This window comes from Cyrtonyx montezumae, unplaced genomic scaffold, assembly GCF_038088225.1.
Source record: "Cyrtonyx montezumae isolate F1298 unplaced genomic scaffold, pur_monq_1.0 scaffold_14, whole genome shotgun sequence".
NCBI classification, from domain to species: Eukaryota; Metazoa; Chordata; class Aves; order Galliformes; family Odontophoridae; genus Cyrtonyx; species Cyrtonyx montezumae.
The window spans coordinates 9,311,624-9,454,495 of NW_027071870.1; the positions used below are offsets into that span (position 1 = coordinate 9,311,624).

The 142,872-nt window shown below is 41.5% G+C and overlaps 6 protein-coding genes across 7 annotated transcripts; 3 read left to right on the plus strand and 3 right to left on the minus strand.

The window, feature by feature from the left end:
* Positions 1 to 731: 731 nt before the first annotated feature.
* Positions 732 to 17,006, minus strand: MASTL (microtubule associated serine/threonine kinase like). The gene is made up of 12 exons (XM_065731413.1): positions 16,830 to 17,006; positions 16,034 to 16,171; positions 14,733 to 14,872; positions 13,291 to 13,379; positions 12,483 to 12,589; positions 12,088 to 12,223; positions 11,284 to 11,456; positions 8,916 to 10,133; positions 6,970 to 7,108; positions 3,336 to 3,449; positions 3,134 to 3,235; positions 732 to 895 (listed from the first exon to the last, which is right to left on the minus strand). The coding sequence occupies exons 1-12, from the start codon at positions 16,998 to 17,000 to the stop codon at positions 738 to 740; spliced, it is 2,685 nt and encodes an 894-aa protein (XP_065587485.1). The 5' UTR covers positions 17,001 to 17,006; the 3' UTR covers positions 732 to 737.
* Positions 17,007 to 19,784: 2,778 nt separating this feature from the next.
* YME1L1 (YME1 like 1 ATPase) lies at positions 19,785 to 39,100 on the plus strand. The gene is made up of 19 exons (XM_065731414.1): positions 19,785 to 19,964; positions 22,801 to 22,929; positions 24,423 to 24,585; positions 25,375 to 25,473; positions 27,058 to 27,167; positions 28,259 to 28,409; positions 28,499 to 28,606; positions 29,436 to 29,518; positions 30,361 to 30,451; positions 32,231 to 32,383; positions 33,317 to 33,449; positions 33,928 to 33,990; positions 34,480 to 34,592; positions 34,959 to 35,114; positions 35,760 to 35,911; positions 36,744 to 36,870; positions 36,970 to 37,043; positions 37,620 to 37,706; positions 38,755 to 39,100. The coding sequence occupies exons 1-19, from the start codon at positions 19,935 to 19,937 to the stop codon at positions 38,896 to 38,898; spliced, it is 2,166 nt and encodes a 721-aa protein (XP_065587486.1). The 5' UTR covers positions 19,785 to 19,934; the 3' UTR covers positions 38,899 to 39,100.
* Positions 39,101 to 44,663: 5,563 nt separating this feature from the next.
* On the minus strand, positions 44,664 to 54,775 carry LOC136045490 (patched domain-containing protein 3-like). Its single transcript, XM_065731415.1, has 4 exons — positions 53,900 to 54,775; positions 53,684 to 53,805; positions 51,805 to 51,950; positions 44,664 to 46,913 (listed from the first exon to the last, which is right to left on the minus strand). Exons 1-4 carry the CDS (start codon positions 54,638 to 54,640, stop codon positions 45,310 to 45,312), a joined length of 2,613 nt encoding a protein of 870 aa, XP_065587487.1. The 5' UTR covers positions 54,641 to 54,775; the 3' UTR covers positions 44,664 to 45,309.
* Positions 54,776 to 74,882: 20,107 nt separating this feature from the next.
* On the plus strand, positions 74,883 to 89,390 carry LOC136045494 (phenolphthiocerol/phthiocerol polyketide synthase subunit C-like). 2 transcript variants are annotated; one of them, XM_065731419.1, is made up of 7 exons: positions 74,883 to 74,889; positions 79,081 to 79,144; positions 79,980 to 80,133; positions 81,270 to 81,430; positions 82,584 to 82,787; positions 83,229 to 83,410; positions 83,677 to 89,390. In XM_065731419.1, exons 2-7 carry the CDS (start codon positions 79,090 to 79,092, stop codon positions 89,233 to 89,235), a joined length of 6,315 nt encoding a protein of 2,104 aa, XP_065587491.1. In that variant the 5' UTR covers positions 74,883 to 74,889; positions 79,081 to 79,089; the 3' UTR covers positions 89,236 to 89,390. The 2 variants fall into 2 exon arrangements, with proteins under 2 accessions (XP_065587491.1, XP_065587490.1); XM_065731418.1 differs by lacking the exon at positions 74,883 to 74,889 and adding an exon at positions 77,210 to 77,273.
* Positions 89,391 to 94,898: 5,508 nt separating this feature from the next.
* LOC136045492 (patched domain-containing protein 3-like) lies at positions 94,899 to 99,387 on the minus strand. Its single transcript, XM_065731416.1, has 4 exons — positions 98,558 to 99,387; positions 98,342 to 98,463; positions 97,754 to 97,899; positions 94,899 to 96,756 (listed from the first exon to the last, which is right to left on the minus strand). The coding sequence occupies exons 1-4, from the start codon at positions 99,296 to 99,298 to the stop codon at positions 95,171 to 95,173; spliced, it is 2,595 nt and encodes an 864-aa protein (XP_065587488.1). The 5' UTR covers positions 99,299 to 99,387; the 3' UTR covers positions 94,899 to 95,170.
* Positions 99,388 to 108,703: 9,316 nt separating this feature from the next.
* LOC136045493 (phenolphthiocerol/phthiocerol polyketide synthase subunit C-like) lies at positions 108,704 to 120,423 on the plus strand. Its single transcript, XM_065731417.1, has 7 exons — positions 108,704 to 108,775; positions 109,703 to 109,766; positions 110,490 to 110,643; positions 112,019 to 112,179; positions 113,788 to 113,991; positions 114,369 to 114,550; positions 114,817 to 120,423. Exons 2-7 carry the CDS (start codon positions 109,712 to 109,714, stop codon positions 120,373 to 120,375), a joined length of 6,315 nt encoding a protein of 2,104 aa, XP_065587489.1. The 5' UTR covers positions 108,704 to 108,775; positions 109,703 to 109,711; the 3' UTR covers positions 120,376 to 120,423.
* Positions 120,424 to 142,872: the final 22,449 nt, after the last annotated feature.

Sequence of the window (142,872 nt, forward strand, 5' to 3'; positions counted from 1 at the left end):
ACAAACACACTCAGCATTTTCTATTAACACTGAGATGTAGGCTCTTGGCCTGTCTCCTTACACTGGAGTGCTTGCAATGCAACAACTTAAACACTACATGTCTAGCAGAACTGATCCAAGAATACATCCCGACACCAACAAGGGTAATTACTGGAAGAATTACAGCCAATCTCTCCATCAAGCAGCCACATACAGCCGAGTGAATCTGGAAAGCTGCTGCCCCAAACCTTCTCGAGATAACAAACAGCACTACAACGCTTTGGTGCTGCATTAAGACTTCTGTTTTCCACCGTGAATGGAAACGTCCATTTTGCACAGTGGTCAGAAAGGATTATTCTGAAACAAGATGGTCAGTGCACTGAACCACCAACAGAAAGTTACCTCTACATACAGCAAGCATGAATGTTTACCCATCATTACCTCCCCACACTTTACCTATCATGTTTAACTGTAGAATGACCTCCCACCTCGCAGCCAGACTTGCTCATGGATACTAAGCCCTATTGGTTTTGCCATGGCAAATGTTACCTCCTCTAAGAAATACAACACTCGGGCTCCAGTAAGGTGCAGCACATGAAATACAGAATAGCACTAAGGCAGCTAAATTTCATACAGTAGTTTCACTTCAGAGTAAAGGATACAATGATCAAAGCAGAACTGGTTTTGCCAAGGGATCTTGGCACGTTAGTGTGGTAGAACCTGTAGCTGTGCAGAAAGCACGCAGATCCATCCTGATGCTATAGGCTGAAGCCAGACACAGTGAGGTGCTGCGCGTTGTTCCTGGCGTCAAAGTAAGACGTGTCGGTCTCATCATCCGGCTGCGGAATGAAAGGCATCGGCTGATTCTGTAGGTTATCCCAGTCCACACCATGAAAGAGAGGGTGATGCTTCAGTTCTGAAACAGAAATGTATCTGAGCATTATTACGGAAGCATTACATTCCCTTCTGTTCATATGCATTTTTTAATCCACAAAAGGGCAAATTGCAATTATGTTTTATTTACCCCCAACGCCAGTGGGATCAAGCTCCTGCCCTGCAAGCTTCCTTCCCCTGCTGGAGAAGCCACTGCACACAAGACACGAACAGGACAGAGACAAGCTGGGGTGTTTCCATGACAGGGAACCACAGAAACTTTAAGCACTGCTTCAATCTCAGTTTCTAGATACCCCAAAATCCTACACTACCCTACACCGCCTGTCTTTGGCTAGCTCACGGAACAGCTTTCTACTTCATACATCATCTTCCTACCACTTGGATTTAGGTTTCTACACAGAATCCAAGTCACCTCTACAGTTAAGTTACCACAGACCACCAGATTCTGCTTTCCCAGCCTAACGGGGAGGAGGAGGAAGAAGAACCAAGCTACAGGACTCCAGGGGAGTTCCTCTGCTCAGTTGCTTTTGCCAGGTCACTGCCTATCTGTCTTCACATGCTGCACGTTAACCTGGGAACACCAATCCCTGAAGAAAATGGCTTTATTGTTTTGAGTCAATCCAAGAAAGCACCTTTGTAGCTGGATGGGATCACAAGCCTATGTTTTTAATCACCCGTATCACGGACATTAAAAGCTAACAGGAATAAAACAAACAGGACAGGCAAGAATAATATTTAGAAGGAAGCAGAAGTTTGTCCAAGGCACTCACCACAGATGTAAATGCATACTGCCTAATGCTAAAAGCCTGGGGTATAACATTAACATTTGCTTATTATTCCTACATTGCCCGATTAAAAAACATAGCACAATATTAAAGCAAATATTTATTTTAGACAAAATGAAAGGCAGTCTGTCTTCACTCCTAGTCACACCAACTGCTATACGTGCAGTAGGACACTGTACACTGTATCAGAACTGTGTTGTTCTGCTCATAGGAGTTCCCATGTACTGAAGGCTGTCTTCAATTGAAAAGATGAGCAGAATCTGGCAACTTCTGCAGACAAGGAAAAATGTGCATCCCAGCTGACAGCTGGATCCTGTCCACATCTCTGAAGAAAAAACACCTGAACTTCAAGCAGTACCGTTCCACACCAAACTCTCCCTCAAAACATATTTATTCCAGAAAGACTGAGCTCACAGAAGTACACCACTAGGACACGACATCTTGAGCTGAAGAGAAAACCTAATGGCTGTTCTGACTGCAGTTTATCTAGCTCCACTTCAGTGGCCTATAAATAGGATGAAGAACTCAGACTGAGTTATAGGTCCTGACAAAAAATGAATTTCCAAGAACTTTAGAAGGAAATAAACTTATATCATCTAAGTTTGTTCGTATGCTTTACAGGCAATTAGATTTTATACTATTTTCAAGGATAGAGACAGAACTTGTATTAAATAAAACATCTGATGCTTTTTGGGAGTCACTAAAAGTCAGATAAGTCCCTGTTGCCGTTATCATCTTCATTTACAAACCTGTGTCTTCTCCAACTTGAACTGGCTTTGTTTTAGTTTCTAACCTTTAGTCTCAGGGTGACCATTTCTGTAATAATTCCTTCCCCAATGGTTCCTTAAGCAATTCTCCAAGACTTCTTCCCCTTTCTAAGGCATCTTACCCCAAAGGTTTCCTTCTTTGTTATCAGATTTACATGAAATACACTCCTTGCTAAAACAGGAAGTATTTAAGACCCCATGCAAGGGGGAAAACAGCTATACTCTGTAAAGTGTATACTGTAGGTAACTGCATTTCCTATACATTCAGCAAGGACAGGCTGATTCTTAAGAAAAAACTCTTTGGAATTACCTCTTTGATGAGGCTTCTCTCCCAGACTGCAGAAGCCTTGATTAAAAGCCTAAAATCACTTCTGTCTAGATCCCCCAAATACCTGTTACTGAATTCAGTAACAATGAACTTGAGCATGTCAGAAGTCAAACACTGACTATTCACAGCAAAACAATGTTAAAGCAAAAAAAAAAAAAAAAAAAAAGAAAAAAATGAATAGAAAAACACTTCAACTTCCACCAGAACTTTCCTCATTCAAAATGGCAAAACCCCCAAAGAAACAGAAAATACCCCAACATGCTAAATATTCTGGCTACATATGGACCATAAGTAGATTAATAAATTACAATGCCTAAGCTTCAAAAGGAGGTCAACATCACTTCAGCTGTAAAGAATGCAAAAAGAAGTTTAATACCAACCCTTCAGTCCAGCTCTCTTTGCACTGTCAATGGTTAGAAGAATATCTATTGCATTTTGGGCATTATCAGACAGTTTTTCCTCACCCTCTGGCCAGGGAATATCTATAGACAAAGACACAGATGAGTCAATGAATCAAACCATATAGCCAACTCTGGGGGGAAAAAAACCCTCACACTTTCCCTTATTACTGAAGTGGATTACCTCTTTTCAAAATATTTTGGAAGACTTGAGCTGGTGTTTCATCATTAAAAGGTGGAATTCCAGTTAGAAACTCAAACAGGCAAACTCCAAGAGCCCACCAGTCTACAGCAGAACCTGAGTAAGAGAAATCCAGACCGTTATTATTATTATAAAGTTTATTACGTGTATTTGCAAACATATGAGGATCAGCCACAGCAGAATTTGAAAGCATTTTAATCCTGCTAAACTTCTTGGAAATGCAAGGCAAATGTGTTGTGCTTGACAATCATACAGAAGGAAAAAAATTAAAGGGCTCTTTTAAAGTAATCTTGCTCCTTATTTCTTCACTAGATAATTCTTTCATCTTTTAATGATAAAAGAAGGGAGCTAAATTAATTACCAGCTCCTCTCACATAGAAGCCAGAAGCTGAATTCTCCAAGGCCTTGTTTTTTTTGTTGCTTTTTTGATGAGAGATTACTGTCTTTAACACATCCTCTACTACCTAGACAAATATTTCACCTTGTCATCCCATATCCTCCTCTCCCTCAGGTCTGTGAGAATACCCAAAGAATCCACACTTACAACTTCACTTATCTAAATTTATGCCAAAAATATTCAAGACAGCTTGCAGAGAGCATCCAGCATGTGAAAGACCAGAATCACTTCCCATGACATTGAAGCTGGTAAGTATCTCAGTGTAGTTCACAGCACTCTCATCTTTGCTATTTTTATTCTCCCAAGTTCTGGATTTCGCAAAATCTACTTTATTAAACCTCTGAAAAACAAACAGGCAAAGCAGTCTCAAACACCACTGCATGCACTCCAGGCTTTCTTCATTTTTAAGCTATGCTTATGCCACCACATAAAAGAACAGATGCCACACTTGCTGCAAAAAAATCTTTGAAACAAAATTAAAGGGTAATTAAGGGGCTTTTTTAGTATCAAAAAAATAAGTGTTCCCAGCCATTTCAAAAGGACTGTTTAACCAAATTTAGAAAAGCTGCAAGCTGTACAGTTAAAATAAAGCACTTCCAGCAACTTCTAACAGCCGTAAGAGCGCTCCACCAAGCTAAGCATATCAGAGCAGTGAAATCACATCCATCATTATTAGAAGTATTTGGATGTTCAAATCAAGTGTTCCAAGCTTTAGTCAAAGTCTAATCAGATCACAACTCTTAACAAAGCAGTAACACAGGGCTCAGCAGCAATTTTAAATCCCTCCCACCTCAAGTTTAATTAAAGTAACTCCAACCACATCTTGACCTATCAGTAATTGAAAGCCAAAACAGAAACACGCAGCCTTAAGCACCTGAATCTTCTTCACACAAACAAACTGATTCAGACTGATAGCATAGAGTGGAAACGAAGCAATGAGGAAAGCAGTGTCTGCCTTATTTCCTACTTCACATGGTTTTTAAGAACACCAACAGTATCTTGGTATGCAGCAAAAGCAGGGCAAGGGAGGTCACTGTCCCTCTCTACTCTGCCCTCCTGAAGCCCCACCTAGAATACTGCATCCAGATCTGCCCCCAGCACAAGGAAGACGTGGAGCTGCTGGAGTGGGTTCAGAGGAGGGTCATGAGGATGCCAGGAGGACTGCAGCACCTTTCCTGCAGAGGCACACTAAAGGAGTTGGGTTTGTTCTGCCAGGAGAAGTGCCCCAGAACCTTCACTGTCACCTTCCAATACTTAAAGGGAAGTTATAAACAGGAGGGAATTGATTTTTTTACACTGATAGACACTGACAGGACAAAGAGGAATGAATTTAAACTAAGAGAGGAGAGGTAGATTAGATGTCAAGGGGAAATTTTTCACTAAAAGGGCGATGAAGTGCTGGCACAGGCTGCCCAGGGAAGCTGTGGATGTCTCAACCCTGGACACATTCAAAGCCAGGTTGAGTGGGAACTTGGGTAGCCTGATCTAGTGACAACTCCACCCATGGCAAGGGAGTTGGAAGCAGAGAAGTGGATGATATTTGAAATCCCTTCCAACCCAAGCCATTCTACCAGAATATTAGTCCAACTTCTGATAACCTCAGCAGCAACACTGGTGTTTTCTGAATCTTTTGTGGAAGCATAACATTACTATGTGCAGTGCACATTGCACACATCTTTCTGTGCAGACTCTGCTCACCCAAAAGTTCTCATGAATTGTGATCTAGTTATAGTTTGACTGCTTGCAGTTAGCTGAGCACTCCCTTTTCTATACAGCACACAGCAAACTCACCAGAGATCAGTGTCCCTGTATGTGAAGAGACAACGAAGCAAAGAACAAACATTACATTTATTTCAAAACACTTTAAAAAATACAAATACCAATAGATACTGAGTGTAACTCTCTGAAAGCACAGGAATACAGGTTTTTGTTTCTTTGTTTTTAAAATCTGCTAGCTCAACAGGAAAAATAAAATGGTTCTATTAAATATAAGCTACAAATAGGAACAATAGCTGCATCAGAGAGCTACTTTAAGGACACAACAGTAATTAATTTAACACTACCAAGAATATTCAGGGAAGGAAAGTTGAGTTCTGAAGCCAGAAAACCCTGGCTTAAATGATGATAAAGGGAGTTCTTTGATTTACTGACAGAAAACCCATACCCTCTGCGAGTCATTAACAAAGGCCTGAAATCCATCAATAATTGCATAGAAGTCATCTTGAAACAGCAAAATCTGGTTGAAAGTACTGTTGATCACATTTCCAACCATTATCCAGTTTTAAAACCTGCCAAATAACCTTGACTTTTAAGAGAAGTGAAAACTACTACATAGCAGTAATTTTAGTCTAGTCACACTCAAATTCATTAAGTGTTAAAACTTTCCATGCAGTTAAGTGCACACTGAAGAACTTCACTGTCCTACAGATTAGTGATCACTATTTCTCAATGGATATTTAATAGCAGTATCAGTACAACCTTCCTAAGACTATTTACTCTATAAAATAAATAAAAACCTAAAAGTAGGTATTTGGAATAAAAGGTAATCATAAATACAAGAGTAGTCAGGGTTATGCTGACTTTTGTTGTTATTAACCTGAAAATTAACAGGAAAATGTCAGGCTTTTTATTGACCTCAGTGGAGCTCAGAATTACAGTCAAAGAAAAATATGCACTTCAATGTTTCACTTTCTTACAGTATTCACAATAAATATTTGACAGCCACTGTCCAGTTTCATTGAGGATCCTGACAGAAATCTCAATTCAAGTTGCTCAGTTCAAGAATAACTGGTTTTAATGTAGCTTTATAAACTTGTTTTACTGCATGCAACACTTCAGTATCAACAGATGTGGAAAACATTGAGAACTGGAAGCTTGATCCTTTCATATTGATTTCATCTACTTTTTTTAAAAAATGAATTTTTATTGACACTTATAACGAGCAATTTGTGATTCCTAAGCAAGTGGAAAGCCACAAACCACCTAAGCACTGTTCCCAATGCATTAGGTTAACAAGCAAGACTATACTAAACAGTCCAGACCTTGTGAAAGTAAATGGAGGGAGCTGCAGAAGCAAGCAGCCATGAGTGTAGGCAGAAGCCAAAACAAGATTTATTATTTTTTTAAAGAACTAATTGTTGTCCTACTTGAGGGATTCAGGGCTCTAAACACATTTAAAAGGTTGTTACCATTCACATTTCTAAGCACAGTTTGTCTTACCATGAGGCTTTGTCAAAAGCAGCTCAGGTGCCAAGTAGTCTGGAGTCCCCAGGATGCGTTCACCTTCAGCTGGGGCAGCTCCTCTTCTTACACTCTTTGGGGTCCTGTATGGTGTGCCAGCATCCCCCTGACGAGGTGTCTTCAATCAAGCAGCAAAAAACATTTCTTAAGTCAAACCAAACTTCTCAACTCCCATCTTCCTGTTCAGTAAAGGCTATAACAACAGCTGAGAATTGAGTTTAAATTCAAGAATATATTACAAAACATGTATTTCCTGGAGTGTGCATGAAATGTGCTGCCACCTCTTTACCTCACACGTCTCGAGGCACAAGCTAAACATTGCCTATCTTCACAAATTTTCCTCAAGTTCTTTTTCCAGTGTCAAATGCACAAATAATGTTTCAAAATTAAACTCCTCTTTAAATTTAATCTGAAAAAAACAATTTACCAAATATATTGTCAAAATAACCTCCAGTTTTACCCCACAGTTCTTTAGCTAATGAAAAGCAAGCATCTCATACCTAAAATAAAACAATCTATTAGATATCGTGTATACTCAAAATGTGCTACATTTGTCATTCACTCTTTAGTCTACACGCTATGTGATACAATGCCTGAAGATGAAATTCTCCTCAGATTAGACTTGGTGACTGCTTACAGCTACAAAAACCTACTGAAAATAATTTGGGATGTAAGCAGAAGGAAATACATATCTGTGGATTTTTCTTGTGCATCTGTAAAGCTGACTGCAGTAAAAGATTTCCTGTTAAGGTCCAGAAAGATTACTGAAGTATCTTACAGAGCCTCTTATTCTGTATTGTTTAAATAATCTCTTAGTTCAAATCTATCTGGTATAACTTTGTTTCCAAAGCAATAGAGATCAAATAATTAAAACTTTAACATATGTTCAGGCAATAGAATTTACCTTCTTTCTGTTTTAGTAATAACCATTTAGCTATGAAGTTGCAGAAAGTAACACAGAAGCTTAAAAAGAAAAGGTATCTTCCTATTCAAGCTACAGAAATGTAACACCAGTCATTCATTTCTCAGAAGAAGCACACTGTACACTGACTCCATTTCATCTGAACACAGGTTCCATAGTAAGTTAACACTCTTTTGTGAAACAGAAGCAAGCAATCCAGACATCAGGAAGAAAAAGAGTCCTTCCCCAAACTCCATTCCAAGTATCTGATCCTGGTATACCACTGCACTCCACACATTGCCAACAAATGGCTTTGTAGTTCTGTCTGAAATCTTTAAATATTACAAATCTTCTCTAATTCCTTAAGCAGTTGTAAAGCTGTATCAAAATATACAAGGAAATGTGGATTAACATATGTTTGCTTTTCCCACATTTCTGAGGCTCTAATTTACTGTAAAACATTCAGATTTTTATTTACAATCAATTGGATCAATGCAACCAAAAGAAAAGTGTCATCATGCATAGGCAGGTGTGACTGTTTGCATAAGTCTTTATAACATCCTTCTAATTGGTACTTGACAGCAAATCAATTTTCCTACAATGAAAAAAGCAGCAAGCACAACAGCAATTATGAGCAGCTAAACAGCATTTCCAGACTGCCTTGGCTGATGTGCAACAAGAAAGTCAAAGACATCCCATTGCACTAAGAAAACTAGAACAGCACACAACACTGCTCTGAGAGATGATGTATCACAGACTTTCTTTAGCAGCTTGTTGTAAGAGCAAAGGATTTCTCTAAGAGGAAGGCAGACAATATGCTGAACTATAGCCAAGTCAGGAGACATACTACTACTGCTAGGTTCTTACAGAAACAGTTCTGGCCACACAAACACACTAAGTGAAAGCATGTCAGCAAAAGCCATAACAGACTACCTCAAGCTACTCTATTTTGCTAAATAACACCTGAAAGAAAAGTTTCAGGTCAAAAGCATCCAACACATAGATTACATACCCCCTTATATACCTGATAGGCTCTATATGATCTTCCTTTCTGTAATGGAGTAATAGCTGTTGGGTAAGAGCCACTACAGGCAGGTGAAAGATCCATTATATCTAAAGAAGCCATGCTACATGGATCAGACACGTTAGACATATTAATTGGACTATTATAACTTCGAAAAACAACATTATTTTTTCTGAAGGGGTTGACTGTTTCCATCATCTTTTCAGAAGGAGACGATACTGAGTCAGGGTAAGTTTCTTCACTGTGTTTTCTGTGATTATCCTGCTCATAACATAACATCTTGCAGTTCTGAACAACATCTGCTTCCTCTCCATTTTGTGAAGCATCTTGGCAGTTGGATGATGGTGTTAACAAGTCTTCTGCTTTAGGTTCCTCAAAGGAGAGGTCTTTAACACCTTTATCCAAATCTACGAGCTGCTTTTCTAAATGGCTTTCTGGAACAGACATGTCAGGAAACGAGAAGTCAGAATCTGCACTCAGGATTCCTAAAGGCTTTTCATCATCAGTGCATAAAAGACTTGAGTTCATATACTCTTTTTTATCCTTTTCATGGTCTGTAACCAGATCACACAAAAGATTTTTGGCCACAATCGAAACAACTGATTTTTCTGTTTGTCGCCTATCAATACATCTTTCAACTTCTTTGCTTTTGCAGGACTCACCACAAAGCATTAAGGATTGAATTTCAGTTGTCAAACCTGTACTTCTGTTTGCTGGAAATTCTGAGATCTCACAGCCACGTTTATATTCCGCGTTTGTTTTCTTAACGTAGTGAAGCTCCTGATAAGGACTAGTATCAACTAGTTCAAAGCTTCTTTTTACACCTGGCTTCTCAAAAATTTCTTCTTCTCTGATAGGTTTGACAAGATCTTTCAGGAACAAAGGTGACTGTTGGTATTCGGCAGTTTCAGACATTTCATTGGTCATCTCTCTATCTGTGACAAGTTTTTCTTCCCAAATCTTGTTTTCTGAAAGGCATTTTCTTACTATTCCCTTTGTATCCAGTGTGGTCACTGGAGTGTCTATTATATCAGGACGTTCAGTTCCCAGCTTCTGCCTGCTACCAGAATCATTGCTACTGATGGGAGAAATAGCAGATTCTAGTTCTTTTTTCTTAAGAACTTTAGGATCTTTGGCACTCGGTAATTCTTGATTAGCAGGAAGAGCTGGCCTGCTGTTACTTGTGACCATAGTAGAACATATTCCATCTTCAGTTTGCTGCAAATGAGCACATTATGTTTTGAGTATCAAGAAAAATAAAGTTACAGCATTATAGAAATGTATCCTTGAAAATACCTTATTTCTACTTCAGTGGAAAACTGCAAGTTAGCAAGCATTACTTACTCTTTACAATCACCAGCAGTGATAAAAAGGAATACATTCCATGTTCAAAAAAAAAACCCCAAGAACTAAATTAGGGAGCAGCTTTAGACTTTAACAGGAAAAAAAAAGAAAGCTTGCAAGACTGCTAAAGAAAAAGTGGTAATTTTAGAACTGTAAGAATGAAGAAATTGTGACTGAAGTTATATTATTTGCAACAATTTTATGTTAAGAAGCTATAGAAGTTTCCCGTTAATAAAAACATCACAACCACCATCAAAACCAAGGAACCCTACTATACTATCCTGAGTGCTCTGTGGCATGTTTTACTCTAAAGATGAAAGAAAGATGCAACATCACTATTGTTTTGATAATACAACACTAGATACAAGACCTTAAGAAATTATAAATCGTTTAAAACATTATTTTCTATTCAAACTTTGCCTTATGTGATCTAAGTAGGAACTGAAGCAAGTGATCAAACAGAAAAGCAACATTTCATTGATGGTTTAAAACAAGAAAGGATTTTATACAGCTATGACTAATTACTAGAGCTAGGCTGGTCGGTGCAAAACTCTTCAGTGTTACAAGTGGTAACTGGTGAGTTTTTCACACACACACTTTTTTCTTTCTTCCCTTCTCCAAGTTCTGGCTTCTGATGAAATTCTTCACTCTGCTCACTGGGCTAACAAAACTGCAGGGACAAGGTCAGCACCCAGAGAGCTTCAGCCCTAAACACCTTATAGAGAACAGAGGCAAACCACTGCTGTCCAGCAAAACTTTCTTCTGCTGCTTTACAGCAGGGTAAATGACATCTACTTTTTCTGTATGTTGTGCAGAACTACCACTTCTCTGAGGATAAAAATAACAACACTAGGCTGATTCAAAATTCCTATTCAATAACAATTACAATCTCTGTTCCTTGTCCAGTAGGAATGCTTCTCTAAATCTGAAATACCTGGGAGAAAGAAATAAAGACACCTGCAATTATGCATATAGAAGTGCAAGCTAATTTTAATTTGTAGTAGAAAAATGAAACAGTCCTGACCTCTGTATCTTTCTCCCACCTGGGGCTGCTGCAGCATTCTGATTCCATACTGGACGAATACATGTGTGACTGACTACTGGCAGTGGGGGTGCCAAACCTTTCTCTTGACTGAAACAGAGCAGGAGTTAAACTTCTCACTGGCGTGACAGGAGTTAATGGAGAAGTATCGAGACCTTGGGAGAGAGGAAAAAAAAAGATTTAGGTAAATGTAGGCATGTGTACATCTGCATATATATTAAGTAACAAATCAAAAATAGAAACTCAAATGTTGATCTGCATACACAGCACATATTAATCAGCTTCACATTAGGTCAGGATTTCACACTGAAGGAAGTTATTGGAAGAAGTATGACATCAATTTATTATATTCTTCCCTGCATAGTAAATACACTGTTTCCTCCAAGTGGGCACTTGCCAAGAGCTTAAAAGCAACATTAGCAGTAGCACCATAATTACTTTCTTTTGCATTTCTGGTTAGAAAAAAAAAAAATCAGACAATTCAAATGAAAGCATATGCTGCTACGTGAAACCAAATGGAACTACAATAATAGTCAATACCATTTCTGTAAAAACCTAAAGAGTAATTTTGAATTCAGTAGTTATCACTAAAAAGAAATCCAACTACATTAGTAATTTAGCTGAATGAGTGTCAGTACAGAAATACTGGAAGAATGGTAGACAGCAAGACTGTAAACATCTTTTATCCAGAGGGCTTAACCTGCTCAACATTAAAAATATAGAGTACAGAAGCAAGACAATGGTACAGTGAAAAGCATTACTCAGTACACGGATTGGTATACTCACCTGTTTTGAACAGTTTAGTAGAAAGAGGAGTATTCCCCTTTTCAATCATAGATAAGGGTGAAATCACTTCATGCAGACTGTCAGATGCTCCACTTGAACTGGGATTGACTGGCATTTTCATTCCAACAGGAGTATACTATCAGGCAGGAAGAAGTATACATAGAAGTTAACAGAGTCTGAACAAAGAGCCTGAGATAGCGAGCATAACTTCACACATTCTTTATTAAATTTGCATTGGAGGTAACCCATTACTTGGTTGTTTTTTTTTTTTTAATCTGAATTAGCAGTCAGCAATTGGAAATGCTGTCAGAACGAATATAATAGTCTCATCACTCCTATTACAGATAAGGAAAACAAAATAACCAAGTACTTAAAAAACAGTAGGAATTACTTACAAAACCCAGAGAGCTGATAAGCGACAATAGTTGTCCTGGAGTACGTGAGTAGTCATTCTTTGGCTTTGCCATTGATGGTGTAGTAAGGATGTCTATCATGTTTATCTCTATAAATACATTTAAAAAACAAGCATGTGAAGTTCAGGTTGACTATTCAGCTCTGTCTTCCTGCTACTTGAAAACACTGTGTTCAAAACCTAAAGTAGTGATTTATCTTTTGTTCTGCTTAAGCTCACATCTTTACTCTCCTCTGGCACCCTTCAATTTATGTGGGGAAGGTCCTAGTTCAAGCTGGAAATTAATATACACAAGGATAGAAAAACACACAGTGAAGGACAGAAATGAGCAGAGGCATACCAAGAAAAAGTTATTTATTCACTCTTCAAATTTCCTTAGAATATTTCACAATAAACTTTGAAATCCACTTCCCTTATGAGAAACAACTCATTTTTCACTCATCCTTGCCCCAAGGAATAAATATGTATGCTTTGAAAGTGAAAAGCATACAGCAGTTCCTTTGCTGTCAGGCACTTGATCAGTGCTTACTAGAAATCAGGTGCTAGTGCAGTATTCAGACTTATTTAAATGAAAGCTGTCTGCTACAAGAAAGTCAAGTATTCAAAAAAGAGCACAGAAATGAGTCCAAAAACACATGGATGGGGCACTGAGCAACCTGGTCTAGAGGGAAACATCCCTGCCTAGAGCAGTGGGTTGGAACTAGATGGTCGTAAAGGTCCCTTTTAACCCAAACCATTCTATGATTCTGCTTTCTATGAAATATAACCAGTAAGATACAGGCAACTCTTACCTCTGTTCAGAGTAACTCTGGAAAGCCCAAAATCCGTCAGCTTTATGTGGCCCTGATTAGAAATGAGCATATTGTCTGGCTTCAGATCCCTGAAGACATGAATACAGTTGTAGTCAGCAAAAAGGTAACAGGCAACGTTACGGAAGCTACCTGAACAGAAACATACAGTCCAAACAACTGGCAATAATGCTGGCTGTTGGTAGTAAGGTCTATCAGCCAATACAGATGACTCCAATTGGAGGGATACACTAAAACAGTCAGATCTAGAACTAAATATTGTGCAAACATCTTCAGCCTTGTAACATCACCATGCACAACACAACTTGCACTTTCTATGACATGGAGGGTTTAATAAGTGCTCTTGATTACCACTGTCACAAAATTTACTGTTGTGTAGCTCCTACACATGAGAACAAGCAAGAAAAGCAAAGCCTCTACTAAAAGAGTTCATGTGTGCTCTTTGTTGTGCTATTGTGAGCACCAGAGAACACTGCCAACATCCCACCATCCTACAGCCCTGCCTGCAGCATCCAGAGGATTCTAGAACGAGCACTCATTTAACTCGCACATGGAGAAGGGACCTCTGTCAGAACAGCCATGTTCATACAGCACTGTACTGGGAGGGGAAGGGAACAGCAAAGCAATGCATACTTTTCTGCTAATATATGTGGATAGATTTTTTATTTTTGGTGCTTTGACATTGCAGCATACAAATGCAGAAGGAGCTTCTGGAAAGGGTAGATGTTACTATGAAAAGGCTGTTGATATTTGAGTGGAAGCTGGAGACAAACTACTGAAATTAAGTTCTCAGCTGCAAAAATCCAACTGTGCTCACCTAGTTAAAGTTGTTTTGCAGAAGTTTTCTCAAAATAATCATAATTTCTTTGTGATTTCTTATGATTTATGAAATAGTTTTTTCTACAGTGAATGGAAAATAGCAGTTTGGGTGCAGAATTAGCCTGTTTTGCTCAGCAGTATTTGGCTAACAAAGACAGGCACGTGATCTTGGCCAGCAACCCACCACAGGCAACACAAGCCACTGATTCCATTCACTGCCTGAACAGCAGCAGGTCGCTGTTCTGTCATACACACTGTACAAAGAACATGTGTACAGATGGCACACCACGAGTCTTGGCATAAGATACAAATATGACATTATACAGTAAATAAAAATGTACAGGCATCCTGAATGCATTCATCCTTAGTAGAATAGTAAAGGCCATATAGCAATTACGTGATTACGGAAGGTAAATTTATGCAGTGCATTCACAATGCATTATTCCAGAAATGAATAAAAAAAGTCACAGTAACAAATCACCATTAAGATATAAACAAAATTATGTAAACAATTATGTTTACTTTTTAATTCCCAGAAGACTAAAAAAACAAAACAAAACAAAAGCTAGCAGGTACTTTTTTAATAATAAGAAAGTAGGTTTAACCTGTGGATTATCCCATGTCTGTGAAGATAGTCAAGAGCCAGTGCTGCCTCAGAAATATACTTGACAGCCATTTCTTCATCAAAATATCCATAAATATGAAGAAGCGATTTGACGTCACCACCAATAAGGTACTCCATCACCTGCCATTCAAAGATTTTAAAAGGTTAATTTAAAATGCATTTCAGTTTACCTCCAGGAAAGTAACATTTCAAAGAGCGAAAGATCCCAGAAGCTTCCTTATAGTGGCTAACAATTTTCCCACACAATGCTTGTGACTTGCATAGAACAAATGACAGCAGACATTAAGCATGTTCTGTTAATACGCATTAATGTTTTCTATTATCTGCCTAGATCACTTTCTGGAATAAGCATTTCCATCGACTTTTGTAGTCCTCTCATTACAAAGTCAGCTTCCAAAATATTTTTATATCAAAAAATAAATTGCAAAGCTCTTCCGTGAAACTCAAGGCCTGAAACCAACCACTGATGTTTTCATTTGTTCAAAACCAATGTATCTAAGTGATTTCATTTTGCAATGATGATTATACAAGATTAAATTCTGATCCAAGCCTTGTGAAATAAGGGTAAGTTTACAGAAATGTAGGATACAATGAGAGCACTAAAGACATGAAAGTGGTTAAAAAGATATGCACATACAAAAAAAAAAAAGTTAAACCATATTACTACAGCCATGTGACATTCTTCAATGGTAAAAATAAAACCTTTTTGTCAAGAAGTCTCAACAGTATTTAGGTACTAACCTACAACATATTAGTGCATATAGATGTGTTTACGTATAACTATATATATGTATGATTCAAGCATCTACTTGATGAGCAGCAGCTAACAGAGCCCAAAAAAGAAAGTCTTCTTTTATACCTCATATACAAACAGCATTGTAAGAGTGTGAATCAGCTTTAGCACGCTCTATGTGTCTACAGAAAACCAGATATTTTATGCCAGACACTTCACAAGCAATATTACCCATGTTCCTTATCCATGAGGCAGGTCAGAAAGCCATGCTCAAGACCTGATGCACTCCATAGTACTCTTGCCACCTACTTACCCTTTCACCACCCAGGCCAACAGCCTTAATGGATTTTGAGAACAAAACAAATAATAATAGAATTCCAAATTAGTGAGCCTCAGAACCATGTTTTTTGCTGTTTGAACAGGATGTTTTCTTGTTTTGTTTTCTAAAAGACTCCCTAAAATAGGCTGCTACTAGAAAAGAGTCCCCTGCTTTCAGACACTCCACTTTCAACACTGTAACAGAATATCCCTGTTGCTTAGTTACTCACCAAATAGACGTTATTGGCTGACTGGAGCGAGTAGTATAAGTGTACTATAAAAGGACTTTTGCTAAGAGCCAACGCATCCCTCTCTGCCTGGACCTGGTGAACCATGTTCTTATTGATCATGTCTGCTTTTTTCATCACCTGGAGGAAAAAAGAAAAACAGTAGATATGCACTCTTTCCCTAGGACAACCCACAGTTGCACTTCACCCATCTCTATACTGTATGTCTGTATGCATGCACAACATATAGTAGTTTTAGGAATAGAGCACTAACTTCACATATCAAGGAGACCCTAACTCACAGGTTATTAGAGACCCCTTTTCATTTAACCACAATTATGCACAGCTGATAGGCAATGCACTGCACACTTACTGGAAGCTCACCAACCTCCAGTACCTTCAGTCTGGGTATATGACACTGAAGTTGGTTTGACTTATCTGTTCTATATGCTGCGCAACCTGAAAGCTGAGCACACAGCTGCCACAATGTTAGCAAGTTTGTAACAGCGGTAATATTCACACGCTATTTGACACCTCGTGCAGAAGGTGTTGGCTTCAACTATAAAAACATCTAGCACTTCTACAGCAGTAAACAACCCCTAAACTCCATCGCGGTGGGGATAAAGGACTTCACAAAACTCCAGAGATGACTAAACCCATAACAAAGCCACAAAAGTGCACGCGGCTTCAAACATCAGCGTTTACCTCACCGCTTTGCACTGGTCTTTTTCACACCCCCAGGTGCAGGCAGCTGAGGGAGCTGAGGGGGCTGCAGCGGCCCCGCCCCGCGCGGCCTCACCTTCACGGCGTACAGCCGGCCCGCCTTGCGGCCCAGATACACCTTCCCGAAGGCGCCGCGGCTGATGGGCTTCACGATGGTGAACTCCTCGATGGAGGGCGGCCGGGGAACCTCGATCCGCCTCGGACCGGCAACATCGCCTTCATCCGACTGCGGCTCCACCGTACCCATATCGCACCGCGAGTCCGCGTCCCGCGCCCGTTCAAAGCGGCGCTCTGCCCCCTGGCGTCACGGGGGGGAAGGGCCGGGGCTCTCGCGAGAGCGTGCGGCCGTTAAGGGGGCGGCTGCGCGGCTGTCATGGCGCTGGGTGCTGTTGTTTTAAGCGACTTCCGGTGTGGCTGCAGTAGCGTCTGCTTCTTGAAGAGCTGCGCAGCTTTTGTGCTCAGCCACGCAGGACTGGGTGGTGGTTGTTGGTAGAAGTGGAATAAAGCTAATTGTAGCGTGCTTTCCCAACGTGTGAGTGCTGCCCCAGTGCCCATGCTTTGTGTTGATAATGTGCTGCCTCTGTTGTGCTGCAGCTCCTCGTCGCAGCCTTCCTGGACTGCTTGGAAGCACTCCTTATCATTCACTCCCTCTGTCTTATGCAGCAGCTAAAAACAGCTTTCTGTGTGTGTGTCTTTAGTGGTAATTGATCATGACATCGCAAGAGATACTGCTGTTGTTCTGACTCAGTAACAAATAACTTGTCATCTGGATTTCTTGTTCGGAATTAGATTGACTCTTGCAGCACATGGATTTCTGTGGGATGCCTGAATTTAACAGAATACAGCATGATGTGAAGGAATGAGAAGGTAATATTTATTTAGGAAGAAAGATTTTGGTCCCACATACTCATTTTAGAGCCTGCTTCACACATGCATTTTCTCCTTGTATATTCAAAACCAGCAAGAATTACACATCGAGGATTACGCAGCTAGGCTTATCCTTTCTCTGGACTGGGGAAGACCAACTGCTTTCTGAGCAGCTCCTGTGGTCAGGAACTACTGTGTTAGTTAAAGACACAGAGCTAGTGGAGCAGTCTAGATGAGGGCCGTGAAGATTACCTGAGGGCTGGAGCATCTCCCCTGTGAACAAAGGCTGAGGGAGTTGGGCTTGTTCAGCCTGGAAACAAGAAGGCTGTGGAGAGACCTCACTGCAGCCTTCCAGTACATAAAGGGAGTATATAAGAGAAGAGAGATCAACTGTTTTACATGGTCTGATAGTGAAAGGGCAAAAAGGAACAGTTTTAAACCAAAAGACAGAACATTTAAATTAGATGCTGAGAGGAAATATTTCACTTGAGGTGGTGAGGTGCTGGAACAGGTTGCCCAGAGAAGCTGTGGATGCCCCAATCCTTGGAGGTGTTCATGGCCTATTCAGTGGCAGCCCTGCCCCTGGCAGGGAGTTGGAATGAGTTGGGCTTTAAGGTCACTTCCATCCCAAGGCACACTGTAGTTCTATGATCTTTTGCCTCCCTCCAGTTCTTCAGCCTCCGTTAATCTTATGCAGGGTTGCTGTGTATTTTCTTTGTTTACTTTGTGTATCTCCACAGCTACAGTCTGCATTCCTGTTGCAACAGCAGGAACAGGAATGGAATATGCAACGCAAGTAATCTTGTTGTTATCTTCCTGTTATCAAACCATGGCCTTATGACAAACCTCCTGTGATATAGCCATATTGGAGTGGAGGCCTTCTGCTCTGTTTTAGTGCTCTCAGTGTTTACCAGTTTTACTGCTTTCAGCTGCTCTCCTGGTCTTTTTATTTATTTTTTAATATCCCTCATCCTGTTGTTTTTATCTTGCTTTCCGGTATATAATGCTGTCAATAATTCATTTCTAACAGTCATAATTGCCCTGCTTCAGTCTCTGTGTTAGCAGAGAGCCATTCCTCTAGCAGTCAGTGTAGAACTGTGGTCTCCAGTAACTCAGTAAGCTAGTATCATCAGGCTTTTGTATTGTTTTGAGGTACCTACATCACTTACAGTCTGACACTGCAAGTGGAAGTCTTGCTTGTCTCTGTGAAGGAATGTTAATTTAATGTGCCAGTGTAGGAAACTGTTCTAAATATGCTTTCTCTAATGAAGCCAGCTTATCAGTGGCAGTTTCTCATTTAACTTTTCAGAACTAGTTTAGATGTTGCCTTTTGTCAGCAGCAGTTTAAGCAGAAAAAGCACAGCTGACAGCAGGAAGGATGGCCTTTCAGTGGCATTGCATTCCCAGATCAGGTTGTGTAACCGGGCAGTCCCTCAGCACAATTCCTTGAGGCAACATCAGTGGTGTGGAAATCTTCACCGGGTGGATCTTGGGGAATGCTAATTGCCTTTTTTGTGCTGTTGGGTGAAGTTTCTGCCCGAGTAGCTCACTGACACACATTGCAGTGATCAAGTTGGTGCTGGCAAAAGGCAGCAGGGAGATGTGTGAAGGGTGTGTTGACTGGGATATATGTAAACTGGTGCTTTTGGTGAAGAAAGGAACAATGGTGAATAACAGCTGTCAGGTGAAAGAAAGAAAATGATAATAAACATTGAAAAGTAACTGTCAGGCACAAGGAGAAACAGCACAAGGAAAGGAGACAGGATGAATATCAAAGACAATAGTATGACAATTTCTTCTCTATGCAGATGTGCCCATTCTATCATTTCAATTTCATCGTAACTGAACGTGAGTAACAGCACTGAGGTTATCGATACTGGAAGCGTCGGTTTGAGCAGACATGCTGGTATTTGTCATTCAGATGAACCCTCCGGCCTTAAACTACTCCCACTGGCCTCGCTGCTTTCCGTTCCTGAGCTGGCAGGTGGTTCACCCCATCCCCCCCGGCTCCCGACACAGATGGGACGGTCCCGCCGGAAAAATGGGTGGCTCAGCAACGTGCTGCGGGGCGGTGGCGGGGATGGGCGGGGCGGTGGCGGGGATGGGCGGGGCGGTGGCGTGACTCGGAAGCTGTTGCGCCGCTTCCGGGATCGCCCTGGGCCTGGTGGCAGCCGGCCGCAGGGGGCGGCCATTTTCCCAGGCAGCGGGGTCCTCCTGCTCGCGGCGGCTGCTGTAGCGGCCGAGCGGCGGGAGGGCACGGCTTTCGCTTCTGGGCCGGGAAGCGGGGCAGCGGCCTGCGGTCGCCATCAGCAGGATGTTTTCATTCTGCACCGTGCAGCCTCAGGTGAGACGCCTGATGGTGCGCAGTTCGCGGCGCTCGGGGGCTCCTCTGGGTGGGGGTGGGGCGCGGAACGGAGGAACCGAACGCGATTGTGGAGAGAGCAGGGTAGGGATGAAGCTTGTCACGTCGGAGGTGAGGAGGTAACCCGGAGGGAGGCGTTTCTTACTGCTTGTTTTTGTTGTGGAAGCAAGGCGCTGCTCTTTTCGCGTTGGGCAGACAGTTGTCACGGGTTGGGTCAGTGAAAAAGAAGCGGCTTAGGCATTAGCGGAGGAAAGTCCTTTAATTATACGTTACATAAAGCAATTCGGATGCGGTTGGAAGGGAGGACACCGTCTGTGAGCCAACAAGCAGAATGCCGCTCTGGGTTGTGTGGACTTCCGTCTGAACCAGTGTTTTTATCCCTGAGTTTTACATTATTGGGATTACTGTGTTACAGTGTGCTTTGATCTCTTTAGGTATGAGCTTTGTGTTAATTACTTTTGTTGATGTAGTGAAACGAGAGAAGAAGTGATGTTGTTTTCAGAAATGCATCGTTCCACAATTTTGTATTGGGAAATGCATGAGGGAAGTTTGGCAAGCAGTTAGTGTGCCAATTTTGACCACTGGAGCCTTTATAATCTTACTGCAAACTTCCAGAGTTTAACTTGGAACAGTTAATTCTGAGGGATTTTTCACTTTACACAACATGGTCTTTCTGGATCTTTTGTCTAGTCAACACACATGGAAGTTGTTGCAGAACTTAATCGGGGCTTAATCGGCAGTTACGAGGTGGTGGTGTTCACGCAGCAGGAGTTTCAGCCCAACTTCTCCCTGCCTAGTGATACATGCTGGCATTGAGGCATTTCAGAAGTGTTGAAATGACTTGTACTGTGTCTTCATGGTAGCTGTGGACATGATGGAGCAGGAGCCCAGGGCGTCTGTATCAGTTCACAAAATGGTGTCACTGAAATGGCTGAGGGTTGCTGAACTGCAAAATTAACTGTGCTATGCGTGCATGCTTTCTATAGGTTGATGTGGTACTCAGGGTTGTTGCTTAATTGGGATCCTAAGGGAGAAAATGTACAGTAAACTCAGTCAGCCCTATAGAACAGGAAAAATGTAGGTGTTTCAAACTATAGGATTATCACTTCATAGAGGAAAAGAGTTGCTTAATTTATTTAACAGTGCTGGAACTCAGAGCACTTACAAATCAGTACCTTCGAACTAGTAAGATTTTGATTAAATTCTTGTGATTGTGCACTATTTGGAAATAGATCTTTCATGTTCAAATAGATTGATGTGAAATTAGCGTGATGAGGCATACTATTGAGGCAGTGTGTCCACGAGTAATCTAGTTTTCTGTGTTATAGTAGTCCATCTTAATATCTAAAGTTAAGTCCTTGCCACTGGTGAGAGGAGTGATCTCATTTACCTTTCTTTCTCTGTTTATTTTGCTTGAAGAGCATTCGCTTCTGCAACTACATTGTGAAGTCTGCTAGACTGGTGGTCTGTATGCCTAGTTTTGTCCTGACACTAAAATGGCCTCAGGAGTACCTTTTAAAGAGTTCCTGAAAGGCAATCACATAAACAAACAGCATTTAAGCATTTGAAGAGATTGTGTTAACTTGTGGGGTTTTTTTTCAATGTGAAATTAGTTTTCTGTTGCTTTACCTCTGTCTCTGTATGGGTTTCCTTGTGTGCCTCTGTGTTGCTATTTGGAAGGTAATTTAACCTACTATGATCATGAAATGGCTTGTGTTGGAAGGGACCTCAATGATCATCAAGTTGCAAGCACTTTGCTGCAGGCAGGTTGCCAACCACTACATCCAAGTACTAGATCAGGCTGCCCAGGGTGCCATCCAACCTGGCCTTGAATGCCTTCAGGGGTGGGACATCCACTGCCTCTCTGGGCAACCTGTGCCAGCACCTCACCACTCTCAGTCAAAAAACTTTTCCCTGACATCCAATTTAAATCTTCCATCCTTTAGTTCAAAAACACCTTGCCCTATCACTATCTACCTGCACTAAAAAATGGAATTCTCTCATTTATAATATTCTTTTAAGCATTGAAAGGCCACAATGAGGTCTCCTGACAGTCCTCTCTTTTCCAGGGTGAACAAGCCCTTCAGCTTCTTCAGCCTGTCTTCATAGGAGATGTGCTTCATCCCTCTGAGCTTCTTTGGCCCTCCTTTGAACCCTCTCCAAAAGCTCCTCGTCTTTTCTGTGGATGGAGGCTTAGATCCTATAAGGGAAAAACACATATAGTTTTAATCATTTCATGCAAATAGGATACCAAACTTTGGAGTACTTGTCAAAGATAGCAACAAATATATTGTTCTGTTACCAGGCTGTAACAGCACTTAGTACTTGTAGGAAAAACAATCCTGAAATTCATGGTGGAAGTGATGATTGTAATAGCAGCTTTGTTTGCTTACCATTTCAGCAAGTGTCCGTAAGAAGCTGTGTTATTTTTCTGTAAATAAATGTTGTTGTAGGTGGAAATTGAGGGCAGTCTTTGTATTGCCTAAATGTTGATAACCCGTACCTTCTTCTGCATTTGAAAATGTAGTGATTATTTCCTAGAATCCATGCTATATTTGAAAAGGAACAGGAACTGTGGCTGTTTTTTCTCATCCAGACTCTGTGAACTTCTAATTTGTCATACATACTTAAATTCTCATAATTTCTGTAATATGAGCTATCAACTCACAGTGTAGTGTTGAAACTAAGTACGTGTGATTTGTTATGCAATTCTCCATTAAAAGGCAACGTACAAGTTATTGCAAGCCATCGTTTGGAAGGGAGATGTAGCTTAAATTGACAAAGTTGGCTTAAATTGTTACTTTTTTTCCTTTATCAGGCTACTATTCCTTTGAGTCACCTTATCAATGCCTTTAATTCACCAAAACCCTCCGCTACTACTGCGAGCACATCTGTACAGCCTGCCCAGAGGGACATCATCTCAGAGCATGATCCCCAGAACAGTGAGGTAATAAAAGCCTTTGGAAAAATGGGTCATTTGCTTATAACTTAATTGAATATTTGACTAATTTTATAAAATGATGTAATGGAATGTGAATGGGTAGAATGCAACTTCTTTGACAGAACTTCAGTAAGTCAGTGCTTTGTTAGTCCTACAAAAATACAGGATTTCATTGATAAGAAAAAAAAATTGCAGCTAGTACCTCAGTAATAACTTACTGAGATGAAGAGGATCTATTTCTGCTTAACTAAACTTTGTACGCAGCGATACTGTAGATACAGGAGGCTCTTTTAAAATGACTTCAGCTTTTGATGTTTTATTCATATATGTCTTATTGAAAATCTTGTTTCATCTCATAAACACAACTTAAAGCTTACATTAAAATGGTTTAAGTAAAATGAAAATATAACCTATAATGTTCTAACTATAAAAACACAATCTATGTGCAAATACATTTTGCTTGACATACATTTACTTCTCAGTTAAGAAAATACTAAGTCTATATATAGAGCCTCTTGAGAGGCTAATATATATTTTAATGGGTCAAAGTCAGGAGGAAAACGTTGTCATAGTTGAGCGTGTTTAAAAAGTACTTATCTGTAAGATGCAAGATTTAAGTTACTTAATCAAGGTTACTCCTTTAGTAACTGAAGTGGATGCACCTTTTGCGTTTCTCACAGTATCTTTAATTTTCTGTGTAAAGAATTCCATATCTTAGTCCTTGTGCTCCTCTAGGTGTAGTTTCTAAATATCCAGTCTTCGTGTAGCTGCTAAGTTTGCTCTGTCAAATTTTTCTGTAAGAAGGCTGGCCCCCAGAATAAGAGAAAGCATGGGGTTTAGTCCCTTTTTCACTTGGATGAAGTATAAGGGTGGATATTGCAGTACATCATCCTCCTCACACCCTCTGCTTTCAGTCTGGAAGATTAGGAAGAGTTGGAAAAGAATATGTGCACCAATCATAGAATTGTTTGAGTTGGAACAAACCCTTAAAAGTTCCAGCTCCCCTGCAGTGAATGAGCAGAGATACCCACATTAGCTAAAGTGCTCAGAGCCTGATTCAGCCTGACCTTGAGTGTCTCCAGGGCTGGGGCATCTACCACTGGTCTGGGCAGCCTGCACCAGTACCTCACCACCCTTATTTTTACAATTTTTTTTCTTTGTATTCAGTGTAAGTCTCTCCTCTTTTAGTTTGAAACCATTTCCCCTTGTCCTGTCAGGACCTTCCTATCATGAAAAGTATTAAAATAGATGACTGAATTGAGAAGAAAATTTACTTACAATATGTGTACCCTGATAATGAAAATGTCAGTGTGTGTGTATGGAAAAATTGTTTTGTATTCATAGCAGCAAATATTCTTTAATGGTGTCTTTTTCTTTCATTTATTTCTCATCTCTTTTTTTTTTTTTTTTTGTCTGTCTGAACTTACATAGGTAAGTTAATTCCAAGTCCAAATTTACTAATAATATTGACTAAATTCTGGACTTTTTTTTTTCTCCAGCCTGTACTTAATTTCAGAGATCTGGGATTGTCTGATTTGAAACCTAATCAGTACAAAGAGCTCATGAACAGGTTGCTTCCTGGGTACTATACAGATAACAAAGTCTCATCACAGTGGCACACGTCGTACATCTCTGCTGAGTCGTTCTTTGAAAATAAGCATGGTATGTTGTAAAGTACTGATGAGAAAGGGTGGAGTTAAATTATGAAAGTGAGCACTGTTCTTCTCCAGCTTAATTTCTTGTGTTGTAGGACTCATAGTTTAAAAATATCTAATACAATTTTTAATGAGAAGAGTGCTGATGGCTTGTTTATTGTGTGCAGATTGTCCCTAGGGTGGTGCTTACTGAATTGTGGTTGGTTTTTTTATTGTTTAGAAATCTGAATCCAGTTTTGAGCTCATGTTTGAAGCTGGTGATTGTTAAACTTGTCTGAACTCAGCTATAGCATGAGTACATGTTGTCTTAATGATGAGACTGAGCTATAAATGAAATCACTGCTTTGTTTCATCAAAGAAAATAGATTTTGCCCATCTGCTAGTGTAACACACTTGTGAAAATGTCCAGTTTTCATAAGGCTGTTCCATTTTTGTTTGAAGCAATGTTACACGGGGACTAAATAAAGTTCAGGGTAACAAACTGTTAACAAGACACACAGGGTGTTTTGTTGCTGGGAGGAGGAAACAACAAAGCAAGAGTGTTTCCTTAAATGTATTTTGTTGAGATTGGCCTTGCATACAGGAAGTAAAGGTATTATAAAGATGTTCAATAATGTGTTAGGGGAAAGAAGCACATAAGCAACATCTTGATTGTCAGCTGTATAGATGGGAGTAAGAACAGGGGGCAATAGTAAAATTGAATTCATGTTTACGGAGGGGGAAAACCAACCTGTGTGAGAAGTAATGTTTATTTACCATTTAAGATGTTTACATTATGTTATATCAATTTTTACAGGTTTTGTGGACATCTTTAGTGCTTTACGCTCATCATATTTGTACAGACGACATCCTCATCCCCTCCAGCATTTCTGTTCTGAGCTCAGGTGTTGGCCAGGTATGAAACAGTAAACTACACTTTGCTTCTAGTTTTTATAATATGTTTTCATTTTGAGAAGGCCTTTTATTTTAAATAGGGGTCCTGCAGGAAATATTGGTGAACTTTCAGCCTTTAAATTGATACTAGCACAGTAATTTTGAGGCTGTTTTTGGATTTGAGCAGTATGTTTCTGGAATTAAGTTAGTAAACGTACTGTAACAAGATGATATTGTTCAAAGTTGTTAGTATTTTTGGATAATATTCTAGAAGACAACAGAAGATTTATTTTGAATCAATAAATATAATAATATAAATAAATACAATAAGCATTTGTATTATCTTTAAGATCTCATTATTTGTTTAAACTACTCCTGAATACATGATGGGTAATAGCAGGGCTGATTTAGCAAGAACATAATCAGTAGCTCAGTGAGTTCAAATATTGACATCTATTCAGTTCTTTTGAGGTTGCATCTGGATACTGTATCTGGTTTATGTCCCTCAGGTACATGAGAGGTGCTGACAAAGTAGAGACAGCCCAACACTGGGAGGGTGCAGAGGGCTGTGTGCTTAAAGTAGGGTGGAAACTGAAGGGTCTGAGGTTTTAAAGTTAGCAGAAGAGACAGCAAGATGTGATCTAAATTGCTGGTGGAGCCATATTGGTTACCTTTCTGTTGTGCACCTTGAAGGAGAGGCAGCAGCTGCAAGTAAAAACAAAGAAAATTTGTGCTGGGGAGTTTTCCCAGTGAGAACGAAGAAGTTCTGGAACAGTTTTTCTGCAGAGGTTGTGTTCTGACCTACCTGATCTGATATTGAAGTTTGCCCTTTGTTTTGAACAGAGTTTGGCCTGCATGAACTGCACAAGTCCCTTTTCCATGGTACTGTTCTGTGACATAGAAGTCCCACTAAGCAACTAACCTTTGGACTGCTGTTGGTTATTTTAGAATGCAGTAGTGAAAGAAGTTTAACATTCCTGGCTTTTGTAATTTATGTGATTAAGATCTGCACCACAGGTTTCTGTTGTGATAAAAGAAGACCTGTAGTGTTATAACTCCTTGTATTTAAACTGTCTAATTTCTTTTGTCATTTTCTGCATTAATAACGCATCAGAGTCATTCAGGATCTCTTCAGGGCAGCATTTAGCTGAGCTTTGAACAGAGTGTGTCTTAGAACATGAATCTTCATTCCCATCCTTCTGGATCAGCTTTCAAATGTGGAATATTTGTCAGCGTGCCTGGATTTAATTAATGTTTGTCTCTTCTGCTCGCAGAGATGACGATAGGGCCAACCAATTGTCTTCAAAAACTGTTACGGAAAAAATATATTGTAAAACATGACATAGCATTCTTGAAATTGAAAGTTTGGATTACAGCTGTTGATCGGGATTGCCTAACAATGCACTTAAAACATTTTAATGATGTATTTATATTGCTTATTCCTAATAGATCCGAAAGTACCTTCAGACAACTTTGCTTTTTCATTTAATAAATTGAAATTTCTTAAATTTAAATTTAATGTTTTTAATGGTAGTGTGGTAGTAAGGGATCGTTCTAAACTTTCCATTTATGATAATTACTTTTATTTATTTTTTTAAAAACCAAGTTTACATACAGTCCCGGAGCTTTAAGACTTTGAGGTCAAGATCAAGACGTTTGCAGTCAACCACTGAACAACTCACCGAAACGAAGAGTTCATTTCCTTCGCTTTTGAAGGTAAATGCAATCAGTTTTAGGAAGTTGTATTGAGCTTATTCAGACAATCTCTTTTTCTCGAATAAATCTTTGCAATTTACCAAGAGCGTGCTAAGATTTTTTTTTTTTTACATTAGTATGTTGCCATTTAGTTCAGGATTTAGATTTACTTTTTTTCTTACTAATACACAGGCTTGTTCAATATATTATGACTAGAGATTATTTAAATCTTTAGGGAGATAATTTCAAGTCTAAAAACTGATCTTAAGTTTTGGAAAAAAATTGTTCTGTTTTGTTTAAAGTAGTTTGGAGTCAATTAAGTATTTAAACAGAAATACAGCTAGTTAGTGTAAAACCTTTTTCTTATTTTTATAAACAATTCAGCATGTTATTGATGCTTTGAGAATAGGCTTATTTGTGGTAATTCTAAGATGCAAAAACTTTAAACTTGATGGTTTTTATGGGTTTAAAAACTTGTCTATTCTTAATTCAGTAGAGAACTCTCTAGGCTTGGGGTAGCCAGGCACTTACCAAGACAAATGTGATTTTGATACTCTTTGCTTCTAACTGGTGCTAATTATAACATTTGTTTTTATTTTGTGTGTCGATTAGCTGTGAACTCTCCAATTTGTCCAATTTAGGCATGTGTGCTTTATTTCATATGTGGACTAGATTTACTATGGATGAAAATACACCAGAGCTAGCTCCATGGGTAGTCTTTAATTTGTGAGGGTGTAAGATGCATAACTGATCAGCTCTGGCAAAACTGTACTTGGAAGCTATTTCACATTTGGGAATACTAAGTGGAATTAATGAAGGAAAAGGCCTAAGCTAATAACTTCCACCACATCCAGTGTGTAAAGCCAGCTGTGTGCAAAGCTCTCTTGGCTCAGTCATCTGTTGGGATTCTGAGCCTGATTTGTTCAGAGCAAAAATCAAGATGACTCTTGCTTGTACCTTTGTAATTTCACACTTAACCTACTGCTGTATATTGTCTAACTCCACAGCACCTGAGTTTTAAGCTTATATTTTTCCCTTCCCCTCACCCATGGTGCCAAAGTTGACTGCATAGAACTTAGCATAGACTAACATTCTTGTGGAATATGTTGTAGGGCTTTCTTCTGAGAAAGAGAAGAATTGATGTTGAGAACTTGGATGCGCTAATGAAAACAAAAAACATCCCAGAAGCACACCAGGATGCTTTTAAAACTGGTTTTGCAGAAGGCTTTTTAAAAGCACAGGTATTCCTGCAGAAAACACTTGGTAAGTTGTTCCAGTCCGTGTATTTTTGTCTTTGCATTCAGAAGAAGTTTATTTTAGCCTGTTTAATATTTTTTTGCTTTCTTTTACAGATTCCTTAAGAAGATCCCGTTTGCTTTCTTTCATTCTCTTCGTTCTATGTTTTTATCTTGCAATATATTCCTCATTTTTACCTGGGAAAGGCTCCTTTTCAGATGCTGGTTAGTTACCTTTTTTTTTTTTTTTTAAACCTTTTTACTTTCTTTATTCTTTCCATTGTGTTTAGCTCAAATTAAATGTATTTTTGTATGGTTTTTTTAGGATAGCATTCAGTGTACTAGTGAAAGACTGTTTAGCTTTTGGCTACAGTCTTTTGAACAATAATGCTTCAGAATGTTTTTGAAGAACAAGTAATTTTTTTCTGATTATTTTGTTGAAACAGTTGCATGGAAACTAACATTGAGGTAGTCTGTCCATAGATTAATTGTCTGTGAAAGTAAATAATGTCATATCTAGGTTGCCAGCAGTAGGAAATAAGTTAAAAAACGGAATCCTCAGTTTCTAGTCAACAAACCTAATTTACAGTGACAAAGTACTTGCATGGCTAATTGTTATCACTAGAAATCTGTTGGAAATAGCAGAATGATCAAAGGCTGAGCTCATGTATATGGAGAGTTTCATCATCATAGAATCTTGTAAGTCTTTTCCAACCTCAGTGATCATCCCATCCAACCATCCACAGAGGTGGAAATGCTGAGCTATGATTTGGTCTGGAGAAAGTTTTGTAATGTTTAGAGAGAACTTCTGTTTCTGTGTGTCTGTTTTTGGATGCAGACTTCTCTGTACCTAAAAAAGCTTACCACTGAATCAATTGAAAATATTTTAACTATTTTTTTTAATGTTTTTTTTTTAAATTCTTGCTGTGCACTTTTAAAAAGGCTGTGTGTAAGGGTAATGGTTTAACACTGTGTGGATTTGAGTGCAGGGTATGTTCTTGGAACAAGGCAATTCTGTGACAATTTTCTTTCCTTTTCTGCTATTTGCTATCAGTGCGCTTTAGAACATCAAGCATCTTTGATGCAGCAGTTGATCCAATCCAGCTGAAAAATGTTACCTTTGAACATGTAAAAGGGGTAAGTTCAAAAATGTGAACTCAAAAGTAAATTAAAATTTGCTAATTCTTTGAGTAATCACTGTGAGCCTGAGCAATGTCTTACTATGTTAAAGGAACTTCTTTTTATGAACTGTTTTAAAAGAAACAAATCTTTTTCATATTTGGATAAGCCTACGATATTAAAAAGGAAATGAACAGAAAATATTAATGGTAGAATTACAGTTCCCATTTTTGTGAAGCTGAGGAGCAGTGCATTCTTCAGTAACTGACTTCATTGCTTTCCTCCTTCTCCAAAACTTTCTCAATGCATTTGAATCTAAGCAGAACTGCATGCTGACTTCAAGTTATCTGTAGTTTTCTTTGATGTTGCACATTTCTTTTTATATTTGGAAGACATGATAATTGCATTTTCACATATTTATTGGGGATAGGAAGATTCCCAGAAATAAGTGAGCCTGATGCTGTTGGTGGGATAACTGTACTATTTTTGCTTTTCTTCTGTTCTTTAGCTTTTTGTTGCAAAATGAGGACCTTCCCCTTGGCTGAACAGCTTGATATTTTTAACTGATCAAGTTGTTGTCCTGACACAGAGTTTGCGATAACGTATTTGAATTGTTGGTCAAATCTGGTCCTGAACTGCTTGGTTATCTTTAGTTTTGTTAACTTCAGTGTTACTGATTCATGTAAACAGTTCTAGGAAATAGGCTTGGTGTCAACACTAAAATTTTGTGATACTCTTATCTCCTTTTATTTCAGCTCAAATATACTTACCTAAGTTTGTACTACAAAGTTTATCTACAAAAAAGATGCAGTTTTTTATGAATGCTTATTGACTTTTTGTGACACACTTTTAATGTATAGGTTGAAGAAGCTAAACAGGAATTGCAGGAAGTTGTAGAATTCCTGAAAAACCCACATAAATTCACTGTACTAGGAGGTAAACTTCCGAAAGGTAAGAATCGTTGCTCACAAAGTGAGAACTGTATGTAGTCATGGCCACCTTTTGTAGCTTTGTTCCATGTTAAGTGACTGAATTACAGACTAATCTCTGAATTCTTTTCCCTTTGGTTTTGAAGGTGCATGACAAAAATGGTGCTGTATACCACTGTTCCATTTAGCTTATATTTGAGATAAATAGTAAAACAATGCTAGGCATTCATAGTGTATTTTCTTATTTAAAATGTTTGAAGAACAAATGAATCTCCAAAGAGTGTTGTAAAAATTTCTTTATTAAAGAGTACTCCAAAATGAGGTGCTTCATCACTGAATATACATAGTATTTAAAAAATACTTAGATTTAGGTATAACTGGTATTTAAGTCTTACTCAGAAAGGCATTATGTAGCCCATAGGTTTTCTAGATCTCCTTTATTTCCATTTTCTGAAGTTAGTGGCTTTCTCTGACCAAATTTTTTTTTTACTCTTTTGTACCTTTTTCTTGAGAAGTGTGCATGTAACATGAATTTCATTTAATTGCTTACCCAAGAGAATTTAGAAAATGTCTCTGAAATTATCTAGTTTAATTAACCTTCAAAAAAGAATCAGAGGTGAAGGGATCTGTCCTATGTTTAAAAAAAAGCCTCCCACGTCTTCTGCAGTTTCTCACTTAATATGCAGGAGTTCTTTGTGTTACAAGGCTGCTCTTAATATCAGTTAGTTGGAATTATTTAAAAATCCAATACTTTGAGAAAAGGCATAACCATCTTATTTTAGAGCAGACACAAATCTAGGGCAGTTGTGAGGCTGTTTATTGAAAAAAAGGAAATAAAATCTGTTCACTTTGAAATGAAATATGTATTAAATCTTTAAAAATTGATAATGTGACAGATACCTCCTCCCTTTCCACCACTATCTTACTGATAACCTTTGAGTGTTTTACAGAGATACAGATGATTCTCCATCATTAATTTTTGGTATATGCTTAGCAGTCTAATGAGCCATGCTACCATGATACACAGTCCCATGTCAGGTTGTGCACAGAATTAACTCTTTCGTTTTCTCCCTCTGTTAATAGACAAAACCTTTTCTTATATTTTTATTAGATTTTGTGTTATCTTGTTAAGCATCCAATATGAAGAAGCTGTTAGGATTTCAGCTGCTGAACTCTGCAATAACTTCATGGAATACATCTTGTTTAAGCTTTCATTTGATAGCCTTACAAATGTTTCTGTAGTTGTTTAAATGTGGTTCAGACTCGAGATATTTTAAAAGCAGCCCCTTCTGTACAGTGAATACCCCAAAAGAATAGTATTCACAGAAAATAATGAAATGGATGGTATATTTTGCTAGGCTTATCTGGATGGTAAACAGACAGCCGGTAAATAAAGAGAGGCTCACCTTTTGCATATGGTCAAGGCTCACCAATAACTCCACAGGGGAGGGATCTCCAACAAGAGATCCTTCCCCAGTAATGCTCAGCCCTTAAATGGAGTCTGGGAGAGGTGGAGCCAGACTCCATGCCTTCTGGTCACAGAGGTGAGTTGCCTTCACCTGTGCTCCTGCACCTGACTCAGTGCACGCCTCAGGTGATCAATCAGTGGTTCTGGCCGTGATTCAACAGTTCCCTTACACCTTCATACTGCAAGAAATGAGCAGTATATAAATAGGTTATTAACAGCTTTTTGAAGGCAAATGTGAATTCCTTTAATGCATGCATGGCACAGCTGTATAATAAGGCTGTATGGATTTGTTGCCTTTTGGTTGTTTTTCTTTTATGTTTTCTTTTCTTTCAGGCATCCTGTTGGTAGGACCACCTGGTACTGGCAAAACTCTTCTTGCCCGAGCTGTAGCTGGTGAAGCTGATGTGCCATTTTATTATGCTTCTGGGTCAGAGTTTGATGAGATGTTCGTTGGTGTGGGAGCGAGTCGCATCCGAAGCCTATTCAGTAAGTTGAGTGTTTGTGTCTTTGAAATCTTCCAAAGTGCAAGACTGAGTGTTCAGTGTAGTTCACAGGTAATGAAAATATGAGATTTGAATTTATTTAATGAGAGATTCAATGTTCTATAAACTAAAAATAATATTTTAATTTGTAATTTAATTAAATGTAAATCTTGCTCCCTTCAATGCACCCAGAATAAAGGACTTTATAATGAAACTCTTAGTTATTTCTTTAAGTTGATAGTGGAAGAAAGCCTCTCTTGTGCAAACTATGAAAAAAATATTACCAAGGGTGTTGGGGAGGAATGAATTTCTCTTTTACGTGTAAGATTGATAGTGCCACGTGTCATCACTGTAGAAGATGATTTGCATTTGTAGAATAAACATCGCTTTCTTTGGAAGGGGAACAGAATGAGCCTTTCTGTTGGTTACAGAAGTTTAGGTAGGTACAGATCAGCTTAACATTGACATTTCATATATGACTAGCTGGATGAGGTGAACTGCATCCTGGTTAAGTGTAAGCCTTATCTTAAACTTTATGACAGTATTTTATTTTGTTTTCATTACCTGTAAGGTTGAGGGTGGTGTCTTTCACCATTTAAATAACAGGCAGGCTCTATAAAAATGACATTAGTTTTACTTAATAGGTTAATGCTTTCTACCTAACCCTGTGAAATAAGCTGTTCTGTGGAGCTGATAGAAGATAGGATGACGTTCTTAATCTACTGTGCTTAATTTTTTTTTGTAGTGTAAGAATATAGGAGCTGCTATAGAGATGAAGAACTTCTCTGTGTTGCTTTGAGAATGAATTACTTTTTTTGAAATGGAGGCTCAAATTGAAACCGTTTTGGTGATGAAATAGGAGACTCCTGAATTACTTTGTATCCTTTTTGTTAGCTTGTGTGGTTGAAGTGTCCTTCAGCTGTTTTTCTTTTGTCAGGGGAAGCAAAAGCAAATGCACCCTGTGTGATATTTATTGATGAGCTGGATTCTGTTGGTGGGAAGAGAATTGAATCTCCAATGCATCCATATTCAAGGCAGACCATTAATCAACTTCTTGCTGAAATGGATGGGTAAATATCTGGATTCTGAGGGCATAGAAGGTGTTGACTAGTATTTTGAATATTTGGGAGGATTTTTCTTCCTTGACAGCTTCGATTTTTTCATAACATTTAAAAATACTTTTAAGGATATAAATTTATATGATTCTGTAGAAGTGCTTGTGTTACTGTTGGCAGTAGTAGAAAGTCATCATTAATGGCCTTAAGTAACACAGAAGCTTCCAAGGTACAGGAGTATAATATCAGCAGTTACTTCAAATAATTTCTCATCAGAACTCAACTCTGAGTTCAGGGCATGCTTTTTAACCAGTTCCTGGGTTAAACTGCATACAGCTAAACATGGTCATTAGTGGGTTGAATGTGGGGTGAGATAGGCCATTGTTGACTGGTCAGTTGAAGTCATCCCTAGTAAGAAATAAAAGTAATTTAAAAAAAAGAAGTGTAAATTCTGTATAATAATGAGTTCTTGCTTTTTTTTTTTTTAATACAGCTTTAAACCTAACGAAGGTGTTGTTATTATTGGTGCAACAAATTTCCCTGAAGCATTAGATAAGTGAGTATAACACACTGATCACTTCCATGGCATGTGTATTTAAAAAAAGCCCCAACTAAAGTTTGCTTTGTGATTTTCAGTTATTGCAGAGTTTTAGTTGGAGGGATTTTCAGCTAAAGAGGTTTGTAAACTGCATAGTTCTTGGCACTTGACAGGTTAAATATCAAGAACTATGTCACAGAGTTAAATATCAAGAACTATGTCACCTGCTTCTAAATAACTAAAATTTCTGCAAGATTTTCTGTTTAATTAGACTGGCTATGTTCCTTGTTTGCAGTGCATTTTAGTAGTAGTTAACAGCAGTATCTTACTGTATTTACAAATACAAAACCTTTAAAAATTGGTTGGTAATGTTCCACAAATAAGGAACCAGGTGTGGTTAATGTAGATGTCTTTAGAAAGATAAGGTACATTTGTCTTCCTCGTATCTCTTAACAGTTTACAGCGGCGTTTTTGAGTCAATGTGTTAAATCATCTTTTTCACCTTAGTGCTTTAATTCGTCCTGGTCGCTTTGACATGCAAGTCACTGTTCCCAAGCCTGATGTAAGAGGTCGTACAGAAATTCTGAAATGGTATCTTAATAAAATCAAGTATGATCAGTGTAAGTAAATACATTACTACAGTATCTTTTGATGCAACTGTTTATTCTCAACCAGCCCGTTGATGTCTCAGACTTTTGTTGCAACAGCAGCAACATCTTGACCTTGTACCAAAAATAATAAAAAACACAGTAAAACACAATAGTCTAGTATGCAGTGTTAAGACAGTTTTCTGAGGCTGTGTTTCTTACCATCCCTGAACAGGACATAGTGTCTTTAAGTGTTAGCATTCATTTTTTCTAAAGCTTCAACTTCTGTTGAATGCCAGATTTTTAACAGAATGTGATTCTTGCTCATAATTCAGTCATTCCTTGATACCTGTTCATGGTAAAGATTTTTCAGGAGCTAATGACTTTCTTTCTCCACAGCTGTTGATCCAGAGATAATTGCACGAGGCACAGTTGGTTTTTCTGGAGCAGAGCTTGAGAATCTTGTAAACCAAGCTGCCTTAAAGGCAGCTGTTGATGGGAAAGATATGGTAACCATGAAGGAATTAGAATTCTCCAAGGACAAAATTCTAATGGGTAGGATATAATGTACATAACACAAGTATATGTTAAAACACAGGTTTTTTTGCATGTGTGTGTGACTTATGCTTCTTATAGAAGAAGAGAGGTTTTGATTGGTGTTTAAAGAAGACTATTTAGTCAATTCTGAATAGAATTTGAGGCTGGAGAGTAATTATGTTGTTTTCTATACTAGTTTCATTCTTTAAGACTTGATACTCTATCAGAAATTGTGTGTTTTATATTTGAACCCAGAGGAAGACACAGGTTTGGTTTCCTTCCTACCCATCCATTTGGGAATACGTGGAGGGGAATGGGTGACTAGAAACACAGAAGTCCTGTTCAACTGACTGTCATATGGAAACACAACACAAACACCTGTAACATATAGACTTAAAATCTATTCTATCAATTGCAAGAGAGGAAGTGCAATTTCATCAGATTCATTTTAGACTGCTCCTTCAGAAGCAGCTTGGCTGTGAAGTACAGATGTGTCCAGAACTGACCTTAATACTCATAAAATGCTAAGTGTTTACAAGTAGGATTTTAGTTACGCTTATATCTTGTTCAGCTGCTGCTTGGTACTCTAGAGTACGTATAATCCACGTGTATCGTGGTGGTCAGCTGTATGGGCAAGTTTACTTGATGTTTCTTCCTTTTAAGGACCTGAACGCAGAAGTGTGGAAATTGATGAAAAAAACAAAACCATCACTGCTTACCACGAGTCTGGACATGCTATCATCGCGTACTATACGAAGGATGCAATGCCAATCAACAAGGCTACGATCATGACGCGAGGAACAACCCTGGGACATGTCAGTATTCTTAGGATTTTTTGTTGGCTCACTTCTAAATGTTGTTGAGGATTTTGCCAGCAGTGCAATTTGTTGTCGTTGTGCTGAATGCGTATTGGAATATATAGAGGTTTTCTGTTTGAGCAATCCCTGGGAAAGCTGGTTGTGTCTTGTGTGAGACCATTCCTCCTTCAGAAATACAACAGTGCGTGCTGATGTGATGATTTGATTCTGCTGCAGTTAAAATAGCACCCGAGTGTGGCACTTGGAAGAATGTCCAAAGGATTGGAGAGTAGCAACATTGCTCAGCTGTACTTTTAATGCAAACATACTTTATCCAGTTGTTTTTTTTTTTAAGAGTGACTTTTTCTAAACCTAATTAGTTGATTACCTTGTTTCTAGCATAGATTTTTATTTAAGTGCTTGGTAGCTACTGGCAGAAAAGTAAATGCATAGTTCCAGTCAGTTGGTTTCTGTGGAACTTTTATGTAAGTTAATGTGTTCAGATAAATGAAGCTATTGGTCTGAATCCTCCAGGAAGTTGATTTGTGCACAGTCCAAATGGAGAAAATAGGAGAAATTGATACAATAGATTGTTCTGTTTCTGGTCCCACCTGTAAGCTTCAGGTGTTAAGTTAGAGAACTCCTTTTGGCGCTCAGTTCTCAAAGGAAGCTATTTCAGTTAGTAGACCAAGCAGACCTGATGAAGCCGTAGCCTAGAAAGAGGCCCAGAGCACTTGCATAATTGCATATTAAACTCTTGCATCCTCTTTGGGTTTAAACAAGAGCACATTTCAGATTATTTCAGTATTTTTTCTGTTACCTGACTGCATTTTTTTTTTTATCTTTCAAGGTGTCTTTGCTCCCAGAAAACGACAGATGGAGTGAAACTAGATCCCAGTTGCTTGCACAGATGGATGTCTGCATGGGAGGAAGAGTGGCAGAAGAGCTCATATTTGGAAGTGATCACATCACAACAGGTCAAGTCATCAGTAGTTAGAAGAATTTCTGATCAGAGTTCATGGACAGGCATGTTTAACTTGGTTTCAGTAATTAATTTAAATTTGTTTGCTATCCAGGTGCTTCCAGTGATTTTGACAACGCTACTAAAATTGCAAAACTGATGGTGACTAGATTTGGAATGAGTGAGAAGGTAGTGTATTGTCAGTGCTTAAATATTTGTATGCTACACAGGAATGTTCTGTAACTGGCTGTCATTGATGAGAGGCAAAATAGTTCCGCCAAAAAGGAAGAGTTAACAATTGGCCCTGCTGTAGGAAACTGAATTAGAAAAGCTGTGTATTTGGCAGTTTAAAAATTGACTTGCAAGATCATTTCCTCAGCGTGACCTCAAAACTCACTAAGGCCTGCAGGAAGAAAAAAAAAAATGGAGTGAAACCAAATATTTTGGAATTGAGTTTTTGTATACTTGTACAGAAGTTTCTTTTGTCAGCACTGTTGTCCCTTAGTCTGAGGTTTTTGTTTTCCTTTTAAATGAAATACTTAAGGCTTTGTGCTATGACCTGTGGAGGCAGAACTCTGCAGTGTCTTTGTAGCTCATGGATAGGCTTCTTGTTTTGCTGCTTCTGTTTGAAATTCTTTGGTAAATGTTTTGTTAACAATTTTATTTGTTTGCATGGAGAAGCAGTGGGTGATTAAGCTTTCACAGAGTGTTTCAAGAGTAATGTTGTAGCAGTGGTAAGAAAGATTTTCTTGTTTGTTTGTTTAGCTTGGTGTTATGACCTATACTGACACGGGTAAAGTTAGCCCTGAAACTCAGTCTGCAATTGAACAAGAAGTAAGGACACTTCTACGGGTAAGAGCCTTCCTTTTGCTCTACTACACTTCTCTTGAGATGAGTTGAGCATCAGTTCACTTTGTTATTCAGTTTTGTAGTGTATACCGGTGAAAATACGTAGGCTGTTGCAAGTATTCCATGATATCTGACACAGCAACAGCTTTGAATCTCTGCGTGTCAAAACACTTTGTAAATTTTCCTTTGCAGGCAATGGATAACAAATTGATGGTGTTGGGTTTTATTGTTCCTTAACGCTTTCTCTTGCATTACATCAGGGTTTGTATATTGTATGTTTAATTCATAGGAAAAAAAGTAGTGCTATGAAGTGTTACAGAGCAGATATGATAGCTGCGTGTTACTCCCACCTTTCTTAACTTACAGCTAACTCATTTTGTGTAGAAACACAGAAACGGCCGTGCTGGATAGGTCAGAGTCCCTTGGTCAGGTGTACTGTTCCTCACGGGGATCAGAATGAGATGCTGAGGGAAGCTTCTAACAGTTGACTACTGACAAACTTCCAGATCTGTTCTGCTATTCTGAATTAGTTTTCTACGGGCATGAGAATTATTTATATCCAGTAATGTTTAAACCCTTAGAACTACTGCTGAAGTGTTTCTGAACTGACTTAGTGCACTAAAGAGCTATTGGTGTAGAACTGAAAGTTGAGATTGAAACTGACAGTGCTGGTGCTTCTACTTGCAGCAACAGGTTACTTGTTGGGTAGCATTCAGTTTTCTAGGTGTGCAAAATACTTTGAGAGCTCAGTAATGTCCTGGGAACTTTACGCTTTGAGGAATGCTCTTTAAATGCTGCAACACCGTCCATAGTTTAAAATCAAATATATAACAAGTGACTTTAGAGATGGAGTGAATCTTTCTTAAGTCATATTTAAAATACTCGGGCTTGTCTGTGGATTTTGTTTTCAGTTGTACTTCTGCAAAATGCACAGGTGGCATAAAGCTTTGAGCTGCATTTACCCAGAAACAATTTTAAAAACAAAATCTTGCTTTTACTTTTGTTCAGAAGTCTTAGAAATTCCTACTACTTTTTTTTTGTTCAATATTAGGACTCATATGAGCGAGCAAAGAACATCTTGAAGACTCATGCAAAAGAACACAAGAATTTAGCAGAAGCTCTATTGAAATACGAGACTTTGGATGCCAAAGAAATCCAAATTGTTCTAGAGGGAAAAAAGCTGGAAGTAAGATGATAACTTCTGTGACACAGTAACTGATAATCAGAAGAATGTACATCTAGCAGTGCAGTAGTCTACACAGCATAGCTTTTTTTCCCTTTCTGATGTGTTGTATGGCATTAGTGACATGTTAATTCTGTTTCTTGTGAGCTTCTGTTATTTGTTCGTTGTGTCTCATTGGAAAAAGAGACAAGAATAAAACAGGTTCTTCATCTTCTGCTCTTCCCACAAGAAGTTATTCAGAAAGATAAATCTCAGGGTTGAATTCAGTGTCTGGCTTACTCAGTCATGTTGAAGCTGAAAAGAAAAATGTGTGGATGTACTGATATGTTTTGGCATCGCTTCCTGAGTCATGCAGTGCTACATGTGCGATTGAAGTGATACCCCATAATATATGCTGTAGAGTTTTTTATGGGTAGTGACAGATTGACATGTAAAATAGTATGTAGTCTAACTGATGCTCATACTGATAGAGGTCACTTTTAAAGAAGACTTGCTTGGCAATGCAACAACCGCATGTATAAATGAAGCAGGTACGAAGTGCATCTCTAAAGAGAACTGTGAGAGCTCCATGTTAAAAATATTAAGATTTGTCTTCTCAGTGTTCTTGGAATTAAAATACACACAGAGCTGGGAGGTGAGTTTTAATGCAAGCAGCAGTAACAGGCTAAACATGTCTAAACCTCTTTAGACCATGTTTTGGGCAGAACCATGGAAGGGATAAGAGAAATACCTGTGACCTCTCATGTGCTGCTGACAAGACTCCTGATTATTTTTTTTGTTACCACAGTAGATGGATGTGATTTGATAAGTGCTTTTATACTGCTGGAGATTCTACGTAATTAGTTTCTGCTAATACTATGTATAGGCATTTGATAATCCAACAAAGAATTTCTTTGAAGAGGACAGTGTTGCTCACTAAAAAATAGTTCAGACAATGTTGGAAGCATGTGTTTCAAATAACATTCCCAGTCCTGTTCAGTACAACTCGGGAAGCTGGTTTTTGTTGTGGGTCTTTTTTTTTTTTTTTTTTTTTTTTTTAACCCCTCCTCTTCCTCGAACTTTTACAGAAGCTCCTGGAAATTCTGGGCTCTTAAGAAAAATCAGTTTCCAGCCAAGTAGCAGTGATTGCTAACAGTCACGTGCCTGTATTCTGCTGATCTCATGGAACTGGTTTTTAGGAATAACACAGCTTTATTATGATCTTCTGCACAATTAATGGTAGACTGCTGGACTGTAAACTTCTGTTGCAGAGAAGGCCTTTATAGTTGTGTTAATGCTGAAGGTTTGATTTGGTTGGAGATGAAGATAGTTGGGCTGGTGCCAATAAATGTGAATGACAACTGATAACCACATTTTAAACTAGAATTAACTTGCTTTAGATTTTTCTGAGTGTAATACCTGTTGGGTTTTTTTTTTTTTTTCAGTAAGATCACATGCATTCTTTTTCTTCTTCTGAAACTAGGATAACTTTCTATTTGCTTATTTTTCCATTGTCAGCTGTTATAGTGACATCCCAGTGTGGAGGAACTTGAAAATGTTTAAATATAATATACCAAATGTCTAGGCTGACTAGTTACAGGTGTACATGTATTTTAGAAATATGCCAATGAAACAGAAATATACTGCATATTTGCATCTGTTTTTGGAATAATAAAGGTTCAATTTAATTATGGACGTTGGCTTTTCCTTTTACCTATGTCAACGGTTTACGGGCAGGCTCGGCCCGGTTCCGTGACGATTGGTGCGGGGGACCCACGGACCCACGCCCCAGGAAAGGGGAAGGGGGAAAGGGAAAAGGGAAAATGGAGATGGGCCTAGAAACAAAACAGCGGCAACGATCTGAGGAGGAAAGCTAATTTACTAAATAAGATATCAGAAAGCAAAATAACACAATATAATACAATATAATTGGAATTAAAGCTAATAAATCAAATAAAATGAGCAAGAGAGAGAGTGTCCGATAAACCGAAGGCCTTACGCTAACGCTGAAGGCGAGACGGCAGCGAGCACCCACTGCTGAGTCCATCCCAAAGGAAAGAGAGAGAGTGTCCCGTGACCGCAGACAGTTTTTATCTTTCCCTCTGAGCGTAAACACGTAAGAACGCAAAGCATCACAAAGTCCTCTGGGGAATGGAGTTCTTCTTCTCTTCTGAGACAGGTATACCTGGAACTATTGATGATCCACGGAGCTGGAGCATTAACTCTTTAACTCTAAATGCACTACATGATGTTATGATGTGGAATACCAGTACCAAAAATCATAAAACCATGACAACCTATCACTGTAAACTGCTACACAGTGTAATACAGTGTTCCTATGATGTAAATGGAATATATTAAGACATTTTAACTTGTAAATAAATGTAGTAGTTATGGAAAAATTGTATACTGATTATATTCCTAGGGAATGTTCTCCCTAGTAATTCAGAGCCGCTCTTCAGATCCTGCTTCAGTAATGGTACTTGGACAGAAATGTTTCCAGGTGAATAATGCAAATCTGTTGTTAAAAACAAAAGCAGAAAATTTTTACTTGAGAAGTAAAAAAATCTCTACAGAATGATTTATTTTGTGGGGTAAGTCCTGAGGTCTAACACTTAATTTTGGACACCTCTTGGTGTATGCAAAAAAGAGCCAAGTGCAGTTTCTTTCAGGTATAAAAGGTATCTTTGTCCTCTGGGCACCTAACAGCAGCTGTGCTGCTGAGGAAAAGTAAGGCTTCAAGGGCCATGGATGTGCTTTCAACCAAACTCGCATGGAATCGTAGGGAGACTTGGATTTGAAGGGGACCTTAAAGATATCTAGCTCCAACCTCTCTGCTGGGGGCAGGGGCACCTCCCACTAAATCAGGCTGTTCAGGATTGTGTCTGGCCTGGCCTTGAACACCTCCTGAGAAGGGGCATCCACAGCTCCTCTGGCTAGCCTGTTCCTGTGCCTTGTTCACCATCCTCAGGGGGGAAGAATTTCTTTCTAATAATTTAAAGAGGATTTACATTAAAGCCATTCCCCCTTGTCCTGTTACTGCTCTCCTTGTCTTTCTTTTCAGCCCCCTTTTGCTACTGGAAGGCTGCTGTAAGGTCTCCTCAGAGCCTTCTCTATTTGAGTAGCTAACAAAATAATATTCAAAGCCAAGTTCCAGCTCAACACTGGTATTTTTTATTTTCCAATTTCAGAGGAAAAGCACAGAATCAGAGCATTCTGAGAATGTGTTTGGGGTTTGTTCTAGTTTCCTTTTTCTGGTTGCTCAGTTAAGCCTCCAAGTTTCTTTGGACAGAAACTTGCCTGTGGTCTCTGATAAATGTTTTGATTCCAGACTTACCCAGTATCAAGTAAATGCTGGTGTAGTGTCTTCCTGTCTGATGGTGGCTTATCTTGAGCTTTGTCATGTAGCCATCACAGTGATTTTAATCTATAGCTACTGAATTGATTTCAACTTATGATTCACTGCTCTGAAAATTTCCATCAGTACACCTAGGGTGTACTGAAAGTTGTAAATTTTTGAGTGATGTGACTTTACATCTGCTGTCTTCATCAACAGATGCATTACAAAGGAAACATTCTGCTCTACTGAGTCACAGAACCATAGACTCCTTAGAGTTGGAAGGGACCTCTGGACCATCTGGTCCAGCTCTCCTGCAATGAACAGGGACACCACAGCTAGATCAGGTTGCCCAAGCCCTTGTCTAGCCTTACCCTCAAAGCCTCCAGGTACAGGGCATCGACCGTATCACTGGGCAGCCTGGTCCAGTGCCTCACCACTATCTCTGTAGAAGAGTTTTTTTCACATATCTAATCTAAATCTGCCCTCACTGAGCTTGAAACCATTTCCCCTTCTTCTGTCACCACAGAACCTGCTCAAGAGCGTGTCCCCTTTTGTTGTATCTCCCCTTTAGATACTGAAAGGCTGCTCTCAGGTCATCTGAGAACCTTCTCTTCAGGCTGAACAGCCCCAGCTCTCACAGTCTGTCCTCACAGGAGAGCTATTCCATCCCTGCGATAATTTTTGTGGCCCTCCTCTGGACATGCTCCAGCAGGTCTATCTGTCCTCTGTACTGAGGATTCCACATCTGGATGCAGTACTCCAGGTGAGGCCACACCAATGCAGAGTAGGGGGCAGGGTTGTCTCCCTGACTTGCTGGCCATGCTTCTTTTGGTGCAGCCCAGGTTACAGTTGGGTTTCTGGTCTGTGAGGGCACGTTGCTAGCTCACCTGCAGCCTCCCATCCTCAGGTACCCCCAGGTCCTTTTTGGCAGGGCTGTGCTCAATCCTTTCATCCCTCAGCTTTTACTGGTAGTGGGGGTTGCCTCAACCCAGGAAGCACGGTCTTGCGTCTGGATTTATTGACCCACATAAAGTTCACTTGGGCCCACTGCTTGAGCAGGTCCCTCTGGATGGCATCCTGTCCCTCTGGTGTGCTGACCACACACCACAGCTTGGTGTCATCACAGGCTTGCTGAAGGTGCACTTGACCTCACTGTCAGTGTCACTGAGGAATAGTAAAGAGTATCATCCCCAGCACCAACCCCTGGAGAACACCACTTGTCACTGACATCTATCCAGCCATGGAGCCACTGACTCCCATTGGGGGAGTACACCCTCCTGGACTTTCCACTTCTGTTTAGGTACCTGTAGAACGCTTTCTTGTTCTTTTTGGCATCCCTAGCCAAAGTTCAGTTCAAGCTGGGCCTTGTCTTTCCTGACACCGTCCCTACACAGCCTAGCAGCTTCTGCATACTCTTCCCAGAGTACCTGTCCCTGTTCCCACTGCCTGTGCACTTCCTTCCTGCTCTTCAGTTTGCCTAGTTGGTCCCAGTTCAGCCATTCTGGTCACTTGCCTTCCCTTCCTTGTTTGCTACACTTGGAGAGCTCTTGTGTCCTGAAGAAAGCCTCCTAAAAGATCTGCCAGCTCTACTCCACACCCTTGCCCACAAGGACAGTTTCCTTTTGTTTTGTTGACTAACTCCCTGAAGAGCTGGAAGTTAGTTTTCCTGAAGTTTAGCTTCCTAATTTTACTGTTCACCTCTCTCATGTTTCTCTGGTTCATGAACCATAGCGTGGTCACTACAGCCCAGGCAGCTTCCAATCCCGACGTCACCCATCAGTTCACTCATGCTGGTGAGCAACAGGTCCAGTGCTGCATCCCCCCTAGTGGGGCCACCAATTACTGGACTCAGGAAGTCAATCTCAATGCATTCCAGAAGCCTCCTGGATTGCCTACAGCTCTCTGCTACTTTTCCAGCAGATGTCTGGGTGGAGTCCTATGGAACTGCCCTAAATCCAGATGGAATAGAGGGTTTGCCACACTAGCTATAGCTTTCACAGGAAATGCTCCATAGCTTTGGACTGTACAGTTTTATACCTCCTGGACTCCATTTTTTCCTAAATTACAAATGTTATATGCCATTACTCAGCAGATTTCTGACAGGTAGCTCATTAAACTGGTGACAAATTATGTACTGGCTCTTAATCCAGTGTTCTGTCCCTACAGACAGAACCATCATTTATTATCAGTTCATATTTCAGTGAAAGCTCTTCTGCTCCACTGATGCCTCAAAAGTTGGATTGTTACAGACAGACACAATGGAATTTATGACTAATTTTGGAACTGAATGACTTAAACCTGGGTTGCTTTTCCATTTTGACCTCAATCAGGCGTGATTCTAGGAAATCCCAGCCCTGCCATGCCATGGTATGCCCTTTGACACTATGGTCACTCTGGAGATCAGTCTACAGTACACATCCATTTGGAAACCGCAGGCAACAAAATAAACACAGTCGTCTTAAAGCGACAACCTATTTAATCTTAGCAAGAAAAGGTGCATTTCAACAAAAAGAAGTGTGGGTCAGTTAGTCTTCCCTAAGGGCTTCTCGTTCTGCATTAGGAACCTACGCAGACTAAGTCTCCCAAACTTTTATGAACCATTGTAGTATGAGGCAGTACTGAGTTGATCACCTCGCTATAAAACCTCAAGGTTTGAGCCTCTTGGGGAACTTGTCTTCAGGCTCAGTGTTGAGTGAAAGTACCAAGGTAAATAGCCAGGAAATGCACAAAACTGGTGGTTGCTGTTGCCCCTTGTGTGCATTTCCTGACTGAACTGCAACAAGTCCATGATGCGGGGACAATCTTTAGTGTTTATAATAATGTCAGTTTCAATACATTTGGTAAACAATTCAAACACACACACAATAAAAAGTTTAACAACATTAAAGTTACACAAAGTCAAGTACACAAAAAATGACGAAATGTAAATCCATTCTGTGCACTTTCATTTCTTCTGTTACTTAGTGCCTGGCTTTTCTTAAGCCTTTGTCTCTCTGTTGTATTAATTATTCAATCCTTCTCATCCTTCATTTCTTACATTCTCGGGAAGTCACTGCATTTTAATCCACAAAAAATAAATATATAACTGTTAACATTTGAATTAGTCATGAATGGCCTTTATCATTTCTGGAACTAAGGTCTAGCATTTTAGTTTCAGTAATGTGGAGCGATTTGCGAAAGTATCCAAAAAAGGTCAGAAATACAGGAATAAACACAAGACCATGAAGTGCTCCAAACAAAATGACAAGAAACATGATCTTAAAAAACGTTCTGAAGATGTAGGTTTTTGCTGCAGCCAGGACAACTACTCCTAACACAGTGGATACTGCTCCTTGTAACACTGGGTAACCAAGCTGGTGCAGAGCTCCTATTGCCTTTTCATTGGCTGACGACTCTCCACTCGTAACAAAGGCGTAGGAAATATGCGCAGAAAAATCTACCGAAAATCCTATACAGATGACGAGGTTAATCATGGATATGGAGTCGAGGCTGATGTCCCAGAACGTCATGAAACCAGCAACACCAACGATAACAGAAGCTATAGCAAAAGTCACCCACAAGCAACACAGTGGGCTGGGAATAAGCAAAAGAGAGACAACGAGCATTGCCCCAGCAGCGACGACGACATTCTGAATGGTGTTCTGCACTATCACCAGGTACTGATCGTAGTAGATGAATGCTGGATGGTACACCATGAGTGGAACCACGCACTGCTTGGCTCTGTCTCTTAACTGATTTAACAGATTTTTCTCATCAACGGCTGAGGTGACGTTCACCGTCTGGAGGAAGAAACGTGAAGCTGCTATTTCATCCCCAGTCTTGTTAATGTCCCACTTAAAACTGGGATAATATTGGAACAGTACAGATAAGTTATTAATGAAATTATCCTTATTGTTTATATTTATTAAACCACTTCCAGCAATTCCTGTGTATACTCTCAGCCACGACAGTGAGAAGTTCTTGTCTACATAGGCAATGTTCTCTAAATCCCGTGTGCAAGCCTCAATGTCATTACGAACAGACTCATTCCAGTACTGTACGCTGCCAGTAACGACAACCATGACCCTGGGTCCGTATTCTGAAAAGTATCTGTCATCGTCATCGTAGTATGCAATAACGTAAGAGTCATCGCTAGCCAGATTTCGAAGATCGATGCCCTCCCTCATCTGAGTGCATCCATAAATACTGCCACCCAAATACGCTCCATACAGCAACACCACAAGAAGCTTGATCCAGCTCCCTGTCAAGAAAGGGCCATAATACTTCTGAAAGAATACGCTCATTGGATGTTCGCTTTCTGCCTCGCTGGTGTCTGGCTCAGGTGACTCACTAGCACAGCTGCCTATACAGCATGCGTTATACAAGCAGGACTTCTTTCCTACTTTCACTTGCATACAAGTTATCCAGTGTCGGTTTCCTTTCACCCTTTTATGATTTAACGCAATAACTGCCCCAAAGAAGGTAATAACATATACATAGCAGAAGACAAAGGCAGTGCCGGTATAGAGGCAGAATGATCTCACAGAAGGAAAAGCAGTCCAGGTGCCAATGAAGAAGGCCAAGACATCTGTGAGAGTGGTGATGGTCACGGAAAGCGCCGCTTCCCTGTAAGTCTCGGCCAGACGAGATTTGGTGTCTGATTTTTCTGCCTTTCTTGAGCTCTGCTCCCAGGAAGCGATCATGATGAACATGTCATCCACGCCAACTCCTGCAGCAGGAGAAAAAGTTAACTCCACGTTGCACAAGGCGGCTTCCACTGACACCCGGCAAAGGTACAAAATGAACACCATTTTAGGCTACACAGAATTTTCAAAAAGCAAGCAAGGCTACTTCTTTAGTGCTGATGTGAAACAAGAAAATGCATCCTTTGGATACAGTTGGCACTACTGCCTTTCAGAAACTCATAGCAACCTGTCACATTGTTGATCCTTCACCCAGCTCTGCTGAAGGGCTGAGCACACTTCACTCATCTCTTTGGGTGTTTTGCGTCTGTTGTTCAAGTATCCACTGATGTAGATGACACAGATTCAAATACATTTCTTATCCTGACATTTCTTATATTTAGAAGCATCTCCTGCTCTCCCCGCAATCCGGGCTTCACCACTTCAGCGAATTAGACCAATTATTTCTTGCTTGGTATTCTGCAGACATGAAGTCACTGACGTTCACCAGTCGCTCCCATTCCCTCTTTACTCTCCCCATTTATCTTAGAGAACTTACTAATGATCTCTGCAAACAACTTATTTTTGACATTTGTATTATTTCTTGACTTCTGCTTTCATCATGGTTCTTAAATTCCTTTCTTATATTAATTAATCTTCACATTTTTATAGATATGCCAGGATATACTGCTCACCAGAATCCTGGAAAACCATGCCAGGAAAACTCTGGGTCCTGGGCTAACGTTTTTGCCAAGACACAAGATAAAGTAAGCAGAAGCTAGACGTAGAATTTAATAAGCTTCACCTTGCTCTGCTAACAGCTAAGAGTTTATCAGAAACTGGTCAGTATTTTGCCAGTGTCACTGTATCAAGATTTCTTCTGTTCTCTGACAAGCAATCATACAGAAAGTGAAAGCCAGAGCAGATGAATAGAGATGCAATAGGTGATGCTGTTAAGCAGAATATTAAACCACTATACACTGTGTGCAAAACTAATTGGTCCTAAGAAGGCAGCTATGAATTGTTTGTAAAACTAAGTACTTATCTTGATCACAAGCATTCACAAGACTCAGTGTTTGTCAACATTTGAATCAACACAAGAAGAAAAAGGACTTACATTCCCAGTGGCAGCTGGGAAGTGTTACAATTGCTTCAAGAGTTATAATCAATTCACAGCCAGTTTGGTGGCTGAAGAAATGCTAATATAGTAGTTTTCAGAATTATAGCAGATCAGTGGAAAAAAAAAAAGTAAGAAACACAAAAGAGAATAACTGGCTAAGTAGCTGAAACACATCTGAATGGAGAGAAGGACAGGAAATACAGAGCAATCAGCCAAAGATGGCAAGAACACATTAGCAAGAACAACTTATGGATGAGTGCTGGTCTACGAATACAGACACTACAGACACTACAGTGGCAAGCTGCTGAAAGCACGTTGACCCTCCCCAGGCCTCCTGCACAAAGTCCATTCTGCAAAGCAGGCACAGCTGAATGTAACAGCTGTTGAATTTAGATAAACTGAACTGTGAGTTACCCTATGTCTGGCTTCAAAAATACAGCAAGTCAGATCCTTCTGCTATCAGCAGTTTGGTGTCCAAACACCAGACATATAAGGCTGTAATGCTGTAATCTAGTCCACAGAGGGGAATAACTAACTTAACTAAAGGAGTAGAAATAGTGGGTAGAAATGATCACAAATATGTGAATGATGAATGAAAAAGAAACAATTTAGCCACAAATATGCCAAATGTGGTAATGCACTGATGTCACAGAACCACAGAGTTTGGAAGGGACGTCTGGAGATCACTGAGTCCAACCCCCCACCTAAAGCTTGTTCTCTAAATAGGTCATACAGGAAAGTATCCATGTGGGTTTTGAATATCTCCAGAGAAGGAGACTTCAGAGATTCTTTGAGCAGTCTGTTCCAGTGCTTCACTATGTTCAAAGTAAGTTATTTTCTCACATGTTCACATGGAATTTCCTGTATTCCAGTTTGTTCCCATCGCTCCATGTCCTCTTGCTGGGGACTACCAAAAACAGCCTGGTCCATCCACTTGACTACTTCCCATTAGATATTTATAAGCTTTAGTAAGGTCCCTGCTCAGTCTTCTCTTCTTCAGGCCCCTCATCCTCTTTGTGGCCCTCTGCTGGAATCTGTCCAGCAGTTCCCTGTCTTTCTTGAACTGGGAAGCTCAGAATGGAACACAGTACTCCAGATGTGGCCTCACCAGGGCAGAGTAGAGGGGGAGGATCATTTCCCTCAGCCTGCCAGCCACACTTTTTTTGATGTACCACAGGACACCATTGGCCTCTTTGGCCACAAGGGCATACTGCTGCTCGTGAGCAACTTGCTTCCCAAAAGGACACCCAGGTCCTTCTCTGCAGAGCTCCTCTCCAGCAGCTCATCACCTAACCTCTACTGATGCACGCAGTTATCCCTCCCTAGATGTAGGACTCTACACTTGCTCTTGCTGAACCTCATCAGGTTCCTGTCTGCAAACTCTCCAGCCCGTCCAGGGCTCACAGAACGGCAGCACAGCCTTCTGCTGTGTCAGCCACTACAGCCAGTTTTGTACCAATAGCAAACTTGCTGAGGGTGGACTCTTATCCTTTCAGGTAACTGAAGAGGATGCTGAACAAGACTGAACCCAGCACCAACTCCAGGGGAACACCGCTAGTTATAGACCTCCAACTAGACCATGCACCACTGACCACAACACTTAAGAGATCTGCCAGTCAGCCTCTTCTGAACCCACCTCACTGTCCTCTTGTCTACTCCACATTTCCTAATGTTACCTACAGAGATGTTTTCCAAGACAGTGTCAAAAGCCTTACTGAAGTCAACAAGAAAGGACGAGGAAGTGTACTGTAAGTGACCAGTAAGATTATTAAGGGTAACTGCATTCTAAAAAAAACAATCTTAACTACAGAAATGAGACTATAATGAGACAGCAGCTATCTCCTCACAGATTTAGAATCTTCTATCCCAAAAATATGCATGACCAGCAAAGATAAATTACAGTAACCAATTAAAAACTGTAAAGAGATATAGTTTTGCAAACAGCTAGGTATAATAAAACATGCTTCTAATCAGGTATGTGCTTGCTCGGCAAAGGTCCACCAACCACCTAATTCTGTACAGGATTAAAAAAGAAAACTGCATGGATTCTGACTGTGTGATTATTGACTATGTGCACTATGCATGAAATCCACTAGGGATAGCAATATAATGTCTTTGATATTAATCTGTTTGCACACTTCAGTCAGCCTGCTAGAAGGCAGCATGATAACAGCCCACTAACAAAGGACTGTTAAAAAAATACATTATCTCTGATGTATACCAAAGAACAAGAAATGATTAATTAATTTAATGAGGGAAACCTCAAGGGTTCTTGAGATAACTATTAGAAACAGCTTTTTGTTTAATCATCAGTTTTTTCCTAAAGACATTTGTCAGCAGCACTGAGTGTGCCCCCCTCAGGAAGTTCCCTCTGCACCCCAACTTCTGATTCTGATGGAGCTGTTTCCCTAAAAGAGCAGCTTCTAGCATACTGTAATTAAGGAGCAATCTCAGCACTCAGCCCTCCTGCTTGTGCCTGTACTTTTGATACTGTGAAGGAAAGCCTGAAAATGGAACCTGAACACACCGTAAGAACAAGTGGCTGCCTAAACCCACAAAGAAGAAAAGTAAAAAGCACACAGAAATTTTATTCTAGAAATGTCTTGTGATTTCTAACTCAGCTGATTAGTACAAAAAGCTGGTGATTTTCAAATGTTTGGGACTGGCACATATCTCTCTTAAGCATCAGCTAGAAACCCAGGAGAGGAAGAGCAGCAAGTCAGAAGGGAGCTCTGGATGATGTTGAGCCACACAGCTCCTGGCAGGCAGATAGGTCTGAAAACAGTTCTTCTAAATTAATCTGTTTGTATGCCTTAATCCAAAAACCAAATTCACCATATTTATAAAGATCTGAAGAGACTGCTTTCAGCCATTTCTCAGCTTCTTGAGTGGTTCTTTGTTAAATTTGGAGCTTTTGCATTCAAGGAACAAATGCAAATACGAAATGCACCTGAACCATGGAGGCAACAAAGAAAAGACCTGTCCCCAGAAGTGGACTTGCTAGACATTCAACACAACCTAGCACAGGTATCCAAACTTTTGGCTTCCCTGGGGAGCACTGCATGAAGAGGAATTGTCTTGGGCCACATATGAAATATATAATATAACTAATGTATATAAGTAACAAAACTGATATACATATATATATAGAGAGAGAGAGTTAAGATATTTACTAAGAAAAAAAAAAGAGGGGCAATAATAAAAAACAAAATACAAAACTAGTGGGCTGGACACATATGACCTGCAGCCTTTAACAGCCCAGGAGGTTCATGCTCTTTCCTCAGTACAGGATTAGGACCAAGAAAACATCACAAGAATGCATCATAGGAGTCTAGGTAAGGCTTTTAAAGGTGTAATTTAACTGGGGCAACAGATACTTTGAAAGCTAAGTTCTGGCTGTCAAATGGTCTGTGCAGCTGCTGCGATACTCAGTAACTTCCTCGTGTTCCTGGGAGGTGCTGATTCTAAGAACAAGAATTGCTTCCGTGTCATAGCAAAATGGGACTGCTTGTAGTCATTACATAGCATAGGAAATTTCACATCTTATCAAAGCAAGATGAACTTTGTAATTGCAGTTATGATATACTCAGGCCTAAATTTATCTAATCAAAGACTCTAGTAAGCTACTTTGCATATCCAGCTGATAATAAGCATACTGGCTTTAGTCTCTGCCAGGTTAGTGTAAGTTGTCTGTCTATTCCTTACTGCTCATTGCTGAGCTAGGTATGAACTGACACTCATAAAAGAGTAACACTGTCAAGTTGTTTTAATTCCAGCTTTTCCCTTCATACCAGATCCAACACACTTTTTCTACTTACCAAGAATAAGAAATGGAGCATTTGCTACAGTTGCCACGAACGGCACTCCACAGTACAGCATCAATCCGAAGCTGCTTAACACAGCTAAACCGGAGGAAAGCACTCCACAGCATGCAAGCCAGACGTTATTTCTTACACAGCTCAGTCTGAAAACATTTTAAGGAACAGCTCAGTTACACGTCAAGTATTTCATCACTGCATTTGGCATGACAACTGAATACTCAGCAGAGATAAGGACCGTATCCCGTCCATGAAGAGAACCTGAAGGGAGTTGGTATTTGTTAGGATTGCTCCCAAGTGCCATCATTAAGACAAAATGAATGTATACAGCAGGAGCTAGATACATTATTCCTCCTGGCCAGGTACAGAGAAATGCACCTAAGAGTAAACATGCATGCTGATCTTTGCACCAATAAACAAACAACTACAAGGAAAATATGTACCACTGAGAGGTTAGATTTATGGTGCTCAAAGAAGTCATTCATTTTTAGAGGCTCTATCCCTTTCTACAGGTTCTTAGGGTAGCATCAGTATAGTGTGAAAGCATCTTATAGGCTGTAAGCACTGTGAAGAGAAGCTTTCCAGCAGACAGAGCTGCTACTGGCCATTTGCCAAGATGCCTGCAATTACTGGATCAAGGATTCTCCAGTGGGAGACTTTGCATGTGGTGACACTGCACCGAGACAGTAGAGCTACCTTGTGCCCCACTGGAAGTATCCTCCAAGCTGTAGAACATTTCTAAACATTAATAAGAGAACCTCTTGGTTTCAAGCAAGATGAATCTGATAAGCTACCATATCCAACTCAGGCTGCACCCTTTTGGGTAAGCTATGGTTTTTATAGACATAAAAAGCTGTGTAGTCTGGAGCTACATCTGCCTGAAGCCTCACACCAGACTCTAATATGAGCAGCACAGCACAGCTGCCTAATTCTTGGGAAATCAGTGCAGCACAGAGTAGTCCAAAGGGTGTGCAGGTGTGACTTGGTCGAATCTCTCCTGCTCTGGCTGTGTTCCCAGATGATGGAGCCTGAGACAGCTGATACCCAAAATTGCATGTCCTAGCTAGCGTGGCATGTCACACAAGATATTGTTCATGAAGCATACCCTTTGAGCAGAACTTTATTCCTCAAGCACAGCACACAAACTGTCAAATTCAAGACAGCTCACTTTCCTCCAGAACAAAGAGGGGATGCAGACTAAGTTCTCTGGGAAGGCAGGCAAGGCTTAGGATTCTCTCAGCAAGCAAAATGCTTAATGATTTACACAGACTTGCAAAAATTTGTGAAGTTAATGTTGATTCAACTGTACCACAATCGAGGTGGCAGAAAAAACAGTGCAACGAGACCTGAAAATGGTATACTTCCTCCTCTCCTTCCGGCTTCCTTCCCTTTTCAAACTTATCTCTACAAAGCATTAGCAGAGCTCTGTGCTGTAAGGAGTTGCCAGCAGCTCCTGGTCCCCTTCTTGTGTGAGACAAGTGGGAATTAGGGGCTGTGCAAGTTTGTGCCAGTTACAGGACTTGACCACCAAAAGAGTACAGCTTGTTGTGGTTGTTGATGTGAGACAGGGATCACGTAAGTGACTGATGGCTTCACAGAACACACTGCTGGGTACAGCACTCAGGCTGCACGTGTATGAAAAGAACCTGTTTGGGGATTTGCCTGGTGCTCGGCATGAACCCCACTTACACAGACAGGAAGCACATTCGTGCTGGAGAGAAAGCAAAGAAATGTGTTTTGTCTATTTTTCCATTTCACGAGGGCTGTGTCTTCAGAACCACTTCACTCAGCAGCAGCTGAAGGGGCCCAAACTCCGGCAGCCCCGGAGCGGAAGCACAGAGGCGGCTGCTCGCAGCCCCGGGGCTCGCAGGTACTTTACCTGAGGCAAGAGACGACGGAAAAGGTGATGGTCAGGAAGTAGGTGACGGAAAAGAGCGGGATCACGCTCTTGGTGTTTCCTTCGAACTCCTCTTGCCTGGACAACGAGGTGAAGTACGTCACCTGGTGCGAAAGCAGAGCGCGGTCAGAGCGAGCGTCGCCGGCCTGGACGCCGCGCGGCCCCGCTCCGCCGCAGCCCCCCCCGGCCCGGCGCTACCTCGACGGCCTCGAGGCGCAGCTCCCGCAGCTCGGCCGAGAAGTTCCGCAGGAACGCCTCCAGCCACGCGCGGCTCTCGCCCGCCGCGCCGCCGTCCTCCCGCAGGTAATACGTCAGCTTCACGGCCCGCGCTGCCTCCACGCGCCCGCTGCCGTCCGTCCGCACGCCGCCCAGCGCGGTGCCCAGGAAGGCGCCGCCGCCGGCGCCGCCGCCCGGGAAGGGCGGCCCGGGCACGGCGCTGCCGTTGGCCAGCAGCGGCAGCAGCGGGTTGGCGACGACGCAGACGCCGTCGCTGCGGGCGCAGAGCCGCTCGTAGTCGGCGTCGCGCACCGCGCCGTCCAGCCGCAGCACTTCGTCCCGCGCCGGCGAGTCGAGCACCGAGGCGTCGTCCCGCTTCGTCGCGGCGATGAGCGCGGCGTACGCGCCCTCCGTGGGCAGCCGCTCGGCGGAGAAGCGCTCCGAGTCGTCGGTGGGAAAAAACCGCCGCACGAAGTCGCGCTCGGCCTTGGCGGGCCCGCCCGTCGGCGTGAACTGGCCCTCGATGTCGTTCGTCTGCAGCCCCGGCAGGAAGACGAAGCCGGCGCCCAGCCCGGCCGACAGCAGCAGCGGCACCAGCACGAAGGGCCAGGGGCAGGCGGCCACGACGCGCCCCAGCGCTTCGAAGAGCCGCGTCAGGGGCCGCTCCACGCAGTTGGTGTTGCTGCAGGAGCAGCGCTCGCGGGGGGACCGCTGCTGCCCCATGGCCGAGGCGGCGGCTCTGTCCGGCGGCTGCCGCTTACCTTCAGCGTAACGCTTTCGCTCCGCAGGCGGAAGACCGCCCTCCCGCCCGGCGTAGATGGAACGGAGCGCTCCCGAGCCGCGCCGCTATAGGTCTTCCCCGCGCTGACTCACCGCGCCCGCCGCCCCCTCACCCCAGCACGCGGGCGGAGCCGCGGGGCTGCCCCTCCGTGCTCGGGATGTCCCGCGGGCGGGACGCCGCCCCGCTGCTGTGTCGGGACTGCCGTTATCTGGCGATGATGACGCCTAGAAACGCCCGTGCCCCCTCCAGCGGTACGACAGCCGATGCTCCGTTCTCCGTTCTGGCCGCTGCTGTCTCTGATGCTGCCAAAAGCGGAATCGCGAAGTGCTCTGCGGAAAGCGAACCGAAGCGCCGTATATATAACACATAACCCACTGATGTGCTTTGTGCTGTTTCCACTTTACAAAATAGCAAAGAGACCTGAAGAAATAAAGGACTCATAAACAAAATTTAGTGACTGGAACGGGCAAGCTACTGTTAATCACTCTCTTAAGTAATACTGATTTCAGTGCCCTCTGGCTGAGAACAAAATAAACCACAGATGTCACACTTCTGGGTGTATTGCCGGTTAACTCAGGCACTTCTTCTCGCCCTTTGAAAATTTAACAGCTCTTTCTTAACAGTGCTTCTAGAAAAAAGTTGCTTTGTGTCAAAGAGGCCCTCAGTAAATTACTGGCAAGAAGTTACAGCAACAACTGGAAATGGCAGCCTGTGTTCTGTGGAGATAACTGCAGAGGATAACAGATGTATGCGCAAATCAACATCAGATATACATGTCCCCACTGCAAGACACTGAGGAGACTGCAAGGACATTCTGGCAGGGGACCTGACTGTGGACAGTACATTCAGCTTGCAGAAGACATGAAGAGAAAGTATCCACATGAACACATACCCTGTAAAAACCAGCCATAAAGGGTTATCCATGTCTTAATCTCACTGAGAAAGAAAATAAAACTTGACTGCATGCTGTGGCTCTGTGAATTTGTGTGTTCCCAGGCAAGTGCTAGAGTTTGTTTGTGCCTACTGTTTTCCTTCTCTATTAAAATTAAAAAAAAATAATAATGAAAAAAATATTATTTGCCTGAATTTGCATACCTGAAATGCAAATACCATACCAAGGAAATGCAGCCACGGTGGCACTGGTTGTGCTTGATACAAGATCAGCAGAAATCCTACCTTCAGCTGATGATGAGAAGATAACTAATGCCAACCAATACAGACTTAACTGAATTCAAAAGAATAAAATGATCCACTTGCAAGATCCCAGGCACACTGTGAACCTACGCTCACACTTCCAGATAAAAAAGCAGACGGTGAAGATACAACGAGGCACACAGATAAGCACTCCCCTGTAGACATAACTCAGGGCCTAAGATGTGGGCAGACTAAAAGAGATATGGAGCTTGTGGCTAACAGAGGAGTTCCTAAGATGGATGATGGATGACAGGCTCCTAGCAAAGTAAGATCTACCTTGTACTTTGCAGCTGAACGTACACTTCCAGCAAATTGCTATACTTCATAGAAGCACAGTCTCCAATACAAGGAACAGGTGACCATCACACAGGGGTGAGTTGATCATGCATGGGCTTGCCTGCCCTATTTCTGACTTCCTTGTAAGCACGACTGTCCTGGTTTAGGCTGTGAGAACAGCAGATATGTTACAGTAGCTGATATGCTACTGCTTTGTGGCGTTAGGACGACAAGCACATTTGTAACACCGCAGAGTTTTAGATGACTGTGAGCTGTACTTACACAGAGACTGCAACTTTTCAGGGTCTTGTGCTGCCCTGCTGGCAAGGAGGCCTGGGGAGCACAAGAAGCTGAGAGAGGACACAGCCAGCAAGCCGACCCAGGCTCTCAAAGGGACGTCCCATGCCATGTGGTGTAGCACTGAGAAGTCACACATGGAGAGTTGGCCGAGGGGCTGCTCCTGCTCAGGGACTGGCACGGCATCATTCAGCTGCTGGATAGTGATTGCAAGATGTACCACAGGATTTGTTTATTCTTTCTGTTGCTTCATTTTTCTTCCTTTCCTTTCTTGTTCTTATTTTTTTTATTCCTTCTCTTTTATTCCTTCTTCTTTCTTTTTTATTAAACGCCCCTATCCCAACCCATGTGACCTTGTACTCCCCTTTTCAATTTTTTTCCAGGTTTCTCACCTCTTCAAAGGAGAGCCATTGCACCGTCCAGCTGGGAGGATGAATGTGCTCAGCTCAGTGCAGGTGTGTTCCACAGGGGGCTGTGTCTTACGGAGGGTTCCTAAAAGGCAGCCTCAGGGAGCAGAACAGGCAGTCAGGCCTTGGCGTGGCTCCTGGCTTGGACGGGCTCCGTCACTCTGCTGCTTCCAATGGCATTTCTCACCCACACACGAGGAGGTCCAGACATTGCATCCACTCGGCAGACAGCTGCATCCCCTGCATTTCCTCTTGTCTCTCCAGCCACAGCAACCAATGCAGCTACCCAAACGGATCTATCTCCTGAGCGGACGTGCAGCCGTCCAGGTCTCAAGGCTTGCCCACATTTTCTGTCAGGGTCTAAAGGTGGCAGTGAATGCAGCTGTGAGAAGGAGGACTGCTCAGCCTGGTGACAGAGCTTCGCGAGGGGTAAGCAGGATGAGGGGCAACAAGGGACCGGGGAAGGAGATCGACTGCTGCAATCATACCCTACTATCCTTGGGACAGACATTCTGCCTCCTCAAAATGTTCATATCCACATGTAGATTTAAAATGTAGAGATACAGATAGACCCAAGCAAGCGGACTTTGTGTGTTTTTATGTGTTACCACTCCGATAGACAAGGACACCCACAACCAAAAAGACAAATGCCAGCAGAGCCTGGACAGACATCATGGGAAGGATACTGCTTCTCTAACACCTGCTGGCACAAGAGCAAGGGTTCACAAGTTCAATGATTACACTGTATATGATGTAAATCCTTTTTCTCCAGGAAGTGTGAAATCCTGGTATCAAAAGATGATTGTTCAGAAAGTGAAAGGAGGAAGAGATATAATAAATTCATTGATGTGATTTCATCCTGTGTATATAAGGAACTCAGAATACCATTGCTGTGAGATGGCATTTCTGTATTCCAAAGAAGTTCCAGTGAAAGGCTCTTAGGGCATGTCACCTCATGGGTAAATATTCACCATACCAAATTTATTTGTGTTTCCTGACGCTAACAAACGGGTGACAAGCCCAGCCAGCTCACAGTTGCTGGGCCAGTGCCCCTCAGATTTGTGCAGCATCTTCTTGCCTCCCAGCAAGATCTTTGGAGATCAAGAAATACAATCCATTTGTATCTAATCTGACTTCATCTCTAGATGGTGTCAGAATGCAACTGGTATATTCACAGCCAACTTCTGGCCCACATAAAGCAGCCACAGCAGCTTTCTGAAAGCAACCCAAGCAAATGAAAACTCAGGGCCCCTTCAGGTGGCAGAGTTGTCGCTTGTTGTTTCCTGCAGTTAGACCACTATAACCCAGAGTGCAGGAGAGAGAACTGCATTCAACTCCACCCTCAAAACACGGTGCCAGAACCACCACTCTTGCACAGCAGGGCCCAATGACCAGCTCTGGCACACTGTCATCTCATGGGAAGCAAGGAGAAAGAATGCAGTAAATTCAGCCCAGATCTTCCTCAGCCGTAGCTCAGGAAGGCTCACAGTGCAGCGTGCACATTCCTGTGAAGGTGATGGCTGGCTTCAATGGCAGAATGTTTAGGAACACAAAAACCAAAATCACTCCTTACAGGGAGGACAGATATCTGCTGATAACATTGGGAAAAGAAAGGGGTAATAGCTCTACGTTTCTTTTGCAAGTTGAAAATATTCTGTGCAGTGGCATTTCACTTCAGGTTATCTTGTGGAAGGGCATTAAAAAAGGAAGATCTTAGTGAAAGCCCGGAGTAAAGTCTCTGAGAAAACTGAAAGGGAGAGTTTCTTCAGATGCATTAAAATAGGTCCTTTCAGAATTGGGATAATAGGGACAGTCAACTCAGAACTCCCAACTCCTTAATTTGGAGACACCTAAGAGGGCAGTATCCTGTTTATGCTTGAATCAACAGTGGAGAGCACTTGACTCCATAAGAGATAATGCACGTATGAAGTAGGAAGAGAAATGTATGAGTTAATGAAAGTCACCAAAATAAAACAGAGATATGCATACATTTGCCAGCATTACATATCTGCATATCCTGGCTTTGGCTATAGCAGTGCAAGTCAGCAATTGTCCCCTGCCATCACAACTCTTATGAAACAAGGGACGATTACTTGCACATAAATCTGTAAGCAAGCTAGGAGACAAGGGACGTCTGCTTTTTATAAGGATGTTTGTTCACTGAGAGTGCTCAGCAGTGTCCAAGTTAGATCAGCTCCCTGTCTTACTCCCACCTAAATTCCCTTCAAGTACAGCAGCAAGGCAAACAATGTACCCAAGCACACCAGTGAGCAAATCCTTACTGAGTCTTGGCAAACCCTCACTGTTTTGTGGCATTACTGCACCGATCAAGGCTGCCTGATTCCCACCCGTAAGCTGTTTGGATGGTCAAGGTGTGATCAGCTCACCCTTTAGTGAGTGATATGGAGAGTGTGAAAATCTAACTGTGAGTGGAGATAAACAGTGGGCTACTGTGTCCTGAATTATGTCATGTCACCACTGAGTGCTGCCATGCTGGATATGCTGGAACTTCCAATCTAAGGGAGACAAGTGATATGCTACAGTTGATATTGCCAGTGTGTTTTCCTCCATCCATTAGCACAGTAAACTGATGTCCCCTGTTCGCATTCACTTGGTGGAACATCCAGGAATTACCACAAGGGCAGAAACAGAACCTTTACATTTTCATGGTCTGATCCATGCTGCACTGGAACTGGTTGAAGCTCCTGAACCCCTTTGGTACATTGCTGACATCACAGTGCGTGGCAACACAGGATAAATAGAAATAAAAGAACTGACATTCTTCTAGAGGTTTTTTTCCTATAAAACAATGTAAGTCAAGAGTTCTGCACAGGAAATCCAGTGCTTTGCATAAATAAAATGACAAGATGGACATCAGATCCCTATGGGTGTGATTAATAATACAGCAGCTATGTCAAGCAAAAAGGAATAATAAGGTATCCTGTTGTGGGTTTTCAGAGAATGCATATTCTAATTTACAGTTTGAGTGTAAACCCTATCTATCAAGTAACCAGGAAGAAGAATGTTTTCAAATGGTGCCTTGAGCAACGACGAGCCTTTGATTAAATTAAACAGGAAATAGTGGTCCTTGAGCTCCATCTGGAGCCTCTGGCAGAAATCACCAGTGGAGCCTTGACTTCAGCCCCTAGGATTTTGAGATCAGAGATGCAGTGGACTCAAGGCCCACTACACTCCAACTGAAAAAGAAATGTTGTTGGCACATGAAGGTGATTGAGCTGAGTCAGAAATGGTTGGTACCAAAGCACAGCTTCTGTTGATACTGCGACTGCTTGTTCTGCACTGGATGTTCAAAGAAGGAATCCCTTTTCAACTGATGCTATGTGGAGAAAATAGGTTGCACTGTTTACGAGTTCAAATAGGAAACCCCAGTTGCCCAGAAATCTTGAAAGTGATGATAGTCTGATCAGAGGGTACGAATTTTGGAATATCACCAGAGGAGGAGGTAACATGCACTGAAGAGGCCCTGCTGTATAATAAACTAACAGAAAATGAGAAGCAATATGCCCTGGGTCCTGTCAAATTGTGGTAAAGCATAAGAGGTGGAAGGTTGCTGAATGGGGTCCTATAGAACAAGTGTAGAAACTGCTGAAGGAGATAGTGAATTGAGCCAATTTGCAGAAGTGAAGGCCATCCAACTAACTTTAGATTTTGCTGAATGTGAAAAGCAGCCAGTGCTGATTCATGGATTTTGGTTTTCCTTCATTAAAAGGAAAACCAAAATCAAGCAAACCTGAAAATATCACAGTCTCTCTCTGCATGTGGTCAAAATCTCAGTGTAATTCCTTCTGCTTTTATAGGTATTTGACTCTTACAGCATTACCCACATTTGACAGTGGGAAGGGAGGGTGCCCACTTACAATCAAGCAAGCATCTCGTCTGATAGTGGAGGTACACTCCTGAGCGGTGTCTGGATGAAGTCTCACTGGACTTTAATGGCAATACACACTTTGGAGATAAATGTGTTAGCCTCTAGATCAAAATGGAAAATTAGCTGCCTCCTCCTCTGGCTGAATTTAAAATGCTGGCAGTGGGATAGACAGAGTCCATTTTGTTTTGAAGAATCATTGCAGACAGTAATTCTTTAGAGAGGCCAAATATGCAGCTGGACAAAGACACACACCTAAATCTGAACTGGGTATAAAAGTGTCAGATACCATCAGAATATCAGGAATAGTTTGAATTTGCTTTATTCAAAGGTTACTCCTGCTTGGAAGTAGAAACTCCAATCTCTGTGGTTAGAGAGTTGCCATAAATACTCACTCAGGTGAACATAAATAGGTGTATCAGAGGTTCATCCACTCCTTTAACAGCCTGTTGTATCAGATTTATGAACCTAGGACATTCTCTCTTCTTGTACAGTGATATATGCAGCAAGAGTGCTGGGCAACTGGAAGGCACAGATGCCACTCAACGCTGCCCACCCTTTCAGGAAGAAGGGGTCATAAGGAACAAAACAGACATGTTTTAAGTTAAAGCCCATCTCCCATAAATAATTCTGTGCTGCCTAAGTGGAGAGCAGCACAGAACAATGCAGATGACCTAATCATGAGTTTTCATGTAAAGCTGTGGAACAAGTCAAAAGTATCATAGTATCACAGAATCACTTAGACTGGAAGGGATCTCTCATGATCATTTATTGCAACTCCACCAATCAAAGATGGGTGAGCCAGATCGGACTGCTCAGGTCTTGTCCAGTTTTCAGTATATTCAAGGGCAGAGATAGCTCCATGCAAGTCGTTTTACCCTTGCTATGTGAGGAGGAGATGAAGAATTCTGAAGGAAGCTGGACACAACTGAATCCAAAAGATACAAGAAGACATGAGCTTCTGTATCTGTGTGATTGAAGATGCAACAGCCTGAAATGCTCTTCATGGTTCTGTTGTGATATATGTAAAATGTGTTGGCAATTAAACGTAATTTCAGGATACATTTTGTTCTACTAGAGTTTAAAACTACACATAAATGAAGAGAGGCAGGTGGATCTAAGCACATTCACTTAACATAATTTGGTGTCCACTACTAACAACAGAAAAATTATATTGTACCACCAGCAAGATATTTCCCTAGTGAGAGAGAGATAATAGAATTGTGAGCATGTGACCAAATGTGCTGATGTTAGTGTACTGACTTAAAGTTTACGCAAGCTACACATAATACCACTTATGAGCAATTATGAAACATTCCCTGAGGGGCTTCCCATAAATTTAGGGTTGAGGGGAAAAAAAACCTATTCAGCTTCTGATCAAGTATAATTTCACTTCTGAAAGGTAACTGCTGATATGAGTGCTGGGGCAGAGCGTGTGCTCGAGATTAAGTCAGATTGCTGCAGGTGTAGGTCAGCATGGTTCACCAACAAAATAAGCACCCAAAACATATTCTGTTTCCCCAGGCCATCAACATAATGACAAACAGCCAGATGCCAAACAAGTCAGGTGTGCCATAAACAGGGAGAGGGAACAACATTCAGAGCAAATGAAGGGCTACAGCTTATGATTTTTCTTTTAGGCTGAATGTAACAAGCATTATTTTTATTTTAAACATCAAACTTCACGTTTCTGAAATGTGAAATTTCCCTGAAATTTCCCTTTGAAACATTCACTACTTTTCCAAGCCTATAAATAGTGATTATTATGGAAACCACTTCCCCTGAGATTGCTCCACATTTCTCTATTTTTGCTCTGTACATTTTTGCAATTCAGTCAAGAAGGCGAAGGTGTTTTCCATAAGTATATAAGTATTGTTACATAATTACAGGAATACAGACTTGCCTTTTGAGAATGTGTCTAAACACAAATACCTCAAGTCACAGTGTCTCTTCTATTCTCCAGTACATTTTGTATTTAAGTGCTCAGTTTGGCCATCTCCATGGTATTCTGCATTGCTGAATAAGAAGGATGAGTTTCTGTGTACACAAAAAGTAACATAACACAGCCTATTGCTTTTGGCTGTGTAATGTAATTGAATTCTGTGGAACTTCATGAGCAACGCCCTTATGTAACTAACTGCAGGAACTAGAGTACACGTGGGTAAAAAATGCAGCTACTCCCTTTCATAGAATCATAGAATGGTTTTGACTGGAAGGGACTCACCTAGTTCCAACCCTCTGCAATATGCAGGGACACCTCCCTCTAGACCAGGTTGCTCAAAGCCCCATCCAGCCTGGCCTTGAATATCTCTAGGGAGGGGGCACCCACAACTTCACTGGGCAGCCTGTTCAAATATCTCAGCACAGTAAAGGATCTCTTCCTGATATCTACCCTAACTCTATCCTCTTCCAGTTTAAAGCCATTTCTCCTTGTCCTGTCACTACATGCACTTATAAAACATCCTTCCTCCTCTGTTTTATTTATTTAGTCTGACTGTTTTTACATTTATTGGACACTATGAGCTTCATAGTTTGACAGACAGTAAAGGGAGAAGAACTTGCTGTAAGAAACTGAGTTACCAAAATATCTTAAACCGAATGAGTTAATATCTCAAACAGTTGGCAGAAGAAAAGAGATGTTATGGTCACCTCTGTTTTGATGGGAGCACCTGTAAGAGACTGAGATGTTGTGGTTACCTTACACATCTTTCTGGGACTAACGTACAATGAAGGAGTGGGGAGAGTCCAAAGTAGCCTGCTCAAATCCCCTTCTGGAAGGTCTTGGAACGGCAGACTGAGCATGTCTGAATTAGGCTCTAGGAAAGCACAATCCTAAGGATCCATGTGTGCATGCGCTGTCTGGAGGAACCAGACCCAATACATTGCTTGAACCTGGGGTGGTAATTTGGACCTTTCATTTACCTCTATTCTTCTATCTTCAATCTTTTCTTTCTCTCCCATATGCAAAGTGCCATTAAGTCCGTTAGAGATAACAAGGTTGAAATATTTTCAGCCAAGATAGCTTCAGCCAAAATAACTGCTGCCATCAATAGAACTTCTAATTGATTATTTATTGTTACATCACCTTTAGCCTAAGGGTATCCCACACTTTGGTTGCTTCTAAGTTAGGAAGGTGCTGAGCACTATAAGCTGGAGGGGAAACAGCACTTTGGCTATGTATTAAATGCTCAGTCAGCTTTCAGGAGAAGATTAGCTGTGTTTGCTGTTTGCTGTGTTAAGTAACAGCTATAGCCATATCACTACCCTATTTTTTTTTTATTACCTTTGTTACATTGCAAGCACTGATAATGCTTTTCCAGTGATGAGAGCTTCTTTGTTCTTTCTGAAGGGGCAAGCCAACGTAATAGTCAGGGTCAGAAAACTTCAGGATGAGCTTGGGAATACCTGTTCAGGAATTCAGCTGACTGGAAAATGGAAAATATATATGAAATTTTATAAGACTCTATCTACAGCCATCAACTGAGAACTAAAGGCCCTTACAAAGCTGGAAGATGACAGAAATTTTAGAACATAGAAAGGGATATTTTGCTTCCTAGATGCTTTGTCAAGTTCATTTTTGCCAGCAATAACACGGGGCAGTAGTCCTTGTGGCAGGAGCTGGGAATTCCTTTGTTTTTCTTGCATTAATAACACAGTTACACAGTAGGACTTTGTATCAGCCTCCTGAAAAACAACCCAGGCCCCAGTGGTATGCACAGGAGGTGTTGCAACATTTCCAGACAATAATTGTAAAAACCAAACAGCAACAGGCTTCCTAGACTGTTTGAGGAGTCTCACTCTCTGGAGATATTCAAAACTGGACTGGGCAATGTCCTGAGCAACCTGCTCAAACAAGGGTTGGGCTGCATCTCCAACATTAACAGTTCTGTGGTTCCCTAAAAGGTACACATATAATTTATTTTCACAAAGAATGTGGCTCTCCAACTTTTTCATATCTTTATGAAAGCAGATAGCTGAGAAAAAAAAGATAGTTGAAGAATGGTATCAACACAGCATAAAATAAAGCAAAAACAAAAAAAAATTTCTCATTTGTAGCCTCAAAGTTCCAAATAATGGTACAATTAATCACAGAATCACAGAATCATAGGGGTTGGAAGGGACCTCAAGAGATCATCGAGTCCAACCCCCTGCCAAAGCAGGTTCCCTAGACCAGGTCGCACAGGTAGGCGTCCAGGTGGGTCTTGAATATCTCCAGAGAAGGAGACTCCACAACCCTCCCTGTGCAGCCTGTGCCAGTGCTCCATCACCCTCACCGTAAAGAAGTTCTTGTGTCCTGTCTCCACACACTGCTGAAGTCTGGCCTCGCCACTTTGTCCCCCACACTTCAGATATTTATAAACCTGGATCAGATCCCCTCTCAGTCTTCTTTTCTCAAGGCTAAACAGACCCAGTTCACTTAGCCTTTCTTCATAGGGGAGCTCCTCCAGGCCCTTCACCATCTCTGTGGCCCTGCGCTGGACTCTTTCCAAGAGATCCCTGTCTTTTTTATACTGGGGAGCCCAGAACTGGGCACAGTACTCCAGATGAGGCCTCACCAGGGCAGAGTAGAGGGGGAGGATCACCTCCCTTGACCTGCTGCCCATGCTCTTTTTAATGCATCCCAGAATGCCATTGGCCATGAGAGCACACTGCTGGCTCATGGTCAACCTGCTGTCCACCAGGACACCCAGGTCTCTCTCTACAGAGCTCCTCTCCAGCAGCTCATCCCCCAGCCTGTACTGGTGCATGCAATTATTCCTCCCTAGGTGCAAGACTCTACACTTGCTTTTGTTAAATTTCATCCAGTTTCTGACTGCCCAGATCTCCAGCCTGTCCAGGTCTTGCTGAATGGCAGCACAGCCTTCAGGAGTGTCAGCCAATCCTCCCAAGCCAATCCTCCCAATTTTTGGCAGTGTTTTCAAGAAGACAGGAAATCTCACCTGGAGTGCTATCTCATGATATTCTATTTGAAGGAGCATTATTCTAAATGATATCTACAGCTGTATTTGAAAAATGCTTTTAGGCTATGAGGATTTCTAGAAAATACAGAAATTGGAGATATCCTTTGCCTATGAAAAATGGAGTAGATGGGGATTTCATTAATCCAGTCTTGGAAAGAAATATTCTTGGAGCTGAGAAACTAGAGAGCTTGCTGATATCTTTTTCATCCTTTCTCACAAGGATCTACATTTACAACTGAGTTTTCTTTTTTATTTTAGGAAGGATGAAGCTTTTGGAAGAATTTTAACTGACTAGTTGATAAGCTGTTTTTTTTTTTTTTTTTTTTGGTTCATCCAAATGATGGGACATAATTTCAGCTTGTTAATATAGGTTACCAGGAAGACAAGATCAGTTGCCAGATTTTATCAATTTAACTCCAGGATATTGCTTTTCAAACTGACATAGAATCCTGTATCTACTGTGACTTTACAATCATGAGATTTTTTATGACAACTGCTCTAAAGTATACTTCTAAAAACCTGGAGAGCTGTAAGTATTCTGTAATGTGAGGATAATGAAGGACCACATCAAGTTTTGTATTTCTATTTCCTTATATAAGAACTAGGGAATTTCCTTTTCCTTCATGCGTAAGGATTACTTTACTACTTCCGTGAGAAGTGTTAAGTTTGTCTCTTTAATCAGTATCTTATTGATAAGGAAAATGTTATCTTTGTATGCTGCTTTTTTATTATGTGTTTATAAAGTTCCCTGTAAAACACTCATTCAAGCCATAAGTGAATTTCAGGAACTGTAACTGCATGTTATTAACGCAAAGGAACTGCAGAGCCTCTATTGATTTCAACAACCAATGTCTGCCCTAGCCTTTCAGAGATCTTTTTTCTTTGTTTTTGGAAAGAGTAACTTTTTGTTCTGAATATTCTGCGTTCTGTGAAATTTAAGTATCTTAAATAATTTCACTCTGAGCACAAGCTACGATTCAGCAGAGCTTGAATACAAAACAAAGTCAATGAAGATGTTAATTTGACTGTTTATTGAGTTTTTCATGTATGGGATGACTTTACAAATCTGTATTCACTTTGTTTACAGAAAGACAATCTTATGCCTTCCCAAGATGTAACAATTAGACTTGATCGGACGATGTAGTCATCATTATTCTGTGACATTTTTCCTGTGCCAACAGGACCCTAGCAAAGTTATCTCTTTCTCCTCCAGCCAGTCTGGGCTCTCTTGGCATTTATGCTTGCACAGGCTCTCAACAGGGCTGTGGGATGGCCACAGACGGGGCCTGGGCCTGGTCATGGACTGTGAACTGTCTGTGCCTGGATGTGGCCCCGCTCTGTGCGTGGACGCCACTTGCAGGACCCCAGCCAGCCTGGCCTTGGCCTGATCCACTTCTCGTAGCAGATCTGGACTGTGAGTCATGATTATTCGCATTTAGACACATTTTCAGAATTGACAGCTGCTTTCCTGTACTTCGGTAAAAAGCAAAGCACTGTTAAAAAATGAAGTGATTTTTAATAGGTCTGCTTTTCTTTCAGTGAAATTGCAGCTCAGTTTCCTGTGAAAGCACTGTCTAAAGAGAGAAACATGGAACAATGTGTTAGGGGAAGCGGTTTCCACAACCATCACTATTTATAGGCTTGGAAAAGTAGTGAATGTTTCAAAGGGAAATATAAGGGAAATTTCATGTTTCAGAAATGTGAAGTCTGATGTTTTAGATAAAAATAATGCTTGTCACATCCAGCGTAAAAAAAATAATCATAAACTGTAGTCGTTCAGTTAATATGAACGTTGTTCCCTCTCCCCATTTTCACTGTACGAGCTGGGAACCATCGCAAAGCTGTCAAGTTCGCTTCCAGCTGTCAGCAGCTGTTCAGTGAGAGGTTGGAGCCAGAGTATTCAGCGCCCACACCTAACGGGACCATTGCTTGTTTATGACACACCTGACTTGTTTGGCATCTGGCTGTTTGTCATTATGTTGATGGCCTGGGGAAACAGAATATGTTTTGGGTGCTTATTTTGTTGATGAACCATGCTGACCTACACCTGCAGCAATCTGACTTAATCTCGAGCACACGCTCTGCCCCAGCACTCATATCAGCAGTTACCTTTCAGAAGTGAAATTATACTTGATCAGAAGCTGAATAGGTTTTTTTTCCCCTCAACCCTAAATTTATGGGAAGCCCCTCAGGGAATGTTTCATAATTGCTCATAAGTGGTATTATGTGTAGCTTGCGTAAACTTTAAGTCAGTACACTAACATCAGCACATTTGGTCACATGCTCACACTTCTATTATCTCTCTCTCACTAGGGAAATATCTTGCTGGTGATACAATATAATTTTTCTGTTGTTAGTAGTGGACACCAAATTATGTTAAGTGAATGTGCTTAGATCCACCTGCCTCTCTTCATTTATGTGTAGTTTTAAACTCTAGTAGAACAAAATGTATCCTGAAATTATGTTTAATTGCCAACGCATTTTACATATATCACAACAGAACTATGAAGAGCATTTCAGGCTGTTGCATCTTCAATCACACAGATACAGAAGCTCATGTCTTCTTGTATCTTTTGGATTCAGTTGTGTCCAGCTTCCTTCAGAATTCTACATCTCCTCCTCACATAGCAAGGGTAAAACGACTTGCATGGAGCTATTTCTGCCCTTGAATATACTGAAAACTGGACAGGACCTGAGCAGTCCGATCTGGCTCACCCATCTTTGATTGGTGGAGTTGCAATAAATGATCATGAGAGATCCCTTCCAGTCTAAGTGATTCTGTGATACTATGATACTTTTGACTTGTTCCACAGCTTTACATGAAAACTCATGATTAGGTCATCTGCATTGTTCTGTGCTGCTCTCCACTTAGGCAGCACAGAATTATTTATGGGAGATGAGCAGTGTTGAGTGATACACTGAGAAAGAGTTTACAGCCAACATACAACACAAATTCCACTTGAAGAGCCAATGCCCTTCATAATCACAGCTGTAAAAATAAAGGATGGGAATAGCAGTTGCTTTTTTTGCAAAACCTAGCGGCCAAAGCTGCCTGTATCATCTCTGTTTATCTAGTAATACAGCAAAGAATGCATTTGCCTACTGAATGGGAGAGCTGTGCTCAGGATCCACTTCAATTTGAGTGGTCTCAGCTCCTGCCAATGCAATGTAACATTAGCAGTGAGGTTTTGATTTCAGCCTCAAAGTAGCCTACTGGGAGTAGAAAATCTTGTCCAGTTCCTAGCCTTACCCTGAGAAATACTGAAGATTTCTTCCAATTATATGTTCATATAAAATGTGTGAGTAGGCCTGGGGATGATGATGAGAATGTAAATTTTAGCAGAGAAGAGTGGAGATGGTTACCTTCTGCTTGAAGACTCCTCTGAGCTGAGAGCTGGTGGAGCCTTTGTCAAACACAGGAATTCCTATAACCATAATGAGCTATCAGCTCCTCAGTGTGCTGTAGTCTCCTGGTTAGCATCACTCTACATCCTCCCCAAATTTTAATTTTGCAGTTTCTTTGCCTCAACACAGGAGCTAGGTCTGGATTTAATACAGCAATGTTTGTATGATCAATTCCATTATATATGCTGTAAAAGTCTCTTCCTTGCACCTGTTCTTTGTTCACAAAATGAAGGATCACATTAATCTGGTGTGCTACTGACTCAAGCAACATGAACCCAGGCATAAATGTGAAAACAACCTGGAATCCCATCTGTATGCATATGGGAGCTTTCCTGAAAGAACTGTATGAGCCAACAAGTTCTTGCTGCCAACTGCCACAGTCAAGATCACTGGATTCTGTTCAGTGATCATCACTCTGTTCCTCCTCTTTCCTCCTAACTCTTCCCCCTGTTTAGACCCTACAATACTCAACCCTCACAGCCAGGTTGTTCAGCTCCTCCCACACACTGAAAGCCGCTCAGTGCTTTGGGCAGTTATGTTACAGTAAACAGCTTCCTGTGGGGCCAGGCAAGTGCCTGAGTGAGGGGCTGCCTCCCACCAGTGCCAGCTCCAATTGCTGCTGTGCAATATGGCTCCTGTGGGCAGCGCCCATGCCTCAGGCTCCACTCCTCAGCACAGCAATTCTCTTTGCTTCTCACAGATCACTTTGTGATTCCTGGCTTCTGGCACAATGTCAGAGACAGCCATGGCTGCAGATGGAGCAGAGAACTAAGGTGTAGCATCCATCTTGTCCTTTTGGATTTCTTGTGCAGAATCCCATTTTTAATTTTTTTTTTTTTTTTTTTGGTGGTAGAACCAACCTCTACAAGAATGTAAATTATTTCCTTCCCAGGATCAAAAGGGCTGGAGGAAAATGAACTGATGGGCTCAGTTGTGGCTTACCACTTGTCTACAGTGGACTCCAATTTGAATTGCAATTCTGGCATATCCAGCATGGCAGCACTCAGTGATGCCATGACATAATTCAGGACACAGTAGCCCACTGTTTATCTCCACTCACAGTTAGATTTTCACACTCTCCATATCACTCACTAAAGGGTGAGCTGATCACACCTTGACCATCCAAACAGCTTACGGGTGGGAATCAGGCAGCCTTGGTCGGTGCAATATTGCCACGAAACAGGGTTTGCCAAGACTCAGTAAGGATTTGCTCACTGGTGTGCTTGGGTACATTGTTTGCCTTGCTGCTGTACTTGAAGGGAATTTAGGTGGGAGTAAGAGAGGGAGCGGATCTAACTTGGACACTGCTGAGCACTCTCAGTGAACAAACATCCTTTGTAGATTTATGTGCAAGTAATCGTCCCTTGTTTCATAAGAGTTGTGATGGCAGGGGACAATCGCTGACTTGCACTGCTATAGCCAAAGCCAGGATATGCAGATATGTAATGCTGGCAGATGTATGCATATCTCTGTTTTATTTTGGTGACTTTCATTAACTCATACATTTCTCTTCCTACTTCATACGTGCATTATCTCTTATGGAGTCAAGTGCTCTCCACTGTTGATACAAGCATAAACAGGATACTGCCCTCTTAGGTGTCTCCAAATTAAGGAGTTGGGAGTTCTGAGTTGACTGTCCCTATTATCCCAATTCTGAAGGGACCTATATTCACTGCATCTGAAGAAACTCTCCCTTTCAGTTTTCTCAGAGACTTTACTCCGGGCTTTCACTAAGATCTTCCTTTTTTAATGCCCTTCCACAAGATAACCTGAAGTGAAATGCCACTGCACATAATATTTTCAACTTGCAAAAGAAACGTAGAGCTCTCACCCCTTTCTTTTCCCAATGTTATCAGCAGATATCTGTCCTCCCTGTAAGGAGTGATTTTGGTTTTTGTGTTCCTAAACATTCTGCCATTGAAGCCAGCCATCACCTTCACAGGAATGTGCACGCTGCACTGTGAGCCTTCCTGAGCTACAGCTGAGGAAGATCTGGGCTGAATTTACTGCATTCTTTCTCCTTGCTTCCCACGAGATGACAGTGTGCCAGAGCTGGTCACTGGGCCCTGCTGTGGAAGAGTGGTGGTTCTGGCACCGTGTTTTGAGGGTGGAGTTGAATGCAGCTCTCTCTCCTGCACTCTGGGTTATAGTGGTCTAACTGCAGGAAACAACAAGCGACAACTCTGCCACCTGAAGGGGCCCTGTGTTTTCATTTGCTTGGGTTGCTTTCAGAAAGCTGCTGTGGCTGCTTTATGTGGGCCAGAAGTTGGCTGTGAATATACCAGTTGCATTCTGACACCATCTAGAGATGAAGTCAGATTAGATACAAATGGACTGTATTTCTTGATCTCCAAAGATCTTGCTGGGAGGCAAGAAGATGCTGCACAAATCTGAGGGGCACTGGCCCAGCAGCTGTGAGCTGGCTTTGCTTGTCACCCATTTGTTAGCGTCAGGAAACACAAATAAATTTGGTATGGTGAATATTTACCCATGAGGTGACATGCCCTAAGAGCCTTTCACTGGAACTTCTTTGGAATACAGAAATGCCATCTCACAGCAATGGTATTCTGAGTTCCTTATATACACAGGATGAAATCACATCAATGAATTTATTATATCTCTTCCTCCTTTCACTTTCTGAACAATCATCTTTTGATACCAGGATTTCACACTTCCTGGAGAAAAAGGATTTACATCATATACAGTGTAATCATTGAACTTGTGAACCCTTGCTCTTGTGCCAGCAGGTGTTAGAGAAGCAGTATCCTTCCCATGATGTCTGTCCAGGCTCTGCTGGCATTTCTCTTTTTGGTTGTGGGTGTCCATGTCTATCGGAGTGGTAACACATAAAAACACACAAAATCCGCTTGCTTGGGTCTATCTGTATCTCTACATTTTAAATCTACATGTGGATATGAACATTTTGAGGAGGCAGAATGTCTGTCCCAAGGATAGTAGGGTATGATTGCAGCAGTCGATCTCCTTCCCCGGTCCCCTGTTGCCCCTCATCCTGCTTACCCCTCGCGAAGCTCAGTCACCAGGCTGAGCAGTCCTCCTTCTCACAGCTGCATTCACTGACACCTTTACACCCTGACAGAAAACGTGGGCAAGCCTTGAGACCTGGACGGCTGCACGTCCGCTCAGGAGATAGATCCGTTTGGGTAGCTGCATTGGTTGCTGTGGCTGGAGAGACAAGAGGAAATGCAGGGGATGCAGCTGTCTGCCGAGTGGATGCAATGACTGGAGCTCCTCGTGTGTGGGTGAGAAATGTCATTGGAAGCAGCAGAGTGACGGAGCCCGTCCAAGCCAGGAGCCACGCCAAGGCCTGACTGCCTGTTCTGCTCCCTGAGGCTGCCTTTTAGGAACCCTCCGTAAGACACAGCCCCCTGTGGAACACACCTGCACTGCGCTGAGCACCTTCATCCTCCCAGCTGGACGGTGCAATGGCCCTCCTTTGAAGAGGTGAGAAACCTGGAAAAAAATTGAAAAGGGGAGTACAAGGTCACATGGGTTGGGATAGGGACATTTAATAAAAAAGAAAGAATAAGGAATAAAAGAGAAGGAATAAAAAAATAAGAACAAGAAAGGAAAGGAAGAAAAATGAAGCAACAGAAAGAATAAACAAATCCTGTGGTACATCTTGCAATCACTATCCAGCAGCTGAACGATGCCGTGCCAGTCCCTGAGCAGGAGCAGCCCCTCGGCCAACTCTCCATGTGTGACTGCTCAGTGCTACACCACATGGCATGGGACGTCCCTGTGAGTTCCTGGGTTGGCTTGCTGGCTGTGTCCTCTCTCAGCTTCTTGTGCTCCCCAGGCCTCCTTGCCAGCAGGGCAGCACAAGACCCTGAAAAGTTGCAGTCTCTGTGTAAGTACAGCTCACAGTCATCCAAAACTCTGCGGTGTTACAAATGTGCTTGTCGTCCTAACGCCACAAAGCAGTAGCATATCAGCTACTGTAACATATCTGCTGTTCTCACAGCCTAAACCAGGACAGTCGTGCTTACAAGGAAGTCAGAAATAGGGCAGGCAAGCCCATGCGTGATCAACTCACCCCTGTGTGATGGTCACCTGTTCCTTGTATTGGAGACTGTGCTTTTATGAAGTACAGCAATTTGCTGGAAGTGTACGTTCAGCTGCAGAAGTACTAAGGTAGATCTTATGTAGCCTACTTTGCTAGGAGCCTGTAATACATCATCCATTTTACGAATTCCTCTGTTAGCCACAAGCTCCGTATCTCTTTTAGACTGCCCACATCTTAATCCCTCAGGTATGTCTACAGGGGAGTGCTTATCTGTGTGCCTCGTTGTATCTTCACTGTCTGCTTTTTTATCTGGAAGTGTGAGCGTAGGTTCACAGTGTGCCTGGGATCTTGCAAGTGGATCATTTTATTCTTTTGAATTCAGTTAAGTCTGTATTGGTTGGCATTAGTTATCTTCTCATCATAATCCAGTATATATTTGCGATCTGTGTGTACACTTCTTGTGTGCAAATATATGCTAAGTTTCTCCAAAGTGAGAAATGTTATTTTTTTTTTGTCTTTTTGTAAGACCTGGAAAGCAAGCTGTCGTTTTTGGCCTGATAGAATCTCCCTTCAGTAAAGTGTAGGTACATTTAAAAAGAATTATGGTTGTCTTACTACATTCCTAAAACACTTATGAAGTGTCAGAACTCATCAATATTTGTGAGAGGTTGTTTGCTGCCAGCAATCCTACAACAGCCTGCCAGTTTGCAATGACTGGTAGGTGCTCAAGATGTCTCTGTGGGCTGAAGGAAAAGCAGTTTTTCTGCCTGTCCCCCAAAGAACAATGTTGAGTTGTTAGTTGAGACTTTAGGCTTGAATTTTTTAACTGTCAATTTAATCAACTGTGATTACTTCGGTTAGACTAAAATTTACTCAACTTATTTTTACATTCAAAATCTAAATTATTCAGTAAATTAATACTAAGATTAAGTATGAGTTATCTGCTCTTGTACGTTAAGGAGAATGCTTGTTTTTATTTATTTTAAGGGCTAGATATGCATTTTCCTGATTATCCATTTTTTTGAATTATTATTTATTTATTTATGAAGATTATTTATGCAAATCTAACTTATCTGTATCATAAATCTGGCTGTTTAAATACCTTGATTTATGCTTTAAATGCATTTTCTGTTTCTCAATAGTGGAATTGTCAGGGTTGTAGTTTAAAATAGCAACATGAGTCAGATAGGGAAATATGAGTGTTTGGCAGGATGTGGTATTTCTTTCTGAGAAGCTACGGTTCTGAGAAGAAACTTATAATGTTGAAGGTTACAAGAATTTACATTTAGTGCAAAGGAGAGAAAATCACACTCTAACAGCTTTGTTACATTTAATGTAATGAAGAGAAAATCACACCCTAACAGCTTCTCTGAACAGTTAAGAAATAATACCTATTAGGTTTAGGAATGTTACTGTATTACCACATCTAGTGGTGAAAGTAGATATATCTAACTTAAACCATCTAGATTTAATCTGAATTCCACTCTGCAGGTTTTTGTCTGTCTGATTGGAAGAAGAAAGCTAGGTGACTAGCACAGATTACATGCTTAGCATTCATGTAGCTCCAGTAAAATTAGGTGAATCTTATTAATGAATCAGCAATGTCTCTTGCTGCAGAAAAAGCCAATGGAAGTCTTAGGCTGCATTAGGAGAAGTATTGCTTGTGAACTGAGGGAATTCAGGTGTCTGTGCTTGAGTGGGGAGTTGGACAATCTGACCTCTAGAAATCCCTTCGACAAAGGTTTGTTTGTTTAGCAATATGGATTAGTACATTAGTTTATGAACCAGTATATTAATTTAGCAAAAGGAATCAATAAGTGATAGTTCTAAAACTTTCCATTTCAGCTTTAGTGGGTGAGTAGTCTTGTTTTCCTCAAGAATTTTGCACTGGGAACATAATGGAATACTTCTATCTTTTGCCCCAAAAGGTTTAAGGACATTTTCCTTGGGTTCCACATATACTGTTATAAAAAGTTGCTCGTTGTGGCCTAATAAGCAATGGAAAGGGGCATTAGCATATATTAATGAGTCCTTGAAGAAAGAATGAAGACGTATGCATATGTATAGCATATGTATACCTTAACTGTTTAAATGTAGAAACTGAACTCTGAAATTCAGAGTGTACTTGTTTGCCAAGTTGCCCCGTACATATTGTGAGGAATAAAGGAATGCAGCTTTCTAACATCACATTGGTGTTAGAGAGTTTTCTTCCAGGATTTTGGATGACACCTTCAATTCCATGAATATCTGTATGATACTGTCTTGCTCTTCATGTTACTTTTAATAGGAAATCAATACAAAAAGATATAAAAAGATGTGAGGATCTGAGGATCTGCAGCCAAATTTTTCAATATGCAAGAGTTGGAAATGCTCTTAATGGTTCTGTGCACTGTATGTAAAACAAGTTAGCAATCATGTTAATTTCAGGATACATTTTGGATCCCGCAATTTAAATCCATGTGAAAATGTATTATGATTTATTTTCCCACTGTTTTTTACATCTCTCTTTCCTCTCCTTCTTTCCTCCATACCTGTCTCGTCTCTGAGGTGAACCCAGACTCACATGAACTTCATTCATGTGGATTTTTCTACTGTAAGACAAGTAAAGTTGATTCAAAACAGCAAGACTCAGCATATGAGTAGCTATATACTCATAGCCTTGGAAAGATGTACTCCTTCATTTAAAAACATACTGTGGAAACACAGATATATTTTATTAATATTTTTGGACAAATTATCAGGCATAGATTTGATTAGCTGTTTTGCCGTGGTTACTGTAATGGCACGGGAGACAAAGCATCTGTGGGGCATCCTCTGTGACATTTATAGCTGATGTTTTGAACATTTGAAGTTTAGATGAAAAGTTTAACGAAGTTAAATGTTTCTTGTAGTTCCATTCTAAGGAAAGTGCCTATGTCAATAACAGTAGAATTGTTCCTTTATTGCTATGTGGGCTTACATACTTAACTCATATTTCTGTTACTTGCATTGCTCAAAGGGACTGAGTCACCACTGCTTTACTTTCGGTTTATAAATATATTCCTGCAAATCATCATTGCACATATGACAGACTGATTACTGTTCATCAGTCTTCTGCTTTGGATCAGTGACATTAACAACACTTTCCTGATAGTATCTGAGTAGTGCACAGTCTGGTTTAATTTGCATTGAAATTCATAGCTGTGCAGGATTCATTTCAATACTCCTTCCAATCCTGAACCAATACATCAACACATAGCTCAGCATTTCTTACTTTCAAAAGTAATTGTGAAAATGAAATGAAGATTCCACAGTGCATTGCTGGTTCTACCCTGTCAGGGGATGTTAGTGGTATCACCGACAGGATTTCTCCTTAGACACATGTAAAATACAGGGAGACTCAAGTAAGCTTTGGAGTAGCCACCCTGTGAATCAGCCTAGTGAATCTGCCCACTGTGGGCAGAGCATGTGGGTTAATTTACTTGAAGAAATGCCATAAAGAAGTCCAATAACCCCAGAATTCAGAAAAGTGATTTACAGCAATGAAAGTGAGAGCAGAATTTGAGCTTTTCAGAGCAGGTTTCAAAGCTATTTACTGGCAGTATAAATTATTTTCTTTTACTCAGGACAATGATTTCTTCTTTCTTTTTGGAAAGAGGAGTGTTATTCCACAGCCAAGGAAGGCACTAGCAGCAGGGAAGACACTGACATATGGACTCCCCTGGCTCATCATTGTGCCTCCATTAGCAAGTAAGAAGAGGAGAAAGATGAGTTTGGGTAGTTGGGATGAAAGCAGCCGAGAAGGAGTTAAAAAGGCATCTAGCAGAGTCTGTGATGCCTTCAGAGTTTGCTTGAGGATATTAGGTAAGAGTGGAAGTTAGATAAGACAGATTTTATTTTTGTCCTGATGTATAACTTCCTTTCATTGGGAATTTACTACCCTCAAGGAGGGAGTTTTGAACTTTAGTCGTGGAGCGGGCTGCTGACAAATCATAATGCAGTGACTCATTGGTTTTTCTTCCTTCTAAAAGGCGTTCACATTTTTGCCACTGTTTTGCATGTATTTGAATAAGAAACCTCCCAGAAAGCTATATAAAGGACTTCCAAAGACTCAGGCTGTTAGTAAACCTACTGGAATCACGGAAGGTAAGAGTTACATATCTTGTTGGATAGCTCTGTAGCTGTCATATATAATGTTAAAATGGGAAATCCCTTATTTCTCTATTAAATGCTATTTAGTTGCTAACTTAAAACCAATGCTTTCAAGTATCACTGTGGTGAGAATATCTGTGTTGGGCTTTGCAACCTTAGGTTTAAAATATACTATAAATGTACTGTAGAAGTAATGTAGAAATCAGTAGAATGCAAGTAGAAATGAAAAGGAAAGTTAATTACAATTAAATAAACTATGAAAATAAAATAAATAGAAACTGAAATTCAAAATATAATTTAACAAGGAGTTTAATAGAAATAGAAACTAAAAATCAAGGCAAGGGTGAGGAGAAAGATCCCAAGTCACAAATATGTTTAGATGCCTTTATGATCATAATTACTTCTGACTCTGGAAGGGATTTCCAGTATTAAAACAGTAGGTGATTTGGAAATAACGAAAAGATTTTTTTTTGTATGGCATTTAAAAATTATTAATATTTTTGAAATAGAATTCAATCTTAGAAAGCCAAGTCTTGGTCTGCTTATATTAGCTAGTTTGCCCTCTGACTTTGTGTCACTTAATGTCGCTGTGAATCGCTGTGAGTCGCTGAGATTTTTCACTCTGTGAATCTGTACAGTGGTTTTAATTTCCCATTTCAAAGATAACCTCGTGGAAATCATAGATGTCGTCTGTAGGGCTGTGAATCAGCTTCATTTCTCCCTTACTGCAGTCAGTAACTCTGAAGGTCTCTTTGGGACCTACTCTGCTATCACTGAGATGGTAATCTTATCACTGCCAAGCATTTAAAAAATCTTTCACTGTGAGTCTTCTCAGCTCTGTAGGCTGGAGGATGCTCAGCAAGGGCTCTGAGAAGAGCATTCTTTGGATTGAACTAATTTTTTGTCTCCCAGTTTAAATCCTCAGAATTAAACAAACAAACAAAGAAATCTTTAAAATCTGTGCATTTTCCTAGTTTCATTTTTTTTCCTTACCTTTATATTAGTTGAAAAATGTCGTGCTTTCATTCTAAGTTTCTCCTCAACATAAAGCTTTCTGTGAAGCTGCAGAGGGGATGCATGGCAATTGATCAGGGAGGCTGTAGTGGTGCTATTTGGATATTGTTCACTGTCAGGAATACAGAGATCTCATAGTTAGCTGCTGGTGGCTTTGAGCATAGCCTGTGGAGTTCTCTGACAGAACCTCTGCAGAGGAAGGCAATGTAGAGAAAAGTGAGGCAGCCACGGGATCCAGCGAAGCAATGCCCCAGATAAGATTTTCTTTCCAAGCCTATTTTCAGAGTGTTCATGAAGCAACTTCTGTTCCTTCCATTACTGGATTCTCTGTTGGCTGTTTAGCTGGTCTGATTTTAACTGGTAACATACAGAGCCTGTTTGGGAACTCTGTTTTATGAACAGGTTGGAGACGATAGAGCTGAAAGCGTGCCTTGGCCAGTGCTTATTTCCCTGCTGTACTCAGATTGTGAAGCAGGACGGATCCAAGAACAGATCAGGTGGTGATGGGTGTAGCAGAGGCTAAAGAGTAAAAAGAGAGTGTCCATGGATTAGGGAGTTTGAAGACTTAGTTAGGGACTTTCCTCTACATGAAAAGAGCGAATGAGAAATACCCTTCAGGTCTGGCCACCTTTCTCATTGCAGCCCAAAATCAGTCATTCAAAATAAGCCAACCTTTGAGCAGATATATGTACTTACGGGAAGATCACCTTTTAAACTAATATTTATCTAATGATTAACGTAGAGTTGTTTGTACTGTCTGACATTTTAACTGCATTGTGCTGCTCAGGTGATAAAGATGGAGACGGGTGATGAAATTGCTATTGTGGGAATAGCATGCAACTTTCCTGGAGGTAAGTTTTGCATAAATACAAAGCAGGATGCTTACTGCATATTGAAAAGTACAGAGACTCGTTAATATTGAAGTGGAGTAAAACAATATGTTTCTCCCCTATTTTTGCAGAGTTCATGGTTTTGCTACTTGTAGGATCTTTTAAAACAATCTCCTTATGGTGAAAAAATGAGTTTGTTTGTATTTGTCCACTGAGAGCGAGACCTGCAGTGCTGACTGTGGGCAGGGCTTTGAGCTACATACATGAAGCTCATACAGACAAACCAGGTGTGTCAGTGGTGATTTGATGTTACTGCAAGGGCACTGGCCAGACAATCATGAGTAGCTGTAGGCTGTTTATCCATGGGTGAGACTGCTGTCCTCCAATAACTATTACTGACTGTTAGCACAGTTCCAGACCCTGATGTCCCACATCAGCTAGGGCTGAGCTGGTCAGTGCTTGGTCATACCACAGGTTGGCGCTGTTTCCAGAGTCAGTGTGGATGGGGATATGTTCATGCTGGGAAAAGCTGAAGCTGGGAGGAGAAGAAATGTGTGTCAGAACATGGATGCCATGCTATCTGGGTATTTGCCATGTTATTTTTCTTAAACATTCTTTAGAGTTTTCAACGAACATATCTGGTGCAGCAACTTGCTTTTAAGCATGTAGTGAAAGGACGATTATCCCTTTCTATTTTCCTGTCACTGAAAAATGATGCTTGGTTTATGTGTGGTGATTCCGCTTCAACAACCTAGATGTATACGTGGGAGATTGAGGTAACAGAGTGTGTGTCTCTGAACGAGCTTGACAAAAGGGAGCACATGATTTAATCTTGTTTGCAATATTTGTACAATAGGTGAAGGAATTGACAATTTCTGGAAGGTGCTGGAGGAAGGCATAAACTGCACAGTAGAAATACCTCCAGAGAGATTTAATACTGCAGAGTGGTATGATCCAGACAGTAACAAGCCAGGAAAAATATGTACAACACGAGCTGCTCTTCTCAATGAGTAAGTGTGTTACTGTGCTGTGCCACTGATTTTTTCTGTATCTAGTCTGGTGTGTCCAGCCCCTCAGAGAGAGTAAGGCACAAGGAGATGTTATAAATTGGTGTAGAAACAGGTTTTGTTTCATCTCACGCAGTAAACTTGCAGTTTTTAGATTACAGGAATTTCTGTAACATGACAGTTATGAACAGATTTCTTTGCAGGCCATGATCCTTGAATGCATAATGCAACTTGTCTGTCCATACTTGTCATGTCTTGGGATGCCACCCGTCATGCAGTGGGTGTCTATACTTCTTGGGTATACACAACTCCGTGTGCACTGTATATGAAGGTGTGTATACCAGGTCTAAGGTAGGCTACAGCCTGCCAAAGGATTTGTACAGCCCACTTAAGGCCTGGAGAGGAAGGTGGCAGAGTATGGACTTAGAGGTGTATGAACTGCCTGGTGAGTCTTGCTCAGTTTCAGGAGTTTGATCACCTTTGCTGGACCTCAGGCCCTAATCCTGCAATTGCTAGGGCAAGTAGTTCTGATTAAAATGAAGCTGTGACAGTTTTAATACAAAGTATTAAAATACAAAGTCTGCATTTGCTAGATAGTCAAGAAGGGGATCTTATACTCGATATGCACGTTAATGTGTACTCTTCTTATGAACAGTATCATAAGAATCCAGAACTGGATCATAATCAATTCTGCTTTTCCCTGGGCTTGTACTGTCATATAATTAAAACAACAAAAACAACAACAAAAACCTTTTTAATTTTTCTCCCTTTTGACCCGAGTCAGACCTCGTCATGCTGGGGCATTCACAAAGATGTCATAGAGATGTAAACTGCAGTGCATATCTTTTCACTTGAGCCCCAATGTCTCATTAGAGATAGGTGTTTCTTTTCAATTAGGAGTTGATATGGGGAGAAGTAATCTTATTGGTCCCTGAGTGGAACACTTAATGTGTTTGGATCAGTATTACTTATATAATTAGTCTGCAATTTTATATTTAGTTTTCCACTTAAATCAAGAGATGTCAGAAAGCCACCAATTTGCTTTTCAAGTCCTTGTAAAAAAAAAAGAAAAGCTAATAATCTGTCTAGATTTCAGTATTTTATTCATATTGTGCTCTTTTTCATTCTGTGTATTTTAGATTTAACACATTTGACAACCACCTGTTTGGAATTAATGGCGTGGAAGCTGAAAGCATGGATCCACAACAGAAATTACTTTTAGAATGCACATACAAAGCACTAGAGGATGCAGGAGTCCCTGTAGAAGCCATCAGTGGTACCAAAACAGGTGTTTTTGTTGGTAAGACAAAATTTTATGGTGAAGAATGTCCAGTTTACCCTCATAAAAATGGAACATCTCTTTGTAAACCTTGTGTATATTTCTGGCATAGCAGACCTTAGGATTGCTGTATTATGTCACTACTGGTGATTTTTGGTGAAAAAAGACTGTTAGATCACTCTAGAAGTTCATTACATATTTAACATATCTACTTTTAGATGCCCCTGTTAATATTTTGATGCACTGGTGTTGACAGAAAACAGTTAAAATCTCCACTGTGCCCAGTCCTTTCTAAGACTGGTAGTCTCAAGCCAGGCTGACACCTTGGTGTTTAGCAGTATACCAGTGGTCAAGGTGTTTTGGAGGTTAAGATTATTTGAAAGCAGCAGTCGTCATCATGTAGATAGTGGTATGCTACCATGGGGCACTTGTCCAACTGCTGATTGTCCCAAGGAGCTAGTCTGTTTTTGGTTGGTGTAGTTTACGTCTATTTCTAGAGATTTCCAGGATAGTTAGACTGATAAATGGATAGGAACAAACTATCTAGGTTGTTTTTTTTTTGGTCTGGAATATGCTGTCATTACACTGAGTAAATGATTCATTGCTCTGTATATAGATGTATTGCAATTGCCACACATGCCTTTGGACTTGCGATCCCCTACAATGCAAGCTAGTGTGTTCTTTGGGAGGGTGCTCTGATGCTCTCCATCACAGGCCCTGTTCTTTTCTATTTCTGTCTGAATTTATTGGATCACTGTAAGCAAAGTAAAGGTACATGAAGAACACTTGATTTGACTTTCACTGTGATATTTAACTTGGAGCATCTGAGGAACTGAAGGTAAAGCTCTGTAAGTTTATCTTCCAGCTGTCCACATTCTAACCTCCTATTATCTATTCACATAGGTAAGCCAAACCAACTACTCTTAAACTCAGATTCAGGGATCTAAACAGGCTGTGTATACCTTAACTGTGCCATGCAATGAATGAGGCAAGCAATCAGGACAAACCCGCAATTTACTGTCTTTTGACTTCGGGAAAAACAGCATCACCATAGGAGTACCGTTGCTAAGAAGGTTAAATATGAAACAGAAAAAAGAAAACATGGTGTCAAGTTCCCACTTGTATTCCCTTTTGTTCACTCGGGGTAATCTGACATTTATTTGTATTGTTACAGGTCTTATGAATCGAGACTTTGAAATCATAAAAAGCAAATCAGTAAGTGAAATAAATCATTATGCTAGCACAGGATCAGCAATGAGCATAGCTGCCAACAGAGTCTCCTTCACATTTAATCTGACTGGACCATCGCTGACAATTGACACTGCTTGTTCATCATTTCTTTTTGCTCTGCACTACACCTTGAGAGCAATTAAATCAGGTAATGGGACTGAGGAGATGGTAGGCAAAGAAATTAGGATTGCTGCTGTATGAAATTGCTGAGATATTAGTATGTCATGTTTTTATTCTTCCTGAGATGTCATTAGTATCTTCATGTTCATTAGTAGGGGGCTTAATGGATATCAGTGCCTCAGAAATATCCACTTTACCTGCAGAAGCAATAATCCTTTTGCTGCGAGGAATTCTGTTACTTTCTCTAGCATATCTTGATGTAATTTTAGATAACTGTATTGGGAGCCTTTCCAACAACCTGTTATTATGACAGATTCCAACCTTAGTAATTACAATTTCACAAACAATTTTTAGCATCAGTAAAGTCTTCTTGTAATATCTGTCTTTTCAGTTAATGATGTTATAGTTAACGTGTTTCTATCAATCATCTTGGAAAACTCAACATGAATGTGTCTCTATTTTACTCCAGGAGATTGCGAAGCAGCTATTTGCGGTGGTGTAAACAGCATAATGGATCCTCGTACCTTTGTATCTCTCAGTAAAGCAAAACTGATCTCTCCAGAAGGAATGAGTAAACCCTTTTCCAAAAAGGCAGATGGCTACGGAAGGGGAGAAGGCTGTGGTGTTGTTTTCCTCAAACCACTGAAAAAGGTAAGATTGTTTGTGAAGAAGCCTAAAGTAAGCCTGTTTTCTTACTTGGATTCTGTATTTCCAATTTTAATAATGACCATAGAAAGAAGCTTTCCTAACTCAAGCTTACTTATTAGCATGAAGAAAACATTTATGCACTTCACTAGTGTGGGAAAGATGTCACAAATTTAAGGTTGCTGATACCGTGTGTCGGGTTTTGGTTCTTCTTCTTAGATATAGGTAAAACATGGGATGATTAAAGCTGATTTTTTCTTTCTGTGAAACAGGCAATGGAAGACTACAGCAAAATCTGGGGTGTTATAAACATCAGTGCGGTCAATCAGAATGGTAGGTCTATAACACCAATCACACGGCCGTCTCAAATAGAGCAGGAGAAGTTACTGCGCAGCATTTATGGAAGTCACGTAGATCCCTCAGTTGTGCAGTACATTGAAGCCCACGGGACAGGAACTGCAGTTGGAGACCCCACGGAAGCTGAAAGCCTTGGTAACGTTGTCTGTAAAAATAGGCCTTCACAAGTTCCCACTCTGAAAATTGGTTCAGTGAAAGGAAATATCGGCCACACTGAATCAGCTGCTGGAGCAGCAGGCTTGATCAAAGTGCTTCTGATGATGCACCATGGGAAGATTGTTCCATCTTTGCATTACTCAAAGGAGATGAGCAGCATCGATACAGAGAAATTAAACCTTGCCATTCCCACAGCGGTTGAGCCCTGGGAAGATTCTGGTGAGTACGGAAGAGTAGCTGGCATCAACTGCTTTGGATTTGGAGGAACCAATGCCCATGTTGTAGTCAGGCAGGTTAAGCAGCCAGGGCCTCTTCCTGCCTTTAAGAGGCCGCTGGAGTTAGTTGTGCTGTCTGCAGCGTCAGCTAAGTCCCTTCAGATGACAATGGCAGACACAGCTGAGCAGCTGAGCACAAGAAACTGCGTAACTCTCCCAAGCCTGGCCTATACATCTGCCTGCAGGAGAAGCCATGCCAACTACAGGTACCGAAAAGCATTTGTGGCAAACTCCCTCCAACACTTGCAGCAAGAAGTTCTGTCGGCAGCAAGCACCGAGTTGGCCGTGTCGAAGGTGGAGCCACAGCTGGTGTTCGTGTTCTGCGGCAACGGCGTAACGCTGAAGGAGTTCAGTGAGGCACTGCTGAGCTCAGAGCCGGTGTTCAGAGACAAGTGTAAGGAAATAGAAGCTCTCTTTCAGAAACACGCTCCCATCAGCCTTCTGCCAGCAAGAGGTCGCAGCTCGAAAGAGTTGCTGAATCCGGAACTGTCCCAGCCCATGCTTTTTACCCTGCAGGTTGCCTTAGCTTCTCTTCTGAAGTACTGGGGCATTAAGCCAGTGGCTGCAGTTGGCCATTCCGTAGGGGAAGTTGCCGCAGCACATGCTGCTGGCTACCTTTCCCTGGCAGATGCGGTCAAAGTGATATATCACCGGAGCAGGCTGCAGGCAAAGACTGCCCGGGGCAGAATGCTGGTGGTTGGAAACATCCCTGTTCAAGAGATTGCTGAACACCTGCATCCCTACTCGGGAAGGGTGTGCATTGCAGCTTTCAACAGCCCAGTTTCATGCACCTTGTCTGGAAATCCAGATGATGTGGACGTGGTCCAGAAAGATTTAGCACAAGCCTTCAGCCAAAGAAACATCTTTCTTCATGTTTTAAATGTCCCAGCTGCCTACCACAGCCCTAGCATGGATGTGATACTCAGGGAGTTGGAACAGAGCATAGAGCCTTTAGAAGAACAGAAGGGTGATGTTGAAGTAATCTCAACACTGACCGGGGCAGCTGCTTCTGCAAATGACTTCACTCGTGGCAAATTCTGGGCCCAGCATACTCGTGAACCGGTTGCTTTCACTCGAGCCATAGAAACTGCAGCTCGAGACAGAGAAAATGTAGTGTTTGTTGAAATAAGTCCTCACCGTGTGTTGCAGCGAAACATAAAAGAGACACTAGGAAAAGTCACTAAGGTGTTGTCTTCTTTGCAGTCCGATGCAGAGTATCAGGCGCTCTTTAACTTGGTAGGAAATCTGTTTGAACTGGGCTATAATCCCAACTGGCAGCACTTTTATGATGGATATCAGAGCGTTCCTGCGACCATTCCTCGGTATCAGTTTGACCGTAAAAAAGTTGTGACCTCTCTGGATACCCTTCAACAAGCAAACCAAAGAGATGTCAGCTCCAGTCATCCTTTGATCTATGTCTTGAACAGTGACAACACAGAGTACGGCTGCCTGCTCTCCCAGGACACCACATCCTACTTATATGAGCACAAGAACAATGGTGTGGCTTTAGTCCCCGGTGCCTTTTACGTGGAGCTTGGTCTGGCCTGCGTGATGAGCTGCTCAAGACCTAAAGCGCCTCTGAGTGCTTGCCAGATGAGTGTCAGTTTTTCAGCACCATGTGTTCTCACACAGAGTTCCCAAGTCTTGAATATCAAGCTGAGTCCACAAAAAGCAGGGACAGCCTTTGAGATTCTCTCTTCCACCAATGCAGTTTATGCTTCAGGCCAAGTTAGAAAGGTGTCTGAGGGTGTTGTGGAAGAAAGCACCATCTCCTTCCAAGAGGTCTATCACAGGTGCACATCAGTGATTAGCACAGAGGCGGTCTATGAAGCGCTGTCTCGGGTTGGCTTTCAGTATGGCTCTGTATTCAGGCAGCTCAGGGATGTTCATTATTGCCAGGACCTTAAGGAAGCTATAACAAGCATCAAGGTGAACAAGGAAACTCTCAGAGAGATGTACAGCTACTGTATCCATCCAGTGCTGCTGGACTGTTTTATGCAGATGACTGCTGTCATGATCTCGAGCACGCTGCAGTCCAGAGCAGGCTTTCCTTCAGAGATAGGCAGTCTGGTAGTGCTGCGACCTCTGGAAGAAGAAATGATGATATACATGAGAACAAGCAAAGCCATTGGGAGCTGCTTAGAGGTGTGTGGATGTTTCATGGACAAACATGGGTCTGTTTTGGCTGAACTCAAGCGTGTTACCATCACCTTCATGAAACAGGCATCTTCCAGAGACAACGAGTTCATGTTTGAAAACAAGTGGTCAGAAGTCTCTCCATCGCATACCATTGGTCATTTAGAAGGAATGCCTAGAGTCCTAGTGTTTGCTGACAAACTTGGGGTAGCTGAGCAGCTCAGAAAATACTTGCATCCTGATTCCAGATATGTTATGTATGAAGACTGGGAATCGCTCTTGGACGTCCACACAGAGCATCAAATGAAAGCAGAGGTTGAGGATTACGATGAAGTTCTCTTCCTGTGGGGAATTCAAAGGGTGAAAGAAGAGTTCCCAAGTAAAGTGGTAGACCAACTGTCAAGGTGTTGTGAAGCCTATCGCCAAGTTATCGTGGCATTAAGAGAGAAAGGGTCTCACTGTTCAATCAGAGTGATCAGCTACAGAACAACAGAGAGAAATGTTGACCACGTTAACTGTGGGTTTGCATTGCATGGCATGACCAGAACTTGTGTCGTTGAAGTTCCAGAAATCACATTTCAGATAATCGACCTCAGCTCTTCCAGCTCCCTGGACATCTCAGCACTATCAGATGTTCTTGTCAAATACGGAGGTAAGGATTATCCAGAAGTCTGCATCAGCCAAGGAAGAATTTATGCATCTGAAATCAAACGCACGCCATTTGTAGATGAAAATTACACCCAACATGTAAGGTCTCTGCAGAATTCGGAAACGTTCACTTTGTACACTGCTGACCCGTACTCAGCAAAAGACTTGTCTGCTGAATTATGCACCAGCACTGCTACTCAGCTGGAAAATCAAAGCGTTGAAATTCAAGTGGATAAAATATGTATCCACTCTGAAGATTATTTTCCCATTAGTGTTTCTAGTCGTAACTTTGGTAATACACTCTACTGGAATTCTCAAGCAGTGGACAAGTACAGGCTTTTGGCTCTTGATTTCAGTGGCACAGTCACAGCAATAGGCACTGACGTGAAGAAAGTCAAAGTGGGAGATCACGTGGTTTCCTGTTACCCAGCTGCTGCATCCTCCAGAATTCAGGTCCCAGGAACAATTTGTTTGAATGTAAAGAAATTTCCGTGCTTTCAAACTGTCCCTTGTGTGTCCTACTTCATCATTGCATGGGAGATCTTAAATCAGAGGTTACCCAAGGGGAAACGTGGCAGAACTTTGGGCATTATTTCTACAGAACCATCATCAGTTTTATGTCGCATTCTTTCTGCGGCAGCAGAAGAGATGGGCTGGAAAACAGTACTTGCAAGGCCCAGTCCCGATATGTTGCAGTATATAAATGCGTGCAGTGCCCTTGTTGTTCTTCCTCCAGTAGGCAGACTGTCTCAGGATGATTTGGCCCGCATGTACTGTCTTAAGGATGTGGTGATAGTATGTGGCCATCAACAATCGGAATGTATTCAGAATATCATTGGACTTGACTGTGAAAATATCAGCTTTCATATCCTCATCCTTAGCAGTATCTTCCAGAAAGCATCTCTAAAGGAACTCCAAAAGGCTGTGCATGTGTGGATCAGTTCTTTGGATATGAAACGGTTTAGGCATCTACCAGCCGCTGTCTTTCAGCAAACTGAGAACTTTGAAAGGCTGCAGTCTGTGGTGTCCTCTTTTACCTGCAAATCTGTCCCACTTGCTGTGCTGAGAAAGCAGAGGGACATCACCGTTGTTTCAGATATACCGTTGTATGAATCCGAGAAGAAGATATTTAAGCAGAATGCTGTTTATGTTGTAGCAGGGGGGCTCACTGGCCTTGGCTTTGAAACTGTGAAATTTATAGCAGCAAATGGAGGAGGGTGTATTGCAATACTCTCCAGGAAAATTCCGAGTAAGGAGAAGCAAGAAGAGATGAAGGCTTTGCAGCAGAAGTATGAAGGCAGCAAAATCGTGTTCGTGCAGTGCGACATTACTTTAACCAACGATGTTGAGAAAGCTTTCCAGATCATTGTAAAGTCATTTGCAGGGTGTCCAATCAAAGGTGTCTTTCAAAGTGCTGTTGTTTTACACGATGGTCGTCTTGAAGTTCTGAAGTTTGCTGACTTTCAGAAAGTGCTGAGCCCCAAAGTGGCAGGGACCCTAAATCTTCATTGGGCTACAAGAGGCCAACAGCTTGACTACTTTGTGTGCTACTCCTCTGTTACTTCCTTTCTAGGAAACTCCACACAGGCAAACTACGCAGCTGCAAACTCTTTCCTGGACGTCTTCTGCCTCTACAGGAGGAACTGCGGTCTTTCGGGCCAATCCATTAACTGGGGTGCTTTGAACCTTGGCATACTGCTCAATCAAAACCATATTCAGAACATTCTGGGGTCTAAGGGCATAGATATTCTGCAAGTGCATGAGATCCATGAGTATCTCAAGAAGAGCTTACTTTTGAATAACCCACAGCAAGCTGTTGTCAAATTAAATGTTAAAACTTTAATTAATCATGTTTTTATTCGGATTATTTCTCTCAAAAGTCGCTTCAGCTCACTCATGTTAGAAGAATTTGGAAGCAAACTTGATATTGCTGAGGAATCTCATGTCCTGGATACTGCTTTAGTCAAGTCTGAAGACTATATTACCTCCCTGATGGCCGACCTCACTGGATTGAACCCAGATGAACTGACCATGAATACTCCACTTTCGTCATTAGGCATAGACTCTATGTTAGCTATGACAATTCAGAACCGCATCTTTCAAGAAAGAAAGGTGGACATATCTCTTCTGAAACTACTTGATCCCCACACCACTCTGTCAAGTTTAGTAGTAGTGTTAGGAGAAACAACCAATGCGGATGGAATTGTTGAGAAAAGTGTGTCTGCGGTTGCTAGTGCTGAACATGAGAGCTGGCTATAGGAATCATCTCTTTGAATAACTGTGGAGCTTTAAAGCTATGAATGTCCTTTGCAGAACCTCAGAATGTGTCATGGCAAAGGCATGGTAGAACATGCACGTATGCTGAATGTTATCTTCTGTGTTGTCCTAGAAAAGCTCACACCGGTTTCTTTTGCCATTGCACTTCTTTTGTTACTTTTGGATAGTGGCATGACATTATACTTTCAATCTCTTTTACCTTTACTTTCAGTATTTTTAGCTGTAAATAGTGAGGCTATACAGAATTTCTTTTGATGAATTTGTTTGTATGTAATGCATTTTTTATCCAAAGAAAGGCCTGTTTGAAATTATGAGTTCACTGTTCTAAATGTTGAATGTCTATGTAAAGCAGCATTGTATTATCCCAATTTTTTGTCTTTATTACATTTTTAGTGTACAGTAATTTTTTGATTCTTATCCATGTTCTATAAATTGGATGTCTTTTGAATGACTTTTCTAGGTGTTATGAATTTAAGAGGTTTCATTTTCAACGATTTAAAATTTGTATTTTCCTTAAACAAACATGCAAAAATTGTCATTAAAACATCTGTATTTGTTAGCATTTTTGTGAAAGATTAAAGAAATTGATAAATGAAAATAGTAACATTTTTTAAAAGCAAAACTAAAAGTGTACCTCTGTGGTCTTTTTTTTTTTTATTGTTTCCCTCCCCTCTAACTTCGAATGCTCCTAAAAATAACAGCTGCCCTCACTTTACTCCCAAGAGAATATACTGACTTTCCTCCCAGTACGCTCGAGGAAACGTAGTCACTACCTGATTAAAATGATTTCAGTGTCTTTGTACTGTTTCTCCATTTTATATCCAATTACCATTCCCTCTCAGATTTCTCTTGGAGCGCTGGCATCATCAGGGCCTCCCAAAATACAGGGATGGCACAGCAGCTGGCCAAGAAGGGAAGGCACCTCTGCAGTAATGGAACCAATGCATGTCTTGCTTGTGTGCTAAGGATCACAGACACCACTTACTGGTAAAACACATCAGTCTCCTGCAGCTACCTCTTCTCCAAGCTAAAGTATGCCAGTATTCTTACCTACTCATCTACCAGTTTCTCCTGGTATGTCAGGAATCCCTCAGGATGCACTCTGTCATGTCCAATGAACTTGTGCTCATATTGTGGAGCATATTGTTCTACGACCCAGGGAAAATAAGGAAGAGGTATAGTTTTATTCGGCCTAAAGCATCTTTTACACAACAAAGAAATGATCTGATGAATTGCCTGGGGCAGAAGGCAAACCGTGCAGCTCTGAGCACATTTTCCAAATAAAAGTTATTTTCCCATTAATTTATGCCACTGCTGTACAGAACATATCTGACAAAGTGCATTTATCATATTTATTTATTTATTTATTTATTTATTTTAGATCAGGAGAGGCAGGCATCTCAGCAGATTGGCTAAATGTATCATTTCAGGATCTGACTGGAAAAATTAATATTTTTCCGTGGACTGTTCTAGAGAGGTGATTATCTAATTACTGAACATGCATCCTGCTGATGGGATCCTTCCTCTGATAGTGGGATTGAGAGTTTGGAGACTGAGAACGCGAAATCTTTCAAAATTCCCCCCCAGGTGGTTAATGTTACCTGAGGTTAATTGCAATGACCAGACAACTTTGTCGCTAAAAGCTTTCTGTGAAACAGAAACTGGCTTCTTTATCAAGTAATTTATCAATTTACAATCCCGATTATGGGCAGAACATTGTTTTTCAGGCAGAAGGGGCAGCTGCAGCTTTCTTCTAGCTCATGTTTGACAGCAGCTGATGAAGAAAAAGAACACTGAAACCAATTCAGGGGTCTGAGTAAGGTCTGCAACAGTCTCTTTGCACGCTCCAGCTATGGTATTTGGTAGCATGTGATAGCACGTGGGACTGTCACTGCCCCTAGAGCAGTGCAGGCTGTTTCTGTGTTTCTCCCAATTCATCCTGTTGCTTCTGGATAACTTTCCCTTCTGCTTGGCTTAAACCACAACAACCGCACAGACTAGATTCAGCAGAATAAATCAATTTCTTTGGAAATGGCTCAAATCTATGTTCAATTTGTAGCTTCTTTTAGGAAAAAATAAAATAAAAATAAAAAAATAAAAATAAAAATAAAAATAAAGCAGTGCTGTAAGCAGTGCTATAGCTGTTGTGTCAGATCCCACTAACTTGAGTGAAGGACTTGAATTGCCTTAAAGGTTTTTTGAAGAAAATATCTGTTTACAATTTGCTTCCTGAAACTATATTACAGTAAACAGTGGTAGTTTCTGGATTAAAGAGTTCTTTTAGAACTTATGAAATGTGCCTTCTTAGATGCATAAAAATAATCCAGATCAGTAGAAACACTAGAATGAGAATATTGACAGCTAAAGCAGCTGTGGTAGGAACAGCTTGGATAATTCTAGCTCACCTTTCTTAAAGACTTTTATTGATTGTATTTTATATTTTATATACTATAAATAGCAATCAGGTACATCAGAACAGCTGGTTCATAATCTCATTGCACTCTCTGCTCTGTATTGTGCAAGAAATTTCATTCTGCTGTATCCATCTAGCTGATGATACACTAGTGGGTTGAGTGGATGACATGAGTGCTTACTCTGAAGACTGATGATTAAAAATCAACTGTGCTTAATTAAAATTGCTTCCAGGGATGTTTTTCATCACACTGCTGAGGACACTGCTCAATATCTGCATTCCTTAAATGCCCTCTCTGCAGAGTTAGAAAGAAATGAACCCTCCTGTCTTCAGAATCTCATCCTAAGCAAGAAGAAGCTGGACAGTTCGGGACAGTATAAACATGAGCTGTACTATGCAGTTTAGGAGAAACAATGTCTCAGGTAGTGTGTGAAAATACAGGCTGCCCATCCCTCTAGGAAATCAATGAAATTATTCTCCATTTCCAGTTAATACCTCAAATAGAAAATAGAAAGCACAACTGAGCATCTGAACACAAAAAATCATTCACTTCACTTTCCAAGTTGGTTTTCCATGGACATGTCAATAGTATGAATGCTTTTCAGAATAATTGCCTTTAACACAATCAGAAGAAATATCTTTCTTCATTTTCACATGTGCCAGTTGTGTTCCACAGCTTGCATCTGGTGGAAACTATGGAAAAAGAAAACTGAATTTAAAAATGGGCACTGCACAGAGCCATGCCTGGAAGAAAAGCTGAGAGCAGCTGAAAGCACCACTTCTCTTCCAGTCAGCAGAATGAGGAGGGTATGGGCTATAACTTCCCTTCCAGGGAAGGGAACTAGTAGTGTTCCACGGGGGTCGGCATTGCAGCTGTTTAGTATCTTTATTGATGATCTGGACAAGGGGATTGAATGTGCCCTCAGGAACTTTGCAGATGACACTGAGTTGAGAGGAAGTGTCAATCTGCTTGAGGATAAGAAGGTCCCTTCAGAGGTATCTGGATAGGCTGGATAGATGGGTTGAGGCCAGCTCTATGAGTTTCAACAAGACAAAATGCGGAGTGCTGCAATTTGGTCACAACAACCTTATGCAGTGCTGCAGGCCTGGGGCAGAGTGGCTGGAAAGCTGTACAGAGGAAAAAGATCTGGGCATGTTAGTTGACAGCTGGCTGAACAGGAGCCAACACTGTGCCTAGGTGGCCAAGAAGACCAATGGCATTTTGGCTTGTATCAGAAACTGTAGCCAGCAGGAGCAGGGAAGTGATCATCTCCCTGTACTCAGCTCCTGTGAAGGAGTACCTCAAATACTGTGTTCAGTTTCGGGCCCCTCATTACAAGAAAGACACTGAAGCCCTGGAGCATGTCCAGAGAAGGGCAATGAAGCTGTGAGGGGTCTGGAGGTTCAGGATGGATATTGGGAAAAATTTCTTAGAAAGAGTGCTTTAGTATGGAATGGGCTGCCCAGGGAGGTGGTGGAGCCACTGTCCCTGGGGGTTTTCAAAAAAAGGGTAGATGTCACAATGAGTGACATGGTTTAGTGGTATGCTGGAAATGGGTTAGTGGTTGGACTAGGTGCTCTTAGCGGTTTTTCCAAACATGATGCTTCTATGTTGCCCTTTGGGGCATTTTTGGGCAAGGCTGTGGCAAGGACTCTAGACAGTAAGCTTCTTGATTCTCTGAACTCCTTCCAGAGCTGCTTCTCAACAACAGTGCCTCCTGGATGTGAGTGCTTCCTAGATGGTTATGAATTTAGGCTATGCAACTGTGCAGGGCAGATCACTGCAGGAGGCTTGCTGCCCTTCTCACCCCACCTTCAGGTCTGAGTTCTTTCTGGTTTCCCCAGTTCCCACAAGGGCTGTGTAGTGCTGCAGTGGGAAGCACTCTCAAAGTCTCTGCACTGTTAAAATCTTTATCCCTGCCCCAGGAGTATCCCCAAACCCACTCCATCCCCAGACTCTCTGCCAAGCAACCGAGCAACAAGCCACACGAAGCTTAAACTTCAGAAAAAAAACCCACATTTATTTATGCAGATTCATTGCAAAGAGGTTCGTTCTTAACTCAGTAGTGCTCACAAGGGAAAAATAAGTCCAAAGCCTTCAGAATTACAACATGGCAGACTGGGAAATTCATTTTCGCAGGATAGCTACCTTAGCCCAGGAGGTGACTGGAGCCAGCAGCTTTTTGGTTTTGCTTGTGCCATGTGTTTCAGAGCCAAAGCCTGCCTGCCCTCTCCTCTTCTTTCCCTTTGCTTCCTCGCCTCCTTGTGGTGATGTAAAGCAACTCTAGGGAACTCTTCAGGAGCTGGAGATGTGTATGTGAAACCTGGGAGGCTGCAGTGCAAACGCTAAGTCACAGCTTGAAACACTGATTGAACACCTGGTAGGAAGGCAGGACATATATCCCAGAATATATGAAACCTGCTGAAATTATGAACTCAAATCTGGTAAGTTTTGCCTCGTCCTGATGTGTTCCTTCGACTGAGAACACAGATATCCACATTTAAACCAGGTTTCAGAGCTCCTTTTGTGTTAATTAAGAGAAAGGAATTTCTGTAACAACAAAATCACAAGTAAAGTCCATGTACATTAACAGGCATAGGACCTTAAACTACAAGTCTTGCTTTTTTCCACCAGAAGTGAAAAGAACATAAGATGACCTGCTCAGCCTTGTACATCTCCCTTCCACCTGTGGTGCTTTCCTTATTCCCCTGGGAGATGTCAGACACTTTTGCTGTTCTCCAGGACACCAGCTTCCCTGTGTTAATGAAACCATCAACAGTGAAGGTGGCACGGGCTGCTGGCTGGCCTGACAGTGCTAGGGTGGGTGAATATATTCTGCTGAGCTGCCCTCAGCGAACTGCACAGAAATCTCATGGGAAATAACTTTGGCAGACCTGGAATTCATATAACCCCTGGGGGTTCACAAGAATTTAACTTCTGCATGGGCTCTCCTCCCTGCCATGGCGCACTATCTACTGTGATGGTTACTCAGGAGCTCTGCACGCAGCCAATCGCCGACAGCATATCCCTTTGAAAACTCTTTGGAATCTTCCTAAAGCTGCATGTTGGTTAATGTTAACAAGAAAACTGCACACCAAGAAAAGACGTACCTGAATGTAAAACGTACATCAGTTTGTCTTCTCTACAGGTTTTGTGTGTTTCAATAAATAACTTACAAAAAAGTTTTAACATAAAGGTTGTTAAAAAACTGTTGTTGACAAAAGTCAAGTACAAAAAAATGACAAAATGTAAATCCATACTTTTTCTAGAGAGCCTACTTTGGCAGACAGTTGGACTAAATGATCTCTAGAGGTCCCTTGCAACCCCTACAATTCTGTGATTCTGTGCACTTTCATTTCTTCTGTTATTTCATGCCTGGCTTTTCTTAAGCCTCTGCCTCTCTGTTGTATTTATGAATCCATAATTCCCAACCTCATTTCTTACATTCCCTGGAAGTCACTGCATTTTAATCCACATAAAATATATAACATTTTACATTTAAATTAGGGGCAGTCTTTATTATCTCTGAATCTAACGTCTTGAATACCAGATTTGCCAAAGTATCCAAAAAAGGTCAGAAATACAGGAATAAACACAAGACCATGAAGTGCTCCAAACAAAATGACAAGAAACATGATCTTAAAAAATGTTCTGAAGATGTAGGTTTTTGCTGCAGCCAGGACAACTACTCCTAACACAGTGGATACTGCTCCTTGTAACACTGGGTAACCAAGCTGGTGCAGAGCTCCTATTGCCTTTTCATTGGCTGACGACTCTCCACTCGTAACAAAGGCGTAGGAAATATGCGCAGAAAAATCTACCGAAAATCCTATACAGATGACGAGGTTAATCATGGATATGGAGTCGAGGCTGATGTCCCAGAACGTCATGAAACCAGCAACACCAATGATAACAGAAGCTATAGCAAAAGTCACCCACAAGCAACACAGTGGGCTGGGAATAAGCAAAAGAGAGACAACGAGCATTGCCCCAGCAGCGACGACGACATTCTGAATGGTGTTCTGCACTATCACCAGGTACTGATCGTAGTAGATGAATGCTGGATGGTACACCATGAGTGGAACCACGCACTGCTTGGCTCTGTCTCTTAACTGATTTAACAGATTTTTCTCATCAACGGCTGAGGTGACGTTCACCGTCTGGAGGAAGAAGCGTGAAGCTGCTATTTCATCCCCAGTCTTGTTAATGTCCCACTTAAAACTGGGATAATATTGGAACAGTACAGATAAGTTATTAATGAAATTATCCTTATTGTTTATATTTATTAAACCACTTCCAGCAATTCCTGTGTATACTCTCAGCCACGACAGTGAGAAGTTCTTGTCTACATAGGCAATGTTCTCTAAATCCCGTGTGCAAGCCTCAATGTCATTACGAACAGACTCATTCCAGTACTGTACGCTGCCAGTAACAACAACCATGACCCTGGGTCCGTATTCTGAAAAGTATCTGTCATCGTCATCGTAGTATGCAATAACGTAAGAGTCATCGCTAGCCAGATTTCGAAGATCGATGCCCTCCCTCATCTGGGTGCATCCATAAATACTGCCACCCAAATACGCTCCATACAGCAACACCACAAGAAGCTTGATCCAGCTCCCTGTCAAGAAAGGGCCATAATACTTCTGAAAGAATACGCTCATTGGATGTTCGCTTTCTGCCTCGCTGGTGTCTGGCTCAGGTGACTCACTAGCACAGCTGCCTATACAGCATGCGTTATACAAGCAGGACTTCTTTCCTACTTCCACTTGCATACAAGTTATCCAATGTCGGTTTCCTTTCACCCTTTTATGATTTAACGCAATAACTGCCCCAAAGAAGGTAATAACATATACATAGCAGAAGACAAAGGCAGTGCCGGTATAGAGGCAGAATGATCTCACTGAAGGAAAAGCAGTCCAGGTGCCAATGAAGAAGGCCAAGACATCTGTGAGAGTGGTGATGGTCACGGAAAGCGCCGCTTCCCTGTAAGTCTCGGCCAGACGAGATTTGGTGTCTGATTTTTCTGCCTTTCTTGAGCTCTGCTCCCAGGAAGCGATCATGATGAACATGTCATCCACGCCAACTCCTGCAGCAGGAGAAAAAGTTAACTCCACGTTGCACAAGGCGGCTTCCACTGACACCCGGCAAAAGTACAAAATGAACACCATTTTAGGCTACACAGAATTTTCAAAAAGCAAGCAAGGCTACTTCTTTAGTGCTGATGTGAGTTTAAGATACAAGAAAAACATCCTTTGGATGCAGTTGGCACTACTGCCTTTCAGAAACTCATAGTGACCTGTTGATCCTTCACCCAGCTCTGCTGAAGGGCTGAGCACACCTCACCCATCTCTTATCCTGACATTTCTTATCCTTATATGTAGAAGCATCTTCTGCAATCTTGGCTTCACCACTTCAGCAAATTAGACCTATTATTTCTTGCTTGGTCTTCTCAGACAAGGAGAAGTCACTGAAGTTTGCCAGTTGCTCCCATTCCCTTTTCAGTCTCCATTTATCTTCTTTCCTCTAATAAAGGACTGTTAAGAAAAATCATTATCTCTAACATATACGAAACAAGGTATGACTAATGGTATCAGGGAAACCTCAAGGGTCCTTGAGATAACTATTAGAAACAGTTTTTTGTTTAATCATCAGTATTTTCCTAAAAACATCTGGCAGCAGCACTGAGTGTGCCCCCCCCCCCCAGTTTCCTCTGCACCCCAACTTCTGATTCTGATGAAGCTGTTTCCCTAAAAGAGCAGTTTCCAGCATACCGTGATTAAGGAGCACTCTCAGCAGTCAGCCCTCCTGCTTGTGCCTGTACCTTTGAGTTCACAGTGTACTGCAAGTAAAGGTAGTCAATGTGCAGAACGCTGGAATGAAGGCTGGCACTGTTTTTTTGAAAGCAGACCTTCTGTCAGAGGACAGGCTGTGGCCCACAGCATGGGTACACTAGTTTGAATGGCTCATCCTGCTTTAGGAGGCTGAAGGAAATTCTATCTCCACAGCAGAAGTGTAACACTGTCAAGTTGTTTTTTTTTGCTTTTCCCTTCCTACCAGGATCCCAGCACACTTTTTCTACTTACCAAGAATAAGAAATGGAGCATTTGCTACAGTTGCCACGAACGGCACTCCACAGTACAGCATCAATCCGAAGCTGCTTAACACAGCTAAACCAGAGGAAAGCACTCCACAGCATGCAAGCCAGATGTTATTTCTTACACAGCTCAGTCTGAAAACATTTTAAGGGATAGCTTAGTTACATGTCAAGTACTTCATCACCGCATTTGGCACGACAATTGAATACTCAGCAGAGATATGGACCATATCCCATCCATGAAGAGAACCTAATGAAAGTTGGTATTTGCTAGGATGGCTTCTAAGTGTCAGCATTAACACAAAATGAATTAATACAGCAGGAGCTAGATACGTTATTTGTGCTGGCCAGGTACAGAGAAATGCACCTGAGCGTAAATGTGTATGAGTCCCACTTAAGCAGATGAGGAGAACACTCACATTGGAAAGAGCAAAGAAATGTGTTTTGCCTATTTTTCCATTTCACGAGGGCTGCGTCTTCAGAACCACTTCAGTCAGAAGGGGCCCAAACTCCGGCAGCCCCGGAGCGGAAGCACAGAGGCGGCTGCTCGCAGCCCCGGGGCTCGCAGGTACTTTACCTGAGGCAAGAGACGACGGAAAAGGTGATGGTCAGGAAGTAGGTGACGGAAAAGAGCGGGATCACGCTCTTGGTGTTTCCTTCGAACTCCTCTTGCCTGGACAACGAGGTGAAGTACGTCACCTGGTGCGAAAGCAGAGCGCGGTCAGAGCGAGCGTCGCCGGCCTGGACGCCGCGCGGCCCCGCTCCGCCGCAGCCCCCCCCGGCCCGGCGCTACCTCGACGGCCTCGAGGCGCAGCTCCCGCAGCTCGGCCGAGAAGTTCCGCAGGAACGCCTCCAGCCACGCGCGGCTCTCGCCCGCCGCGCCGCCGTCCTCCCGCAGGTAATACGTCAGCTTCACGGCCCGCGCTGCCTCCACGCGCCCGCTGCCGTCCGTCCGCACGCCGCCCAGCGCGGTGCCCAGGAAGGCGCCGCCGCCGGCGCCGCCGCCCGGGAAGGGCGGCCCGGGCACGGCGCTGCCGTTGGCCAGCAGCGGCAGCAGCGGGTTGGCGACGACGCAGACGCCGTCGCTGCGGGCGCAGAGCCGCTCGTAGTCGGCGTCGCGCACCGCGCCGTCCAGCCGCAGCACTTCGTCCCGCGCCGGCGAGTCGAGCACCGAGGCGTCGTCCCGCTTCGTCGCGGCGATGAGCGCGGCGTACGCGCCCTCCGTGGGCAGCCGCTCGGCGGAGAAGCGCTCCGAGTCGTCGGTGGGAAAAAACCGCCGCACGAAGTCGCGCTCGGCCTTGGCGGGCCCGCCCGTCGGCGTGAACTGGCCCTCGATGTCGTTCGTCTGCAGCCCCGGCAGGAAGACGAAGCCGGCGCCCAGCCCGGCCGACAGCAGCAGCGGCACCAGCACGAAGGGCCAGGGGCAGGCGGCCACGACGCGCCCCAGCGCTTCGAAGAGCCGCGTCAGGGGCCGCTCCACGCAGTTGGTGTTGCTGCAGGAGCAGCGCTCGCGGGGGAACGGCTGCTGCCCCATGGCCGAGGCGGCGGCACCTCCTCCCCGTGGGCGCACCTCACTCCGGAGCTCGGCCTTTTGTCGCGCGGGTTTATGGCCGCCCGTTCTTCTCCGCGTAGCGGAGGCACTGAGCGCTCCCGAGCCGTGCCGCTGCGGGCCGTCCCCTTGCCGTCCGGTGGCCGCGCCCTCCGCCCTTCCCGCTGCCTCACCGCGCCCTCCGCCGCGCCCCGGGCACTCAGGTGGGGCCGCGGGGCCGCCCGTGGTCGGGTGTCGGGCGGGTGCCCCTCCGCCAGGCACGGCTGCGGTACGCCCGTGTCCTCTCGCACCGTCTGGCTGAACAAACGGAGGGGGCTGAAGGGTGTGCACAGTGTGGGTGCGTGCACAGGGGAAGAATTACGAGGGAAGGACTTGGGAAGAGCAGCAAATTGGGCTGGCACGATTCGCTCAGGTGAGCTCCTGCGTTGCTCATGGCTGGGGGTCTAGGTTGCTACGCCTGAGCTCTGTAAAAAAGTTGGGGTTTGATTTTTACAGTTGCAGGAGTAGTCTGGAAATGTAACAGCTCTTGTGCATGCCAGCAGGGCCTGAATGTTTCCCATTTGCAGGCTCATTTCTGTGCCCCTCTTTGGGACTCCAACACAGCGGGGTTTCTTTATCCAGCTGTCTGTGGAAAGTGCTTTGCCAGATATCTGTATACAAACAGGAGACATTCAGTCCTGAGCCGCTGGACAAACCACTGAGGCCCCACTTGTGTGCTGAAGTGCTATTACATATGGAACATCGATACATTTTTTCATCATACCATCTGCCATAAAATAGTGTCAGGTATGCCCACCCCATTTCTGAAGGAAATTTGACCAACATGTTCTTTACAGTGCCCACTGTAGTACCCCACAGTAACAGGGGAGCTGCTTCCTCGCCTGATGTAGCCTTTCTATTAGGGGTGGATGTTCTCTGTTGGTTGCCTAGGTAGTGTCTCTGTTTGAATGCGACTGCCATAAAAAACAGGTCTTTGCCTCCTGTGCTTGGCAGCAACAGTCTGTATCTGTGACTTTGAACAATATGGTGGGAATGATGGAGACGTGGCCTGGTGATGTGCACTGCTGTGTGGTGAGTGAATTTATGATTACTTCCATGGAAGCTTATCTGCTTAGATAATAGCCATTCCGAAGAGAACCTTGACATTATTTTGACATCAGGACGTGGAACTAACTGATATTTATTCAAATTGAAGATCTCTTCCTTGCTTTTGGAATGCACAGTGATTCTGTGGAATTGCCATTCACCGAGCAGTGTCAGGATGAGTGACTGCTGCTCCTCTGATTGATGACGAGAGTGGCATTTTCTGTGATTACGAACCTTAGGCCATGCAAGAGGGGACAGTGTCAGTGCAGGCAGTCAAATCTTATGAAAAGCTGTGACTGCCTTATGTAACATGTCAGAGTTGTCGATATGTGTTTGGAAGGCTGTGGGGCTTTTCAGGAACTTGTGTTTAGTTGTGCTTTTATTTTTAGGAAGAGTGTTCCTGGTATGTTCTGTGTGAGAAAGAATTGTCTTGAGCCACATATAAAATATAGAATATATTTAAAGTCTGTAAGTAAAAAAATTCTTCATATATTTAACATTTATAAAGAAGCAAGAAAAATGTAAAACTAGTGGGATATTTGACCTTGTTTTTGTGAAACTAATGCATCAGTATCCAGTTTGATGGAAGTGGTTGCAATTCTCAGTGAGTTCTCAAGGTGTTTGTCAGAGGTTTTTGATGAAATTTTGCTTCCTGTGCTTCATCCTTGAAAATATTGGTTCACAAATGTACGTACTGCCAAAAAGTGAAGACACTGTAGAAGACTAATTCTGAACAAACTGATCTACAGTTGTATTAGGTATCAAAAGAATAAATACTCAGTATCTTTCACTGGGGACTTCCCAGAACCAGTAGGTTTGAATGGAAAATTAATCAGGATACGCTGGGGATGTTGTCAACTAAGCAAGAAAACTCAAGATCCATGAATCTTAATAATTTAATGAAAATTACTAGCGAGTCATTGTGAGGAGAATAGACTGGAAAATTACTTCCTCTGTGACTTTTGTATATAAATATTGTGTGATTTGCTTTGTGTGGTGCATGATCTGAGGGAAACCACTGAGCACCTCGGCTTGCTCAATGCTGAAATAAATAAGCAGTGTCTCTCCTGAGTTTGTGAAGATTGACATTGCATGCTGACAACAAATCCAATTTTTGGACAACATGAATAAGGTGTGACTGTGAAGCGAGGGATATTTTTCTCTGGTAAGAAGAGGTCTTATGGAAGTCTGATAAAGAGATGTGATCAAATTTTTGAGTTGCATATCTGATTGCAACTTTGTACATTCTGTTTGAAAACTTAGGGAAAGTGTTTATGTCAGTGGAAAATGGAATCACAAATATACCAAAGCATTGATATATTTGTTCAGCAATTTTGAAATCTGTGCTCAAATCCCTTTATCAAAATGGAAAACAAGACTGCATATTTTTTGCTGTTCACAGGACTGTGTTTAGCTGAAGTATCAAATACATACCATTATTTGCTGTAACTTGAGTGGGCACTGCACTGTGCCTTCCCGGTTGCCTGATTTCAGCCCAGACAGTGCTGATTGCACACCTGTGTTTGGTTGTTGCTGAGTGACGGTTGTGTGCCTGGGGCCAGGCCAGGCTGCTAGGCCAGGAGAGCCACCACCATGATGTCCTTGGATGGGGGCAGTCACAGGGCAGACTGCATTGGGCCATAGGTTGGGCATGCCCGTGCTGGGTGATAAGCTGCTTTTATTGTTCACAAGTTGTCCATAAGTAGTGCCTCCTATTTATTTCCATGGAAACTAAAACAGGTACAAAGAGCAAAATAACACTGCTTGATAGAGCAAATTCTCAGCTACAAAACACTATTTTTTAACATAGTCACTGCCATTAGCTATGCATTTTCACCGGCAATGCCATGCTCTTAAAAATCTGCACCAGTAGAGGTGACCCACTGTCACTGTCGCTGCTGTTGAAATGCACCACCCACACCTCACTGTGCTCTCACCCACTGGTCTCCATGAACATTCAGCAAGCATCAGTGAATGTCAGTGGGTGTAATTTTTTCTTCATGGAGGAATTCAGTTCCACAACTTTGTTGCATACGTGCTTCCATGTCAGGCACCATTCTGTCAGACTGCCCCTCTGCTGCCATCTGTCACATGGCAACAAATTGCCAGGAATATTGGCAGGAAGGTTCCACCTCTCCTTCCATACGACCAATATCTGCCTCTGATGTTGTGGGCCAACATAATAAAATAGGAGGCATTACTTTCAAAGCAGCATCTGCACATGAGAATGATTGTCAGAATTTCAGTTTGTTAATACTGATTTACAGAAAGACAAGGTGAGCTGCTCAATTGTATTATTTAAGATCCAGGAATATTTCTTTTAGAGCTGATGTAAATAAAAATTCCCGTCTGTACTGTGATTTCAGAATCATGAAGAACACTCCGAATTACAACTGTAAAACCTTGAGGTGCTATCATACTATGCAAGGTGAGGATAATGAAGAACCTCATCAACTTTTCTATCTCTACTCCTTACATAAGAGTTATATATCTTTTTTCCTCAATAAACATAAATTATTTCAAAGCTTCTGTGGAAACTATAAATTCGACCTCTTTGAACAGTATCTTATCAATGAAGAGGATATTGTCTTTGCAGGCTGCTGTTTTTTTAAGTCTGTAAGCTTCCTTGTAAAATTCCTGGTAAGGTCAAATAAGGGTAACAAATGAGATAACTCGAGCATTCATGATGTTATCTGTGTAACCTATAAACTTTCATAGCCCTTCTCATTTCATTTACGCAAAAATAACTGTGTACTTCACTTAGATGGAAGGTTTCTGTTAATCAATATCTGTAACACTTTTCCTGTGCCAAGAGGACTTTAGCAACGTTATCTCCTTCTCACATCAATGAAGGTTCTCCAGGCATATATATTTATTTGTTACTAGTGTGACAATCTGAGCAACATATCCTACTATTGCTGTTGCACATTTGGAGTGCATGCAGTCTACATGCATGAATCTGTCTGTGACTATATTTTTAACTATTTGTGGATTTAAACCTTTTTAAAAAAAAAAAAAAAAACTTAGCAAGTAGAATGATCACATCAAGTACAGAGCTGCTTCACAAATGCCATTGTTTGGTCTACTGTTAGTTTTTCATTTTGTCTCCTTTTTCCCCTATGTGATCTGCTTTGTATGTCTCCTAAAATCCTTCTGTTAATTCAGTAGCAACAGATGGTTGTATGCTTTAGATCTAGGATTTCTATCTGATGCTTTCTTAGGTATATTTCAGTGACAACCTTGTTTTGTGTATAGGAAAGCCAAGATACACCGAGAATGGGGACGTTCCCTAGGGTTTCTGTTTGTACAACTATCTCACAGAAGCACCCTAAGAGTGAAAGAGTTTGCACTTTCAGATTAACTGAAGTTCCTCTTGTGAGACTAAGTTCCTGTTCCACTCTTTACCTGACGTGTGCTGATGGTGAGAAAAAAGAGCTAAAGACAAGATGACACCCAGAATCAACCATAACATGGAAACCTACTCTACCATCACCTGCAATGGAAACTCATGTGAGTGATGAAGTAAGAGTTGACCAGGCAATTAAGCATTAAGTCCCAGAGACAGCAAGACCAAAAACTTCCCCCGTACCTCCTCAAATTTCAAGACTTAGCCTTCACTTGGATCTGAGTGAAAGATGGGAAAACAAGGAAGATGCTATGCTGGCCCTGAGGACATCACCCCAAGGGTTTGGCTGCCAGGACCCTGAGTACACAGGGCAAAGGCAGAGGCGACAGCGACCCTGGTCTTTGAGAGGTGGACAGAGGCTCCCAGTGGGGCTGAGGGAATACTGCAGACAGGGCCCAGTCATGGACTGTGGAAACTACCTGTGCCTGGCCACGGCCCACAGTCTGTGTCCAGACCCAACCACAGGCCTTCCCAGACCTGGCTCAGCTCATGCCAGTCTCCATGATGATGCCCAATGCTCAGGGCTGCGGCTGCTAAAAGGTTGGACACTCATGTACTAGGTGATTTCCAGAGATGCCTTCCAACCCCTTTGATTCATAGCATTGAAACCAACCGTGCCTTAAATACAGAGAATAAAATCACATCTAAATGTGTTACTCATTTCCCTCTCTGAACAATTAAACTCTGTTTTAAAAACGTCACGTTTTCTGGAAATAGAGTATGATTGCTTGCCATATAACCAATTTAAGAATTGACACTTTGAGCCTTTGTTCTTGTGCCAACAACGTATTAGCGATGCAGCTTCCTTCTCACGTCAGTTCAGGTTCTCCTGCCATTTGTCTCTTTGGTTGTGAGTTTCTCTGTCTAAAGAGATGATATATTCTTCTACTGGTGATGCATATATAAATCCATGAAGTCTGCTTGCTTGTATGTATCTCTACATTTGCTTTCTGCTTTTTGGGGGGAGCTGGAATGTATGCAGAAGTGTTAGCAACTGATTAATCTGTTTTCTGTGCAGTATGCTTAAAACCTGCAGAGAATTTCAGCATTCAAATTCATGTAAGTTTGGGTGTGCATACCCTAGAACACTAATAGATCACACAGTGACTGCATGTCCTTGGAAAAAAATCTTTTTAGTTCCTGAGAAGTCACGTCAGATATTACTTCTCATAAATGAATCAGACTACATCCTGCTACCACCTTGATTTTCCCCTCTACCTTTATCTTCACTCTTTTCTTTTTCCTCACTGGTCACCTACTGGAATACTGTTCAGAGAAATCTCTTTTGTTAGGCTAGGAATCGTCTGAGATTACTGTTTTAAAGATAAAAAATGTAATCCTGGTGCTCCTACTCCCCATTTACCTTTCTTGGATATAAACTGTCCACTTACTGAGAACCCTTTCCTTCCATTTTCCAGGTCATTCCTAAAGTGCTCAGTGCCTCCACTAGGAGTAGTATTAATGACATCCATCTCACCTATATTTAGATGTCTGCAGTGTGGTTATCTTTACTTGAACAAGCTAAGTCCTCATGGTTTTTGGAGGTCTAAATGTTGAGAATGGAGGCTGGAAACTGCATTGGTCAAATGGTCATCTCTCTGCAAAACTTCACTAATTTCATTGAACATATGTCCATAGACTGTAAAGGGCACTTAGACACTTGTCTTCCTGATGACTGTACTGTCACTGTCTAGAGTGGGTGGGCAATTCTATGTAAAGACTCTCCAACTTATGTTTGCAACATTTAGTATTTAAATCTGCAGTAGAGCCCAACTTCATGATCCACATGCCTGCTATTTCCATAAAATATTCCATAAAATATATTCCATAAAATAAAATCTATTTACAGGAAATATTTCATATAGAACAGTGATCTGAGGGTAAAGCAAGTTGGGCTGTCGAGATTGTTCAGGCTCATTTTAATATTACAGTGCTGAATATTAGGATATGTTTCTTTGTAGGTTAATTTTCTATACTGTAAAATGTCAAGCAATGCCATTTCACTTAAAATTTTGAACCATTTTTATAGCTTACGTTAGAAGCTATAAATTCTTGATACTTCCATATAATGATATGATCAGCTGCCTTTTTGAGAAGCAGTTCTATTCATGTAACTTCAGTATCAATTACAGTCATGAGTAATTTTATGTTTGTTTTGCTATTTCAAAATACCTGTATTGATACTCAGTATTACGTTTAGAGGGATATGCCCTATAGAGTTTGTAAACCAGAGTGTGGCATAACTTCATTTTACCATCAAAGACAGACTTCTAACTTAAAGTAGACATAGGTTTTCAAAGCAGCATAGTATGATTCCTGGTTGTTTTCTGAATGCAGCAGGGAGGGCTTTTATACTCAATCCAGCCTATGTAACAGCCACAAGCTACAGGTAGTTCCCCAGTGAGCTGAGGAGACAGAATCACAGAGATCTGAACAATAATAAATGCAGGTTAAGGAGTGAGAGGCAGTCCTACCTACAAGAGATGATGACGGCTCTGGATGGCACTGATAACCTTATATTTTGCGTACCTACTTTTAGGCTGCAGATGGATTCTTCACTGCAAAGGCTGATAATGTATGCTCTTGAGTTGAAGGTAGTTAGCAGGATTTTGGAGCCGGGAAGAAAAACAGTTTTTCCTGAATAAACAGTTTTTGAGGACTTGGTCTGCAATTAGTAAACCTGAAGCAACAGATTTTATTTGATGCATGAAACTGGTGTTAAGGACCAATTTTTTTTTTGTTCTAGTTTGACTATTTATATTATTATAACAAAGTGAACTTTGGTATTATATGGCTTTGTATTCTACCCTTAGGGAAACTAATATGAATCTTATTCCCCTTCTTACCACCCAAATTTTAGGAATATTAGGCAAATATCTCTGTATTATGACTTTGTGTCTTCTCTACTGCCTCTTAATCATAGAATCACAGAATCACAGAATCACTGGAATTGGAAGGGACTTCTAGAAATCATCGAGTCCAACCCCCTGCCAAAGCAGGTTCCCTACACCAGGTCACACAGGTAGGCGTCCAGGTGGGTCTTGAGTATCTCCAGAGAAGGAGACTCCACAACCCTCCCGGGCAGCCTGTGCCAGTGCTCCTCACCCTCACCGTAAAGAAGTTCTTGTGCACATTCGTGCGGAACCTCCTGTGCTGCAGTTTCTGTCCGTTCCCCCTTGTCCTGTCTCCACACACTGCTGAAAAGAGTCTGGCCTCGCCACTTTGTCCCCCACACCTCAGATATTTATAAACCTGGATCAGATCCCCTCTCAGTCTTCTTTTCTCAAGGCTAAAGAGACCCAGTTCACTTAGCCTTTCTCCATAGGGGAGATCCTCCAGGCCCTTCACCATCTTTGTGGCCCTCCACTGGACTCCTTCCAAGAGATCCCTGTCTTTTTTATATTGGGCAGCCCAGAACTGGACACAATCATCAGGAGAATAGTTCCTTCTGTTCACAGTTGAACTGTCAGCGATGATACCTTCCTTCCTATAATTAGAATGAATGGGGAAGCTCCTTTGTCATTTCAGACCATCAACCTGCTCTCAGCAAAGTCTGGCAGAAAGCTTTGCATTACTTACTGTCATATGCAAGGCTTATTTCTCCAATCACAGTTGAGACTTCTGTTAAAAATAAATAAATACATAAATAAAAAAAACAAAAGAAAATTTAGACAAATTAACTATTGGGTATCTATTCCTGTTTCTTTTATTTTCTCTATGTCCATTAGTTTCTCACATTACCATTTTCAGTGAGGTGTTTGTTTTCCTTCCTATGGTCCAGCATAGCTGCTGGCACAGCAGGGCCCTACTGTATCCTTGACATAATTTCTCTTGCTGTAATAGTAACAACAACAAAAATAATAATAAAAAATTAACTTTTGGTAAATGTGTATAACAAACATGTTGAATTGCCAAACCATCTTCCTTGTACTTCTATAAGTATGTTGCCTATGACAAAAATAGAAGACTCATTCCTGTATTGCTCTGTAGGCTTAGATACTTAGCTGAAATCTGTGTTACCTGCATTGCTCTGAGTAGTTGAGTCGCCACTGCTTTAATTTCAGTTTATAAATCTATTCTTGCAAATCATCAGTGCTCATACAACAGACTGATTACTTTGCGTTGAAATTCATAGTTGTGCAGGATTCATTTCAATACTCCTTCCAATCCTGAACCAATACATCAACACATAGCTCAGCATTTCTTACTTTCAAAAGTAATTGTGAAAATGAAATGAAGATTCCACAGTGCTGGTTCATCTGATGACCCACACTCTGCCTTGTCAGGGGGTGTTAGTGGTATCACCACTGACAGGATTTCTCCTTAGACATGCGTAAAGTACAGGGAGACTCAAGTAAGCTTTGGAGTAGCCACCCTGTGAATCAGCCTAATGAATCTGCCCACTGTGGGCAGAGCATGTGGGTTAATTTACTTGAAGAATTGCCATAAAGAAGTCCAATAACCCCAGAATTCAGAAAACTGATTTACAGCAATGAAAGTGAGAGAGCAGAATAACAGCAGGGAAGACACTGACATATGGACTCCCCTGGCTCATCATTGTGCCTCCATTAGCAAGTAAGAAGAGGAGAAAGATGAGTTTGGGTAGTTGGGAAGAAAGCAGCCGAGAAGGAGTTAAAAAGGCATCTAGCAGAGTCTGTGATGCCTTCAGAGTTTACTTGAGGATATTAGGTAAGAGTGGAAGTTAGATAAGACAGATTTTATTTTTGTCCTGATGTGTAACTTCCTTTCATTAGGAATTTACTACCCTCAAGGAGAGAGTTTTGAACTTTAGTCGTGGAGTGGGCTGCTGACAAATCATAATGCAGTGACTCATTGGTTTTTTTTCTTCTAAAAGGCGTTCACATTTTTGCCACTGTTTAGCATGTATTTGAATAAGAAACCTCCCAGAAAGCTATATAAAGGACTTCCAAAGACTCAGGCTGTTAGTAAACCTACTAGAATCACGGAAGGTAAGAGTTGCATATCTTGTTGGATAGCTCTGTAGCTGTCATATATAATGTTAAAATGGGAAATCCCTTATTTCTCTATTAAATGCTATTTAGTTGACAACTTAAAGCCAATGCTTTCAAATATCACTGTGGTGAGAATATCTGTGTTGGGCTTTTCAACTTTATGTTTGCAATTAAATTAAAATATGCAACAGAAATAACATGGAAATCAATTGAAAAGAAGTAGAAATGAAATGGAAATTTAAGTACAAATTAAATAAAGCCTAAATTACGAAATGGAAATAAATAGAAACTGAAATTTAAAATATAAGTTAATGAAGAGATAAATAGAAATAGAAATGTAGAGAAAAGTGAGGCAGCCACGGGATCCAGCTAAGCAATGCCCCAGATAAGATTTTCTTTCCAAGCCTATTTTCAGAGTATGCATGAAGCAACTTCTGTTCCTTCCATTACTGGATTCTCTGTTGGCTGTTTAGATGGTCTGATTTTAACTGGTAACATACAGAGCCTGTTTGGGAACTCTGTTTTATGAACAGGTTGGAGACAATAGAGCTGAAAGCGTGCCTTGGCCAGTGCTTATTTCCCTGCTGTACTCAGAGTGTGAAGCAGGACGGATCCAAGAACAGATCAGGTGGTGATGGGTGTAGCAGAGGTTAAAGAGTAAAAAAAAAAAAAGAGTTTCAATGGATTAGGGAGTCTGAAGACTTAGTTAGGGACTTTCCTCTACATGAAAAGAGCAAATGAGAAATGCCCCTCAGGTCTGGCCACCTTTCTCATTGCAGCCCAAAATCAGTCATTCAAAATAAGCCAACCCTTGAGCAGATATATGTACTTACGGGAAGATCGTCTTGTAAACTAATATTCATCTAATGATTAACATAGAGTTGTTTGAACTGTCTGACATTTTAACTGCATTGTGCTGCTCAGGTGATAAAGATGGAGACGGGTGATGAAATTGCTATTGTGGGAATAGCATGCAACTTTCCTGGAGGTAAGTTTTGCATAAATACAAAGCAGGATGCTTTAAACGATCGCCTTATGGTGAAAAAATGAGTTTGTTTGAATTTGTCCACTGAGAGCGAGACCTGCAGTGCTGACTGTGGGCAGAGCTTTGAGCTACACACGTGAAGCTCATACAGACAAACCAGGTGTGTCAGTGGTGATTTGATGTTACTGCAAGGGCACTGGCCAGACAATCATGAGTAGCTGTAGGCTGTTTATCCATGGGTGAGACTGCTGTCCTCCAATAACTACTACTGACTGTTAGCACAGTTCCAGACCCTGATGTCCCACATCAGCTAGGGCTGAGCTGGTCAGTGCTTGGTCATAGCAGAGGTTGGCTCTGTTTCCAGAGTGAATGTGGATGGGGATATGTTCATGCTGGGAAAAGCTGAAGCTGGGAGAAGAAATGTGTGTCAGAACATGGATGCCATGCTATCTGGGTATTTGCAATGTTATTTTTCTTAAACATTCTTTAGAGTTTTCAACGAACATATCTGGTGCAGCAACTTGCTTTTAAGCATGTAGTGAAAGGACGATTATTCCTTTCTATTTTCCTGTCACTGAAAAATGATGGTTGGTTTATGTGTCGTGATTCCGCTTCAACAGCCTAGATGTATATGTGGGAGATTGAGGTAACAGAGTGTGTGTCTCTGAACGAGCTTGCCAAAAGGGAGCACATGATTTAATCTTGTTTGCAATATTTGTACAATAGGTGAAGGAATTGACAATTTCTGGAAGGTGCTGGAGGAAGGTAAAAACTGCACAGTAGAAATACCCCCAGAGAGATTTAATACTGCAGAGTGGTATGATCCAGACAGTAACAAGCCAGGAAAAATATGTACAACACGAGCTGCTCTTCTCAATGAGTAAGTGTGTTACTGTGCTGTGCCACTGATTTTTTCTGTATCTAGTCTGGTGTGTCCAGCCCCTCAGAGAGAGTAAGGCACAAGGAGATGTTATAAATTGGGTGTAGAAACAGGTTTTGTTTCATCTCACACAGTAAACTTGCAGCTTTTAGATTACAGGAATTCCTGTAACATGACAGTTATGAACAGATTTCTTTGCAGGCCATGACCCTTGAATGCATAATGCAACTTGTCTGTCCATACTTGTCATGTCTTGAGATGCCACCCGTCATGCAGTGGGTGTCTATACTTTTTGGGTATACACAACTCCGTGTGCACTGTATATGAAGGTGTGTATACCAGGTCTAAGGTAGGCTACAGCCTGCCAAAGGATTTGTACAGCCCACTTAAGGCCTGCGGAGGAAGGTGGCAGAGTATGGACTTCGAGGTGTACGAACTGCCTGGTGAGTCTTGCTCAGTTTCAGTTTGGAGTTTGATCACCTTTGCTGGAGCTCAGGCTCTAATCTTGTGTATATAAATATTGGTTAAAAGTCCTACTGCACAAAGAGGTCATGGAGATCTGAACTGCAGTGCATATCTTTTCACTTGATCCCCATTGTCTCATGTCAAACTATATTAGAGATAAGCATTTTTTTCCAATGAGAAATTGATATGGAGAGAAAAGTAATCTTATTGGTCCATGAGAAGAATACTTAATGGGTTTGGATCAGAATTACTTAAATAATTAGTCTCCTTTTAGATATTTAATTTTTTGCTTAAATCAAGAGATGACAGAAAGCCATACAAATGTAATCTTGGGGTAAAAGCTAAAATCTGGATTTAGTTATTTGTAAATGTGGACCTATTTTAAAGATTTTTAAGAGATAAACACACAAAAAAGCAAATAAAATATTTTAAATTTATTATTAGAGAAAAATGGGCATCTTCTGGGAGCATCTGTGCTGATATGCATTTAAACTGTACAGGCATTGGTCCATATTGTCTTTAAATTGCCTAAAATATAGTATTTAAAACTTGTGACCAAGTCAACAAAGTAAGGGGATCAAAGGGAGTCTCATTCTGCAAAGTTTGGTAGTCCTTTTGGTATCAGAGGAATAATCTACTAGAGTGAAAAAAAATCACTGGGTGGTTTTCTATTTCTGAAATGTAGAATAGTTGATAAAAATACATGCTTTGTGGCAGAAAATAAAACATCCTTGGCCTACTGGCCTAATTTGTGTGTGTGTGTGTGTGTGTGTGAAATTCATAAATGGGAACTCTGTTCTCACTTATGGGTTTGCTTTTTTTGACATTGCAAAAAAAAAAAAAAAAAAAGCTGGCAATCTCTCTATGTATTGAATACATATTGTGCTCTTTTCTAATCTGTGTATTATAGATTTAACACATTTGACAATCAGCTGTTTGGAATTAATAGTATAGAAGCTGAAAGCATGGATCCACAACAGAAGTTATTGTTAGAATGCACATACAAAGCATTGGAGGATGCGGGAGTCCCTGTAGAAGCTATCAGTGGCACCAAAACGGGTGTTTTTGTTGGTAAGAGGAAAATTTTATGGTGAAGAATGCTCATTTTAGCCTCATGAAAATGGAACATCCCTTTGTAAACTTAATGTATATCTGGTATAAGAAACCTAAAGGCTACTTTATTGTGACCAGTAATTTTTGATGAAGTAAGACTGTTAGGTCACTCTTAGAAGTTCATTATATAATTAATGTATCTACTTTTGGTGTCCCTGTTAATATTTTGACTCACTGGTGTTGACAGGAAACAATTAAAGTCTCCATCATGCCCAGCTCTTCTAAGACTGATACTCTCAAACCAGGCTGACACCTTGGTGTTTAGCAGTATACCAGTGGTTAAGGTGTTTTGGAGGTCAAGATCATTTGAAAGTCGCAGACATTGTCATGTAGATAGTGGTATGCTACCACGGTGCACTTGTCCAACTGTGGATTGTCATAGGATCATAGAATTATAAAATCAAAGAATGGCTTGTTAGAAAGGACCTCAAAAATCATCAGGTTCCAACCCCCATGCCAGAGGCAGAGTTGTCAACTGCTAGATCAATTATTAGATCAGGTTGCCCATGGCCCCATCCATTCTGGCCTTAAACACCTCCAGGGATGGGATATTCACAACCTTTTCTGGGCACCCTTTTCCAGCACCTCACCACTCTCTCAGTAAGAAACCTTCCCCTGACATCTAAATCTCTCCTCTTTTAGTTTATAACCATTCCATCTTGTCCTATCACTATCTTCCTGCATACAAAATTGATTTAGATTGTTTTTATAAAATTCCTTTAAATATTTGAAGGCTGAAATGAGGTCTTCTCTTTTTTGAGCTGGACAAGACCATTTCTACCTGTCTCTACAGGAGAGGTGCTCCATCTCTCTGATAATCTTTGTGGCCCTTCTCTGGATCCTCTCCAAAAGCTCCACATTTTTCCTGTATTGGGGGCACCAGACTTGGATGCAGTATTCCAGTTGGGGCCATGCGCGGATAGAATAGATGGGGACAATCACCTCCTTTGCCCTGCTGGCCACTCATCTTCTGATGGAACCCAGGATAATGTTGGCCTTCTGGGCTACAAGCACAAAATACTGGCTCATGTTAAGTTTTTCATCAACCAGGACCCATAAGTTCTTCTCCTCAGGGCTATTCTCAATGATGCTCTCTCCCAGTTTGTATACTTAGCTGAGATTACCTCAACCCAATTGCAAAACCTTGCACTTGGCTTTGTTCAGCTTCATTAAGTTCACAAGGGCCCACCTTTTGAGTTTATCAAGGTTCTTATGTATGGCATTGCTTCATTCTGTTATAACAACTGTTCCTTCAGTTTGGTGTCATCAGAAAACATATGAGGGTACAATCAATCCCATCATTTGTGACATTCATAAAAATGTTAAAGAGTATTGGTCTAAAGACAAACCCTGAGGGGACACTGCTTGTTACAAGCCTTCACATGAAGGTAGAGCCATTGACCACAACCTTCTGGTTGTGACCTTCTAACCAATTCCTTATCCACTGAACTGTCCACCCTTCAGATCCATATCTCATCAATTTTGAGATAAGAATGTGGTGTCAAGTTCAGAGCTGTACCTCCCTTTTTTCACTCGGTAACATGAGATGTATTTGTATTGTTACAGGTCTTATGAATCGAGACTTTGAAATCATAAGAAGCAAATCAGTAAGTGAAATAAATCATTATGCTGGTACAGGATCAGCAACGAGCATAGCTGCCAACAGGGTCTCCTTCACATTTAATCTGACTGGACCATCGCTGACAATTGACACTGCTTGTTCATCATTTCTTTTTGCTCTGCACTATGCCTTGAGAGCAATTAAATCAGGTAATGGGACTGAGGAGAAAAAGAAATTAGGATTGATGCTGTATGGAATTGCTGAGAAATATATATATATACATATATATGCACCTCAGAAATATATACAATGTACCTGCAGAAGCAATAATCCTTTTACTGCAAGCAATTCTGTTATTTTCTCTCTCGTGATGTAACTTTAGATAATTGTATTGAGTACCTTATCAACAATCTCTTATTATGACAGATTCCAACCTTAGTAATTACAATTTCACAAACAATTTTTAGCATCAGTAAAGTCTTTCTGTAATATCTGTCCTTTCAATTAATGATGTTATAGATAATTAAGAAATTTCTATCAATCATCTTGGAAATCTCAACTCGAATATGTCTCTATTTTACTCCAGGAGATTGCGAAGCAGCTATTTGCAGTGGTGTAAACAGCATAATGGATCCTCGTACCTTTGTATCTCTCAGTAAGGCAAAAATGATCTCTACAGATGGAATGAGTAAACCCTTTTCCAAAAAGGCAGATGGCTACGGAAGGGGAGAAGGCTGTGGTGTTGTTTTCCTCAAACCACTGAAAAAGGTAAGATTGTTTGTGAAGAAGCCTAAAGTAAGCCTGTTTTCTTACTTGGATTCTGTATTTCCAATTTTAATAATGACCATAGAAAGAAGCTTTCCTAACTCAAGCTTACTTATTAGCATGAAGAAAACATTTATGCACTTCACTAGTGTGGGAAAGATGTCACAAATTTAAGGTTGCTGATACCGTGTGTCGGGTTTTGGTTCTTCTTCTTAGATATAGGTAAAACATGGGATGATTAAAGCTGATTTTTTCTTTCTGTGAAACAGGCAATGGAAGACTACAGCAAAATCTGGGGTGTTATAAACATCAGTGCGGTCAATCAGAATGGTAGGTCTATAACGCCAATCACACGGCCGTCTCAAATAGAGCAGGAGAAGCTACTGCGCAGCATTTATGGAAGTCACGTAGATCCCTCAGTTGTGCAGTACATTGAAGCCCACGGGACAGGAACTGCAGTTGGAGACCCCACGGAAGCTGAAAGCCTTGGTAACGTTGTCTGTAAAAATAGGCCTTCACAAGTTCCCACTCTGAAAATTGGTTCGGTGAAAGGAAATATCGGCCACACTGAATCAGCTGCTGGAGCAGCAGGCTTGATCAAAGTGCTTCTGATGATGCACCATGGGAAGATTGTTCCATCTTTGCATTACTCAAAGGAGATGAGCAGCATCGATACAGAGAAATTAAACCTTGCCATTCCCACAGCGGTTGAGCCCTGGGAAGATTCTGGTGAGTACGGAAGAGTAGCTGGCATCAACTGCTTTGGATTTGGAGGAACCAATGCCCATGTTGTAGTCAGGCAGGTTAAGCAGCCAGGGCCTCTTCCTGCCTTTAAGAGGCCGCTGGAGTTAGTTGTGCTGTCTGCAGCGTCAGCTAAGTCCCTTCAGATGACAATGGCAGACACAGCTGAGCAGCTGAGCACAAGAAACTGCGTAACTCTCCCAAGCCTGGCCTATACATCTGCCTGCAGGAGAAGCCATGCCAACTACAGGTACCGAAAAGCATTTGTGGCAAACTCCCTCCAACACTTGCAGCAAGAAGTTCTGTCGGCAGCAAGCACCGAGTTGGCCGTGTCGAAGGTGGAGCCACAGCTGGTGTTCGTGTTCTGCGGCAACGGCGTAACGCTGAAGGAGTTCAGTGAGGCACTGCTGAGCTCAGAGCCGGTGTTCAGAGACAAGTGTAAGGAAATAGAAGCTCTCTTTCAGAAACACGCTCCCATCAGCCTTCTGCCAGCAAGAGGTCGCAGCTCGAAAGAGTTGCTGAATCCGGAACTGTCCCAGCCCATGCTTTTTACCCTGCAGGTTGCCTTAGCTTCTCTTCTGAAGTACTGGGGCATTAAGCCAGTGGCTGCAGTTGGCCATTCCGTAGGGGAAGTTGCCGCAGCACATGCTGCTGGCTACCTTTCCCTGGCAGATGCGGTCAAAGTGATATATCACCGGAGCAGGCTGCAGGCAAAGACTGCCCGGGGCAGAATGCTGGTGGTTGGAAACATCCCTGTTCAAGAGATTGCTGAACACCTGCATCCCTACTCGGGAAGGGTGTGCATTGCAGCTTTCAACAGCCCAGTTTCATGCACCTTGTCTGGAAATCCAGATGATGTGGACGTGGTCCAGAAAGATTTAGCACAAGCCTTCAGCCAAAGAAACATCTTTCTTCATGTTTTAAATGTCCCAGCTGCCTACCACAGCCCTAGCATGGATGTGATACTCAGGGAGTTGGAACAGAGCATAGAGCCTTTAGAAGAACAGAAGGGTGATGTTGAAGTAATCTCAACACTGACCGGGGCAGCTGCTTCTGCAAATGACTTCACTCGTGGCAAATTCTGGGCCCAGCATACTCGTGAACCGGTTGCTTTCACTCGAGCCATAGAAACTGCAGCTCGAGACAGAGAAAATGTAGTGTTTGTTGAAATAAGTCCTCACCGTGTGTTGCAGCGAAACATAAAAGAGACACTAGGAAAAGTCACTAAGGTGTTGTCTTCTTTGCAGTCCGATGCAGAGTATCAGGTGCTCTTTAACTTGGTAGGAAATCTGTTTGAACTGGGCTATAATCCCAACTGGCAGCACTTTTATGATGGATATCAGAGCGTTCCCGCGACCATTCCTCGGTATCAGTTTGACCGTAAAAAAGTCGTGACCTCTCCGGATGCCCTTCAACAAGCAAACCAAAGAGATGTCAGCTCCAGTCATCCTTTGATCTATGTCTTGAACAGTGACAACACAGAGTACGGCTGCCTGCTCTCCCAGGACACCACATCCTACTTATATGAGCACAAGAACAATGGTGTGGCTTTAGTCCCCGGTGCCTTTTACGTGGAGCTTGGTCTGGCCTGCGTGATGAGCTGCTCAAGACCTAAAGCGCCTCTGAGTGCTTGCCAGATGAGTGTCAGTTTTTCAGCACCATGTGTTCTCACACAGAGTTCCCAAGTCTTGAATATCAAGCTGAGTCCACAAAAAGCAGGGACAGCCTTTGAGATTCTCTCTTCCTCCAATGCAGTTTATGCTTCAGGCCAAGTTAGAAAGGTGTCCGAGGGTGTTGTGGAAGAAAGCACCATCTCCTTCCAAGAGGTCTATCACAGGTGCACATCAGTGATTAGCACAGAGGCGGTCTATGAAGCGCTGTCTCGGGTTGGCTTTCAGTATGGCTCCGTATTCAGGCAGCTCCAGGATGTTCATTGCTGCCAGGACCTTAAGGAAGCTATAACAAGCATCAAGGTGAACAAGGAGACTCTCAGAGAGATGTACAGCTACTGTATCCATCCAGTGCTGCTGGACTGTTTTATGCAGATGACTGCTGTCATGATCTCGAGCACGCTGCAGTCCAGAGCAGGCTTTCCTTCAGGGATAGGCAGTCTGGTAGTGCTGCGACCTCTGGAAGAAGAAATGATGATATACATGAGAACAAGCAGAGCCATTGGGAGCTGCTTAGAGGTGTGTGGATGTTTCATGGACAAACATGGGTCTGTTTTGGCTGAACTCAAGCGTGTTACCATCACCTTCATGAAACAGGCATCTTCCAGAGACAACGAGTTCATGTTTGAAAACAAGTGGTCAGAAGTCTCTCCATCGCATACCATTGGTCATTTAGAAGGAATGCCTAGAGTCCTAGTGTTTGCTGACAAACTTGGGGTAGCTGAGCAGCTCAGAAAATATTTGCATCCTGATTCCAGATATGTTATGTATGAAGACTGGGAATCGCTCTTGGACGTCCAAACAGAGCATCAAATGAAAGCAGAGGTTGAGGATTACGATGAAGTTCTCTTCCTGTGGGGAATTCAAAGGGTGAAAGAAGAGTTCCCAAGTAAAGTGGTAGACCAACTGTCAAAGTGTTGTGAAGCCTATCGCCAAGTTATCGTGGCATTAAGAGAGAAAGGGTCTCACTGTTCAATCAGAGTGATCAGCTACAGAACAACAGAGAGAAATGTTGACCACGTTAACTGTGGGTTTGCATTGCATGGCATGACCAGAACTTGTGTCGTTGAAGTTCCAGAAATCACATTTCAGATAATTGACCTCAGCTCTTCCAGCTCCCTGGACATCTCAGCACTATCAGATGTTCTTGTCAAATACGGAGGTAAGGATTATCCAGAAGTCTGCATCAGCCAAGGAAGAATTTATGCATCTGAAATCAAACGCACGCCATTTGTAGATGAAAATTACACCCAACATGTAAGGTCTCTGCAGAATTCGGAAACGTTCACTTTGTACACTGCTGACCCGTACTCAGCAAAAGACTTGTCTGCTGAATTATGCACCAGCACTGCTACTCAGCTGGAAAATCAAAGCGTTGAAATTCAAGTGGATAAAATATGTATCCACTCTGAAGATTATTTTCCCATTAGTGTTTCTAGTCGTAACTTTGGTAATACACTCTACTGGAATTCTCAAGCAGTGGACAAGTACAGACTTTTGGCTCTTGATTTCAGTGGCACAGTCACAGCAATAGGCACTGACGTGAAGAAAGTCAAAGTGGGAGATCACGTGGTTTCCTGTTACCCAGCTGCTGCATCCTCCAGAATTCAGGTCCCAGGAACAATTTGTTTGAATGTAAAGAAATTTCCGTGCTTTCAAACTGTCCCTTGTGTGTCCTACTTCATCATTGCATGGGAGATCTTAAATCAGAGGTTACCCAAGGGGAAACGTGGCAGAACTTTGGGCATTATTTCTACAGAACCATCATCAGTTTTATGTCGCATTCTTTCTGCGGCAGCAGAAGAGATGGGCTGGAAAACAGTACTTGCAAGGCCCAGTCCCGATATGTTGCAGTATATAAATGCGTGCAGTGCCCTTGTTGTTCTTCCTCCAGTAGGCAGACTGTCTCAGGATGATTTGGCCCGCATGTACTGTCTTAAGGATGTGGTGATAGTATGTGGCCATCAACAATCGGAATGTATTCAGAATATCATTGGACTTGATTGTGAAAATATCAGCTTTCATATCCTCATCCTTAGCAGTATCTTCCAGAAAGCATCTCTAAAGGAACTCCAAAAGGCTGTGCATGTGTGGATCAGTTCTTTGGATATGAAACGGTTTAGGCATCTACCAGCCGCTGTTTTTCAGCAAACTGAGAACTTTGAAAGGCTGCAGTCTGTGGTGTCCTCTTTTACCTGCAAATCTGTCCCACTTGCTGTGCTGAGAAAGCAGAGGGACATCACCGTTGTTTCAGATATACCGTTGTATGAATCCGAGAAGAAGATATTTAAGCAGAATGCTGTTTATGTTGTAGCAGGGGGGCTCACTGGCCTTGGCTTTGAAACTGTGAAATTTATAGCAGCAAATGGAGGAGGGTGTATTGCAATACTCTCCAGGAAAATTCCGAGTAAGGAGAAGCAAGAAGAGATGAAGGCTTTGCAGCAGAAGTATGAAGGCAGCAAAATCGTGTTCGTGCAGTGCGACATTACTTTAACCAACGATGTTGAGAAAGCTTTCCAGATCATTGTAAAGTCATTTGCAGGGTGTCCAATCAAAGGTGTCTTTCAAAGTGCTGTTGTTTTACACGATGGTCGTCTTGAAGTTCTGAAGTTTGCTGACTTTCAGAAAGTGCTGAGCCCCAAAGTGGCAGGGACCCTAAATCTTCATTGGGCTACAAGAGGCCAACAGCTTGACTACTTTGTGTGCTACTCCTCTGTTACTTCCTTTCTAGGAAACTCCACACAGGCAAACTACGCAGCTGCAAACTCTTTCCTGGACGTCTTCTGCCTCTACAGGAGGAACTGCGGTCTTTCGGGCCAATCCATTAACTGGGGTGCTTTGAACCTTGGCATACTGCTCAATCAAAACCATATTCAGAACATTCTGGGGTCTAAGGGCATAGATATTCTGCAAGTGCATGAGATCCATGAGTATCTCAAGAAGAGCTTACTTTTGAATAACCCACAGCAAGCTGTTGTCAAATTAAATGTTAAAACTTTAATTAATCATGTTTTTATTCGGATTATTTCTCTCAAAAGTCGCTTCAGCTCACTCATGTTAGAAGAATTTGGAAGCAAACTTGATATTGCTGAGGAATCTCATGTCCTGGATACTGCTTTAGTCAAGTCTGAAGACTATATTACCTCCCTGATGGCCGACCTCACTGGATTGAACCCAGATGAACTGACCATGAATACTCCACTTTCGTCATTAGGCATAGACTCTATGTTAGCTATGACAATTCAGAACCGCATCTTTCAAGAAAGAAAGGTGGACATATCTCTTCTGAAACTACTTGATCCCCACACCACTCTGTCAAGTTTAGTAGTAGTGTTAGGAGAAGCAACCAATGCAGATGGAATTGTTGAGAAAAGTGTGTCTGCGGTTGCTAGTGCTGAACATGAGAGCTGGCTATAGGAATCATCTCTTTGAATAACTGTGGAGCTTTAAAGCTATGAATGTCCTTTGCAGAACCTCGGAATGTGTCATGGCAAAGGCATGGTAGAACATGCACATATGCTGAATGTTATCTTCTGTGTTGTCCTAGAAAAGCTCACACCGGTTTTTTTTGCCATTGCACTACTTTTGTTACTTTTGGATAGTGGCATGACATTATACTTTCAATCTCTTTTACCTTTACTTTCAGTATTTTTAGCTGTAAATAGTGAGGCTATACAGAATTTCTTTTGATGAATTTGTTTGTATATAATGCATTTTTTATCCAAAGAAAGGCCTGTTTGAAATTATGAGTTTACTGTTCTAAATGTTGAATGTCTATGTAAAGCAGCATTGTATTATCCCAATTTTTTGTCTTTATTACATTCTTAGTGTACAGTAATTTTTTGATTCTTATCCATGTTCTATAAATTGGATGTCTTTTGAATGACTTTTCTAGGTGTTATGAATTTAAGAGGTTTCACTTTCAACGACTTAAAATTTGTATTTTCCTTAAACAAACATGCAAAAATTGTCATTAAAACATCTGTATTTGTTAGCATTTTTGTGAAAGATTAAAGAAATTGATAAATGAAAATAGTAACATTTTTTAAAAGCAAAACTGAAAGCGTACCTCTGTGGTCTTTTGTTTTTTATTGTTCCTCCCCCCTCCCATCCTCTAACTTTAAATGTTCCTAGAAATAACAGCTGCCCTTACTTTATTCCCAAGAGAATATACTGACTTTCCTCCCAGTACGCTCGAGGAAACGTAGTCACTAACTGATTAAAATGATTTCAGTGTCTTTGTACTTTTTCTCCATTTTATATTCAATTACCTTTCCCAGTCAATTTTCTCTTGAAGTTCTGGTGTCATCTGGTCCTACCTGAATATAGGGATGGCACAGTACTTCAAGAAGTGTCCTTCCTCTGAAATTGAATCAGGAGGGGGATGCAATGGATATATGTTGATGAAAAGACCAGAATTAGATATCCTAATTATTACATGATTTAGTAGAGCTGGGGAAGGGAGATTAGTCTGGTCTTTTAGTCATGCTTTGAGTAGAGGGGTTGAATCTCAAGGACATAGTATGCAGTATGATTTTATTTGGAAATGACCCCTGGCAGTCGTCTGATCTAGCCTGTTAGTCACAGTAGAGCTATCAGGTTGGGTTCTTGTGAAGTTCTGAATATCTCCAAGCATGTAGATTCCACTGCCTTGCTGAGCAATCTGTCTCACTGCTTGATTACCCTCATTATGAACATTTTTGGCCCATAGAGCTAGTAAATGTTGTCCAAGCACTTCTTGAACTCTGGCAGTCTTTGTGCCTTGACAGCCTTCCGGAGCCTGCTCCAGTGACTGACCACCATCTCAGAGCTGAACCTTTTTGTAGACAGCAGGTCAATAAAAGTGATCATCCACCTCTACTCTGATTTGATGAGGCCACAGATGGAGTACTGTGTACAGGTCTGTGGCTCCCAACGCTAGAAAAATGTGTAACAGGTCCAGAAGTGGGCCATGAAGATTATCAGAGAGCTGGGCTTGTTCAGCCTGGAGGAAAGAAGGCTCTGAAAAGACCTCACTGTAGTCTTACAGTAATTAAAGGGGGCTTATAAAGAAGATCAAGAGCAACTTTTTACATAAACAGACAGTGATAGAATGGAGGGGAAAAATTTTTAAATAAGAAGGGGAAATTTAGGTTAGATGTTAAAAACAAATTCTTTACTCAGAGGGTGATGAGGCACTGTAACAGATTGCCCAGAGATTATGTGGATGCCTGGAGATATTCAAGACCAGGAAGGACTGGGCACTGGACATACTGGAGAGAGTCTAATGAAAGGCAATAGAGATGATTAAGGAACTGGGGAATCTTTCCTAAGAAGAAAGGCTGAGGGAGTTGGGATTGTTCAGCATACTGCAGAGGAGCTGAAGGGGATCTTACCATGTCTACAAATACCTGAAATGAGTGTGCCAGGTGAACTGTTTTGGCCCTGAGCCCAGTCAGTCAAACACCACTGTCCTATGAAGACAAGCTGCACTTTCTTTGTCTACATGGATCCATGTAAATGCTTTTATCAGTGTTGTTAATGGATTAAAATATGTGCAACGCACCAGCCTATTTCTATGACAATGCTGGAATGCAGTACTAACTCTGCTACTTAGTGTTTGTGCCTATGACCTCAGTGGAAGTTGTCAGAAATTACCTCCTGAGCACCTTCCATACTCTAAGAGAAGTCCTAACCACACTTTTGAAAACAGAAAAACAAATTTAAGGGGGGCATGTATACCTCTCTTTGGGACGTCTGTTTTTTTTTTTTGTTTGTTTGTTTTTCTTGTTTCTTTTTGTTTTGTTTTGTTTTGTTAATTGCTCCATTGATGCTTATGTAGCAATGAGCCATTTTAGAAATAGGGCTGCTCCAGAAGTAACGTGTCCTATTTTATTATGTTGGCTCATGATGTCAGAGGTGGATGTGGTATAGCAGTAGAAGTTGAACCTTCTTACCAATATCCTGTTACATTTTGTTGACATGTGACAGATGGCAGCAGAAGGGCAGTCTTACAAAATGGCACCTGACATGCAAGTGTGAAGGAAGCAAAGGTGTGGAATTGAATTCCTCCATGAAGAAAAAATTGTGCCCATAGACATTCATTGATGCTTGCTAAACACTGATGGAGAACACATAGTGGATGTGAGCACAGTGAGGCACTGGGTAGGGCACTTCAGCAGTGGCAACAGTGATGTGAAACAAGCCACATTTAGATGGCCATGCACAGCTCTCACACCACAAAATGAAGAGTGTCTTGATCCTTCAAGAATCAGCCCATTATAGCCACTGAACTGCGTATCAAATGATTACTGAGGTGTATTAATTCTCTTCATATAAAGACAGCTTGAGGTCTCTCACAGACTCTCAGAACCATTTTGATAGATTAAACAAAGAAGGGAGTTATATGAACAAATGGCAGTGCTCCAAAGTTGACAGCTCAATTTCATCTGATCACCCTGAGCTCCCCATATAGTAATTTGTGACTGATGAACACTGTGAGCCATGACTGATCCAAAATGAAATACCTACAATGGATCTGATGACCCTCTGCTCTCAGTAACATGCTTTCCCTATGGAGTATGAGGAATTCAGTGCGATTAGCTCTCCTGCTGCTCTTGAGGAGACAGCTAGACTGACTTTGTTGAACTTTCAGGGAAAGACAACCTAAGCAGACATGGATGAAACAATTGTAAGTTTATGGCCTACATTTGGCAAAAATCTAGACAACTGGACAGGGGACTGTGTATGACTGGATGTCAGATAAAATGCAGTGATAATCACATCAAGTCTACATGTGTCAGACCTCAACAGGGGAGCAGCTTCATTTGCTCATGATGTGTGACAAATGAGGAAGACACCTGAGCCATGACACTGGTGTAAGAAAACACCCTTACATTTCTTAGAAGATCACTTCCAAATGTTGGATTTGTTTTCAGTAATCAAGATACAAACAACAAGATCCTGCACAGAGCTGTAATTTCTTGCCATCTGATCATTTATGGCTAAACCATTAGGAAATCCAAATAATGTATGCAGTGTCTCAAATCAACAAACTAGATCTTTACTTCAGTATGTAGACTGAAGAGAAAGTTTCCAGTTGATCTACTTTCTCAATAATTAAGCCAGTAGGTAGTAAAACTGACAATTTCTGGAAATGGACAAAATTCATACTATGAAAATTCTATGTGGAAGATTTAACTATTTAAACTAATAATATGGTTAAGAACCATACACAGAAAAATGTGCATAATGTAAGCTGTCTTTCTGATGAATAGATCTCTTTCTGTGATTTCAAATTTTACATCAGATTTTTAATATGGAAACTTTGTGTTTTCATCATCTCTACACAAATTAGAAGTTAGAGAGTTTGGAACTGTAGGACAGGATGTGAGGGAACAGCATCAAGTTATACTGGAGAAGGTTTAGATTGGCTATCAGGAAGAATTTCTTCATGGAGGTAGTGTTTGGGTGGTTGGGCATTGGAACAGGCTGCCCAGGGAGGTATTTAAGAAATAAGCTGATGTGGTGCTTAGGGACATGGTTTAGTAGTGGACATGGTATTTGAATGGTTGGACTTTATGATCTCAAGGATCTTTTTCAATCTAAATGATTCTGTCATTCTATGAGTATGACCAGGAGCTGTACTTGCTTTATGAGGAACCGTTTCAAATGATGTATGAAAATGCCCACCCCTCTAGGAAACCAATGTAATTATTTCTCCGATTTCAGTTAATACCTCAAGTTGACAACAGAAAACACAGCTGAGCAACTGAACACAAAAAATCAATCACTTGACTTGCCATGTTGCTAGTTCATGGAAATGCCAAGTTTGTGAGTGCTTTTCAGAAATAACTGGCTTTAGCACTCAGCAGAAGAAATGACTTTCTTCATTTTTACATGTTACAGTTGTGTTCCACAGCTTGAATCCAGTACTGGAAACTATGGAAAAATAAAATTGAAATGAAAACTACTGAAGTTGAATCAGTACTATCTGGGATGGCTGTTTCTGCAAAGGAGGTCAGTGAGTGATGCTCAAAATCCTTGAAGTTCTGTTGTTCTGGATCTCACACATGAGTAAGCTTTGCCTGGGCCTGATGGGTTCCTTTGATTAAGAGCACAGATATTCTCATCTAAACCAGGTTAAACTAAGTCCATGTACATTAACAGGCATAGGACCTGAAACTACAAGTCTTGCTTTTCTCCACCAGAAGTGAAAAGAGCGTAGGATGACCTGCTCAGCCTTGTCATCTCCCTTCCACATGTGGTGCTTTCCTTATTCCTCTGGGAGATGTCAGACACTTTTGCTGTTCTCCAGGACACCAGCTTCCCTGTGTTAATGAAACCATCATCAGTGAAGGTGGCATGGGCTGCTGGCTGGCCTGACAGTTCTGGGACTGGTGAATATATTCTGCTGAGCTGCCCTTGGCAAAACTACACGGAGATCTCATGGAAAACTGCTTTGACAGACCTGGAATTCACATAATCCCTGTGGCATAGAAAGATTTTAATCCATGCGTGGTTCTGAACTGTCATGCAATGAAAGGCAAATTCTTAAAACCCACTTTACATCAGAAGAATTAGTATGTTGACTGTTTATCTGTATAAAATGTGTTTGCTTAACTTGCCTTTGAGAAAGAACAAAAGCCACAGAATTAAATATTCAATATGCAAGGAAAGAGTAAGTCTGAGAAAGAGGAGGAGAGAGAGGCAGATGAATAGATCAGCTTATAATGTGTGCCATGTTAAACAAAATTAAAACTATCCTCAGCTTCCAGACCACTTGTCTGCGGGTGGCACCTCAGCTACATGGCCACAATGTATCATCTTATCTTGCTCCGCTGCTTTTTGTTCCATCTCTCTGTTCCTTTTTTTTGTTTTTTTTTTGTTTTTGTTTTTGTTTTATGTGATTCATTAGTGGAGAAAATGTTCCACGATGGAACAATCAGAAGTTATGAAAGAAAATGTTTGTATCATTCCCCACAGTTACGGAAGCGTGATGAGAGACTGCAAAGTCTGAGCCTGGGAAGCAGCTGACACATCCTGTCCAGTGTGACCAAAGAGCTGAGAGGGCACTTGAGCTGTTTCACTTCCCTGGGGGCAACTTACAGCTTTGGAGAGAAAATGCTGTTTCGAGCCAGGCAGCCTGTGTGCCTGGGTGAAGGCCCTCCAGCTGCAGGGGGCAGAGGGCTGGAGCTTGCAGGCTGCATGCAGAACACGGGGCTGGGCATGGGCTGTCACCACCCTGCAGGGCTGCTGATGGAGCCTCACCCCGTGCTGAACCATGGCAGTGGGCCAGGCAGACTCGTTCCACCTCATTTTCCCCTTTGACTTTCCACTACAGCCAGACTCTTCTGCACTTCTTCCTCACACCAGCACTGGGCAGGGAGCCCATTAGCTGGGTGCTAGGATGATGAGATGTTGGCTGTAGGAAATACAGTTCCTGAAAACATTTTAGCTGTCAGTAAGATGATTTCCTTAAAAAAAAATACTGTTTTATTATTATTATTATTTTATTTTTTAAAACTTTTTTCCATAATTTCTTTTTCTGTTTTTAATTTGGAGTCCTATGTTTACTTGACGCTGAGGCCTTGGCAGCACTTTATCTGATGGCTCAAGTTTGAGGTAACTGCCATGAGCAGACAGGCCGGATGAAAAGCAAATACTGAAAATGCTGGCTAGAATCAGAAATGTCAAAACCAGGCAAGGAAAAACAAGAAGGAAGGCGAGCAAGGCCTAGCAGGAGAAGCAACTATGCAACTAAGGTACAGTCAGATCTGGCTGGTGTGTGGAAATGTAAAAGAGACTTGTTCCAGGATTTTTTCTTCTGTTTAGTATTTGAAGAAAATCAAAGAAAATATCCTAAGAGATAATTCAAAGCAAGATGCATTCTCCTGGAACGTTTCTTGGCAGTTACTTGCGTAGCCAATCCTTGAAAAATTCCAGCAATAGCAACACCACAGCACCCTTAAGTAATCTGTTTCAGCACTTACTTACACTTACAGTAAATAAAGTTTTTCCTATTGCCTTGTACTCCCTCTTGATATCTTCCTGTAATTCTGGCTGCTTTCATGGAATAGTTGAGTTCTTTATGTGATGATTTGAAGCTCTATATTTGGTTTCTTAAAGCATCGAGGCAACTTGTTTTGTTTCATATTTACCACTGCTGATGATTCAGTTCCAAAATTGTTTTCATTTGTCAGTATTTCACAAATGTACATTCACAATGAAATTATTTCCATTGGATATTTCTAAAGCAGCTCATTGATACAAGTATACTGCTCTGAATCAGGGGTGGCTGTCTGTGAGCCACACTGATAAAATTAATAATATAAAAATTATCCTTGAAAGATTTACACTGTCTGTTACACAGCCCATTGCTTCTTACATTTTCCTCTAGTGACTTTCCTGATATCAGTTATCAGTTCAATGCTGAGTGAATGGATTGGCAAAATAATCAAAGCTTTCTGACTTGGCAGACCAGTGAGCGCAAAAAACAGATGTTCATTCTGATGTTCAAAGAAATAGCAAATATACTTATTGCATAATGAGCAAAAACAATAGAAATCAAATTCTTTTCATGTACTGTGCACACAAAACCATAATGTACAAGTTGGGAGAAGATATGTCTTCTTTTTCTCATTGGCAAAATTAAATGTTTAGGATGCTGTATTTTGTACTAAACAAGAGAGCAACAACTGTCCCTATAGCATTACATAAGAGAGAATACTGGTTCTCTTCTCTGAAGTCAGCTCAAAAAAGCATCGAAAGTTTATAATTATCCTGCTTTCTGAAGGGCGTGGAAATGTCTGGAAATTGCTTAAGGTGAGGATAGAAGTCCTGATTTGAGATAGGAAAAAAAGTATTTCATGACTTCAGATGTGTACTAAGTTGTTTTGATGCTTTTGCTTTGAAGGCAGAAACCTAAACTGCTGCCAACTTAGAAATTAGAGGACTGTCCGCATCAGCTCAGGTTGTTTGTATTTTAGGCACAGAATGAAAGCATCCATTTTATTTCATCCTCCAGGCTTTGCAATGACTTTTTCACCAACACCTGGAACTGCTGGACACAACATTTTTTCTGCAGCCATAAGCCTCTGGGCAGTGCATTCCCTCTGTCTCTTGTTATTGTCAGCACTAGTCCTGCCATAATTTTAAGGGACTGCATCATAGCAAAGGGCTCCACTGCATCAGGCACATTGCCAAAGTAGATCAAAAGCTTCACAAACTTCACCTGTCCAAATGCAGCATTAACTCTCTGAGTAATGTTTTCAAACCTGCCAAAATGACTTGGGCCCCTAGGCCAGAAATGACTTAGAGATGTAAGTTTGTAGGGACAAAAGCATTTGTGCTGTGCTTCGCTCAGCCTCTCTCTGTTTCTCTGCATGTTTACATGCCAAAGGACAAGCGGCAAGGAGACATCCAAGCAAAACTTTCAGTTCATCCTTCTTGTACTGCTATTGTTACCTTGCACGCATAGTGTCGATCAAGCGGAAAGAGCAATGTTAGAAATACACACCTCTCTTACATAGAAACATTTAATTCTTTGCAAGATTTATATTTTGGTGCAGTGTCATCTGGCCTTCTGCTTTCTTAATTCCTGGTGCTAAACCCATATTTCTACAATGCAAATCTCACCACACAAACAGATTCTGGTCACATGATGCTGATGAAACACATGCACTTTCCTGCCAACTAAGGAGGTGTCTCTTGGAGATGATTCAGAAAACTAACAGGATATGTTGGGAAATGTTTCCCAAAGGCAGCCTGGCTAGTTTGATTCCATGGCTGCTCCACAGTTGATGGCCCATAAGGAAGATCTCAGCTCTTCTGTTGTCAGATCACAGAATCATAGAACCATTAGGGTTGGAAAAGACCTCTTAGATGAACTTGTCCAAAATCAACCCATCATCACCATGCCCACTAAAACATGTCCTAGATACCACACCTACATTTTTCTTTAACATCTCCATTGATGGTGACTCCATTACCTTCCTGGGCAGCCTGTTCCACTGCTTGACACCTTCTTCAGGGAAGACTTTTTTTTTTTAATATCTAACTTCAATCTCCCCTGATGCAACACATTCTAACTCTAGTTACATGGAAGAAGAGGCTGACCCCCACCTTGCCCTCCTTTCAGGGAGTTGTAGAAAGCTCTGAGCCTCCTCTTCTTCAGACTAAATAATTCCAGTTCCCTCAGCAGTTTCTCATAGGACTTGTGCTCCAGATCCTTCACCAGCTTTGTTGCCATTCACTGGATATGCTCCAGTGCCTCAATGTCTTTCTTGTAGTAAGGGGTCCAAAACTGAGTACAGTGCTTAAGGTGCAGTCTTGACAGAGATGAGAACAGGGGCATGATCATCTCCCTGCTCCTGCTGGCTATACAATTTCTGATACAAGACAAGATGCCATTGGCCTTCTTGGCCACTTTGGCACACTTCTGGCTCATGTTCAGTCAGCTGTTGCCTAATATCCCCAGAGTATTTTTCTCCACACCATTTTCCAGCCACTCTCCCCCAGGCTTATAGCATTGCATGGAGTTATTGTCACTGAAGTGAAGAGCCCAGCATTTGCTCTTGTTGAAAATCATATAATTGGCCTAAGCTCAGTGATCCAGCCTGTCCAGATCCCTGTGTATGGCCTTCCTACCTTCAGGAAGGTCAGCACTTCCTCGCAGCTTGGTGTCATCTGCAAATATACCAAATGTGCACTCAATCCCCTCATCAGAATCATAAATAAAGATATTAAACAGGGCTGATCCCAATACTGATCCCTGAAGAATGCCCCTTGTGACTCATTGCCAGATGTATTTAGCTACATTCGCCACCACACACTGGGCCCAGCTATCCAGTCAGTTTTTTTAACACAGAGTATATCTACCCAAGCTATGGGCTGCCAACTTCTCCAGGAGAATACTATAAGAGACAGAGTCTAAGCCTTTATCAAAGTCCAGACAGACTACATTAATAGCCTTTCCCTCATCCACTAGGTGGGTCATATGGTCATAGAAGGAGGTGAGGTTCATCAAGCAGGACATGCCTGTCATATGCTAGCTGAGTCAGATCCTCTGATTGTCTCATACATACTGTGTTATTGCACTCAAAATGATCTGCTCCATGATCTTCCCTGATACTGAGGTCAGGCTGACAAACCTGCAGTTCCCCTCCTTTGACGCTTTCAGTAGAGGGCGTCACACTGGAAAGTTTCCAGTCATCTGGAACCTCCTTGTTTGATGGTGACTGCTGATAAATGATGGAAAGCAGCTTGGCAAGCACTTCTACCAGCTCCCTTAGTATCTTTGGGTAGATCCCATTTGGCCCAGTGGTTTTGTGACAAAGTAGGTGGAGTAGTAGGTTGCTGTTTCCTTCTGAATCATTGATTCTGCTCCCCATCCCTGACTTTCAGGTCAGGGGCCAGAGTACCCTGAGAATAACTGATCTGACTATTAAAGACAGAAGTATAGAAGGCATTGAGAACCTCAGCTATTTCCTCATCCTCAGTGGTAATGCTCCCTGCTGCATCCAACAAAAAATGGAGATTCTTTTTGACCCTCCTCTTGCTATTAATAATTTGTAAAAACATTTTTTATTATCTTTAACAATTGTGGCCAGATTAACTTCTAGCTGGATTTTTACCTTTCTCATTTTTTCTCTGCATGCTCTGGGAACATCCTTGTACTCTTTCAGACTTGCCTATCTGTTCTTTGAAAGATGGTAAACTTTTTTTTTTACAAGGAGTCTCATCAAAAGCTCCCTGTTCAGACAGGACGGACTTATTCTCCACTGGCTTGTCTACAGGGACGTCCTGTTCCATCCACGGTGCTGGAGGTTCCCAACATGCTACTCCACTGGAGTAGAACTGCACAGGGATTTTCAGCAAAGATGCAAATGGAATTTTGACCTTACCTTGATCTTTCATTTTAAGGGTAACCAAATCTGTTTCCCTTCATGGCTGTACATACTTCAGTGTAAGTTTATGTGCAAACACTCACTTCAAAATAAGCATTTCCTATCTTGATTTAATTAAAGTTACTTAAAAAAAATATCTTAGCCAAGTCCTTAAATTAAGTCAAGCTTCTTAATTTTGTCCTCACATAGATGTGTACTAGAATTGCCGGAAGCGTGAATTAATCCAGATGTTGTCAATTCAGTTCCAGTGTGTGTGCTGAAGCAACACTCTCATCAGCAGCACTGATCATCTGAGGATTTTGCAATATATTTCCTGTCAGCAGTCGCAACAAAGCGCTTCAAGGCCTAAGCTGCAGCAGAACATTTGGACGACAGAATCCGTAAACAGATCACCATGGCCTTTGATTAAGTTCAAAAATGGCTGATTTGATGTAAGCCACAAATCCCATCACAGAACTCGGCCCAAATCCACACAAGTGCTTCCTGAGGTCAGAGAGAATTCCTGGAGTAAGCAGAGGTCAAGGCAGTACCTGACCTCTTGCTACAACAATTCATCAGAAAGTAATTATGAAAATCAACTTGGTGATGATGCTTACTAAGTGCCCTTAAGGACACATACATTAATGCAGTGTGCTTTCTCTGCTAGCTCCTTCTCTATACAGCAAGTTGTCATTTCTCAGCCCATTGACTGCTCATTCCTCTACACAGGAACAGCTTTTAGTCTAAAAGCATAATATTCCTTACGTATTCCACCCTGTGTCTAGCAAAAATCCTGGAGAAATGCAATGATTAATACTCATGAAACTACCAGGAAGCATTTCTCTCCTTTAGGCTCCAAAGGAAAGAGCAGGCTGAGAGGCAAGCTTCCTCAGGCCAGAATCTAAAAAACACTGGACATCATGTGTCTATGCGAGCACTCACACAAGCAGATAATCAATCCCATGTCTGCTCCTGGAACATCAAGTGAACGGATAAAGTATTTGTAGCTACTGATTCAGCCCTTGCAAACAGCCATTATGAGCACACACAGAAGCGCACACCATTTTGAGACCTCTGCTCAGCAGGGCAGCTGGGAGCTCCTTCTTGGGGCAGCTGGGGCTGGGACTGCCCCAACTTTATTTGTAAAACAGCTGTCTTTAGAAGCAACCAACAGCTTCTGCAATGAAACTAAAACCCTTTCCCAAGCCCCCATGAGACAATCTGTTTGTTTTTCTCCGTTTATTAAAATATGACAGTCTTGGCCTCTAGGCACCTGCATGGAGCTGCGACAACACACCAATTAAGTAGCTCTTGAAATAAAAACTGTGGAGCATCTGAAAGTAATCGAACGTGAATATCAGGTGGCCATTTTACATGTGTTTGCCACAATTATGACAGATATTTTCATTCATTTATTTTTCTTTGAAGATTCTGAATTTTTTGAGTTGAAAATGCGAGAAGTTAAATTTTCATCTCTGTAACACGGTCTGAAAAATACTAACGCTTATAAGTTCATAAGTTCATAAGGTTGGAAAGGACCTATAAGATCATCTAGTCCAACCATCCTCCTATCACTATCTCTACCCAACTACTAAATTAAGTCCTTTAGCACCTCATCTAAACGCTTCTTGAACAGCGCTAGGGACGGTGCCTCAACCACCTCCCTAGGCAGGCCATTCCAGTGCCTGACCACTCTTTCAGAAAAGAAATGCTTCCTCAGGTCTAATCTAAATCTTCCCTGGCGCAACTTGTGGCCATTCCCTCTCGTCCTGTCATTACTTATCAGGGAGAAGAGGCCTACCCCCTCCTCACCACAACCCCCCTTCAGGAAGTGGTAGAGTGCAATAAGGTCTCCTCTGAGCCTCCTCTTCTCCAGACTAAACAATCCCAGCTCCCTCAGCCGCTCCTCATAAGACTTGTGCTCCAGGCCCCTCACCAGTTTTGTTGCCCTTCTCTGAACACGCTCCAGGGCCTCAATGTCCTTCTTGTAGTGAGGGGCCCAAAACTGAACACAGTACTCGAGGTGCGGCCGTACCAGAGCTGAGTACAGGGGGATGATCACCTCCCTGCTCCTGCTGGCTACACTATTTCTAATACAGGCCAGGATGCTGTTGGCCTTCTTAGCCACCTGGGCACACTGCCGGCTCATGTTGAGCCGAGCATCAACCAACACCCCCAGGTCCTTGCTGACATCTTGAAAGATGACATCCCAGCTTCTTGCTGACATCTTGAAAGATGATAGGTAAAGGCACGGATGTCAGGAATCTAAGCTTCCCATCGTAAGGATTGCTCTTCATGCTGCAGGTGATGGCCGGGACAGTGTGTGGAAAGCTCCGAGGAAAGGCGCGCCCTCAGCTCCCGGCGGCCGCGGGCTGCGCTACGCGCAGTGCCCGGCAGGGGGCGCCAGGCGGCCGTGGTGAACTCAGCTCGCTTCGCTCAGACACCAGCTCCGATCCGCCTCAACTCACACCTCTGGCTTCTCCAAAATATCGTGATAGTGAGGGTGGTTCTGGGGAAAGGACGCGCTCTGGGGAGCAGCTTGCTGGGGCTGGTGGGAACGTCAGGCGTTTTTTTGTTTCTAGGGGTGGTATGAGACCTTGTGCAGACCCCATGGCAAAGCTCCCTCTCAGGTGATGTGTGAAGTGTTTGGTTAATGTAAAACACATACTTACAGCTACTTCTAAAAGCATGCTAGAATGTAGTAGTTAACAGTCTGGCTGGTGATGACATGAGCAAATGGATGAGAGCAGACAAATATTAGCAAGAATATTATAATAGCTCAGGAGGAATATGAAGACCTGTTTTCCTGCAGCACAAAGTTTTGCCTGGGGGAAGAGATATTTTTTTCTCTCTTTATTTAACTTTTTTTTCTTTTTCTTTTTCTTTTTCTTTTTCTTTTTCTTTTTCTTTTTCTTTTTCTTTTTCTTTTTCTTTTTCTTTTTCTTTTTCTTTTTCTTTTTCTTTTTCTTTTTCTTTTTCTTTTTCTTTTTCTTTCACTTAGCATAAATGCAGAATTCAAAATGGAAAATCTAAGATTAAATCTAAAGCTGCTAGCTTACAAGTGAGAGGTGAAAAAGTGACAGTCTTCATCGTAATACTATTCCACATGGCAACCAGCACTACTTTCCATTCCTGTTATTCTTTTCAAATGTTTCTCTCTGGTGCTGCTGCACTTCTCGCCCTCTTTCATGCTTTGCTTTCAAATACAAGCAGCGCTGCAAGCTCATCCTTGTTGAAAGGGGCTCTTTATTCAGTGAGGCTTTCATCAGATCACTTTTGTGATTTCAAAACCAGTTAGTAATGCTTCTTCTGCTAGTTCTTTGTGAGAAGCATCTGGATTCTTGATCTGAATAGGTATGATATAAATGCTATCTACTGGATGTATACTGGACTGCTATATCAACATCAGTTGCTGCCGCTGGATCACAGTGCTGTACAGCTACAGCAAGACAAGGGTCCTGACAAATGGGATACATAGGATTTTTATGATACAGCATTTAGAAAGAGCTGTCATTTGAAATCCCTGCTGGGCAACAGCAGTTCAAAGATAAACAGGAGATGAGTAAAATGCCACAGCAGCAAGCACAGATTTTCTTACTACATTTTTGCTTGCTGGAGTCACCACTGTGCCTAAGTGAAAAACATCAAATTATACTGGGTTATCAGGCATAGGAAAGATGATGACTGACAGAGAAAAGCAACTGTAGTCTGAGGCATGGATGAGAAGCACATCGTGTCCCGAATTTGTCTGCTCCTCCTGGAGAGACTGACAAGCATTTAGCATTATAAATCCCCTGGGTATGTTTCAGTGTCAGAACCATGAATGTGCGCTACATATAACATTTCAAAGCGACTGTTAGCACATTTACAAATACACTTGATTAAACCATCCTGTGTTATGAAAAGAATTTACAAAACCAATAGATTCAGAGCCAATTTTTCTCCTTGGCATAGACTGCTCAAGAAGGTCAATTTACTGGTGTAACCCAGCAGAGAGCTAAATTGGTGCATGAACTGTGTTGACGAGTGAGTAAATTATACTTCATTGCTAAATTATTTTTGCGTTTTTCATTTGTTTTTGCAGGGATTAAGCAGTGGGCTTTGTGCTATTCATACAAGCCAGCAGGGAGACTTTGCAGTTTAAAAGTCTTGACACTAGTGAAACATGCAGTCATAGCCTCTGATCATTTCATGCTCTTTCCACCAAGGATGATGGTACTCAGCTCAGTCAAATAAGCCATGCATGGCTCATTGCTAGAAAAAATACTCTTTCTCAATTAATGGATCCTGACAGGAGGGAAGAGTCAGCTCACAATCTAATGTCTTGAACATGCCATTGACAAAATGTTTTACTTAAATATTTTCAGGCACTTGATGAGGATCCAGTATCAGATGGATTGTAAAAGGAATAGAAATGACAGGAAGATTGTGAAGATTTTTGGGAGAGACTCGAGAAATTAAAATGTCTTTTCCAGATCTTTCCAGTGTTCCTCAAGTTGGCTAAAAAAGGGAAGGCATTTTGCATCTAACGACTACTTTAGTAAAGAAACAAGAAAGTGCTACAAGGGAAAAAAATTACCTTTGAAAACATCTTGGCTATCAAAGGAAAGAATTAGACTGTCACTTGGACTGTTAAATTATTTGAAATATGAAGGATACTATTGAAAGGGGTATTGGAGATGATGGATTATACCTATTTGCCACACAGTGGCAAAAGAGATGCATAGTCACGTGGTTTCGAGTGTGTCTATTTTTTATTTCTAATGATTTACTGGCAAAAGGCCTGCAAAAATCATGGAAAATCAAACAAAGCAACTAGTAAGTACAAAAGTGATAGCATTAATGCTCTTAATTGGTTTGAAAGCTTTATTTGTATTTTAAATAAGGTTAGTCACTTTTTAAATAGGGTATTGTGTGAGGTTAGTGCAGGTACTTGGTGTTTGCATAATTCTAAGGGGACAGAGCTCTCCACTATTTCTGTGTGCTCAGAACACCACTGGACCAAGACTGTATTTTAAATGCCCATTTATTTCTTGTGTATCTTTGATTAGAATTCATACAAATTACTCAATTGCCTCTGTGCTATTTAAAGCTCTGTCAAAACCATGTCTTTTTGAAGAAGTGGTTTACAGAAAATGAAAATATGCTGTCTTTTTATCTTGAGAAATCTAGATCTCTCAGCAGAATGAAAGGGTCTGAGCAGAAAAATACGCACCTTATGAAAAGCTGTGGAAAATGTATATGAGGAAAAAAATACATCAATTGCTAATATTGGCAATCTGAATCTTTTGGATGCTCTAATACTGGGATTTATGAGAATGTATGTTCTGCTGATGAGATATCCCCGCTGATGGAGAAGGAACAATCTAAAAATGTATGAACATTTAGGGAGTACGGTATAAAAACAGTTTACCAGAAAAAAACAAGTTTTAAAAAGCTCCATTTCAAAAGTCTGTTTTTACAATGAGGGATGCAAAATTACTCATCAAATGCTTAATCATAATCTTCTATATTTTCTTGGCTGCTTGCTAATATGAGTATTACCATCCAGACTGATTTAGTTGGCTCAGGTCTTCCCTTGATGGCTTAGATGATTTACTACCCATCCCTTTGAGAACAAAAGCTCCAGGAACACTTGTTCCAGTCTCTGGGACATGCCTTTGCTCCGTGCCTGCTTTGGAATAGACTTTTTTGTTGTTGTTGTTTTGTTTTTTTTATATATATAATTTTCTTTCTTTTTCTTTGGATCAAACTGCTGACAAAACCAGCACTTTGTTGGGGTAGCTGTCACACGTGCCATTTGAGCCAGTTGAAATATTACAAGCATACTAAAACTTGCCAAGGACTGTTCCAAACCGCCCCGTTCTTCTGGCCCCGCATGGCTGCCTTGCTTTGAACAGCCTCTCACCTGCCTCTGCCACGCGTCCTTGAATCTGCTGTGTCTGCACTCAAATCTGTTGCAGTGAGCTCAGCAGTGGGTTAAGGGTAGAACATCTAAGTGAACAGCCTTCTTATCAGTGGTGCTAGTAGATTTGCAGTCTTCAGCCAGTCATCTGTTCTCCCTATTTTTCCTGTGTGCTATTGAACTAAATCAACAGATTTATAAAGAAGTACAGCAGCAAAAGGTATGTGGTCATATCCTATCCAGACAATAGCAGAGAGCAGCTGTGGAATCAAAGAAGTTGGTGAAGCTAATGTTGAAATTCCTGGATACTTCTCTTTATCATTCTTTAACTTGAGAAATGTAAGACAGCTCCTTTGGGCTGAATTTACTTTCTCCTATGTAAGACTTTTCTGTTACATAGGAGTTTTGAAACAGAAGTCCAGTCCTAGCTCTTCTTACTTTATTAGGCAGTCAGAAGAATTGAGCATTGAAATAGAAGTAAACAGGTAAAAAAATCAGAAGCTCTCCTGAATCTGCAAGTACTGTATTTCCTATGCCAGATTCTATTCCATACTCTTATTAATATGATTGTTCCTATAGAAACAACCCTTTATTCTGTACAATTTGAATACACCAAGGTTTTGCCTACCCTTTTTTTCCCCCCCATATCAGGATATCAAAATCACAACTTTAGAGAACTTGAGCTGTTTTATTACACGTAAGATGGGAGTTCCAGTGTTTATAGTTATTGTTCCATTTACACAAACCAATGCTTGCAAAACCTGGCCATAAAATTTTCACTGGTTATTGTGATGCATTTTACACACATATGTTGTTTGATATACTTCCTTTGTAACCAAGAGACCTTTCCTGAAGTGTCTAAGTAGCCATTTCAATAGGCAGAATTAATACAGGCTACTAATTGGCTGGGAAATCACTAAGGAACATGCCTAAGAAATGGCACGGGTGGTCTGACAAATTGCACACCACCATCAGGGCAGACCAGATGAGCATCTGAAAACTGTTTTGAGAAGTACTGTTCTGGGGAAGGCACTGACTTTATCTTAGATAAGACAGAACTTAGTCTCTCCCAGCTTGTGGTCATCAGAGAGCTTAAACTACTAGTGTCAACACCAATACTGAGGCCAAGAGCCATTCATGTCATTACCTTCCCCAACCCAAATCCCCTGGCTCTTTCAGAGGTATATGATACTCTTCTTTACTTCTGACTCCAACCTTGTGCTCAGAATCGCTCATCGTTAAGCAACTACAGCATTCTCTCTAGGGGCAGTGATTTCTAGCTCTGAGCTACTATTTAACATTTAATATTTCATTCTTCAGCATCCCCTGAAGGAAGGAGATACAGATGGCCAGAAGGCGTACGTGAATGTACGTGCATTTTAGAGCTTGCTCTGTAACTCCCAAGCTGAATGCTGCTCTCTTGGCTGGCAGCAGTTTAAATCTGGAGCAGAACTTTGCAGGATACTAGCAGTAATGATATAACCCACATTTCTGAAAGCTTGCTGCTTTCCTTCCCCTTCCCTTGGAGGATAAAACAGGTCAGCTCTAGGTATGAGTGTGAATTTTGTGGTTTGATCTCTTCACACAGGAATAATAAGGTGCTTCCTAGGCCACAGAATCCAGTCTCACGGTGTTACTATCAACCACATCACACAGACCTGATTACAAATTGTTCTTCAAAATAATTTTTTTTCTTCTTTTTTTAACACTACAGCAAAGCCCCTCCTAGATTTAGACAGACTTCCCAGACTTTTGGGAATTTATTCTTCCGAAGTCACCATTACCTCTATGGAAGCTGGCAGCTGATTTTTTCTCTTGCTGGATGTGAGAGGACTGAGAGCAACACACTACTTCAGTGGCCTTTGGCAGATCACTGCCAGCTTGCTTTGCCTTTTTAAAAACTACTCTGACTTCTCTAATATTTCAAGAGAGAAAGATGGATCCTTGTGGCCTTCTTCCTGACTTTGGGCATTGTGGTCATTGAAGGCATATTTCTACCATATTTTACAGAACTTTTGGACACTGTGTTGTCCAGAAGAATACAATCAGTCCCACAGGAAGCTCTTACAAGCTTCTGGTAATTAGTGGAGTTTTTAAGCAGCAGGTAATAGGTATTCGGGGAACAATAGATTCACTCTGCAAGTACATAGGGCTGCTATTTATTTCTCCATTCTCTTTTATTCCCCAACTTTTCTGCTCTTTTCAGTTATTTCTCAATTTCTAATGGAAATAAGCATGGAGTGGCTTTCTTTGCAAGACATCTGAGCAGCAGTTACTTGGCTGGAAACTTAGATGGATACTTAGGAACCTTGCTTAAGTGGAATCCATGGTGGAAGACATCCAGGAAAATCTATTGGCTGCTCAGAGTGTACTGAGTAGTGTTAGAAGATTTAAGTCTCTCCAGAGATGCTTAAATGTCAACTAGATTCGGCAACTGAAGCATCTGCTGCAGCTTTTGTTAAAAAAATTAAACAATACAAAAAGATAAAACATCAAATATATATTTTATACTAACAGACCATACTCACACAAAAGGTAGACCTGGCAGCACAGAGTCTAGAAAGGACACAAGAAATGTAACTGAAACCATGTCAGGAGTGAGTTTCACCAACATCTGTCACCCGACAAAGATTTCCAAACAGCAGGTCTTTGTACAGGTAGATGGAGTACTGGCAAAAGAACTGGACATGTTCAGCTGTGACTCAATTTCACTGGGAGAGAGAAAGTTACTATCTAATGAACACAATGAAAACAGTTATGTTTCAGGACAGTCATCCACGTTTTTGTGCATCTGGAACATATTTTTCTTGGAGCACAAGTAGAGATAAATCCTTATTTGAAGCCCAGAAAAGTCATCAGAAGTCTTTAACTGACTTCAGTGGGTTTTTCACCAAGACTTTGACTGGCATATCATACAAGCTGAAGTCTTAAGTGAGAATCAGATTAATTCCATGGGCTTGCACTGTTACACACACCTTTCTTAACATTCTTGATTTAGAAGCAGCGAATTTTTAATGAAAATAATTTGCTTTGCTGCTAATGAGAGGCTAATTCATTATCAGTAATGAAGATAACAATGTCAGGGCCTCACAAAAAGCAAGAAGCAACAGAGCACAGGAGGGACGTGACTCTATGAAGAGCTAACCCATGCATTTAATTTAAACTTGTATCATTTGCTACTTGAGCCAGAGCGCCCAATGCCAGGCATTAGAAAGCCTTCATTGCCTTGTCATCAGGATGGTGCCAAAGGGACTTAAAATACCAATTTCAGGAGTTCAAATGTTTTGTGGTATTATTCACTATAGTTTTACCTCATTCAGCAGTGCTTGAGTTTCTTTTGGGCTTTCCATGAGTAGGCACTGACCCAATATTTGGCCTTTAATGAAGAACAGAAGCATTAAATGCTCTAAAGTTTTCCAATAAAGAAGTGAGCCATTACTGAAATTCACTCATTTTATCCTAATAACATTGCATTTCCTGCCAATAGCTTAAAATATGCTGTTATTCTCCTAGAAAAGAAAAAGGTCTTAACTCTAAAATAAGACTCTGGAAATGATATAATATAAACATGTGCTGACATTAATTACTGTAATATTTATCTATAAAACAGATGGTAGTGCTTTCAAAAATGTGTGAGCAATGATCAGAATGAATTCATTAGGCATTTATACTGCTGTCATGTACTTGCATAGGTGTTGCCTTGGACCCTGCTCTATGCTAAGGGGCTCTTTCTTTTTAAGTGAGGTTTTACCAAACAGATGGAAAACATTATTAACTACTGTTTTCCTTTCTTGTCAAAGATGTTTTGTCTAATCATCGCTATAATTACACATCCACATTGTAGTAAATCATGCTGTATAAACATTTAGAACAGAGTGGATTATTAGGGTGAAATGCAAAGTATTCCAGACATTAAAACAAAACAAATATGGACTAGACTCTGCTGAATAATAACAATTTTCAACATCAAGGACAGACAAAACATAATTTAATAGCTTTGGCTTTTCTTTCTTCCATTTATGTCCCATTATTCTACGTACAGCATATCCTGGGTGCTTTCAAAAGCCTCCTTTTTTCCTTGTGTGAAAATCTTACTGAGGAGACATTTTCCTTTCTACAGCAGCTCATTTCAACATCTTCCTGCCACTGTCTTCTTTTTGTTCAACACAGGACCACAAAAGCGTCCCAGAATGTAGTGGACAATGAAATCAAATGTGGGCCCTTCGTTTCCTCAAATAGCCACAAAATTTCAATTCTAGTTTGAAGCAAGTGTGTTTGTCCAAGGTAAGCAACTACTTTTGGACTGGGTCTGCAGTATCACCCTTTCCACTTTCAGGACCACCTCTGTCGGATTCACAGTCGCACAATGTCAGCAGAACAATTGCATTTCTGTCAGGTTGTGCCCCCACCCAGAGGCTGCCTCAGCTCTGCTCTGGATCACAGCCTCAGTTTGGGAATTGCTTGCACAGGCAGCTGCTCGGCGCAGTTCACGATAACTTTCTGGCCCTGTTTGGCTAAGCAGTGAGTGCGAGAGGGTGCAACTGATTTAATGGCTGCCTGTATAGGTGCCTGTATCTGTGCTGGTCATTCTTTAAGGTCAGTGGAAGAAACAGAAGATATTATAGGACAAATTTTAATGACTATACTGATAGTGAATTGTGCTCTGGTGCCCAGATCTTTCTCCTTCAAACTCTCTGAATTTCTACGGTTTAGAAGATCCTGCTTGGAAGAGATCTCTTCCTACTATCCCAAAGGTTCATGAATATTGTCTTACAATGTCAGAAGGGTGAGTATTTTTCTCCTTCTGTAGGCATCAGGAAAGTTGTTTATTCAATAGTTACAGAAGAAAAATCAGATTTGATCAGAGACTGAAAGAACATTTATTTCATCTACCACATGTTTCAGACTAAGAAAACAACAAATCCCTAATTATTGTGTACATTTGCAGGACAATTTTCAGGTCTTCTTAAGAGTCAGGCTGCATCTGCATTTTCTTCTTCTAACTAAGGTAAAGCAATCACACCAGCTGTTTCTTGGAAGGTCAACAATTTTTGATAGCTATGGCAACTATGACTAAGAACTGATGTAGAAAAGGTTAGTGTCGGGTTTAGACATTTTCTGCATACTTTTGCATCCAAAACAGAATTGTGCAGAGTCCTGCTGTTCCTGAAAGACATTATGGCCATCTGCAGTACTAGGAGAGTATCAGTGATGCTGAAAAATAAAGTTGGTTTATAGGGGAGCTGAAATATTGAAAAAAAACAAAACAGAGAGAGATTTAAGTAGCTGCTATGGAAAGCAAACTAGCTATATTCAATGGGAGAAAAAAAATCTGCCCAGAAAGAATCAATTCACCAAGCACAAAAGGCTGGATACTCTGGTCTTCTGTGGTTCAATATCAATATCTAATTAAAGGTTAAAAGTGATCAAATCCTTTTAAAAACAAACAAACAAATAAGGAAAGACAGATTTAACATCCATGATATTTCCAAACAAATGACAATAATTTCCCCCCCTTCATCCTACTCTTATTCCTATTTTTAAAAACCACTAAGCAGTACAATGCAATGTTTTACTACAGACCTTTACACGCTTGTGTCAGAAGTTGATCATGTGTTAGGTTTTATCAGCCATGTTCTCTTTACTATATTTCTGTACATTCCCTAAGGAAAGGCAATGGCACAGAACTGGCTATTTCTACAATCTCATTAAAAAGCCTGCAACAAACTGGGGGGCATGTGGGCTTGGTTGGTGTCTGTTACAATACATATACTCATGCAGATTGTCAGTACAGCAAAAATATTGGTTATCACTAAGTTTGTTAGACCTTTTGATAGATGCATCTTTTCACCATTTTTTAGGATATAATGCAAAGCCTACCCTCTGAGTTCTGCCACATGGGTTGCAAAGGGCTCTGAGCAGCTTCGTTTTGCTGTGTTGAAATAATCCCACTGAGCTAGCCAGCAAGACAGAAGGTGCTCTTTCAACACCCATTAAGTCCACCAAAGCCATCTCTTTCAGCTTGCAGCATTGCACAAGGACTGCCTCACATGGTCATCTTTTGTGTCCAACTCTGCTCTGAGGTCAGGCAGACCAGATGACAGCTCCCTGTGTCAGTGCTGGCACACGGTTAGGATCAGACTG

What these genes read in the sequence shown, in the direction of transcription:
- LOC136045490 (XM_065731415.1), bottom strand. Translation starts at nt 54,640, where the DNA reads ATGGGGCAGCAGCGGTCCCCCCGCGAGCGCTGCTCCTGCAGCAACACC. An exon ending in TCCGTCGTCTCTTGCCTCAG is followed by an intron (nt 51,951 to 53,683) that starts GTAAAGTACCTG and finishes AAATGTTTTCAG; the next exon opens with ACTGAGCTGTGTAAGAAATA. An exon ending in TGCTCCATTTCTTATTCTTG is followed by an intron (nt 46,914 to 51,804) that starts GTAAGTAGAAAA and finishes CTCCTGCTGCAG; the next exon opens with GAGTTGGCGTGGATGACATG.
- LOC136045492 (XM_065731416.1), bottom strand. Translation starts at nt 99,298, where the DNA reads ATGGGGCAGCAGCCGTTCCCCCGCGAGCGCTGCTCCTGCAGCAACACC. An exon ending in TCCGTCGTCTCTTGCCTCAG is followed by an intron (nt 97,900 to 98,341) that starts GTAAAGTACCTG and finishes AAATGTTTTCAG; the next exon opens with ACTGAGCTGTGTAAGAAATA. An exon ending in TGCTCCATTTCTTATTCTTG is followed by an intron (nt 96,757 to 97,753) that starts GTAAGTAGAAAA and finishes CTCCTGCTGCAG; the next exon opens with GAGTTGGCGTGGATGACATG.
- LOC136045493 (XM_065731417.1), top strand. Translation starts at nt 109,712, where the DNA reads ATGGAGACGGGTGATGAAATTGCTATTGTGGGAATAGCATGCAACTTT. An exon ending in CGAGCTGCTCTTCTCAATGA is followed by an intron (nt 110,644 to 112,018) that starts GTAAGTGTGTTA and finishes TGTGTATTATAG; the next exon opens with ATTTAACACATTTGACAATC. An exon ending in CTTGAGAGCAATTAAATCAG is followed by an intron (nt 113,992 to 114,368) that starts GTAATGGGACTG and finishes ATTTTACTCCAG; the next exon opens with GAGATTGCGAAGCAGCTATT.
- MASTL (XM_065731413.1), bottom strand. Translation starts at nt 17,000, where the DNA reads ATGGGTACGGTGGAGCCGCAGTCGGATGAAGGCGATGTTGCCGGTCCG. An exon ending in CAGAGTTACTCTGAACAGAG is followed by an intron (nt 12,590 to 13,290) that starts GTAAGAGTTGCC and finishes ATGTATTTATAG; the next exon opens with AGATAAACATGATAGACATC. An exon ending in GATCATATAGAGCCTATCAG is followed by an intron (nt 7,109 to 8,915) that starts GTATATAAGGGG and finishes GCTTGATTGAAG; the next exon opens with ACACCTCGTCAGGGGGATGC.
- LOC136045494 (XM_065731419.1), top strand. Translation starts at nt 79,090, where the DNA reads ATGGAGACGGGTGATGAAATTGCTATTGTGGGAATAGCATGCAACTTT. An exon ending in AGCATGCAACTTTCCTGGAG is followed by an intron (nt 79,145 to 79,979) that starts GTAAGTTTTGCA and finishes TTTGTACAATAG; the next exon opens with GTGAAGGAATTGACAATTTC. An exon ending in CGAGCTGCTCTTCTCAATGA is followed by an intron (nt 80,134 to 81,269) that starts GTAAGTGTGTTA and finishes TGTGTATTTTAG; the next exon opens with ATTTAACACATTTGACAACC.
- YME1L1 (XM_065731414.1), top strand. Translation starts at nt 19,935, where the DNA reads ATGTTTTCATTCTGCACCGTGCAGCCTCAG. An exon ending in GTTCTTTGAAAATAAGCATG is followed by an intron (nt 24,586 to 25,374) that starts GTATGTTGTAAA and finishes CAATTTTTACAG; the next exon opens with GTTTTGTGGACATCTTTAGT. An exon ending in TGAGCTCAGGTGTTGGCCAG is followed by an intron (nt 25,474 to 27,057) that starts GTATGAAACAGT and finishes TTAAAAACCAAG; the next exon opens with TTTACATACAGTCCCGGAGC.